At 32.1% G+C, this 137831-nt stretch overlaps 6 protein-coding genes, 2 long non-coding RNA genes and 7 other non-coding genes across 17 annotated transcripts; 10 read left to right on the forward strand and 5 right to left on the reverse strand.

Annotated features, from left to right (window-relative positions):
- The first annotated feature begins 12396 nt into the window (after positions 1-12396).
- Positions 12397-16352, forward strand: PSY (phytoene synthase, chloroplastic). 3 transcript variants are annotated; one of them, XM_051089431.1, is made up of 8 exons: positions 12566-12785; positions 12885-12994; positions 13120-13772; positions 13885-13935; positions 14248-14420; positions 14594-14829; positions 15299-15491; positions 16061-16352. In XM_051089431.1, exons 3-8 carry the CDS (start codon positions 13313-13315, stop codon positions 16211-16213), a joined length of 1266 nt encoding a protein of 421 aa, XP_050945388.1. In that variant the 5' UTR covers positions 12566-12785; positions 12885-12994; positions 13120-13312; the 3' UTR covers positions 16214-16352.
- A 1176-nt stretch (positions 16353-17528) lies between these two features.
- Positions 17529-19588, forward strand: LOC127151025 (uncharacterized). Its single transcript, XR_007823707.1, has 2 exons — positions 17529-17651; positions 17922-19588. It is a non-coding gene; the product is annotated as an uncharacterized LOC127151025 (long non-coding RNA).
- On the forward strand, positions 17922-18005 carry LOC127151082 (small nucleolar RNA Z103). The gene has a single exon (XR_007823821.1). It is a non-coding gene; the product is annotated as a small nucleolar RNA Z103 (small nucleolar RNA).
- Positions 18118-18201, forward strand: LOC127151081 (small nucleolar RNA Z103). The gene has a single exon (XR_007823820.1). It is a non-coding gene; the product is annotated as a small nucleolar RNA Z103 (small nucleolar RNA).
- LOC127151083 (small nucleolar RNA Z103) lies at positions 18307-18387 on the forward strand. The gene has a single exon (XR_007823822.1). It is a non-coding gene; the product is annotated as a small nucleolar RNA Z103 (small nucleolar RNA).
- Positions 18526-18606, forward strand: LOC127151084 (small nucleolar RNA Z103). Its single transcript, XR_007823823.1, has one exon. It is a non-coding gene; the product is annotated as a small nucleolar RNA Z103 (small nucleolar RNA).
- Positions 19589-35878: 16290 nt separating the features above from the next.
- TRNAF-GAA (transfer RNA phenylalanine (anticodon GAA)) lies at positions 35879-35951 on the reverse strand. The gene has a single exon. It is a non-coding gene; the product is annotated as a tRNA-Phe (tRNA).
- Positions 35952-57551: 21600 nt separating this feature from the next.
- Positions 57552-63051, forward strand: LOC103501373 (sucrose synthase 5). Its single transcript, XM_008464945.3, has 15 exons — positions 57552-57996; positions 58109-58263; positions 58336-58528; positions 59159-59277; positions 59371-59587; positions 59970-60065; positions 60450-60623; positions 60769-60885; positions 60981-61147; positions 61364-61588; positions 61693-62259; positions 62343-62481; positions 62576-62640; positions 62728-62757; positions 62854-63051. The coding sequence occupies exons 1-15, from the start codon at positions 57760-57762 to the stop codon at positions 62870-62872; spliced, it is 2520 nt and encodes an 839-aa protein (XP_008463167.1). The 5' UTR covers positions 57552-57759; the 3' UTR covers positions 62873-63051.
- An 8168-nt stretch (positions 63052-71219) lies between these two features.
- On the forward strand, positions 71220-71812 carry LOC127151026 (uncharacterized). Its single transcript, XR_007823708.1, has 3 exons — positions 71220-71379; positions 71453-71548; positions 71630-71812. It is a non-coding gene; the product is annotated as an uncharacterized LOC127151026 (long non-coding RNA).
- A 2193-nt stretch (positions 71813-74005) lies between these two features.
- LOC103504398 (uncharacterized) lies at positions 74006-76211 on the forward strand. The gene is made up of 3 exons (XM_051089555.1): positions 74006-74602; positions 75120-75173; positions 76026-76211. The coding sequence occupies exons 1-3, from the start codon at positions 74006-74008 to the stop codon at positions 76209-76211; spliced, it is 837 nt and encodes a 278-aa protein (XP_050945512.1).
- Positions 76212-80569: 4358 nt separating this feature from the next.
- On the reverse strand, positions 80570-80642 carry TRNAF-GAA (transfer RNA phenylalanine (anticodon GAA)). Its single transcript has one exon. It is a non-coding gene; the product is annotated as a tRNA-Phe (tRNA).
- Positions 80643-81007: 365 nt separating this feature from the next.
- TRNAF-GAA (transfer RNA phenylalanine (anticodon GAA)) lies at positions 81008-81080 on the reverse strand. The gene has a single exon. It is a non-coding gene; the product is annotated as a tRNA-Phe (tRNA).
- A 7628-nt stretch (positions 81081-88708) lies between these two features.
- Positions 88709-91467, reverse strand: LOC127151027 (uncharacterized). Its single transcript, XM_051090262.1, has 7 exons — positions 91338-91467; positions 90286-90402; positions 89940-90196; positions 89634-89849; positions 89367-89558; positions 88931-89285; positions 88709-88847 (listed from the first exon to the last, which is right to left on the reverse strand). The coding sequence occupies exons 2-6, from the start codon at positions 90395-90397 to the stop codon at positions 88938-88940; spliced, it is 1125 nt and encodes a 374-aa protein (XP_050946219.1). The 5' UTR covers positions 90398-90402; positions 91338-91467; the 3' UTR covers positions 88709-88847; positions 88931-88937.
- Positions 91468-96484: 5017 nt separating this feature from the next.
- LOC127151028 (uncharacterized) lies at positions 96485-98921 on the forward strand. Its single transcript, XM_051090264.1, has 5 exons — positions 96485-96530; positions 97444-97492; positions 97598-97713; positions 97967-98109; positions 98884-98921. Exons 1-4 carry the CDS (start codon positions 96508-96510, stop codon positions 98106-98108), a joined length of 330 nt encoding a protein of 109 aa, XP_050946221.1. The 5' UTR covers positions 96485-96507; the 3' UTR covers position 98109; positions 98884-98921.
- A 3253-nt stretch (positions 98922-102174) lies between these two features.
- Positions 102175-107099, reverse strand: LOC103501372 (NAC domain-containing protein 45). Its single transcript, XM_008464944.3, has 7 exons — positions 107031-107099; positions 106667-106931; positions 105596-105876; positions 105166-105510; positions 103676-104164; positions 103159-103240; positions 102175-103023 (listed from the first exon to the last, which is right to left on the reverse strand). Exons 2-7 carry the CDS (start codon positions 106821-106823, stop codon positions 102410-102412), a joined length of 1968 nt encoding a protein of 655 aa, XP_008463166.1. The 5' UTR covers positions 106824-106931; positions 107031-107099; the 3' UTR covers positions 102175-102409.
- Between the last annotated feature and the right edge of the window lie 30732 nt (positions 107100-137831).

The following is a 137831-nucleotide window of genomic DNA, read 5'->3' on the forward strand; positions in this document are numbered from 1 at the left end:
GTATAGTACTTTGTGATTGAATTGGTCTGTGTAATGGTAGATCGACCAGAAAAATAGAGATTAAAAAAAATAGAACAAAAAAAAAAAGGACTGAAAATAAAATTATGACATTTGAATTTTAAAAAAAACTGTCATAGAAAAAGTATTCTTAACAGTTAATTAAGATAAATAATAATAGTTATTATCTGTCATAAAATAAGTGATTCGTGACATTTATTTTCTGTCAAGAAAAATGTCTTTCATGACAGTTATTTCGAACTGTCATGAAATACTTTTTAAGACTTTTGAAACAATGACCGTAAATAATTGCCACGAAATCCTACTATAATAGCATTTAACTGTCATCGTAGGCTCTTTTTCTATCAATGATAATTAATAATTTATATTATAAATCTATGAAAATGAATTGATACTAATAAAGGAAAATCAACAAAAACGTATTCAACTTTGTGTAGTAAAGTATTAAATACTTAAGAAATACATATAAAAAGTAAAAAGGAGTAATTGAATCCCATATCTTTAAAAGTCAAATGCACTCAAATTTATTATGGCACTAAATTTTTAGCAGCTATCAAATTAAATCGCAATAATAAGTAAAGAAATGTAATTAGATAATAAGTACCATTCCAAGCAATTAATTGTAATTTAGTCTTTAATCCACAACCTACAATACCTTCTAATTTCATTTTCACACATACCCACATGGTACTTTTATTTCCTGATACGATAGTGACAACATCTTTCCTTTGTTTCTCTGTATTTATAAAACTATACTCTACTCTTTTTAAAAAGTTGCATAAATTTTATCTTTTAGTGGTTTTGTTTTATAAAGTGTATATAATTTATCAAAAATTGTCTTTTTTTTTTTTAAAAAATACTCCTTTATAATAATATGATGATACAAATTTTATATTCTAAACCATTGTTAGACCGTTTCAATTTTTTGAGTTGTGAACTATCTTAGCAAACAACATCAATGACCTTCTTATTTAAATTCCTAACAAATCTCAATGAATCAATATTAATTTCTATTTTGAATTCCCTAATTATGATTCCTAACTAAACTTAATACACCAATCCAAATTGATTATCAAGTCCAAAAGTCAATCATTCAAAAAGATCAACAAGTCCCAAAAGGTCAATCGACCAAAAAGATCATCAAATTCAAACGTCGGTCCTCCAAAAAGATCAATAAATACAAATGTCGATCCTCCAAAACTATTAAAAGACTTAATCATCTAAAAATATCAACAAACTTGATGCTTAAACATTATATTTTGAGAGAAAACATGAAATGATTATGTAATAGAGATTGCAGTGTCTATATTGAAATTGATATAATTAAATGAATTAAATTGATCCAAAAACACGTAAAAGAAAAAAAGAGTTAGTATTGTGATAAGAAACAATGGAGTAGTATAAGGTTTAGGGATGTAAGTTTGAAGTAGTTAGGGATGGTGATTGATTTGTGGGAGAGAAGCGTTGCGTTGGGGGTGGAGACAAATGCCATAAAAGAGTTAGGACAATATATAGTATAAGTTGTGCATAAAAAGGAGAAAAGAAGGGAGTAAAAGTGGGGAGAAACGTGTCAAAAGGGTGACCCTCAAAGCGTGTGGTGGTTAGTGTTTCTTTGGAAATTGGTTTTTTTTTTTTTTCTTTTTTTTTGGATTTTAACAAAAAGCACTTTCCAGTTCGATGCTACCACTACAGGACATAGACATCCTACGAATTAAACCAATCAAATTAGGTACACCCAAAATCCCACTTTGTTTCTTTCTCCGTGTATCTCCCATTTCCCTCCCTTCCTTTTTCCCATTTCTAGAAACATAATCCTAAATTTTACTCTCTTTTTCTTTTTCTCACGTTTGACATTTTTGTTAATTTAGTATTTGATTCATCAATTCCTACTACTTTTTTAACTCTATGTACATCCTCCAACCTATTCTGATACCAATTGAAATAACAAGTAGTTCTAAATGAGAATATAATGTCACCAACAATATATGAGATCCCCCAATACAATATGTTTAGGCTCCCCCTAAGAGTGAGATCCTCTCACACTCCCTATATTTAGACTCCTCTTAAATACAATATCAATATCAAACTTCTCTCAAGTTCTACAATAACTACTGAACCAAAAGTTTCAACGACAAGCACAAAGATTTTTCAATATCAACACATGAAGGCTGAGGCTTAGACAAACTTTAAGCCCAAAACGTTTAGTGCAAACACTTTTCTAATGAGGCGGTTCACACTAAAAATGAAAAGAGTAACATATATATATGTGTGTGTGTGGTTAGGCTAAAGAATATTAGTTTAGGACAAAATAAATATTTCTTGCATGAAAAAAAAAAGACTGGAATGGTTGAAGAAAGAGATCCATGAAATTTACAAATCACATAAATTATATATGAAAATGATCTTTTGTTAAAGTTGCAGTCAAACGGCCCCAATGTTATAGCCTATTACAAGAAAGAATATGCAAGTAAGGAACTTTCTATGACTTACTTGTTCGATTTTCGATCTTGTCATTTTCTTCTCTTCTCTTCCGAATCAATTTTCTGAATCACCAGAGTTAGGGTTCTTTACGTTTCAAGCAAGCTTGTATTTCTTTGGACGCGGCTTGTAATAATGTCCAACTACCCTCTTTACACATGTTGTCCATGTCTTTATGATCAAACTTGCTAAAATAATGTTCAACTTCCCTTCCTCTGTTTGAGTTCCTCCATTGCACATAATGCTAAAATATACAACAAATTCGATAACAAAAATAGATACAATGTACATACAACAGAACATACATTTATATGAAATAACAGAACAACCATCAATATACATTCAAAAGCATCAACATACATACAACAGAACAACCATCAATATAAATTCAAAAACATCAATATACATACAACAAAACAACCATTCAGTGACACAAGTTTACTCGTGATAGGCTTACTAAGTTGTTGATCTATCAACAGTATTTACTGGTTGAAACAGAAACTACAATCTATCATTGGTTTTGAATAACAAATAGAAATAGAAACATTACCCTAAACCATAACTATAAACATAAACATAGAACATAAACCATAAAACATAAATCATAAACATCTACATAAACATAAACAATGGAAGAGTTATCATTGGTTTGAAACTTAAATCTAAAATCTAAAATCTAAAATCTAAAATCTAAAGGGTTTGAAACTTACCAAAAATAGAAGAACAAAGGCGAGGCGGCGAGGGAGACGGCAGCAAGGGCAAGGCGCAACGGGCGCGATAGACTCTTCTCCCCTCCTTCATTTTATTCTCCTCTATTTCTCTTCGAAATTTTAGTTCTATCTTTTAGAGAACTAAAACGAAATATATAGGAGAACCCCCAACGTCGTTAACTATTCGTTAGGAATAGTTAGATACAGTCCCGACGAATCACTAATTGCATTGGGAGTAGGTAATTTTTTTCCAATGCCATGCATGGAGCGTCGGGGATCTTACTCTGACACAAAATTAATGTTCAAGTTTATCCCGATGTTCCATGCAATTCGTTGGGACCTATATATATCTATTCGCAATGTCATGCATGGAGCGTCGGGAATATTGCTCTGAAACAAAATAAATGTTTGAGTTTATCCCGACGTCTCGTGCAACACGTCGAAAATTATGCTTCTATTTTCGATGCTGGTTGAGAACCTACGGGACTGCTTGTTTTTTCTCGACATATCATGAAGAGTGTCGAAAAAATATGATATTAAAATAATGTTTTTGTCATTTCCCGAAGTATGTAACATGACATCGGGACTAGCAGTTTGTCCCGATGTTGCATCTTTCGATGTCGATTTGTACGTCTGAAACGTCTGATTTCTTATATTGTGAGGCGGGTAGCCATGTCATGCAAATAAGGGGTTGGGTTGACTTGGCCTAACCCGATTATGTGTATATATATCTATAGGGGAAATTTCAAAAATAGTAAAATAAATTAAAATATTTACAAACTATAGCAAAATTTTAGATCCTACCAATGATAGAAACTGACAGATTTCTATCACTACCTATCAGTACCTTTGATAGAAGCACATCAATGTCTATCAATATCTATTATTGATAGAATATGAAATTTTACTATATATATATATAAACAATAAAACCTAAAAGGTAAACCTCCTTTTGAATGATATTGTAGACTTAGATTTTGAATGTAACATATATGTCATCTTGCACCTTAAATGACAATTTGTTCACCTTGCATGTTCAAAAACAATATGAAAATTTGTCTAAATTATGGAGAGATGAAAAAAAAACCAACTGGATCGACAACCCAATGTGACCTAACCTGAATTTTTTGGGTTGGGTTGGGTTCGGTTGACCTTGCATATTGAACCGATAGAGTTCGTTTTTTGTCATCCTGTATACGTTGGGTTGGTCCATAATTTTTTTTCAACCCGGCTCTACCTGGCTATATACCTCTAGATGCTAACTTCAGACAAATAACTTTTTATTCCTTATAGCACTTAGTTACTGCTACTTTGGTCAAGAGTATACTGACAACTTAGTAATTCTTGTAAGTGTAACTTGTCATTTTTTGATCTCAAAGATCAGAATCAACATGCTCCTGAAAGTGGAAAGTCAATATGAAAACCAATCTAAGAGAGTCTATCCATTTTTAGAGTTCACGGAGTTCTGAGTCCTATAATACAACCTTCTGAAAAGAAATGTTGCTATAAGGTAGACATATAGGTGAGGTCGCACCATGGGATGTATTGATTCATGCAAACACTCTCCACGAAGGGAGTTCGTTCCTGTGCACTACCCAAAGCCCTGCATGGACCTCACAGTATAAACTCTTAAATATGCTAGTGCTAAAAGTACACTATTTCTCTCTAGCTAAAACATTCTATGACAAATTTATGGGAATCCACTCTTATACACAACGTGGCTTTGCCCATAAAAAAAATTATCGATTCCACGGCCTTTGATTCAATCCTCACATTCCACAAGTGTCTTCAAGTGCATTCTAGCTTTGAACCCATCAAATTTTCCCTCATTTGATTTGTATGGAAAAAGGAATAGATATGAATTCAAATCTTAAATCTAATAAGGTTGTAAAAAAAGAAAAGAAAAGATAGATAGATATCTTAAATCATAGGAGGGTGGAATAAATTGTTTGAATTTTAAAATTAAAATACAATAAGATAGATGGATAATAAGTCTATTATCTCCCATTGAATTTTAATTTTGAAGCTTATATTTTCAGAGAGAAAATTGTGGAATTTAAACAGCCAATTACTAAAAAACCCTCACTCTCACTCCTATAACCGAGAGTTTTTTTTAAAAAAATTACTAAGGGCATTATTGAATTAAAATATATATATATATATAGATCAGGTACGGCAGGAGCTGTTTACTACATAACTTATTTGTGGACCTCTAATTTTCTTTATTCCCCAAATTGTGGACAATGAAGTTTTTGTTTTATCGGTAAAAAAAAAAAAACAAATTTTAACGAGTTAATACCAAGTGAGTATAATAATTAAATTTTCAAACCTCCATGTCAATTATGGCAAAGTTATGCTTTGCTTTGACAGATTATTATTAGATGATTGGATTGTTTTCTTATGTTATTAGTCCTTCCCAATAATAAATATGTTAAAAGACAAGTAAATAAAACGTGTTGAAATTTAAAGTCTTATTATATATAAAATTAAACTTTACTTTTTCATTCCTTTTTCTAAATCGTAATTTTTTAAAAAACAATTTGAGATTCGGGATAGCATAAAAAATGAGCTATCTAGCTCTGCTTAATTCTAGTTTGTTCCATGATTTAACGATACTATATTACAAATTTTGAATAATTTGAGGGTAGAAACCAATGTTCATATTGACTTAGAGCTTAATTGGGCAAATACTGAGTCAAGTAACATCAACCCATGCAAATGCCAAACAAAAGAAGCCAATTTGGCTTCTATCTTGCGGCACCACAGTGCTCTAATTAAAAAATGTCGCAAGATGTTTCCTTCAATGTTGCAGTCCTATCCCTAGTGTCGCAATGCCGAGACGCTTATTTATAAATGTTGTCTTTCGCCTATTATAAGATATATCTATTTTCAGCCAACCATTGCACGAATTCTCTCAAACTTAGCTTTCTCTGCCTTTTAGTTTTGTCTTTGCACTCTATCATTTCTCCATTGCTTGACATATCGAGAATGAGCTAATGTACATTTATCTAGCTTGGGTTGCTTAGGATTTTCCTGTATTCGTCATGTTTGAACTAAGATTCTAGGTTGATGGTTTTCAATTCTGAATAGAATGATTATAATACATATTGTGGATGCCTGGGAATGTATGATGTTTGCTAAATTGTGATGTAATTTCTCTTGTTTGTAGGATAATTTTATGAAACAATAAGTGAGATTGGTTTGATAGCAAATTTATGTAAGCATTGTTCTAATCAACTTAGAATTGAGTGATCGAATCATTAGCTAAATGCATGGAAGTTAATTTTTCACGCTAACTAGCCATTGATTTTAATGCAATTGATAGTAATTTAAATTTTGTATGGTTTTCATTGGTTCAATTAGTGTCAATTAGCTACTTATGACAAATAAATTAGCTTTTTCGATTAATTTTGTTAGGTGAAAGCAATCTATAATTTTAGTGATGATAAAAGCCATGATCGAATAACTAATTGACACTAAACCCTAATACTATTGAATAGGGAAATCTTTTAGATCCAAGCTAGATTATTTTGATATTGAATTTTTACGATTTACTCTTGTTTTGCAATTTATTTTCATTGCAATTGAAAACCCTCCCCTTGGTTAACTTAGGTAGGAAATTATTCAGCTTGAGAAACTAACATGCTCTCTAAGTTCGACCAGGACTTAGAGAGCATATTGTGGATGTATGATGTATGACTAGGTTAAATATTTGATATGTATTTGTGCGATGAAATTTGGCCTCAATCACTCTTTTTTGGGTCACAGGGAGGCTATGCATCAACTTACATTAAAAATTAAAAGATCTATTAACTTTTTTCATGATTTGAAGACTAAATTGATAAAATGAATTTTTTCAAAAATAGAAAAAATCAACAAACTTTTTAGATTCCATAGAACAAAACCGCCAAGAGACAAAATTTATTACACTTAATTTTTTTATGAAATGTAAATATTTTGTCAAATGTTCTATTTTTTACGATTTCTCTAGATAAAAACTTTTAAATTTAGTGATAAAACTTGAAATTAACTTTTTTTTCTTATTGTTAAATGAGGGGGCACTTGAGTGGTAGGTATAATTTTATAGTTAAAATATAATTTTGGTCCTCATACTTTGAAATTTATCTAATTTTTGTCTCCCTACTTTCAATTGTCCAGTTTTAATCCTCAGGCTTTCAATAAATTCTAAATTTGGTTTTCAAAATTAACTTTTACAGAAGTTGATTACATAATTTTCATGTAAGAAAATACAATATATGAATATGTTTTAATCTTGAAAATTGCTATTGATAACGAAAATTGCATGAAGGTGTCTACTACACATTAGCAATGTTAATAAAAAATGTTACAACATTCCATGGAACACTTACTAGAAAAATAATCAACATGTAAAAGAACACGAGATTAGTAACTCAGTTCAGTGAATACCACCTACATTTAGGGGAAGCGGAAAAATAACTTCACAAACATAAGCGGATAATCAATTACAATATAGTACTTATTGTAATAGCAACTCAATTATATTGACTCCCAAACAACTCAATCTTTCTCTTGAGCATTCCTTAAGTTGCGGTATCAGTGAAATGTTTAAGGCTCCCCATAAGACAAAAACTCCCTCTTAACAAGACTCAAGCTCCCATCAAATCATAAGACTCCTTCTCATTTGAAATGTATCTCTCCTTCTTTGAACGAAGTCTCATTTGTTCAATTTGCTTAGGCTCCTCTTAAGCTTGAGAATACCTACTTAGTCGAAGCATAATGCTAATGTGATGAATAGCTTGGAGTATATCTCCAACGGATGCAACTGACATTCTTCTTTTTAATGTTTAACTCTAATGGCGATTGAAATACACAACACAATAATCTTCTTCACACAAAATGGCCAACCTAGGCAAAAGACTAGACATTCTTGAACCACTCACAACAGACAAACAAACGAGCAACCATAACTTCCAAAATAACCACGCTAAAAAAAAACAAAATAAAGAATATTGCTCACATAAAAGAAACGTATGTTTGTAGAATCAACATTTCCAAAAAATTATCCATTTGTCAAAAAAAAAAACCACCAATGCAAAAACATCTCATATAACATCCGTAAAACTTAAACAAATATTGCCAAAACATAAATTATTACAGATAACAAAAAGTTTTTTTTTTAAATAACAATATATGAACATTGAGACCAAAATTTAAGATTTATTGAAAGTGCATAAACTAAGATTTGACAACCGAAAATACAATGACTAAAATTGAACAAACTATAAATTATTATGACCAAAATGATTCCTAAGGGCCATTTGGTATAATTCTCCTCTTTATCTCTACTTTTTCATATTCATGGAGTAATTCCATCTTTTCATTTTAATTTCTTTTCGCTTTCATCGAGAAACTTCCACCATCTTATTACTATACATCCTAAACACAAATTAAGCTTACTAATTCCATTTAATTGGCCAAACTAACTCTTAAAATTTTTCTTAATAAGACAATAGAACATAGTCATGAGACTATAGAAAAAATAACAACGAGATTCAAAATAATTGTAGATATAACACAATACAAAAGAATATGGATGTAGATATGAAGATCTCTCGATCATGTAGTCTATAATGAATAGACTTTGGTTTTATATATATATATATATATATTATAAATATTGCTAAGCACACTATTGCAATACATTAGAATTAAGCACATAATGATTGGGGTCATATATAATTTGACACATAATAAAGTAAATATTATAAGTGTAGGGCCCTCCAGAATAGTACGGATGTCGTAAGCTGACACGTCTGCCACGTGTACAGGTAAGGGTAGGAGGGGGTAACAATGTATCTCCTCGTTGTAAAGTGAATTTCCGATAGCCTTATCTTCCGCTTATTGGGCTAATATCTCCCACGTGGCATCTCCTTTATATCTCCAACCCTTCTCCCTTTTTATCTTCTTTCATTTTCCTTTCCTTTTCTTTTCTTTTCCCCCCCATTAATTACCTACCATATTAGAGTGACATCACTCACATATTTATAAATATATCATAATTATATTCTACATCACATACATACACTTTTGATATTTACTAAATATTTTTAACGTTTTTGTAATTTAAATTTTAAAATTCATTTTTTTTTCATTTTAAAGTTTTATGAAATGTAAAAAATATTCTAAAAATTGTGGGAAAATGTAAGCACAACTTTTGTAAATAAATAGATAAAAGAAAAATATATTACTAAAACTAGAGAGAGAGAGAGAGAATATATTAAAAAAAAAAAAAAAAAAAAACATAAATGGAAAGGTTGGAATTAGAACTTTGACATTTGTTGAAGATTATATGAATCCCCCCCCCCCCACCCCCTCTCTTTTGGGTGGTGTTGTTTAATTGGAGGGTCTTTTTTGGAATATAATAATTTTCTTCTTTATTGACTAAACCAAATTTGATCTAAAAAGTTATTCATCTTTTGCGCTCCTATGGGTTATATTATGCAACTGTCAACAAAATTACAAAGTGTTATAATCTTCTTCTTTTGTAAAAAGGGGTTAGTTCATATATATCAAAGTTTAATTAAAATTATGTGTTTAACATACAAAAACACCAATCCAAGCATGTTCCATGAATGTCTCCACCCAAAGGGTAGCCCTACAACTAAAGTCGATTGGCGAGAGATGCTTGGCCTCCTTTTACAAAATAACATATGTTTTTCACAAAATACGAGTTAATTTAATTTCAAATTCTCTAGCTTTCATATATTTTCACTCCACAAACATTACATTAGCGTGTATGTTTTTTCTTTTGTAATTTACGTTCTTCTTCAATTCCAATATTAATTACTATGAACCGAACAACTCAAATAAATTGTTGTCAAATTTGAGCATATATTTTTAAAAAGATGAATAAATAATAGTTTAGTGTTGAGACAAAATTTTAGTTAAACAATCCATCTCATTCTTTGTTTCATCTTAAAAAGAAAAAACTCAATGGGAACTTTTAGTTTCATTCATATTTTTGAAACTATACATATATATTATCAATATACATACGTAACCCAACAAATAAAATCACCTATAATTAATCAAATGTTAGTGTTGGAAAGAAATTAAAATTATATGAACATAATACACAAAATACAAACTACCAAATTAATTTTTTTTTTTTTTTTTTTTTTTTAAAAAAAAAAAGTAAAATCCACTTATTTAGTATTAAATTAAGGAAAGTAGAACATTGGTCAATAATTCAAGAAAGCAAGAACTAAAAAATGAAATTAAAGAAAAACATAAAATTTAATACCACGTGTCAATAGACCCACTTACAAACACATGGAAACTCAACACACAATCACTATCCACATTTGAAGCAATCGACTAAATTTATTATTTTTTCATTTTTTGTTTAAGATTCAAATAAGGAGGTGGGGATCATATCATCCACTTCTATTTCTATATTGGGTTAATTAATTATTTATTAAGTTCATCAAAGTGTTTCGATGGAATTGAGTGTATACATTCCATATGTCATCAATCATCTGAAAATAAGTCTAACTTAATATTCATAAAAAAAAAAAAAACAAACAAACAATATTATCAATTTTGGGATTAGAATTTTGATTCTTTTATTATATTTATTTTAAAACTTGATTAAAAGAAGTGATTAACAATTAATAAATGATCAGATGGGCAGTATTTTATTCATGCTCATGCCTAATTTTCATTCCTAAAAAAGAGAAAATAAATAGAAGGTTTTAAAAAATATTCAAACATCACTTTTGGTTTATAAATTTTTATGAAAGTAACAATTTATTAATTTAAACTTTAGTCGATAACTATTTGATTTAAGAACAATTTTAAATACAATAAAAAATTCAAGTTCGATATGTTACATTGATAAAAACGGATAGAAGCTTATCACTGTTCATTGTTAATAAAAGGGATAGTTGCAAATGTAACAATTATATTCAAAATAATTAAGTATATAGCAACATTTAAAAAAAAATTGCAAATATAGTAAAATTTGTCAAAATCTATCAATGATAGAAGTTTATCACTATAGACCACGTAGCAAATGTTGGTCTATCACTGATAAACTATAAGAATCTATCAACGATAGAAGTCTATCGTGATAGACTTTGCTATATTTGCATTTTTTTAAAAATATTGCTACATACTTGATAATTATTCTAAAAATTAGTACCTATTTTAATTACCTTTAATAAAATATGAAATTTTGTTATATTTTATAAAAAAATTGGGCAATTTTCCATTTACAATATTTCCCCTCTGATTAATGTACTTTCGAATATTTAACAATTTTGTTTATACATTTTGCAATTTGTAACAATTCAATACTTATTAAAAAAAAACTTTATTAAATTTAATAATGTTTTTTATAAACTATAAAGGTTACAACGAAGTTGCCCCTTAATTTGGAATATTCCTTTCATAATATAAAGTAAAATGTTACAAAATTTAAAGTATACAGACTAAGTTAATACTTATTCAATTTTAGAAAGTAAAAAAGTTATTTGGAGAGGTAGAATTTAATCTAGATTACTAGGGATCAAAAAAGTGTCGAAAAACGTGAGTAATTGAAGACAAAACAAAAAAGAAATAGTGAAGCCAATGCGAAAGAAAGTTAGATTGAAAACCATTGCAACAAATGAGTTTGGTATTACAAATGAAACCGAAAACGCTCAATTCAAGTTTCATATTACATTACATTACAAATTCATTCTACCATGAGTCACTAAATACCCCGATATTAATATAAATTTGAAGGTACAAGCGCTAAACCAAAATTGTTACTACCTAAACTTTAAAAACTAAGGCAATGTTTACCTCAATCCAATGAGAATGAATCAATGGTTGTTTAAAAAGTGAACTTCAAGTGATTACATTTGATTGTTTAGTTGTGTTTTGCTATACATAAAACCCACGTCAAATCATAAACAAAAGTCGCAATCCGATGAACGAGGAAGAGTGATCAATCTGACTGACTGAGTCTGAAAATTATATCATGTTCTTTCGTTACTCTTTTAGATTTAAAAAAAAAAAACTACCAATTATGAGACATTGTTAACATTAGTATCAAGATTTGTTAAAGTTGAGGAAATCCATAATTTTTGGTAATGAGGGATGTAATAGAGTTTGGTTATAATTGAATTATCAATCTAATTTTTTCACGATTACTCAGTAAACAACACCTAAACTAAATTATTAGTGAGATGAAAGTTGAAAGGACTCAAAATTTTTGAAGGAGAAAAATTTGTCCCGTAACAAATGAAAACCATGAATGTAATTTGTGGATGAAAACGAAAAGAAGTAATATTCAATTGGGCAACAAACAATTCTGACACTCTTTTTTGTCTCTCTGCTCCCATTCAAAAACTCAGCCGCAACTTGCACAAGCTGGTCGTCCAGATCAATCAGCCACATAGTTTGCGGACCAAATTCTTCCAGCAACTACGAACCTTCAACCAAAAAGCCCACACCACCCCAGTCTCAACTCAATCAATCACTCTTTTATACAATTCAAACACAAACAGAGACCCCCCCATCTTCTCTCTGCTTCATTGCTCTTCTTCCCTCGTAAGTGATTCTCTTCTATAGCTTCCTCTTTTTGCTTTACATTCTACTATGTTTCGTCTGATTCTGGGGGTTCCGTTTCCTCCTTTTTTTAATCTTCAGTCAAAATTTTATGACGAAAGAAACCGACCCTTTTCCACTTACCCCTCCAAAAAGAGAAACAGTGAACTGAGCTTTCACATTTTCTGCCCTTTCTTGAGGATTATGATCATGTGGGTGTTTGGTATTTGTTGGTTATGGTGTTTATTTTATACCCACACAATCGGGTTCTTATAATTTATTCTTACTCCATTTTGGGTATTTTTTTATCTATATATTTTTTTTGGACGAATTACAGGTGCGATACAAAAGAGAAGCTAAGTGGGAGTTTCATCCGTGTCGAAGCATTGCTTGGAATTTCTTGGGCGGTTTAATTGGATTTAAGTTATCTTGGCCTTTCCATTTCATTTTGCAACTGAGTTTCTCGATTCCTCTGCGATTCGTTCATTAAAAGCCTTGGAATCCTTCTAGTGGGAATAAAATCGATTGATATGTCTTTTGCTTCATCGTTGGTTGTTTCTTCCAACGTTGAACTTTCCCCATCCAGCTTTGGGTTTCTTGATTCAGTTCGAGATGGACCCCAAATTCCCGATTCTTTTAGATTCTCTTCGAGAAATCGAGTGCCGAATCTGATTAACAAGAAACAGAAATGGGGGAATCATTCTCACTCTACAGAACTGAAATACCCAATTCTCCATGAAAGTGGATATGGGTCTGTTATTGTAGCAAGTATGGTGGCGAATCCCGCCGGAGAAATAGCCGTCTCAGCTGAGCAGAAGGTGTATAACGTAGTTATGAAACAGGCGGCTCTGGTGAAACGACAACTTAGAACCGCCGGAGAATTGGATGTGAAGCCGGATATCGTTCTTCCGGGGACTTTGAGCTTGTTGAATGAGGCTTATGATCGTTGTGGTGAAGTTTGTGCAGAGTATGCCAAGACATTTTATCTGGGTTAGCCTTTTCTGTTTATATTTTTCTAACCAAAAGTTTGGAGATGGAAAATTAGAGAAGTGACAATGTTTCTTTGATTCTTATCTGATTCTTTTATCTTTTATCTTTTTAGGAACTATGTTGATGACACCGGAGAGGCAAAAGGCTATTTGGGCAATTTATGGTAGGCGGTTATGAACTTTTTGTTTGGATAACCTTTATTTCATCTTCTCTGCTTTGATCATTGGCCATTGCTGCAAAGAAAGTTAGTGTAGGTGATTTTGGATATATGTTTAATCAATGTTTTAGTTTTCTTTTTCATGAAATTTTATGCTCATGATACCGTTTTGCCTGTGAAATCAACCACCATAGATTAGTCTAATGAACTGATCAATAGATTGAACTAATAAATAAAATAATCATGGCATATGACGGAAGTTTGTTGTTGAGAGTAATGTGGACTTTTCTCCTTCTTGCATTTGTTCTTGGCATGAAGTATGGTGTAGGCGGACAGATGAACTTGTTGATGGGCCAAATGCTTCACACATAACACCTACTGCATTGGACAGATGGGAGGCAAGGCTGGAAGAGCTTTTCCAAGGGAGGCCATTCGATATGCTCGATGCAGCTTTGGCGGATACTGTTACTAAGTTCCCTGTCGATATTCAGGTTGGATATGGTTTGATCAACTTTATGCCTTACTGAATCTGATATGTGCTTATTTGAATATTTCTTAACCCTAGTACTAGTTTTGTTTTCTTACAAACTTGATATCTCTCTTGTAGAGATTCTGTTTTGGGCTATTAAGATGATTGAAGTTTAATATGCTTTGATATCTGCAGCCGTTCAAAGATATGATTGAAGGGATGCGGATGGATCTAAGGAAGTCGAGATACAAGAATTTCGACGAACTTTATCTCTACTGTTATTATGTTGCTGGTACAGTTGGGTTGATGAGTGTCCCTGTCATGGGCATTGCACCTGAGTCCCAAGCAAGCACAGAGAGTGTGTACAATGCTGCCTTAGCATTAGGCATTGCCAATCAGCTCACAAACATTCTCAGAGATGTTGGAGAAGAGTAAGTTCACTGCCCTTTACTAATGTTTTGCTAAGCTCAAAACCACAATGAAATAATTGGTTCATATCTCAATTGTTGTCTTTCTACTTTGTCTGGTGATGAAGATGTAAGCATAAAGAGAACATCTCCCAATCTAAGTTTAACTTCAAAACTTTGATTTCATCACTTAAAACCTCAACAACTTGACAAGGAGTGAATTTAAGCAGATGGGTCAACTTGGTAGTGACCAAGGATTAGTGAAAATGTAGAAGCCTCATAGAGAATGCATTCAAACGTATTTTTTTAGATTAGTTGAGGTGCCTATGAGTTGCAGGTTCGAAAGATGTTAGATTACAACCTTTTGTTGTCTTGTAATTGGATTTATCTATTAATAGGTAGATGACACATGTTGTCATTTTTGTTTTGTTTTGTTAATCATGAATGGAAAGATTTAATATGATTGAAAAAAATGTTTGGTGGGTGTGTATAGTGCTAGAAGAGGAAGAATATATCTACCACAAGATGAGCTAGCACAGGCAGGTCTTTCAGATGAGGACATATTTGCTGGAAGAGTAACTGATAAATGGAGAAACTTCATGAAGAATCAGATTAAGAGGGCTAGAATGTTCTTTGATGAGGCTGAGAAAGGAGTTTTGGAGCTTAATAAAGCTAGCAGATGGCCGGTAATGTTTCTTTTTCCTTCTCTCTATACTTTTGGTTTTTTCTTCTGCACGTGGAAATGTAAAATATTAAATTTATATATCTGAGTTACCATAGCTCAATTGTCACAAAAGAATATATTTTTTCAATCAAAAAGTTTGAAGTTCAATAAATAATAATAAGTTAACACATCGACTACTAGAACTTTTTATAAACCCATTCTAAAATTTAGCTTTATGATTCGAAATAATTTTTGATTTTTTTTTTATATTAAATAAAAAGTAGTGTTAGTAACGTAGATAGTTTTTGTAGCTTCAAACATACCTTTTAGGATGACAAACAAACGTCATAAACTTAGTTGTCTATTTTTATCGAATAATCTTATTTTTTATGAAACTCCCACTAATGGAAGAGGAAGATGATTCCTTCTATTAGTTTTTTTAGTACAATAAGAGTTGAGAGATTCAAATCACAAACTTTTTGGTTGCTAATGTATGCATATTAGTTGAGTTGTAATGGCTTTGACGACCTTTTCTTTTAGTTGTTCTCTTAGAATAAGAATATGTAATTTAAATATTATTTTGTTGCATAGGTGTGGGCTTCTTTGCTATTGTATAGGCAAATATTGGATGAGATCGAAGCAAACGACTACGACAACTTCACAAAAAGGGCTTATGTGAGCAAAGCCAAGAAAATATTGGCTTTGCCAATGGCTTATGGAAGGGCCCTCCTTGGTCCTTCATGAATCTATACCACTATACACTCAACAAACACAATCAAAATTCAACCACAAAAAAAGAAAAAAAAATTGTATATTAGCATATTCTTATCTAATACAATGTCTCTTCAATTAGTTATAGTCAAATTCCAATTTTTGTTCTCAAGGTGCTTCACGTAGGGCTTTGTTCATAATTAGTTTGTATTTTTCTTCTTTAGTGTAAAAAAGGGTGTTGAAATTATGGGATGGAAGAGATGTAAAATAAAACACATAGAGGAACTTTTCCAAAAAGTAGAGAGGGAGAGAGGGAGAGAGGGAGAGAGAAGAAACTTTGCTAATGGAAGAGAAATGTGTTGATTAAACATTTTGTTTATTCATTTTTAAATTCAACAAGTGAGGGGTAAAGGTCCAACAAAATTTATAACTTTTTATACTAAATGAAGTTTGTTAAGCTGAAAATGATTTTAAGCGGGAAAGAATACTATCTTTAGTTTTTAAATTCTTAGTTCGATTTAGGTTCATGTTTTGTTTCAATTTAGTCTCTTGATTTTAAAATTTGTCATTTTAGTTTCGATTTTTCACTAAGAACTAATTTGGAGTCTTTATCGTTATTGCCTATCAATTAAAGGAATTATAATTATAATTTTTCATTTCATAATTATTTATTAATGTTAAAGATTGAAGTTGAATATTGAAAGAAAAGTTGAGATTAAAAGCTAATATATATAATTAAATTTGCATACAGATATGAACTTAAGGATGGAATCCAATGCAAAAGCTTTTGATCGCTTTGTATCAGAATTAATTGGTTAAAAAGCAAAATAGAGACAAACATGAAGGAACAAGCATGCTTTCTACATAATTATTTAGGAGAGGTTGATTACCTTTGTAGAACAAATTTTTGAATTTTTTTTCCCGATTTTCAATTATGCAAATTGTTTTATGAAAACTACGACGATTTGATAAATTAAATATACAAAATTTATATATTGAACTTATAATACAAATTAAAAAAAAAAGTTTCATAACATAAACCTTTCCACCAAACACAAATTATCACAACACTACTTAGACAACTCTTTCCCCAAACACATATAATCATAATATTAAATTTATCGTAATACAAACTACTCATAGCTCAACTTTTTCTCCAAACACCCCAAAATACATTTTTGCTAACAGAATAAAAAACGATGGCCAGAAGAAATATTTAAGAAACGCAAATAAATGGTTTAAAAACCGGAAAAGCAAAAATATATCAAAACCCTACACGTGGCTGAACACAAAACCATAGATCTGTAAACCCTAATATACGATTTTAGGGTTTTGATTGAAGGCGGACATTCTTCTCTCTGCTTCTATATATACATATTACTTACTTTTCCCTTCTTCTCACTCACCAACAATCGTCTTCTTCCTTCGGTTCATCTCCACTCTATAATTGTATGGTTTGGTTCCATAACAGGTAAGCCTTTGTCCTCTTCTTCGTAGTGGTTTTAATAGCGTCGAATACTGATTACGAGCATCCGTGAGACTTTGTTTCACAATCGGATACTTCGTATGAGCCGACGCGATATCTGTTCCGATTCTGTGAACCGCAGAGGCTTTTGTGGCTTCCTTACGAAGCTAGCCGCTGAATTGCAGTTTTGGACAAATTAGATTCCACTACTTGTTTATATAGTTTTAAGTTTGCTATGTTTTTGCATTGTGTGAACTGTATGATTTTCAATTGAAGATGGAACTGATGACACTTTCCCCAAATGATCGACGCTGATTATACTATGCTGGTGTGTGTTTATCACGCTTTTGTCTGATCCATCTTTATTTACCTAGATTGCATTGCTTTTTTCTTTTTCCTTCTCTATTTACAATCTTTTTACTAATAATTGGAGTTAGCTTAAGATGTGTCTTTGTATTGAGTTGGAACGAAGTTGGATGTGATGATACTTTCCCCAAATGATCGACGCTGATTATACTATGCTGGTGTGTGTTTATCACGCTTTTGTCTGATCCACCTTTCTTTACCTAGATTGAATTGGTTTTTTTTCTCCACTTACAGTTTTTTTTACTGATAATTGGAGTTAGCTTAAGATGTGTTTTTGTATTGAGTTGGAATGAAGTTGGATGTGATGATACTTTCCCCAAATGATCGACGCTGATTACACTATGCTGGTGTTTTTATCACATTCTGTCTGATCCATCTTCTTCCACTTGATTTTTCTTATTTTTCTTCATTTGAATAATGAATTTTTGCCTTGAAATATATCTAAATTTTTTTCCAAGTAAATGGCTTGAAATTCTAGCATTTAATTGTTTTTAGTAAAATGTTCGCTCTGAAGATGGAAGTGACGATACTTTCCCCAAACGATCGACGCTGAGTTTACTTTGCTGGTGTTTCCAACACTTTTTATCTGATCCATCTTACGGCACAGAACGATTTCTCTTACATTTGTTTTTCTTTTTTAATGTTTTAATTTAATGATTAGTACTTTGTTTGTTGGATTATAAACTCTGTATGATGGTTAGCAAGTTTGAAAGGATTACTTAAGTGTGTCCTTTTAGTTATGTTCTAGAATCAGTATGATATATGATCTTTTGAAGTTTGACGGACTGGGTTTCTTTTCCCAAGAGCTCATGAGCAGTTCTGATTATCTTTTAATGAACTGATATAGAGCAACTGAGAAACAACTCAATTATTTTTACCTTAGGATCAAGATATTTTGCACCAGAGAAGTTTAGACAATACCAAGTCATTAGTAAAGATTTTGGCTTTTAAAACATCGTTTGATTGACCTAATATGGGCCTATTTTGATGCACATCCTAATGGCGGGTAGAGGCATGGCATGTATTTAAACGACAATGTATGCCGGTAGGCTGTGTTCTTCGAAGGAACAATCCTTGAAGCTTTTTATACAAGTTGATTGTCCGAGGATTAGGTGCGGAAAGATGTAGGGGCTCCAATATATGATTACCACCGTTGTAAGCAATGCACTTGATGAATGGTCAATCAGTGCTTATAATATATGATTACAGTGGTGAACTAGGCATGCATGTACAAAATGAAGAATCATTTAAACCGAAGCCAGTTGAACTCTGGTTCCGAATGGCTGTACATACTTTGCTAATACTAACTACAAATACTTGAAATGGTGATCGGTAAACAACAGTTTCATAGTAAGGATTTGTGAAAGAGAAAATGAGAGTCAGTGAGCGAAGCATTCACGGACTGTGGATGGAAAGTGATTGACGTAGAAATTTTAAGTTTGATTTGCCTTCTGAGAATATTGTTTTAGCTCAAAAATTTATTCATCCTTAATCAATGCTAGGGATTGTATTGTTCAATATTTATTCATTTTGTATATTTAGGGGTTGTATTGTTCAATATTTATTCATTTTGTATATTTATGATTGGGTCATTATTAATAATATACAAACACTAAAATTTAAATATTAAGATGGTAATTAAAAAGACTACTTATTGTAGCATTTTAAAACTAATGAAATGGGAATTTTCTCCGTCTGAAGAATTGGTGATTCCTTGCCTTATCGAGGGTGGAAAAAACGGTTTGATTAAAACATGTATAAATTTGAAAATTTAATTTTAATTTTAATTCATTGTAAATCTCGAAATCGAATTACTTCTCCACGAAAAATTTATTTCAGGACACATCAATTTTTAGAACAATGGTTTCCCTTAAAAAGAGAATCTAGGATATTACACTATATCCTAGATTTACTACATTTATGAAATTGTATTGAATTGATGTGTCAAAAATGACAAATGGTTAATGATAATCTTTGAAAAAATAATTAAGGGTTATATTGAATATCTTTTTTTTTTGCAAAATTATCATCGAAAAAAATGGTATATACTAATTACTTACCTTAAACATTTAAGATTGTAAGAAGGTAAAAATAAGATTATTACTTTCTTGAGAAATCAAGAATAATCATGTACCGCTCATAACAATGCATTACAAATTAAAATTTTTTTTAAAGAATTCGTATAACTTAGAAAAATTCGTTAGTTTATTGTTATTATTATTTAAAAGAAGCAAAATACATGATAAGAAAGAATCTTGATACACTTAACTTATAAAACCAAATGAAAGCTCTTATTGCTATATAATAATTATATATAAAAAGAACTCAGAATTTTTCGACTTGGATTTTACAATTTACATTGTTTTAATTTTGTATCCCTTATTTGTGTTCTTCGAGTCTTCTTTTAAATTCCAAAATATTAGCTTATTGTAATTACAACACAAAAGTATATATCAATATAAACGAAGTGATAAACAAAACAAAACAATAGTGAGTAAAAAGATCAAGAAAATAGACTTAAGTAGAAGAGAAAATTCAAATGTTTATAAAAAAACGATCGAAGAGAGTTCTTTATATAGTTGTAAAAGATAAAAGTTACAAACCTTTATCACTAGTATATATTTATAAATTTTGAAAATTAAATTATAGTATTAAAAAGATAACTTTTCATATTCTTACCTCTTGATCTCTTAAATAATAAGTTATATGCATATGAAGATGGGAATTTGAAAAACTTATAAATGGTTAATGATAATTTTTTTTATATCAATTAATAATTATAAATAAAAAAACAATTCTAAAAATGAGAGATTACTAATTAATAATTAAAAGATCATGTAGGTCAGTGGTCTTTCATTTTTCACACACACAATGAATCTAATTGTTATATTTGCAGCTGTATTTTTTAAAATCCATGGGAGAACGAACAAAAATGAACATTTGAGATAGGAGGTTTTGCAGTTGTGATAATTAAAAAGGAAAATAAAAAGGTTATAAAAGAAGAAGGCAAGTCTAAGCCATGAATGGGTTGAGTTCATGATGCAAGAGAGAATTTCCAAAAATATATACAGAACACCAACTCTCCAAGATTGTTTTAATTAAATCATTGGCTTTGAAAAGTTTGGTATATGTTGGAAGATATCAAATCCACTTCAATGTTTGAAGAATTGAGTTCTATTCAAACATGATTAAGGATAAAAACATGTGATTTTAAAATTTGAATCTAACTAGAGAAAAACATATGATTTAAACTAAAATAAGCTTAGCACAACGATGAATAATATAACGTTGTTGTACGAAGAAAATATTCATTTAAATTCGATAACGTACACATCATAATGATATTTTAAAGACAAGTAAAATTTGATGGGGATTGACTACTCGATCATTTGAGCATAATAACCGAGTAGTCAATCCATAACATGAGTAGTACACATTGTTTGAAATTTGTCATTTTTTATGGGTTCAAATCTAGTTATGAATCATAAATGTTTTTTAATTAATAACCGATAAACTACTATTTTTTTTTATTAATTAATTCAGTAAAAGAACTTTAAATAAAACAAAAAACGTTTTTTTTTATTTATAAAGAAAAAAAGAAAATAAAGTTTCTCATATACTTTAATTTTCTAATTGGTTTGATAGTTTTGAGTAGAAGCATATCTTGTTTCTCATTCTCCATTATCATCATCATCTTTCTCATTCCTTTTTTGTTGTTATATATTCTTTCCCTCCTCATCCCATTGTTCATTAACAACATGAAAAGGCAAATTCAACATAAACATTATCAAACTTATACAATCATTTTAATTAAACCCATTTATCTTAATATGCTTCATTTTGCACATATATATATATATACTTTGTTAAATATAGTGAAAGGTCTTTTCAATATCAAATTCTCATTCCAAATTTTTGTTTATGTTTTCTTTTCCTACTTTTCTTCTCATCCTCTTATTCTTCTTCTTCTCCATTTTGAAGTCCTCTACGAATCTCCTTTCTCATTGCATTTTTTTTTTGTTATTCTATAAAACTTTTAAAACAGAGAAAAATACTTTATGCTCTGAATTTTTGTTTGCTGTGTGTTCATTGGTTTCAAGAAAACTAAACTCTAGAATTTTATGAATAATTATATTTTAAACTAATAATTATATATTAGTGAGTGTAAATTTTTTGATTTTTGAATAACATAGTTTTGTCTTTTTTTTTTTTACAGTATTATTTGAAAAAAGTAATTGACACGTAAGTAGTCCGATCACGTCTAGCAAATTTTCACTATAAAAATTACAATAACATAAGAAAAAGGAAGTCATGATTAACTTGACAACTTAACCTAACACTCGAACTTATAATTGGAGTAAGAACATAAGTAATAGATAGTAAAAAAATAATAATTAGAACACCGAAAATTGGTAATCCAGTTTGATGATACAACATTTACATGTAGGGTATTTACCCATACCCGTAGAATGAGATTATATATTGCCATGTGAAAATGATGTATGAGTATATGATAATGGCTTACTGAACTAGCATCGACACAACTGTACATATACGGATACACAGCCTAGGTGAAGTTCACTAAGATTGCCACATGTTGGATCCAAGGTTACAGAGCAGTGATACCGTCAAATGTCCACTTGACAATTCATGACCTCCTCGTGCAAAACCTCTTTGCCATCAACAACCATTGCAGAAGATATATTTCATGTGAGGCAAACTCACCAAACCAGACATGATGACCGACTCTTCAATCAACTTTTGGTCGCTCTAAACTTTGATGCTCAATGTCTTTTTCTTAATCTAACTTTCTGTAAAAAAACCAAAAACCCAACCTGACACCAAATCCAAAAGGCCAACAGTCCACCAAAAAAGTTGCCCAAATCCAAATAACCATAACAGATAAAATAATTAATAGCAGAAGCGCAACAAAACCAAATCCATTAGATATAGTTAATAAAATAAAAGAAAAATGGAACCAACAAACTTGACAATATATATATATATATATATATTTTATAAAGTGTTGGACCAACTAACTTGATTTTACTTAGTCTATAGATGAGGTGGAATTCAACCTTTTATATAAATGTAATTTGAATGGCACTATTTTTTATTTTTTCGATTTCTGTCTGTACGGTATAAAAAAAATTCTATTTCTTGGTCTTCGGTAATTCATTTCGGCCAATTTTGGTGTTAAAACTATTCAGAAAAATGCCCTGGATTCAGATACAGACTTACAAATACAAGATTTACAATATAAAATGTCAAAAAACCAAGGAGAGTTTAAATTTTCATCAAATAAATACCACAAGCATTTAATTGCAAACCCAACCACTACAAGAAAATGGAGCATTTCCAACGTCGAAAAGCACGTTGGCATAAAGAACGTCGGGAATAAGGACTTTCCCGACGCCGTCAACAACGCGTCGGGAAAGTTTTCCCGACGCACCACGAAGGCGTCGGCAAGAATACGTCGGGAAAAGGGTAAATTAATTTTAAAAAACGAACTATTCCTGACGCCGTGAACAGTGCGTCGGGAGCGGCGTCGGGAATAGGGTTTTTCCCGATGCCCCATGAAATGTCGGGAAAAACGTTTAATGAGCGTCGAGAATTTCCCTTTTCCCGACGCGTTTTGAGGGATTTCCCGACGCCACGTCACTGCGTCGGGAAATCCCCTTTAAATTTGTTTCAGTTCTTTAAATTACAGAACCGAAACCGAGAGGGGAAAAGAAAGGAGAAGAAGTCTTCGCGATTTCCGCCGTTGTTCTGCCGTTGTTCGGCCGCCGTCCGTCGCCGCCCTCCCTCGCCGTTGTCCCTCGCCGCTGTCTGCCACTTTAAGTAAGTGGAATATGAAAATTTATTTAGTTTAAGTTTATGTTTTAGGGTTTTTTTTTGATGAAAATTAGTTTAGGATTTTCTTTTGGAATAGATTTTTGTTTGTTAAATGTATTTTTGTATAGAGTGTGTGTAATTTGTGGTTGAATTGAAATTGAAATTTGAAATTTGAATGGTTTAGGATTTTTGTTTTAGAAAATTGAATTGAGGGGAGATTTTATAGTTAAATGAAAATTGAATGGGGGTTGAATTGGGGGAGGGGGTTTATTGTTAAATTGAAAATTGAATTGGGAGGGGGGTTTATATTTGAATTGAAAATTGAAATTGGAGGGGGGGGGGGATGTATAGTTAAATTTAAAATTGAATTGGAGGGAGGGGGTTTAAGTTAAATTGAAAATTGAAATTGGGGGGGGGGGGGGATTTATAGTTGAATTGAAAATTGAAATTGGAGGGGGAGGGGGGGAGTTAATAGTTAAATTGAATTGGGAATGTAATATGTGTGTTAAGATTTGTTTTGGCTATTCTGCAGTTATGGTAGCCTGTTTGTGTTGAATATTTTTATTGTTGATTTGAGATGGCTATCCTGCAGTTATGATAGCTTTTTTGTTTTGAATTTGTTTATGTTTGGGATGGCTATCCTGTAGTTATGGTAGCCTTTTTTTGTTTTGAATTTGCTGGTTTCGAGGGGTGGTAGTAGGATAGATTGAAGTATTTTGTTGTTAATAATTAGGTTGTCTTGGCTATCCTACAGTTATGGTAGTCTCTGTAGTTTGGAGGGGTTTGTAGGATGCGAAGATATTTTCAAGTATTTTGTTGTTAATAATTAGGTTGTGTTGGCTATCCTGCAGTTATGATAGCATCTATAGTTTGAACTTAGTTATTGAAAAATAGTGAAAATTCAGGGGAGTAAGTTATGGATGTGAGAGAGTGAGAGACATATGTTTCTAATCAAACCTATTTATGTTTTAGGGACCTAAACGATGGATAAGGGTTGGATGAAACTTAGAAATAAGTTATCCCTTGAGTATAGACATGGAGTGACCCAATTTTTAGAATTTGCCAAATTTCACGTTGATGCTTACAGACGATTGAGGTGTCCATGCAAGAGATGTTTGAATTTAAATTGAAGCTCATTAGAGGGTGTGGAACGACATCTAATGACTATTGGAATATCCCCCTACTACACAGAATGAGTGTATCATGGAGAGTCATTAAGCTATAGAGGTACAGAAAACTTTGAGGAAGGAACTAGTAATAATCCTTTTAATGAAGGAACTAGTAGTATACAATTTAATGAAGAAGGTGATATCTTTGGTATGCTAAATGATTTACAAGCCCCTATTGAACATGAAGAGGAAATAGAGGAATTTCGTTTGGAAGATGAAATGGCGATGAATGTTGGGGTAAATATAGATGAAGATACAACAAATAATATATTTCAGGACTTATTGAATCAAACACGTAATGAGTTGTACCCCGGTTGTTCTGAATTTTCGTCGTTGAATTTTTTGGTTAAGTTGATGCATGTGAAAGTTCTAAATGGTTGGAGTAACAAGTTGTTCGACATGTTGTTAGAACTTTTAAGAGCAGCGTTTCCAATGTGTAATAGTACTATTCCTAGTTCATTTTATGAAGCAAAACGAAAACTTCGTGACTTGGGCTTGGGATACGAGACTATTCACGCGTGCAAGTATGACTGTGTATTGTATTGGAAAGAGTTTGCTGATTTGCAACATTGTCCTACATGTGGCGAGGCTAGGTACAAGGTTAATCATAATAGAGGGAAAAAAATTCCGCATAAGGTATTGCGCCACTTTCCTTTGGTACCTAGATTACAGCGCTTGTTTGTATCGCAGGAAGGGTCTGCTGACATGAGATGACATAGGGACAAACGTGTTGAAACAGATGATGTCTTGAGACATCCAGCTGATGCAGAGGGGTGGAAGCACTTTGATTCTGAATTTCCTGATTTTGCTTCTGATCCACGAAACGTGCGTTTGGGCTTGGCTTCAGATGGGTTTAACCCATTTGGTCAAATGAGTACCTCGTATAGTATGTGGCCTGTTGTGTTACTTCCTTACAATTTGCCACCATGGAAATGCATGAAAGAGACAAATTTCTTTATGTCACTGCTCATACCCGGTCCTAAATCTTCTGGTAGGGAAATTGATGTGTATCTCCAACCATTGATTGAGGAATTGAAAGACTTATGGACTTTTGGGGTGCGTACGTATGACTCTCTTACAGGTCAGTTCTTTCAGCTATACGCAGCCTTGTTGTGGACGATTAATGACTTCCCGGCGTATGGTGACCTATCAGGGTGGAGTACGAAAGGGTATCAGGCATGTCCTATATGCATGGGTGATAGATCGTCCTTCGGGATACGAGGTAGAATATCTTTCATGGGACATAGACGCTATCTTCCACAGAATCACGTGTGGCGTAGAAGTAGGCTACACGATGGAAAGGTAGAGCGTAAGGCTCCTCCTGTGGTGATGAATGAGGATGAAATATTAGAACAACTAGATCAGTTGGAGTTTCCAGTTATGAGTAAACATCCTTCAATACAGGATAAGAAAAGAAAGAGAGCTCTTAATTGGACGAAGAAAAGTATTTTTTTCAATCTTCCTTATTGGTCGAGACTTTTGTTACGTCACAAACTTGATGTAATGCACATTGAGAAGAATGTTTGTGACAATTTGGTTGATACGTTATTGAACATCGAAGGGAAAACGAAGGATACCACGAATGCTCGGTTGGACTTACAAGATCTGAAGATAAGAAAGGATTTACATCTTGTAGAAGTGGGTAACCGATTGGTGAAGCCACATGCGAGCTACACGTTGACTACTAGTGAACGAGTAGAGTTTTGTAAGTTTCTGAAATCAGTTAAGTTTCCTGATGGATTTGTTTCCAATATATCGAGATGTGTGCATGAAAGAGAGGGGAAAATATCAGGACTAAAAACGCATGATTGTCATGTTTTATTACATCGACTGCTACCAATTGGTATTCGAGCATTCTTACCAAAGAATGTATACACTGCTATAACCGAATTATGTAATTTTTTCCGTGACTTGTGCGCCCGAACGATAAGAGTAAGTGATCTAGACAGATTGCAAGCTGATATCATAATCATACTTTGTAAGTTGGAAAGAATATTTCCACTTGCCTTTTTTAGCGTTATGGTACACCTTGCCGTTCACTTACCATATGAAACGAAGATTACTGGTCCAGTTTCTTATAGTTGGATGTATCCGATTGAAAGAAGTCTACGAACGTTAAAGCAGTATGTTAGAAACAAAGCACGTCCTGAGGGGTCAATTGCCTCTCATTCGTTGAATTATACTTTGTTGATTCATCATATATAAGGATCTATTTCTGCTACTTGCAACGCGAGTAGTGTAAGTTATACGATAAAAAGTGCTAACTTCGCCTCTAGGAGAGGGTCATGCTATAAAAGGTACACTTCCTCACCATGCGTTGATGTTTTTTCTAATTCTGCATTGAGTACAAGTTTTCCTCACCGCTTGCCTAAGTGTAAGTGAAGTAAGAGGTTTACTGGATAAGCCAGAGTCAAACATTTCTATCAAACTTAGTTATAAAGTTTACTTCTAATTCATGCGGTATAAATTCTATATGGTATAAAAGTAAAACTATACTAATCTAAATATTTACATTGAGGATTCTGTAGAGGGAGATAGAATGGGATGATTAAGGGTTGCTAATAACTTGTAGAAATACAAGTTATTATTGCAAATTGATAAATATATATAAGAGAGAATACAACTTGCATAAGTCTCCATGCCTGTTTTACCTTAGTTTTGTGAGTGTTTTATTGTAGGATTATAAAGAAAAAGAAAACACGGTGAATTGCAAGAAGAGCCCGTGCTATGGGATAGGAAGATTGTCTGGCGATTAATGTCACCAGGCGATAGGCCACGTTATTGTGCGATGAAGATTCATTAATAGACAACAGAATGGTAGTTGGAGTTGATGTGACTTGACAAGACTAAAATCGACATTGACATAATCAGAAGAATATAAAGTAGTCTATATAAAGCCTCCTTCTTCACCAAGGAAACTTGTCTGGTCTGAATGTACTAAAACCTAGAGAGCTCCATGAGAGCATGCAGAAAAGACTAGCCTTTTCGCCTTCTGTAAAAGATTTCTATCTTCTTCTCCGATCATCTAGAAGTGAGAGTTAGAGAAAACCATAGAGAGAACCACCATTTTCTTCCCCTAACTTGTAAAAGAGCCAAGGAATGCTTAGGCATTCTACGACTCAACTCACCTTTCTTACTTTCCATTTTGTACGTTCACTGTAATGTCAATATGCTTATTGTACATGGCCAAAAGATCTGCATTCTTTAATACATTGCAACTTTATTTCTTTTCAATCTATCATGTCTTTTTTTGTTCATCTGTCAGAGTGTTATAAGGAGTTTAGGCTTGTGATAAGTTCTTGATAAGAGATCTAACTCATAAGGTTTATCGCGTTAGTTAAGCTTTACTCCATCGCTTGACCAGCATGTGTCGTTAACTGCTCGAGAGAGTAAGTAGCAAGGACATAGCTAACGCATACAAGAAAGAGTTTGGAAACAAACTCCATCTTGACAATTAAACCTCCATCATTTGTGTCCTGAAAGGAGAACAAGTGTGGTAACTTGGCACTGAATGGTTGTCACCCTTAAAAGAGAGGCAATATGAGTCTTATAAGTAACAAATTCTAGATAGCTATTGCTTAATTAAGCTTTATCATTTGCATCCCAAGAGGAGAGCAAGTGTGGCGTTCAAGGCATTGGGAAGTGTTCGCCTTAACAAAAATTAACTGATCTCTATCGAATCAAGGACTACCGTATAGCTTAATCGCCTAACAATGTGGAGACATTCCTTCACATTTCCTTAATGCAAGTTAGTCCATTCTCTATATTCTCACCATTATATACCACCTTTTACAAAATCTCTAGTGTAGATATTAGATTTAGTACATAGACACACTTTTACTTTATATTGTATAAAGATTGTATACTGCCTAGATGAGAAGTAAACTTTATAACTAAGGTTTGATATAAATTCCCTGAGTTCAACCTTGGCTTACCCAAGAAACCTATTGTTTCACTTACACTTGAGCAGGTGATAGGAAAACTTGTTCTACATATTTATTACTTGGAAATCAACAACGCATAGGTAGGAAGCATTTTTTATCGCATAATTCTGTCCTAATCCCCTACTAAGTCAACCACTTAGAGCTTAACATGACATAACCATGAATAAACGGTACATGCACACAAAATTAGACAACCAAGTTTTTGACGCTGTTGTCGGAGAATGTCTTTTTCAAAATTAGGGATAAGGTTTTACTTTGATTTTTGGCAAACACTCAATTCTTTTGAATCATGAGTTCAACTGAAGAATGTGCGAACAAGTTCATGGTACCAAAGCAATTTGTGATGCATGGACTTGACCTAGAGATTGCGTGAATCTTTCGGCGATGACAAAAGGAACCTAGGTTAATGCAATTAAGAGCAAAATAGAAATGGTACCTCAATGCCCTGAGCCAAGAACATTCTAACCTCTTTAGTGGAGGATTTATATTAAGGCGTCACAAAAAGTGTTCGTGAGATAGACTCAGTAAGGCACTTGGTTGTCACTGGCTATGTGAGAAACGGACCAAAAAGATCAATTGTAACATTGCAATGAACGATTGCAAGCAGAGACTCATTGCAATGAGCAATCACATAGCACAGAGTCTGATAACTTGTAGAAATTATACAAGTTATTATAGCCTTTTATGTAAAATAATGAGACCTTATCGCATAAGAATAAAAAAAAATCGTAGAGGAAGAAGAGAAGAAAGATGATGAAAAAGAAGGGCAAACATGGAATATTTAAAAAATGGTTACCTTCATGGACTTTTTCATTTTGTTACACGAACCGTAAATGTTTTGACAGTTTGTTATATTTATGAAAATTTTCATTTTAAAAAGGTAAATAAAATCCTTAACAATGAAAAGGAAAATGTTTAGGAATAACTTATCTCTAAGCAAAATGTTCAAAACAGTTGAAATAAAAGGTCAAAATTCCTATTAACATAACACATGTTGATATGCATGCAAGTACAAGTATCTATTGAAAAAGATTTTGAAAAATGTAGACATAGTAAAAGAGCTTTAATTTCCTCTCTTGGTACTTTCAAATTAGAGAGTATGAGAACTTTCTTCTTTATGGGTTAAACTTCAAGCTTTAGTTTTTCATTTGTTTTGAATTAAAGACCATGTAGTCAAGAAATCAACACCACAAAAAAAAAAAAAAAAAGGATTATGAAGAAAAGGAAGTGTTGAAATTTATATCCTAAAGACTCATAGTTTGTAAATTACATTCAATAATCTAATTATTGAATTATTTATCAGTAAAATAGAATACTATAATTTTGAATCCAATAAACTAAGGTCTCAAGGCTATCTTGTAGACTTGAACTTTATGTAGAGACATAAATGTAGATCAAATTCGAGTTCATAGTCTAAATGGTCTATAGTATATGAATAAAGTTGGACGCCTTATTCTTTTAACACTATGAATGCTGCTTGCTTTATGGTTAGTACAAACGATGTGGGCATAAATCGTTCAAGTAGAGACATGAAAATGGGAGCATCCTATGTAAAAAGTTTGCATAAGACCATACTTTTAAACATTCACTTTTATGTTATAACATCGTTGACATTTTGCAACTAACTATTTTTTTTAATTTGATGACCTAGGTAACTAAACCTTAATCCTAAGCTAACAATGAACTCTTGTTCATATAAGATTATCCTATTAGATATGCACATGTGAGGGCAATTCATCAGCGCTAGCCCAATATGCCTATAATTTCAGGGGTAAGATTGGTGAATAGCTGGGGACATAAGGTGCATGATGGAATCTACTCGTGACCACTTTAGAGTCAGTAGATAGGTTGTTTTCTCTTATTCACTGAATCTCAGTCTTGAACAAAGAGGCTCACCCTCTCATTGGCCCGAAAGGGATTCAGTTTATAGGTTGGACCTTAAACAAGTTGTTGATTAGAGGATCAGTGGTACTTATGTAACAAGAAGTAATCTCAAGGGTAAAATGATAAATTGATCAAGTTGAGATTACGAACAACCTGTGAAGGGTTTAACTTACTAATCATGGTTATATTAGGTGGACATAGATATATCTATAGTGAGGGGAGTGCAACTATGAGACTTCAGTAGAATGACTTGTTAGTTAACGAATGTTGATTAGGTTGGTCTAAAAGAGTTTAGCCAGTTAATCTTGAATTGTTAGAGCCCATGATCTATAGGTCAAGTAGGTCGCTCTACTAGCTTATTATGGTAATAAAATTTAGAACAAAGTGATCGAAAATTCGAAGAGTTCAAATTGATTTTTAATATTTTAAACGAGTTTTTGAGCAACAAGTGATATTTAAATAAGGTTGAAATATGGGGAAATTTAAATAGAGGTTGGAATTAATTGAATGGGATTGATAGAGATTTGATTTATTATTAATGGTGATATTTTTCACGTCTTCACGTCTTCCACGGAATCCAAACAAATAGGTTATAGGTGCATGTTGTTAATAACTTGATTCGCTTATAAAATACTCATTAATTTTGGTTAATTGATGTAAGTTTTTAGGTGAAGAATTTGGTGGTTTCACTTTCTTTTCCCAACTTCTCTTCTGTTTGATTAATCTGAGTGTTGTTATCCTTCTGAAATCATCAAAAGATTCTCATCAATTGATTTGGGTACATTCATTTTAGAAGAGAACAATCTTTCTCTCAGATGAATCTTGTTCGACACATCTCCCTTTACAGTACAGTGCTTGTAATCTCACCCACACTTCATGAGGAGTAGATTCATCAAGCACTTGTCTAAGAACATTATCATTCTAGAGGAGAGTTCTATAAGCCGTTTCTTCAACAGTTCAAAAGATTTTGAAAAATGTAAACACAGTAATAAAAGAGCTTCAATTTCCTCTTGTATGAGAACTTTATCTTCTTTTAAAAGGTATTAATTGTAATACAAACTTATGGGTGAGGATTTGAACTCGGAACTTAATTTTCGTCCACCGATACATATAGATACCAATTGAGTTAAGTTTACGTGCTTTTTCCTTTTATAAAAAACATACTCATACCCATTTTTAATAATTGTTAATAATTTCTACAAAAATACATGAATAGCTACAAATGTATTTTGTTTTAACAAACTAAACTTAATTCTGTTATGGAAGTGAGGAGGATGAGAAAGTGGAGTGGTTATGGGGTCTGTGTTTGTTGCTTTATTAGAATTCTCAGTTTGTAGCTTTCATAAAACAGGAGAGGTCTTTGAGGTAAGTCTAAATTTACTTTCTCCTAACAAAAACTGTGTAACAAAATTCTCAATCAAATTTAGAAGCTCTCCATAGATGAACACAATCTCAAATTTTAGCCCCCAAGTTTGGATGGATGTGTTGTTTTGTCTCTTAATTTAGAAAATGTACTAGTTTATTCCTCAACTTTATAAAAATAGATATGTATTTTTTAGTCCCTGTCTTTCTTTTTTTTTTTAAAATAGGTTTTAGAAATACTTTCTGTTTTATTTTTTTTTAAAATAATTATAAGATATTTAAAAATCAGAAAAATAGTTTTAGAGAAGATTAATTTTCATAAATATAAACGAAACACCAACATATTTACCGTACATGTAAGAAAATCAAAAAGTCCATGAAGCTGGCTATCTCCTTTTAAATATCTCAAATTTGCCATTTCTTTTCATTTTCTTTCTTCTACAATTTTTCTTTTTCTTTTCCATTGTCCTTTTCTCTTTCTTGCGGTTTTTTTCACTGTTATTTGGTTCGTGTACCAAATATAAAAGATTTATTTTTTTAAATTTTTATTTAATTTGGTTGTTTAAGATCGTGAAAAAAAATTATTCATCTTGAAAATTACCAATATTTAAACGATTACGGAATAGCCAAATCTAAACGATTTTGTACCAAAGAATTTTGCTAAATTTAAACGATAAAATCTAAATGATCTCATACCAAAATTTAACCAATCAAATCTAAATTTTATATTACGAGCACTGGGTGTCAATTAATGAGCACTTTTAGTATAGGTGTGAGTTTTATTTATTTATTTTTTTTTTCATTTTTGAAATTGTTTGATTGCGTGTAGAGAATAATATTTTTGAAATTATTAATCTAATTTAAAATATCATATAATTATTAAAAAAAAAAAAAAAGGTTATTTGAGAGGAGGTTTAACCTTATTTTAGAATTATTTATGTAACTACTTGTAAAGAGGAGTTGTGTGTAGGAGATTGAAACTTGGATCCATGGCCGTCTGCAATTGATGTACTCAACAAAAAGAAACCTATCCTCTATTTGCCCACTTGAACTTTTTGACTTTGTTTTCCCTTGCATCTTCCTATCATTTTCTCTTTACCATTCTAAGTCCTTTGATTCCAATTATTCACTTTGGATCAAATTCCAACACTTACAAAGTAATTAAAAAACAAAAAACAAAAAAAGTGTAAACGGTGTCCCAACTCCTAAATCAATTTCTATGCTCTTAATTAGTTGAAATCTAACTACTTCCAAATACTAAGTCAATAATGTCCAACTCTCACCCCATTTTATATCAACAAATGTGTTTCAACTCAAATACTAATTAGTTTCTATTCATTTATAATCCTTTCGACCTATAATCAACTTCATTCGGTGCCATGCCAATATTTAACGAAATAAAGAAAAAAGATATAAGACCAAAATAAAATAAGTTAAAAGTTTTTAGAGAAAACAAAAACAAATTGAAAGGTATGTATAAAACCTATTCCCTGTCTTTTGTCCTTTTAACACACTACATGAAAATTCATGAAATATACTCTCAACTAGAAGCCGCGTGACCTTTAAAAATGTGTCTTTTTATCATCTTTTCCTTTTGTCACATCTCTTGGGTTCTCCTTCTCTAAAATTTATAATCTTATATATTTTCTTACATCTCCATTCCTTTAGTATGTACCATAGCATATACTTTTCCCCATTTTCACTATAACAAATAGATCCTTACAAGGAAATAATTATATAGTTTTCATATAGAAAGAATGTCGTCATATTTGTTGTGTATCACTCCTTAAAAACAAAGCCAAAGCGTATGTCACATATCAATTATCCTGTCAACAAACATTGAAAATTTTCAAGTCTATCAAATGTATATCAATAATATCTCAATATGCTTTCAAGAATAACAATAGTATATTAGTTGTATATCACATATCGATCAACATTTTAGTATATAGACGATATATCAAATGAATATCAAACAAAATTCAAGAATGTTAATGGTATATCAATAGTGTGGGCAATTAGAGACATTTTACTAATTTTTTATCTGTGAGTATTGGATTTTATGTCATAAAACTCGCGATTTGTAATATTATACCCTTTTTTAATAAAGTGATTATTGAAGAATTATAGGTGAAAAATTGTATATTCTTGAATCCAATAAACTAAGGTCCCGAAGCTATCTTTTGTAAACTTAAACTTTATGTATGGACATAAATATGGGTCAAGTTTGAGTATATAGCCTAAACGGTTTATTGATTATGAATAAGGATGGACACTTTATTTTAGTAACACTATGGATGTGAACCGCTTTGTAGTTAGTATAAATGATGTGATATTAAATTCATTCATGTAGGGACATGTAAGTGTGAGCATCCTATGTAAAGAGTTTACATAAATTAACTAACAGCTTATTGTTTAAAACTAACTGTTTCTTTCTATTGATGACCTAGGTAACTTAGTCTTAATCTTGAGCTAAGTATGAACTACTGTTCACACCAAGATTATCCTTAAAGTGAAAGCAACTCATTAGTGTTAACTCAATAAGCTTCCCATTTCAAAGTTAAAGACTGAGTGGATAGCTGGGAACATAGGGTGCAAGATGAAATTTACTCATGCTTTCTATAGGGTGAGTAGATGGTTGTGAAACCCCAAAAGTTTTAGATCTTTGGAACTTGTTAAGATTTGACAAAGATCAAAGAAAATGTGAGCAAAGAAGGAAAAGTTGGGAAAATTTGGCCAAGTGTCCAAAGGAAGAAGTTTTTGGCATTTAGAGGTAAGGTGGGCAGCCAAAATGACATTAAATAACCTTTAAATGACACTCATTGGGCGGAAAAACGAGGGTTGAAAACCTCCAAGCTAAGTGTTTAAAGCATGTGCTAGACGGTCAAAACCATGAAAAATAACCTCAAAGGAAAAGTCTAAGCGTTTTAGATGGCTTGGAAGCACTGGACTTGCTAAACAAAAAGAATGATTTAGAGGTTAGCATAGGTGTTGATGGCTAGGTAAGAAGGACTAACTATGCTCTTGGCGAGATAACCTAAGATGTTAGCAAGCATAGGTTCGGTGGCCAAAGCTACGGGAGAAAAGCTTGATTGTGAAAAGGCATGTGGCTAGGTTAGTAGGCAAGGCAATGGACAAGGTTAAGCGTTTAAGGTAGCACGTGAGAAAGGCTATAGAGGTTAGTTGGACGTCTTGACAAGGCTAGGTGTTTTGGGCAAGCTATTAAGGGTTAAAGGCTTAAAATTTTCATTTAACAATCCCCCACTTGAAAATTTTTAAAAACATTTTCATCTAGCAGTATCTATTTGCATAATACTGTGCTTAAGCAAAAGTCAATGATTGAGAATACTAGTGAATGCTCTAGAGAATTTGTCTATAATTTCTTAAGGAGCGACTCTCACTTCTTCAAGATATCATGCTAATCACTAAATCATATGTGTAACTCTTCACTAAATCATATGAGTAACTTTTCAGATTCTTGGCATCTCAAGTCTTTCAAAATGGGCTTACCTATATAGACTTAAGTCTCGTTCTTTTAGAGGTTTTAAAATCATTCTCTAATGAATACTTATAATTGAGTAATCACATGTATTTGATTGTAAAATTTTATATACATACATATATGATTTTTTAAACTATATAAATATAAATTATAAAAAATGCAAAGATTATTTGCGGTGAACGTGGATCGAACACGTGACCTTCAGATCTTCAGTCTGACGCTCTCCCAACTGAGCTATCCCCGCATTTGGAATGTAAATGTGGGGTCCATATTTCTAGTATAAAACTCTCTTAACCACGCTATTGTACATGTTACATTTCTAAACTAAGCTACCGAATTGAGTTATTTCGTGTATGAGTGATCATCGGTCGGTTGGAGTTGGAAGAATATTTAACTAATTATTGAAATTTTGGTGTTTTAAAGATTTGATTTAAGTTGTTTGATATTGGTGAATTGGTTCGGTGAGATTTATGGATTTTGAGTAATTATATTTATATATAATTAGCTCTAAAAATAAGGTAATTTTAAATTTAATTGTTTTAAGTTTGATTTTAATCATGTTAGAATTACTCGGGTGTTACATTAACTGTTTAAAATATTTCTTGAAATTTCTCGATTTGGAATTTTCCAAAATCAACACCGTCGATTAAGTCTGTTAGCTTAGTTTTTCAGTCTATGATGCTCACCCCTAATCTCATTTAGTTGGTTGTAAAGTTTTGTAAACATATATACATACAATTTTTAAGCTATATATATAAATTCAAATTATATAAAATGTGGTGAATCTCAATCGTACATGTGACCTTCAGATCTTTAGTGTGACACTCTCTTAATTGAGCTACCCTCACTGTTTGGTAACACTCATGACTTTCACATATCTAGTATAAAGCTTTGCCAACTAAGCTATCCTGCTATTGATTGTAAAGTTTTATATACAACGTGACCTCCTAATCTTCAATCTGACACTTTCCCAACTAAGCTACCTCTGCTATTTGATTGCAAAAGTGATGTTCAAATCTTTAATATATAGCACTCTTAACTACACTATCATACATGTGACCTTTCCAAAATTAAGCTACTGAATTGAGTAATCTCGTGAATGAGTGAGTATTGGTCAGTCGGAAACAGTTTTTTACACTAAGCTGTCACTAAACCAACTATAGTCAATTTAGTAAATGATCAGACCAACATCAACCGTTAATGAACAAAATTGGATTGGTCGGTCTATGATGCTCACCCCTAATCTCGTGTAATTGGTTGTAATGCTTTGTAAACACGTACATTGTTTAAGCCATATACCTAAATTCAAATTATGAAAACTGCGATGAACCTCAATCGTACACATGACCTGCAGATTTTAGTTTGACGCTTTCCTAACTGAGCTACCCTCGTTGTTTGGTAACACTTGTGACCTTCACATTATAAAAGAATAAAATGCAAATACTTATCTTTGAATAGAGTGATCTCATGCATTTGATTGTAAAGTTTTACATATATACATATACATTTTTTTAAGCTAGATAAATACAGATTATAAAAAAAAATCAATGATCATGTGTGGTGAACATGGACCAAACATTCTTCGGTATTAATTGCAAAAGTGTGGTTCAAATCTCTAGTATGAAGCTCTTCTAACTAAGATATTGTACATGTTACCTTTCCAAACTAAGCTAATAAATTGAGCTATCTCATGTATGAGTGATTATCGGTGGAAGGAGTTGATTTTTTTTACTGAACCACCACTGAACAACCTATAGTCAGTTTAGTAAATGATATAATAGACATCAACTGTTGATAAACAAATTTTGGTCGGTCCGTCGATTTTTTGTTAGTCGAACAATCGATTTAACTCTTTAAAATAGTTTTTAAAATTCTCGATTTATAATTTTCCAAAGTTGACAAGGACCGACCGACTTTGTTTGGTTGGTCGGCTCAATTTTTCGGTCTATGATGCTCACCCCTAATCTCATATATTGGTTGTAAAGTTGTGTAAACATATACATACGATATTTTAAGCTATATAAATAAGTTTAGATTATAAAAGGGGGCATTTGCAAAAATAGCAAAAAAAATTTATGATAATAGGATCCATGTCAGTACATTTTCTAAATTGCAAAAGTAGCAAATTTAAAAGTTGATTACCTTCTGATAGCCCCCTGATAACCTTCTGATAGCCGTATGATATTATTAATTACTCGTCATATTTGTCATATTCGCAATATGCAAAAAAGAGATGCTATTGGCTGTTTTTTCTAAATTTTTTTGTCATCTAATGCAATTTCTCTATAAAAAATGTGGTCAACCTAAATTGTATAGATGGCCTTCAAATCATCAATCTGACCTCTCCTAACTGAACTACCCTAATTGTTTGGTAACACTCGTGACCTTAATGTCATGCCCCACCCCAAAGTCACTTTAGGCGACCTAGTGGAAGGGTGTGCCGCCTAAACACTCAACGCATATCACTCTGTGTGATAAAACATTGAACGCCCAGTAAACAAAACTTCTTCAACGAGTCTCCATGCAAAGCTCCAACTTAGAACTTGAAAGACTTTACAATACAATGTAGTGAGAAAATAAAAAGAACTTAACATCTTCTTTTACTTTCTTGGCTATGTCGCTTAGTCTTCAACACTTACACTTTTAAGCTTTATGTGATATGCATAATACAATGCAGTGGAACACAACAACAACACAACTTCTCACTTTATTAGCTTTTAACCATGCGTTCTAGAATCTTAAAGCATAGTGTCTCACCTCGACCCAACTGTCACTCCACGCGACCAAATTGGGACGTGCCCCATAGACATCCTTCATGTACCTCTTTGGGAGACGACGGGTCGAACGCCTAGTGAGCGAAGCAACTCCTTCTCACTTGTCTCTTTGCAAAGTTCTTTACTAGAACTTTGGAGACCTCAACTCTTTATAGCAGAAAACAGCTCTTAAACTAAGCTCCATCATCTAGTACTTAATCCTTAGTTCTAATCAACTTTTAACTTCTAGGAGATAAGCTCAAAAGACAATGCAGTGGAATAAATAAACTTCTTCTCTTTGTTAACTCAACATTTTATACAGAGTTCATAAATGACAAGTACAATCCTTTTTCTTGCAAGTATGAAAATAAAACCAAGTTCTACAAGCCTTTATTTTTCCACCACGGTGCTTCCATTTGTGTCAAGGTATTTAGGAGTATAAGACTTCTTTTCTTTTTTTGCTGCTTCAGTTGCTTCTTTGAGGCAAGGTACCGAGAGGTGTAAATCCCTCATTCTCTTCTTCACCTAGGTCGCCTAGCAACCACCTCAACTTAGAAAACAACCTTCAGGGCTTCCTTTCCTTACCTCAGCTCTTTGACTCTTTTGCTCTCTAGGCTTAGCCTCACCAACCTAGGTGTTCAGTTGCTTTTCAGGTGACTGAGTTTTGGGCATTAAAAAGCGATGCACTTACCAACAAACTCCTTAAACGTGAGGTAGGATGAGACGACTTTCACGCTGCACAAGTTTACATAATCACCTTGCCTTCCCTCATTTACTTGACATTTACGCCTGAGATCCATCTTTTACTTGGCTTCAACGCCTAACAACTTGAGATGGGAAAACTTAAAACGTAAGTCAAATGGACTTAGTGAGCGATAAGTTTGTGAAATACCTTTTGGGGAATATAACAACTTTAGATACAACAACAACAAGGTTAGATCACAAATAAGTACCTCATCGCATCAAACCACAATCACAACACTCACGATAAGTTTCATGCACTTAAGTCATCACACAATCCAAACTCATCACCTAGACTTGGGATTCTCCCCTTACCTGGACCTAGGATTCACATTCAACCAACGTCACACGAGTTATCTGGGATTTCCACCAGCGTCTCGTCACAATCATTTCTCAGGCTAAAATTCACATTCAACCAACATCTAATGTCAATAACACATTATAGCTTGCGCCGACCTGGGATTCCTCCATCGCCTGGAGCTGAGATTCACATTCAACCAGTGTCACGCGAGTTACCTGGTATTTCCACCAATGTCTTGCAATACGTCTCATATTTCTTAAACCATACGATCATTACAACTAACAAACTGAAAGGTAATGTAACGCAACAAAAAAAAAAGGTAATTTTAAATTGAATTATCTTAAGTTTGATTTAATTATGTTGGAGTTATTGGGGTGTTAATTTGAGTTAATTAATTTGGTGAGATTTAAGATTTATGATTATATATATATATATATATATATATATATTATTTTGAGAAGATGAGAAAAATAATTATATTAAGGATAATATAATTATTAAGGATATTATATTATTATTTTGAGAAGAAGATAAAAAGGTTGATTTCATAGGAATTAAATGGAGAGAGAGAGATTGATTTATTTTTAGAATTAAAGAAAAAAATTAATAATAATATTATTAGTATTATTATTAAATAGGCCTTGTGAACCATGTAACTCATTATTATTCATCTTCTTCCTCGTAAAAAATCCCTAGCTACTTCCTTGTCATCAAACTCCACCACTTGACAAAGGTTGTAATAAGCCAAGATCCTCTCCACGCGTAGCCTTAACGTCTGGTATCATCCTCCCTCGTTCGTGACATTTCCTCCACAGCTGCACGCTATCGACCACGTCACTCTTCATCTCGTCTCCTCCGTCGTTGTCTTCCAGCTTCCATCGCTTCGCTTCAACGTAGTTGACCTGTTCATCTCTGCATTTGAGCCTCTCCCCTCAAATGCCTAAGCCAAATCGATTTCCTTCCTACTCCAAGCCGCACACGTAGACACAAGTCAAACTCGAGCCAAGTCCACCTTTAGCCGAGCCGTGAGTGTTCTTTTCTCTTCCTTAAGCCATTTAAGTTTTTGGTGAGTATTTGATTGGGTTTTGGTTTACCCATCAAATATCAATTCCTTTGGTCTAAGTAAATTAATTTTTTGGATTAAGTTAGATTAGTTTCTTAAGTAGGATTATTTTTCTTAAAGGTGTAATTGGCAAATTGTGGAACAGTTATTTGGTGGAATCTTTTCTCAATCAAGGTTGAATTGGAAATCAACCTCAACTTTGGGCAAGTTGAATTAAAATTATTTTTGGATCATTAAGGGTTTGTTTGGTAATGTTCTCATTCTTTGTTTCCTGTTTTTGTTTTCATTTTGTTAAGAAATGGAGGCATTTGGTAACGTTCCTTGTTTCTCGTTCTAGAAAACAGTAGAAACTTTTCTCATTTTATAAAGAATTATTTGGAACAAAAAAAAAAGTAGTTTCTTCCGTTCCGTTTCTCAATTACTTCTATTGGTTTTCTTTTTCTCAATTTATTTATATTAGTTTCATTTTCCTTTGTCTCAATTATTTTTATTAGTTTCCTTTTCATTTTCTCAAAATTTTTATTGGTTTTCTTTTCCTTTTTCTCAATTATTTTTATTGGTTTCCTTTTTCTTTTTCACAATTATTTTTATTTGTTTCTTTTTCCTTTTTATTGGTTTCCTTTTCCTCTTATCTCCATCGTCTTTCCTAAATAATCATCCTCTTCCTCTTTCACTCATCGTCTTCCTCTGCACACTGTGTTCCTCTTCACCTCTCATCGTCTTCCTCTACAATCCAAACTCTTCCTCTTCGCTGAACTATGCTTCTTCGTCGGATCCATAGTTTTTGCATGATTGTTCCTCTTCGTTGGATCCATAGTTTTCGTCTGACTCTTCCTCTCTGTCGGATGCATAGTTTTCGTCTTCCTCTTTGCGTGGATCTGGGTTTTCGTTGTGTGTTTTTCTTTAAAGCATCATAGGTAGCAGAGTTAAAGGTTAAATTTTGTTTTGTTTTTTTTTTCAATTCTAAATATTGAAGACATAATAACTTACTTTAAAATTAATATTATATTTTAGATGTCACAAAATATCGATGAGGTTGTTGATGGATTAAGAAGTGAGTCAACATCATCCAAGAGAAATGGTCCAGGAGAGAGATGATATTCCAATCAAATTTGGTAACATTTAAAGGATAGATACAATTTTATGTTTATGTTATTATTTTTGTTCATGCATCGATATTTCTTCGTATTAAATGAATAAATTTTTGATAATTTTATTTTTTATGTTTGATGGATGACCTATATTTTTGTTTAAAGTTTAATTGAAGTAGATGTGAAAAATAAAAAATAAATCTAGAAGAAAATCAGGAAACAAGAAACAGTTATTAAACACATTTTTTGTTTTGGTTTGTTTTTTTTTCAAGAAACAAGAAACAGAAACAGTTATGAAACACATTCATGTTTCTGGTTTTTAAAAAAGAAGAAACAGGAAATAAGAAACAAGGAACCAGAAACAAGAATTATAGAATATGAACGTTACCAAATGGGCCCTAATCAACCATTAAATTTATTAGCTATTGGGTTCACTTGTTGTTTAGGACCTATTCCTTAGAAAGCTTTGATAGTCACTGTTAGGAAAGATTTGTTAGCTAATCTTGAAGTAAGAGATTATGTTATTGGACCTTCAAATATAAAATGAAGAGCTTGCATGTATTTTCCATTATACATTGATGTAGCTAAAATGCATAATGTGTTGTTGATGATGATTGATGTTGATGACTGATATTGATGACTAATATGGATGACTGATATGATATGACGCATGAGATATTAATCACATGATAAGGACGTTATGATTGATATTTACACCATGTTATGATGTTTATGATATGCTACATGTTATGGATGGATGTTATGTTAACTTTGTCTATTAGGGTTGTACCCATATGGGTGTTCCTCGGGATCACCACATTTTCACAAATTTATGACTGTATGAGTTCGATGGGACCACTAATCTATCATGATATGTTTTATGGGTGATTTGATCGGATCACTTACAACCTGATTCTCTTAGGTGTTTCTTCGGGTTCACGGAAGACCAGATGTGTTCTTACGAGATCACTAGATTGCGTGTGTTCGGGAGCACGATAGTTTTGGGGTACTTTCTTAAGGGACCCTAATGGGAAGTTAACAAACACCTAACAGAACTAGTAGTGAGTCCTTTATTGAGTATATGTTCATAATCACTTTCTATGTTTAATTTTTCAGGCAGAGGTAGATGTAGAGGGAAGCTGGTGAATGACAAGAAGTGACTGCGACTGACCATAGGAAAACTTTTGTTTGCTTCCACTTTTATGTTTACAGTTTGGATTTTTAGTATTTTTTGTATTTTTATTTATGAAACTCATGAATTATTTTTAAGATTATTTTTCTTTAAAAGTTAGATAGGGTCCAAACTAGGATTTTATCCTCTAACTTCTATTTCTATATATTTTTATTATGATTTATAGTTGGATACTTGAAGTTTTCATTGAAAATTTAGTGTTCTTTTTTTTTTTTTTTTTTTTTTTTTTTTTTTTTTAATGTTAAGGTCTTTATTTATTCTAGTAGTAATGATCTCAACTTAGTATAAAGAGTTGAGTTGTTACAGGTAAGTTACCCAACTTCCTTTCATAGTATCTCAGTAGTAATAATATCACGTAACAAACATCAATGAAGGAATACTTTAAAACGGTCATCAATAGAATGCATCTTTCACTTATCATGATCACAAACACAACATTATCTAACCATGAAAATCATTCATAAAACATTACCCTTGATGAAAGATTCACAAATGTTTTGTTTATGAAAGTTACTCATAACAATCATTTGTTACAGATCTTTCACAAATACACTTGTTTTATTTACGAATAATCACTCACGGAAAAAATTACCCTCAACTTCTTCCTTCTCTACTTTCGGCTTTCTCTTCTCGCCTACCGATTCCTTTGACCAGTTGTTCAACAATTTAAGCTTTCTCTTATAATCTATCAGAGTGTTTTTTTATTTCCAAAAACTCCTTTTTCCTTTGGTCTTGAATCCTATTTATAGTGTCCTCTCACATCCAAGGGTCACTTCTACGCTTTACACGTGTCACTTTACCAATTTACCGCACGATGCAGCCAACCCAAACTCGACACGAGGTCAAATATGCCTTATCTCCTTGGAAAGCTAAACTTTTCAATCACCTAGCTCTCTCTATTACCCTGAGAAGCAACAAACATTCACTTCTATAGGGAGTTGTCTAGTCCAACAGGACACCTACTTCTTCGCCACACTCTCTTAGGTGTAGGTACTTCTTTTTGCATTACTTCGCTAAACGCCTTGCCCTTAGCATTCAACACATGCTTCTTCCTCGCCAGCTATACTTATCGTGTCACTTACCTTATGCGATAGAACTTAGACCCAAACATTTCTCCTCGCTTTGCCTTTCCTTCTCTCGCATCCTTCTTCGCAGGATTTTCCATGCTTAAAATTATCTGAAATAACTTCCAAGCAAAGTTTCCTCTCAAGAGGACTCCCTTTTTCGGATCAGAGCCTCACACATAAATCCTTAAGTACATTAGCTATAGCACAAAACTTTAGAATGCCAGGTCTAGCTTCTTCACTTCACTCCCTTAGCCTAACGCTTAGATTCTTAATACGAGAACTTAGCGTTCCTCAAAATTGAAATGCAACCCTCTACTAAATATAATAACTTTAAAGTAACCGAAAATAGAAGACTTGGTTAGCTTTCTCGCTTCCCAACTCATCTTTCCCTTATTTACTTGGCCTTAATGCTTGATCACATGGGGAAGGAAGAACTTAAAATTTTAGTTGAAGACTTAGTGAGTGAGATTTTAGAAATATCTTTTAGGAAATACAATTCAATCGCATAAACTCATTTTCATTTAAAAAACACAGGCTCACAATACCTCATTTCATAAATCACATAAATCGTGCATTAACTTCTTCTTATTCCTTTGCTACCAAGAATATGAATCATTCCCTATGCCAAGACTAATGGGATTCACTCTCGCCAGCACCCTGCGTTTAGACTACTGTGATGTTCTCTCCATCCACATCATACGAGAATTTCCTTGGTTCATTCCTCGTTGCACAAGTCGTCCATACGATGCCTTTACACATTATGTGTGCACCACATAATATCTGCTCACTTGATAGGAATAAAGCTAATGGTTTACTTGCACACAATTAACATAATCATCACATAGAAATCAATAGTCTTCTCTTTTCAAATAACAACATCAACAATACAACACAACAATATATAGATATATATACAAGACTTGTTATGCATAGCTACAGACTCGAAAGTGGTACTTTGAAATACATTTTTTCTGTAAGAAGATCAATCACAAAACACTTATTTTACGCATGAAGGTCACTCACGATAACATTCGATTCCCTTCTTGTCAGAACTTCTAGCTTTACTTCTCTTTTTTCTTAGCTACCTCAATAAAAGCTCAACACTTAGCATTTCCTTGGCAACTTCCCAGAATGGCAATACATTCTTTGATCCTTTCGATCTTATTTATACTAATCCTTTTAACCGGTTTTTCTCTTTACCTGCCAAATTCCAACTTACAACTTTACACGCGTCAACTTACTGCTTGTCGGGCCATGTAACCAACCAAAGTTCAACACGTTGCTGGTGGTCAACTCAGAATTAAACACTTCTCTTGGAACGCTAAGTTTATCATCTTGGAATGCTCAACTCTGGATTAGTCATTTTCTTGTAAATACTAGGCTTATTTTCTTGGAATAGTCAAAACTTTTCCTTGCTTGCATTCTCCTTCCGACACACCACAAACACCCACTCCTTCTTGCTAGATTTCATCTCATGTTGCTACACAAAATGCCTAACCCTTCAACAAAACGTCTACTCCACAACAACCAATTTGAGATGTAAGTACTTCTCCTCGCATCGCCTTTCCTTAAAATGCAACCTTCTTCACTATTAAAGCCTTCTTTACAATAATCATTCTTTTCTTAGAATAATCATTCTTTTCTCTTTAGAATAATCATTCTTTCCTCTATGACTCATTCTCAACAGAACTCCCTTTTTTGATTTGGGCCTTACACCTTCACATATCTAGTATAAAGCTCTCCCAACTAAGCTCTCCCTACTATTGATTGTGAAGTTTTGTATACACATGCATATATTATAGATATGATTTTTTTAGGCTATATACATATGAATTGTTAGAAAAAGATAAAATGCGGTGAACATAGGTTAGACACGTGACCTTTAGACCTTTCATTTTCTCCAAACTGAGCTATTCCCACGATGTGGTTATAAAGTCTTGTATACATAATACATATACGTTTACATATACACATGATTTTTTAGGCCATGGTCGTCTAACTCTCTCCCAACTGAGTTGTCTCTGTAGTTTGGTCACAATGTTTTATACACACGTACATTTACATACATGTTTTATACTTTATTAAAAAAAGTAAAAAATGCACTGAACATGGATCAAACACGTGATCTTCATATCTTGAGTTTGACGTATAATCCACATCCTTTAATTTCTATGAGTTTTCTTGAAGAAGTTGGTTTATATGTTAGTTAAGAGGCTCTGTCTAGAACAACTATTTGATATAAAATAATTTGGGCTAAATTGTAAAAAATGCACCTCAACTTTATGGTTTATGTCAAACATAACTCTAAACCTTCAAAAGTTTAAAAAATGCCCTTAAACGTTCAAAAAGGATTAGAAAATATCCTTACTATTAGTTTGAATGAAAACCGTTATAGTTTAGTTTAAAAAATACCCCTTAACTATTGAAAAGTTTCATAAATACCTTTAAACTTAAAAAAAGTAGAAAAAAAAAACTCTCATTCATCCAATTTTTACACCAAATTCATTAGAACTCAAAATAAAATTAACCAAAATTTAAGTTAAAGTCATAGTCTAAATTTACATCGATATGTCGATATTTTTATCGATATTTTTACATTTTTACAGGTTTGATATCGATAGAAGGAGTAAATTAATATTTCCATTTCATTGTAGAAAAATCCACGAATCATAATGAAATAAACGTAAAAATGACTGTAATATAAATATAATATAAATAATAGACATGTTTACTAATGTGAAAATATTAAAATATTTATTTACTAATTTAAATATATTTTTGGTTAATTTTAAAAAATATAACAAAATACCAAAATATTTACGGCCTATGTAACAAAATAAAAAACCCCATGACATTTTGAAAAATTCTAGGTTTGCCGTTGAATAATGCTGACTACTTTTTCACTTTTTTTTCTTCTTCTTCTTTACGATTTATTCATCTCTTCTTCATATTATTAATTTCTTCATACTACTACTTCTTCCTCATTTTACAATATTACGGTTATTTATGTAAGTATTTACCAATTTCTTCATTTCCTCTTCTAGAATTCATTTCTTCTTCTTCATTTCTCATCTTCATTTCTTTTTCTTCTTGGTACAAGATCAGATCATTTGGACTAGGTCCAAGGGTACAAGACTGTTTAGACTTGCTACGAGATCGTTTAGACTAGGGTAGAATGGTACAAAATAATTTAGACTTGGTACAAGGGTACACTATCGTTTAGACTTGCTATGAGATTGTTTAGACTTACTACGTGATTGTTTAGACTTGCTACGAGATCGTTTAAACCAGGTAGAAGGGTACACGATTGTTTAGACCAGGTAGAAGGGTACAAGATTGTTTAGATTTGGTATAAGGGTACAAGATCGTTTAGACTTGGTACAAGAGTACAAGATTAAATAGACATGCTACGAGATCGTTTAGATTTGCTATGAGATCGTTTAGACTTGCTATGAGATTGTTGCTAAAGGGATTGTTGCTAAGGGATCGTTGCTAAGGAATCGTTGTTAAGAGGTTGTTGCTAAGAGATCGTTGCTAAGGGATCATTTAGATTGGGTACGAGATCAATTTTTTACGTGTGTGTGACTGATTAATTGCGGGGGTATTTTTGTTATTTCACGTAGTGGACTTTTTCCTTTTCTAAAATTGTTCTATACAATGTAAATATTTTTGTGCTTTGTTCTATTTTTGAAAAAAACCTTGTATTTTTTTAGAATTTTTTATACTCTTTTTAGAAATATTCATTAAGACTTTGATATAGCTATCAGCATCAATATTTTAAACATTAGTTAAAATATAAAAAATATAAAATTACACAAAATCTCACAAAATTCCAAAATAAAAATATCTTTTTAAAACATACTATAATAATAATTAGTCAAATAAAAAAAACCTCACACTAATAAATCATCATACTATTACGGTGTGTTAATAGTCAAATACATTTTTTATTTGACAATTAGCTATATGTTAATTACAACAATAACTATTGAGATTTGTCGTGTTCGTGATCTATCATTCTATATTAATAAAATAAATCTAAAATTATGATTTCAACCTAAAATTTTGGTTGATGAGAAAATTGGTGTGAATTTTGGATCAGTGAGAGTATTTTTGAACTTTTTTAAGTTCAAGAGTATTTATGAAACTTTTTAATAGTTTAAAAATATGTTTGAAACAAAACTTTAACAGTTTACATCTAAAACTAATGGTAAGAATATTTTTGAACCATTATTTAAAGTTTAAGAACATTTTTAAAACTTTATAAAGTTTAGAGGTATTTTTGATATAACCTACAAGTTTGGTGGTCCTCTTGTGTAATTCCTATCAGTGAAGTTTCTTTCTCAGGCACAGTACCGTTCTTCTCAGACATCGGTGATATAGCACTGAATTGGAGTTACCAATTTTAGTGTTCTTTTCTTGAGTTTGTTCTATGCGTTTTTGTTTATGTTGTTAAAGCATCACATGTGGCCATTTGTAATAGAGACACCATATCTCATTTTTGAATTAAATTGACGGAAAAGTTGATCTTTAAAGTGCAAAATCCTTGTAACAGTGATAGTTATATAAATTAATCATCTACAATTTATAAATAATCTTTTAATGACATATTCGGTAAAAGACTAAATTAAAAGGGAGAAAATTTGTCATTAGAAAACATTCTTTTAGCACTAAAATATTCTTTTCTAAATATAAGTCATTACAAAAAGTTCTCCTCTCTGTTTTAATGTCATTGTTGAGCATTTAAAAATTATAAAAAAAATTATTTTGCTATATTTTTTAAAACAACCAAATTTCATTTTATAAATTATCAACAAAAATGAAAAAAAAAAAAAAAGAAGAATAGAACATTTGAGCTAAAATTGATACTCAAACTAATTTCCAGCGAGGAATACTTTTAGACTCAATTATAAGAAAAAGTATTCCGATATTCTTAAGACTTGAAATTACACTTAGGCGTATTTCATAAGCATTCTGAAATAGAAAGAATTTGGTTAAAATATTATTTTATGTGTCTTTGCTTTACAACTTGTTTAATTTTAGTTTTGAGTATTTTAAAAAATATAACAAATCTGTAGAATATTTATACTGCACAGAGTAATTTCGAAAACGGAAAAAGTCCACAGATCCATAATGAAGAATACTCAAAATTTCCCATCAACCATGCGTCGTTTAGATTTGACTATTGTTTGGTACAAGATTGTTTAGATTTGGATAGCTAAACGAATTTTTTCAAGATTCTCTGTACATGATCGTTTAATTTAGTTACACGATCGTTTAAAATTGGGTAGCTAGATCTAAATGATTTATTTTCAAGATTTTTGGTACACGATCGTTTAGATTTTTGGCTAAAAGATTTTTTCAAGATTATTTTGTACAAGATCGTTTAGATTTGACTATTTTTTTATACACGATCATTTAGATTTGGATATTTATTTTGTACACGATCGTTTAGACGTTTTTCTCAAGATCTTTTATATTTACTACACGGTCTTAAACAACCAAATAACAGTTTGAAAAAAAATATAGATATTTTATATAGGGGTGTTCGCACGTATGGTTCGGTTCGGTTCAGTTTAGTTTGAAGCTAAAACCGCAAACCGAACCGTAAAATACAAAAAAATCTCATCCAAAATCAAACCAAACCGATCATATGTGTCAAACCAAACCACTTATATATAAATAAAATCGAACCGAAACCGAAGCACTTATGCATAAATATTAGAATCGAAATCTTTTATGAACATTATACAATACATAAATAAAAGTCCTACATATAATTATAGATTAAATTATTCTGCACATTAATTAAGTACAAGACATAAAAGTTTCAAACATTGAAGTTTGAAAGTCATCAAAATAATTACTACAAAGTTATACTTATACCCTACCCTAAGTTATACTTATATATTTAATTATTATTGTTATTTAATTTTTTAAATAAAGCTATTCGGTTTTAGAATCGGTTTAAATGTTTTAACTGAACCGGACCGAACCACATAAAAATTGATTTCAATTTAACACAAATCGAATCGAACCGCATATATTCGGTTTTGATTCGGTTTCGTTTCGATTGCAGTTCGGTTTGTCAATCGTTTTAGTTTTCAACTATTTTTTGAACACCTCTACTTTTATATTTGATACACGAAGTTGAACCAACAAATAGTTTGAAAAAAAAGAGAGAAAAAAAGAAGACCATGAAAAGAAAAAAAAAATCGAACAAGAGAAGAAGAAAAACAATAAAAGGGAAGGGTAAACCTGGAATATTTTTTAAAAAATTAATTTCACGTGTCTCTTCATTTTGTTACATAGGCCGTAAAATATTTTACTCATTTCTTATATTTATGAAAAAATTCATTTTAATTGTATATTTTAAACGTTCAATTTTAGACGTTTTATTTTCTATCAAGCTTAAATTTATTCCATCGAAGATAATTTTTATTAGAATTTTATAATAATATTCATGCAAATAAACAGAGTAGGTAAATATATTTTAAAATTTCCATTTCTTAGATTTACATAAAATCTGCATATTTTTATTTTCTAATTTCATTTAATATTAAAAAATATTTATACTAAAATAAAATTTAAGAGCGGTAATATTTAAACTTCTAAAATAATAGAGGTATATATTTTTGGTAGCAATGACAGAGTTCATATAAATATAACCATATTCCGAGGGTCTAAGTTTAAAACTTTAAAAAGTTAGATGACCAAATCAATCAAATTACTAAACTCAATAATTACACATCATCTATCTCTATATCTTCTAGAGATTGAAAATTCTTAATTTAAACCCCAAAATTTTGAAAATGTGAAGAGTAGATATGAATGTCTTTTTGTGGGTTTTGATGATTGAAAGGTTCCTTTTTCCTTTCAACCATTTGATGGGAATATTATTCTTAGTTTGGAAAGGACACTAAATCATGGAATAAAGAACAAGCTTTTAACTAACCTCAAGCATGTTCTTTGGTTTGAGAGGGGAAAAAAAAAAAAAAAAAGAAAAAGAAAAGAAAACAAAAGAAAAAGTAATGTGGTTTAAAAGGTGGCTGCATTACCTTCTTAAAAGAAGGAATAATTTTAGGTGACTTTTGAAAGTAATTATTTCCAAACTTGTTTGTAATTGAAAAATTTTAACTCAGTTTAAAACAACAAATACTATTAACCATTGGAGTAAAAATTTAAACTTTCATTTTCTGGGTCGTAATGGATTTTTTCGTTTAAGTTCGAACAAAATAGTTAATTATTTCCACTAAATGACGTAGTAGTGGAAGCATGGGTTGAACACAAGGATCTTCTAAAGTCTAAACAATTTATAGCCTCAAAACTAATCGATGGGAGGTTCGTAATTTGATTGGTTGCAATAAAGTTAAAAGTGCATGCTCAAAATAATGAGAAAAGAAAAGTTATGAATCTCTGTTAGAAAGCATAGCTTGAGTTATAACATAAATTTCCTATTCAACTTATTCAATCATACAATTCTCATTATCGAAATCAAGTAATTGTTCCTGCCTAACAAAAGTTAAGTGTAATAACAACCAAATAACTTGTCTAAACTAAAACTATGAAAAACATACAATTCCAATTCATCTTAATTGCATTATGTTCTAGAGCTATGTTAGGTGAATATCTATTTTTCAAGTTCTTAAATAGATACTCATTTAATTCAATCCTAGGTTGGTTAGAACAATAATATTAATCCTATTTATTTGGCAACGAACCTAACTTATCACTTTCTATCAATTAACATACAATATATCTAGAAAGCAACAATCATAAGATTACTAAGCACACAATAATATGATCAAATAAAAATTTCTACTTCAACAATTACAAAAACTTGGATTGAAAACTCAAATATATTGAAATGGTGAAAGAATCCTAAACCCAAGCTAAAAAGATATTACCTTAGCCGGCATCATTGAATACCAATTGATGTAGAATTGTTTTCGTCTGTAAGGGTACCAAAATGAGAGAAAAATGGGAGAGAAATCATGGAGAGAACCATTAGAGGTCCTCAACCTTTAGGTGGTTAAAACATTATTTATAAAAAGGTTGAACACCCCTACGCTTAGGTGCAGTGTTAGGAAGATACAAAACATATCACGCTCCGTCTCAAATGTCACTCACTATAAGAAAATGGGGATCAACGTTAAGAGATATATGAAAAAGGATCGAGAAAGGATTTTTTGACACATAAATTCACGTTGGGATAGAAGTCAGAAAAATAAATCGGAAGAGGATCTCCCGACGCACTAATAGCAAAATTAGAAGAAACCCATAAGAGATCTAATCGGATCTTAGAATAAGAAAGAAGCAAGAGAAGATAGAGAAGTGATGATCGTGTTAACTATGGAAGAGATCGACGGTGGAAGGGCAGCGGCAACAATGACGATAAGGAGAAAAACACACAAGAGAAGGCCTTGACAATCACAAAAACGTACCTGTTTAGTATATTTTCTCAAACTCTCAAACAAAAAAAAAAAAAAAAAAGAAAAGAAAAGAAAAAAAAGAAATAAATGAAAAACAAACACTTATTGACGAGGGACAGACAGTGGCTCACAAGCGTCGATGGTGACAGCATGCAACAGACGGTGGACGGCAAGCGACGGTGGACCTTCTTCTTCCTCTTTTGGTCTTCAAACCCTTCATTCATCTCCCTTGTTTTCAGTCTCTCTTTCCCTCGTTTTCGACTAACACAAATCTGTTTTACAGTTCTGAAAATGGTATTTGAAGAAAAACGCCCGACACATGACTAAACACGTCGAGAATGTGTTGGGCATTCCCGACGTCATTACGCATGACATCGGGAGAAGTTTGTAATTTTTTTATTAAATTATCTTATACCAACATCGCCTTATGTCGCGTTAGGATTGCCAAACTTTCTCGACAGAGCTTCTACAGCCTCGGGAGAAGCTTTTTCTCCTGACGTCACTTATCCCGACGTCCGTGTTGTGTGTTGAAAAATACATATTTTCTTGTAGTGACTCTATGAGCGACCAAGTGGAAACGTGACTGCCCAGACACTCAACGCATATCTCTCCTCGAGATAACATGCAGAACGTCTAGTAAGCAGAATTACATTAACAACCATTCTCAACACAACTTGAACCATAGCTTTATCGCCTTAGTTCAACTTAAACCCTTTAACTTCTAAATGATAAGAATAACACAACACAGTGGATATTAACAAACACGTTCTCTTTTACATAACACCTTGTGTTCTATACAATACAATAAACATGGTTTCTTTAAGACAAAACTCAAAACATAAACGTTAGGCCCACGCCTATCATAGCTTCTTCAACTAAACACCTAGCATACTCGCCTCAAAACGTAGCAGCTCGCTTTATCCTTCTTTACTTGGCCTTAGCGCCTGAATCTGGGGAAGGAAAACTTAAAACATAAGTCAAATACTTAGTGAGTAATGATTTTAGAAACCCTTTTGGGGAATACAAATCAATCATATAAATTTAATTTCATTTTCATAAAACAGACTCTCAATGCCTCATTTCAATAAAAGCATAAATCATATATTGGCCTCCACTTATTCCTTTCCACTGAGAACATGAACCATTCTCGTATATAGACCTGAGATTCATTTCACAAGCATAAAGTCGCATAGAACTGAGATTCACTTCACCAGCATCATGCACTTAGACTTGAGATTTCTTTCACCAGCATCGTTTGTGAAATTTTTTTCAGCTGGTTCATTTTTCATTGCTTAGGCTGTTGACTCAACATCTTTACTCATTATGTGCACATAATAACCAGCTCATTGATAGGAATAAGGCTAATGGTTTACTCGCATATAAACATGACAATCTTCAATCAAGAAACGTTATTTTAGAAACTTTTCTTTCAAATAAACAACATCAATATCAACAATAATACAATACATCATGTATTTTATAACAACATAAAGCCTTAGAAAGACTGCTCTCAAAACACTTTTTGCTTTTAGAAAATCACTCACAAAATGTTTAGCCTTAGTTTCTTTCCTTTCTGAATGCCTAATTTCAATTTCCTTCTTCTTGCCTAGTGCTTTCTTAGCAAGTAGCTAAACCCTTAGGAAATTATCAAAATAATGACACTTAATAGTTCCTCTTCAGCCCTTCAATCTAATTTATACTACTCTAAAGATCATATCAGTCATCACTAAGTCTCTCTTAACTTGCCACCTCTTACTTAGAACTTTACATGTGTGGGTTTGTAACTCATCAGGCCATGCATCAAGCTTGATTCAACACGTAACCAGTTGTCTAATAATCGAGATTAAGCATTTTCTTGAAATGCTAAACTTTTCTCGTCGGACATCTCCTTGCATTATGACACCACCGTAATGCCTAAGCTCTCTCCGCATTACAGAACTTGAAAGCATACTTATTTTCCTCAGGTTGCCTAGTTTTCAACGTGGATTCTACTCACAACACCTACTTCAAAATACTTAGTTCCGAAAATCCTTTTTAACAAAATTTTTTCCTCAACAAGATCCTTCTATTCCGGACCTGGAGCTCACAAAACATACACGAGCGAAAGGGAATTGAAGTACATTGACGTTCTAAGGTAGTGGTGTAGCTGCATGCGCTCTGCGCTTTGTGCAATATTGGAGTTATCAACCTTGTAACACCGGACAAGACACATAGCTACCACAATTGCATTCTCTCCAAATACACATAGCTAGCTAGCTTTGACATCAATTGATACTTATCTTAGGGTAATAATAAGCATATATGATGAATTTAACATGACTTAATATAGTTATGGTACAATCGTAGTTCAATTTTTCTCTCTAAATTCTCCATTTCAATAACATATTTATTATTATTATTTTTTAATTTGTTCTCCATGGCAATACTGTTTGAAGTTGTTTTTGGTTGGTTACTTATTTAGGTATTATGTGGTGAGGAGCAAACATCAATTTTCAATGATAATTTGGTTTTTATCTACTAAACTATATTTGAACTTGTATACTCAAATTTGATGTTTTCGAGTTACATTAACATTTATATAATTTTATAAACATTAAGATTTGAAAATAGAAAACTTTTATTTGATTTATAATAAACAATAAAATGATCGATAGATTGATAGCACATCCTAATATCTCATTAATAGAAAACATATGTTCGAGGAATCGAAATGAACATTTTGCAATTATGTAGATTCAAATTAACAAAAGTTGAGAGTATAAGAACTAAAATTGACATCAGGTCAAAATAAACTAAAATTATTATTAATAAAATTAACATATGTTTAATGTACAAATTTTTCAAAGAATTTCTTTTGCTTTCAAATTAACAAAAAATTTAGATGTAGTTTAAGAAAGACAAATAAAAAAATGTGAGTAGTTTTGTCCAATCAATATGGAAGTGAGTTCTATTATTTATTTTTATGTTATATTCTTAAACATATATGGATGGATGGAGATTAGACATTCGAATTTCCTTGATTGAGGGTATGTTAACCTAAAGAGTAGAAGTACATTAAAGTTGATACTCATTCTAACGTCTAATCAACTTTATTAAAAGGTGAACATTTTGTTTGGGTTTGATGATTGAAATGTTCCTTCCCTTTCAACCATTTGATGGGAATACTATTCTTGGTTTGGTAAAGTTGGACACTAAATCATGGAATAGAGAATAAGCTTTTTACCTAACCAACTCAAAATGGCACTTAATAAATTAGTTGCCATGAAATTTATTAAGAAATCAATACTTAATACACGTGCAAAGAGGTAGGGGTAATACACTTAATATGCTAAAAAGATAATGATTTTTTTCAATGACTTTCCAAGATTTGAGATTCTCTCCATAGAATATAAAGAGAAAAATTATTACAAAATCAAATGGCCACACAATAAGGATTATTTTATTTCTTTTAATTTTAGCATGAAATTTGTTGGAATTTCTTACCTATTGATTTCTGTATGCATGTTCATTAAAACCAAAGTTATTATTTCAAAACTAGACTGTAACATTATTTTGTACGAACTTTACACAATAATACTATTGTGTAGTGTAAGAATTTGAAATTTCAGTTTTAGTTCGACTCAAAACATAATTTAGGATAAGTCATTACATAAATGAAATATAACTAAAAATAATTGCATAGATAACACAAGAATAAAATAATTATATTAATAGCACAAAAATTTGCAAATAACTTATGTCAAGCTACCATTTCAAAGATTTCTTCCAAGTTTCTCAAAATTGAAGGCTATTAACAGCTGCCATCATTAATAGATAGTTTTCAATTTGACAAATATGATATCAATTGCTATCATTGATAGTGACTATATATAGTAGTTTCTATCGATGGTAGTCATCGATAGAAATGCTTGACATTTAAAACAAAAATTATTAATAGCATTTTCTATTTTTGTAAATGTTTTATTTATTGTTGTGCTATATTTTTAATTTATTTTTTACATGGTACTATTTGCTATAATTTTCTTATATTTAGTGTTTGAAGTTTTCATTTTGTTGGTTATATGTTTAGTTTAACCGTTTTTCATGCTGTGGAGATTAGATTATGAGGATTTGTAATGTTAATTTAGAATCTTATCTTATAAACTATACTCAAAATATTTGGCATTCTTTGGCCTAATCCCTTTAATATTTATAATATTAATATAATGGAAAAAATCTCAAAAGTAGTTATCCTTTTGCCTTCTAACAAAAAAAAAAAAGAAAGAAAAGAAAAAAAAAGAACTAAAAATAGGGAATCATATAGCATTATCGACCACCGGCTCTACATTTCTCTTTCCTTTCTAAAAAGTATTAGCCTTGTTTAATGCTCACAATTTCACCTAATTTTCAAAATATACATTTTTTTCTTTTAAAATGACACAAATTTTACACTTCTCTTTTTTAGAAAAATAACTTGAAAAGGAAAAGAAAATCAATATATATATTTTTTTACCACGGGTGGAGATGAATAGATTTGACTTTCAATTCTCTTGGTTGAAAATATATATTCATAACTAGTTGAACTAAACTAAAATATGATTATGATTCTAATGTCTAATCAATCAAATATAGGTATAAAGTTCTCACTCTTTTTATGTAATACTAGAAAGTTCTACCCCAATCGATGCTCATATTCTCCTCTATTGAATTTGAACTTTAATAGCACACATAAAGTAATAATGAAATCTATGTATTTTAGTTTGTGTGTTCTTAAGTTAATTTAATTTCAAGTTCTTTCCCTTAGAAACTTAGTAAAATAATAATGAAATATATTTAAACATGATGGATCCGATTGAGCCAGACTCTTTTTTACTATAAAAACATATTTAAACAGTTAATAAAACACATATGTAGAAGAAAGACAAAGAAAGATGGTGATAAAATTGAATAGGATTTGTAGTGATCACTCTACACAAGGAAAGAATATATAATGTATTAATATCAAACAAAGCCATACACCACCCATTTGTCACTTGCTTGAAGGAGAGGGAATACACAACAACTATTATAATTCATTGAGTTAACATTTTTAAGATTTAAAAGAATCTCATCTTCAAATCCACAAATAATTCTTTTCCCTTTTTTGAAGAATGTTCTTTTCTCCTTGTCTTCAACCTAAAAATCTCATCCGTTTATTTTATTTTATTTTCATGGCACCATTTTATTGTACCCTAAACACAGAGAGAATCACAAGCCCCCTACGCCATTGCCAAATTACCAAAAGGAAAAAGAAAGAAAGAAAGAAAAAAGAAACACTTTCACAAACCAACAAAAAACCCCATTTGGCCCTTTAGGCCTATAAATTCTCCCATGAGTTGTGTTCTTATTTCATATATGTTATTGTTTTTGTGAGGAGACAAATATAGTAACATTATGGCTTCTTTGGTCGTAAATCATCATAATGGAGAGTCCATTGGTGATGGAATTGTAGAGGCATTGAAGCAAAACCAAAATTATATGAAGACATGCTTTGGTAAGTTTGTAGAGAAAGGGAATAGGAGCTTGAAGAAGAAGGAATTGATGGAGGAAATGGAGCTTGTTATTGATGATAAGATAGAAAGAAATAGGGTCATGGAGGGTATCCTCGGTCATATGTTGACTTCAACTCAGGTTCGTCTAATCAATCTTTAAATATGAGTGTTCGATCATTTTCTAAATCTGTTTGTATTGACTAATAATGTTTAAATAGAAAAAAAAATATAATTATTGGTAATGTGGGTAGGTGGCGATTGTGATTCCACCATATGTTGCATTTGCAATAAGACCAGAACCAGGATGTTGGGAATATGTTAAAGTTAGTTCTCTTGATCTTTCACTCCAATCTCTCACTTCAACTGAATTTCTCAAGTTGAAGGAGATGATTTATGACGAGGAATGGTATGAATATATGTTTGTGAGTATTTTAATTTAGGTTATTCTTTTTAATGTCTAATTAATATATTATTGTAGGGCAAATGATGAAAATGCATTGGAAGTGGATTTTGGAGCAATTGAATTTACAACTCCTCACTTAAGCCTTCCATCTTCAATCGGAGATGGACTTAGTTATACTACAAAGTTTCTCACCTCAAAGCTAAGTGGGAAGTTGGAGAATTTACAACCTCTTGTGGATTACTTGTTGTCCCTTGATTACCAAGGAGAGGTATGAAAAAAAAAAAAATATAGAAAAAGAAGATAATGAAAGGCCAAAGAATTCATAGGCTAATTTCTTTTTTTATTAAAAAAGACGAATTATTTCTCTTTATTTTCATAACTCGACCTGAATTTTAAATATTGATAACCGAAAAGAAAAGAAAACTAATCTTAATTTTAAGATTTTAACCATATTTCATATTTCCTTGCTTAAGTTGAAATTTAATCTTATAACTGGTGCGTGTTTGATATATAACCATTTATGTTTTAAAAAGTTAAACTTATAAAATACAACTTTCAGCCCTAACGTTTAGGTTTCATTATTCACATATCTACTAATGTTTTCTGAAAAGCAAGTAAAGTTTTTTTTTTCTTTTTTTAAATATAATAAAAGTAAATAAAAACAAAATATGAGAAAGTAGAGGAAAGAAACATAAACTTGAATTTCATAAAAACAAAACAAAAAACTATCATTGTCAAATGGGCCTAAATCTTTAAATATAATTTACATTTAAAACAATATAACTCTGTGGTTATCAAATGGACCCGAAAAGTAAAGGAATAAAAAACATATGTTTCTTACATGGGGTTTCTTTCTTGCTTTGTCCCTCTCTGACTTTGAAATTACTTTATGTGACAGAAACTTATGATCAATGAAACTCTAAACACACCTTCCAAACTCCAAATGGCATTAATTCTTGCTGATATCTTCCTCTCTGTTCTCCCTCCACACACCCCATATGATGACTTCCATCTCAAGTGAGTAACCCTAATCCGCAACTTCCGTTAATTAACAGATTTTAATTAAACTTAGGATTTTGAATAATAATTTGGAATGGGAATATTATTCAGATTGAAGCAATGGGGATTCGAGAGAGGATGGGGAGATTGTGCAGGAAGAGTAAAGGAAACAATGAGATGTTTATCTGAAATATTCCAAGCCTATGATCCAATCCAAATGGAGAAGTTCTTCAGCAGGCTTCCTACTACTTTCAATGTTGTCATTTTGTCTCCTCATGGATACTTTGGCCAAGCTGGTGTTCTTGGTTTGCCCGATACCGGAGGTCAGGTACCAGTTTCCGTCAATCATTATCCCTCTCCAGATCGGAAGAAATATTCCAATTTTAAAATACGAATGATAGTTTTCACTAAAGTTAATAATCAAAAGAAGAATATTTCTATGATTTTGAGATGCGTTGAAATAACCTTATTTCTTCTAAAAAGCGTACATCTCCATCAATCACAGACCAAAATAAATATATAGAATAAAGATTTTTTTTTTCTTCAACAAACACAAGTTTGTCCATCACAACTTGTGATTAAACAATCGAATGTTTTATCTAAAGATGAGTTAGATGTATCCTAATATTTTTTTTGTATATAGAAAAATGACATAAACATTCGTAATCCTATTTCATTTTCTTTATGATTCATTTTATGTGATTATCTAGGTTGTGTACATACTTGATCAAGTTAAAGCTATGGAAGAAGAACTTCTACTCAGAATTAAGCAACAAGGCCTCAATTTCAAGCCTCAAATTATTATTGTGAGTATATTAGTTAGAAAAAAAAAATATTATTAATTATAACAAAATTAATCTAAATATTTACAAAATAAAGCAAAATATCATAATCTATCAACAATGATAGACTATTATTTTTATTTATCTATCTCTATCACGATAGACACATGTATAGTAATAGCATATCTTGGCCTATCACATATATATTGTAATATTTTTTATATTTTTAGAATTTTTTATTTAAAATAATTTTCTAAAAAAATTAATAAATTCTCGTAGAAAATGACAAAAGAATAAATTTGACAAACACTTACATGCTTATATCATTCATATTGATAAATAGTCTATCTATCTATGTTTATTAGGAAAAATGTTGTTAAATAATGGAAAAGTTATAATCGTTTGCAGATTACAAGACTTATTCCAGATGCGAAGGGGACTAAGTGCAACCAAGAAATAGAACCTGTCATTGGGACTAATTACTCTAAGATTGTTAGAGTCCCCTTCAAGACTGAAAACGGCATCCTTCATCGTTGGGTTTCTCGTTTCGACATTTATCCTTATCTCGAGAAATTTGCACAGGCAAGGTTCTAAACATTTTTTGGATCTACTTTATGTTCACATAACTTACTCTTTCTTCCTACACTACACTAAACTAAAAACAAAATCTTTCTCAAACCAAGCCTTAGTTTTTCTAACTTCATGTTTTTGTGTCCTTCGGTATTAGGATGCGAGCGACAAAATATTAGAGCTCATGGAAGCAAAGCCGGATCTAATCATTGGAAACTACACTGATGGAAATCTTGTGGCATCTCTCATGGCCAGCAGATTAGGAGTAACCCAAGTATTTAGTTCTTCATATACTCAGATATGTCTTAACAAATAGATTATCTATTTTTAACATAAAATTTACTTACTTAATATGCAAATTAAAACTAGGGAACTATTGCACATGCCTTGGAGAAGACAAAGTATGAAGATTCAGATCTTAAATGGAAGGAATTGGACTCTAAGTATCACTTTTCTTGCCAATTTACTGCTGATATTCTTGCTATGAATGCCACTGATTTTGTCATTGCAAGCACTTTCCAAGAGATTGCAGGAAGGTTAGAAAAAATAGTAATGACTATTTGAGGGAAGTTTAGTTTCAACTTTCAAATGTTTAGGTCAGTTTTGAATGACTTTTCAAGTATTTAAGACCACTTGAAAAGTCATTTCAAATCGATTAAGCAAAGTTTAGTGGTTAAGGCATCTCTACCTGACTAGAGTCAGAAAAACTTGTTTGTTATATTTTTCTCATAGAAAAAGGTTTATGGTTTCAGCAAAGAGAAGCCAGGCCAATATGAAAGCCATGAGGCGTTTACACTTCCGGGACTATGTCGTGTCGTGTCGGGCATCAATGTGTTTGATCCTAAGTTCAACATTGCAGCACCAGGGGCAGATCAGTCTGTCTATTTTCCTTACACAGCAAAAGAACTCCGATTTGCGTCGTTTCAACCTGCCATTGAAGAACTTCTTTTTAGTAAAGTTGAGAACAATGAGCATATGTGAGTCCTTCATGGAAATACTTGCCATTGTTTTGTGTTTTTGCAATATGCACCATTTGTTTCTATGAGGTTATAAACCACTGTCCTGTTTTTTCATCAAACAGAGGATATCTGGCTGATAGGAAAAAGCCGATCATCTTTTCGATGGCACGACTTGATGTTGTCAAGAACATTACTGGGTTGGTTGAATGGTTTGGGAAGAATGAGAAGCTGAGAAATTTGGTGAATCTTGTTGTGGTTGGAGGGTTCTTTGATCCTTCCAAATCAAAGGATAGAGAAGAAATGGCTGAGATAAGAAAGATGCATGAATTGATTGACAAATACCAACTCAAAGGTCAGATCAGGTGGATAGCAGCACAGACCGATCGCCGTCGTAACGGAGAACTCTACCGCTGCATTGCTGACACAAAAGGAGCATTTGTGCAGCCTGCTCTCTATGAAGCTTTTGGTCTCACAGTCATTGAGGCAATGAATTGTGGTCTACCAACCTTTGCTACAAACCAAGGGGGTCCAGCTGAGATCATTGTTGATGGGGTGTCTGGCTTCCAAATTGATCCAAACAACGGCAACGAATCGAGCCAAAAGATTGCTAACTTTTTTGAGAAATGCAAGAATGATCCAACCTACTGGAACGAAATTTCGAATCATGGTCTGCAACGTATCAATGAATGGTAGTTAAAACAACAAAATGTCCGCTACAAGTCACATTACGTTCTTGAACGATACAAAACTCTAATGATAATCTCTTTGGCAGTTACACATGGAAAATTTATGCAAAAAAGGTGCTGAATATGGGAAGCACTTACACTTTTTGGAAGCAAGTGAACAAAAACCAAAAGCAGGCAAAGGACAGATACATCCAAATGTTCTACAATCTACTTTTTAAGAACTTGGTACATTTCTGCTCAATTTTTGCATATTATACTAAAGATCTATGACCCTTTTTCATGATTCTATAAGTCACAAGGATTTTCAATGGCTTTTCAGGTGAAAACCGTCCCGATCGTGGTCGACGAAAATCCACATCCAGGAAATCCACAGTTACCACAAGTGTATGCAAAACCAGCCAACATTACTTTTATACATGATGATTGTAGTTAAGGATGGAGAAAACTAATCTATTTGAATTTATTTTGCAGCTCGAAGCGCACCCAATCTCGTATTCAAAAGTAAGAATAACGGTTTCAGATCAGTTTGTGTCGTCTTTGAACTTTTAAATTTGGATGTCATGAAATAAACTCAGATTTTAATTATATTACCTTCAGGTTTTTCGGAGCGCCATAAAAGGTTTAAGCTAAGCAAAGAAAACTTTTTCCAAAGAGTTGCCTTTACTAAAATATGATATGTATTCTCAAGCAGTGATATATGCATTATGATTGGAGTGTATCCCTTTTCCCCTTTTATTGAAGAAGAGAATAACTTCAATGGTCTTGAAATTGAATAAAGCTTTATTACGTTTCTTATATGTACTTTCAAATATGCAATGCAATTTCTAATATTTCTTTCCCATTTTAGAATATTAGTAAGATAAATGAAGATTCTACTGTTCATGCCACCTTAATATTCAACATGACAATTTTTTTTATTTGATACTACAAATAAATAATATTGTTGTAATATAAAACACAAGGTAGATAAAGATAGTAATATACTCAAAGTTTCGTGGATGATGTATGAAATCAATTATATCTTAGTTATATATGTGATTTGCCTCGTTCATTCTTTAAGTCAAGTTTATGTAAATTAAAGTTTATAACAATTTCAGAAATATTATTTGGAAAAAAACTTATTTTGTTCCTAAACATAAAATTTTTACATGTTAAACTTCATACTTGGCATATTGCATCCCTATTGACTATAAACTTCCAATTTCATCCCTTTAAACCTATTGTTTTGAGTAAGTATATGGTCATGTGGATTTTGCCTCCCAAAATCGGACCAAATATTTTAAAACATATCCACCACTATAAACCGCTAGTGAAAAACCTATTCGAACAGAAAAAATACGTGAATTTTCTAGTTAAACAGTTTAAAGTCTAAAGATAACCGATGGAAGTGTTGTAATTGAATGGATGTAAATGAAAGTAAATTAGAATTGGATTCAAATAATTTAAAGTTGCAACCTAGGCTCTTTTGAGTCGTTTCCACTATCTTACAACTTGATCACGATAGAATAAGTTAATTCTTATACTCATTAATCTTAATCATCTCACTTAGAGAAGGCAAGTAAGAGTCCTATATATGAATCATAACTAGTTAGCTAAGATCGAGGAACCCGCTAAACCGAATATTTAATTGAAAAAGTCATACTATTAAACATTCAAGGTAATTCTTTCCTGTAATTGGACAATGTTGGTTGAAGCAATTTCATAACTCACTACCCAATTAACCTGCATTACTTACATTAATCATGCAATTGAATGCCACACATACTTACAACTTAGCAATTGACGATATGTCATAGGCTGAATTAAAATAAAGTGTCATTCAAAATCAGCAAAGAACTAGACATAATACAAGAATCCAATAACAAACGATTTGAACCTCGCAAGATGAAAAACAAGAAAATCTACTCAATACCTATGCTAGAATATGTTGTCTTAGCCCATTATCAATACACTGATCTGTCACACCCGCTCTCAAACTCCCTTATCTAAGCCTAAGAGATGGTGTGAAGACAATAAGTATCGTTCTTCTTTCAACGATACTCACTGACCTTAACTTGGCTATTAACTCTAACTCACTGGAAAGTAACCGAAAGAAATCATATAGGATACTAATATATGTATATGTAAAACTTAACACAACAACTCAACTTGAAACAACATACTTCTAACTATTACTCAAACCTCTCACAATTTATACAGACCAAAATGTATGATCAATTATTCTAACTTGAAATTCATGTTTTAAACCATAATTAAACTCATTTTGTTACTACGGATTTGAGCTAACTCCTCCGAGTCTATAAATTTGTCAAATATCCTCTTGACCTAAAATAAGAGAATTTAATTAATCTTAAATTGATCCACCTAATCCTAAAATAATTCAAACTTTGCTAAAAGTCTCAAAACATAAAAAATGGCACATTGGCATAACTGGCACATGCTTAGGCAACAAGCAAGTTGCACGCATGCGCAGAGGCCCCATCAAGGTGCCACTCTGCGTGCTAACCTCTTGTGACACGCCTTTTGCCCACCATGGCTACTTGGCCTCTGCATGGCCCTACCATATAGCTCTAATGCAGGCAACCATTGTCGTCTGGCTATGTGTTGCGCTTGCTCAATGTTGCAACACTCACCCTTCGTGCACCCTATTATAACGGTCCAACTCCTTTTACTAAGTTGAGGTCATTATTTTAAATAAATAACACCATTTTCATTTGAAAGAAAACGAGAAAAAACTAACACTACAAGGATCTGCGACATTCCCGACGCCGCTGTGCGTCAGTTAAAATAGCAAAGTGCGTCAACCAAGGTTAGTTGACGTTGGAAACTCTATCGGCAAGAATATCGACATTACTACGTTGTGGAAACTTTTTCCGACGCCCTATAGGGGTGACGTCGAAATAGACTCTTCCCCAATGCAGTTCATACTTACATGTGACCAACATTGACATTAATTAACCCAACACAACGTTGGAAGAGGTTTTCTCGACGTCTTTTCCATGACGTCGGGGGAACCCCTTGCTCGCGTAGTATATAAGTCGGGATAAATTTTATTATTATTATTATTATTATTATTATTTTATTATTATTTAATATTATTTTACTATTTTTTTTTTGTTATCTTCTTTCTTACATCAAACATTGAGCCATAGCATGCGTAATAACCCCCTTCTGAGCTCTGATACCAATTTGTTAAGTCACTTAACAAGAAAACATCAAATATGCTAACTCAATGGCTGAAACGAAGACAATACTCTATTATATATATATATATATATATATATATATATATATATATATATATATATATATATATATATATATATATATATATATATATATATATAAGCCAAAATGATGATACTAGCTCCCTTCACGATGAGCTGGAAAAACTTTAGGCTACAATAACCTTTACAACCCAAGATAGAAATAAAATAAACTAGCTACCAAATACCTAAAAGGTTCTATATATAGCTCTCCTAAGATTCCTTACAGTGGGTGGCAACACGATCTTTTTGCACTCTTTTTTAGAACATTCTTTCTTTATTAATTAATCATTTTCAATTACCTTCTTACCCCTCCTCTTGTAAGTATTAACAGTAGGAGGTCTTACATACAATTCCAAGTTTTGTGCAACTTATAAGTTTTATCGTCAGTTTCGTCAATTCTACCACACCAAGCCATTTTTTATGGAATTGTTAGCTTCACCACACACAACTTGACCTCAAGCATCTTCGTACTTTTATCCTGAATGTTTTCGGTGGCAACTTCATCAACCTTTCTATGTCAAAAGGTATGCTAGAAGAGAATAATGAAAATGACACTAGAATAAATATAGGCTTTAATGTCGCTTGGGAAAAATGAAAAAAGACCATTGGTGTCGGTTTTGAAAAAGCGGATCTTTAATGTCGGTTTTCCACCGACATTAAAGACAAAGCTTTAATGTCGGTTTTAAAACGACATTAAAGGTCCGCCATTTTGAGAACCGACATTAAAGGTCCATTTAAATTTTAATTTTTAATATTTTTATTTTGTGAAAAAATAGACACTTTAATGTCGGTTTTCCACCGACATTAAAGGTCCATTTAATTTTTTTTTAATAATTTTTTTCGTGAATTCTCTCTCTTACTTTACCTTTTCGACCTAGCTATTCGATTCCAAATCTCGACCCTCGTCTTCTCCGAACTTCCTTCATTTCTCTCCTTCATTTCTTCTCCGATCGACGCCACAATTTTAATCGACGCCGCCATTTTATCGCCGCCACCATTTCTATCGCCTCCATCATTTCTATCGCCGCCACCATTCCGATCGATTGTTGTTCTGTTCGCCCACCCTTGGAATCAAATTCGGCCGCATTTCTCTCATTCTAAAGAAATTCGTCCGGTCGTCCCCATTCACAGCAATCGTGTTCACAGCAACCGCGTTCACATCAACCAGCAACCAGGTTCGCCCACCCTTGGAATCAAATTCGTCCGCGTTCACAAAATACATCTTCTCACGGTAAAATTTCCATCTTCTTTCATTTGGGGTTTTTAGCATGTTTTTTGATTTCGATTTAGATTATGGATTCTTAGACAAGGGAAAGTTGTCAAGGCATATAGAATACGAGTAGTTTTCTGTTCATGCATATACCGCGGTCACACATCAATTCTGCTGCAAAACCCAAAAAATTGGAACATAATTGTATTGATGCTTTGATTAATTTCACTGTCTTCTAGTTTTATTAACTTAACACATCAGGTATATACAACATAGAGTTGAAGTCGGTCACTATATACAAATCCTAGGAATGATGGATTGTTATGAAAAGAAAGGGAAAAAAATAATAGAATCTGTTGGAATGGCTAGATTAGAAATTAGGAAGAGAGTCTAAATTTTGTCTGGTTGCATTGGAAGATTTGTGTTGCGGGCTTTATTGGGAGGATCGAGAAATTTGATTAAGGGAATTTGGAGCCCTGAAGTTGCAAAAATCTCATCTTTCCGGCAGCCCATTTTTGGTTATTGGGAAAAGAAATGTGAAGGATGATGGTGTTGTGTGGGTTTTGTTTGCTTTGATTCCAACTTTTGTTTGCTTAGACAAGGGAAAGTTGTCATCTTTCCGGCAGCCCATTTGTTTGCTTAGACAAGGGAAAGTTGTCAAGGCATATAGAATACGAGTAGTTTTCTGTTCATGCATATACCGCGGTCACACATCAATTCTGCTGCAAAACCCAAAAAATTGGAACATAATTGTATTGATGCTTTGATTAATTTCACTGTCTTCTAGTTTTATTAACTTAACACATCAGGTATATACAACATAGAGTTGAAGTCGGTCGCTATATACAAATCCTAGGAATGATGGATTGTTATGAAAAGAAAGGGAAAAAATTAATAGAATCTGTTGGAATGGCTAGATTAGAAACTAGGAAGAGAGTCTAAATTTTGTCTGGTTGCATTGGAAGATTTGTGTGGGTTTTGTTTGCTTTGATTCCAACTTTTATGGAGTTCTGCATTTGATTTTCAATTACAATTAATCATGGGTGGTTTAATGGAATTTGCTGTTGATGTTAAGTTCTTAAATTCAGTAGTCTGGATATAATAATTAGTGAACAAAAGCTTTAGATCATTCTGATGATGTTGGTCTTGTCTATAGGAGAAATTTTAGGCTAAATTTCTCACACTGCTTTAGGGATAGATGAATTTTTATGTTTGATTTGTTGAAAGTTTTTCTTTTTGAATGGTAATTTACATTTACACTTTCTAGCATGACTGGTCTTTAATACTTTTGAATATTTGATCAAGGTTTGAATGATTCCATGGTTTCATTCTTGCTTGAAAGAGTAGGTTTAAATTACATCTTGCATGTTAGGTTGTGGTTTGAATTGATCACTATTTTAGTTCGACAGTGGTAGAGATTATTGATGCAGGAACATAATGTCATAGTCTTAATTTCATATTGATGAAATATTTTCTCTAAAACTTCTCTTAGTTAATAACTTTCATATTCGATCACCTTTATTTACTTTCTTAGTTTAGTTTAAGTATCATCACAAGTCGGTCCTGTAAATAAAATTCAAAGATATAGTTTAGTTTTAGTTTTGAGTAGTTTTTTGGTTATTTGATTGTGGTGTTTGCATATATCATGTTTTATTATTATTTTGAATGGCCTTAAATCCCTATATTCAAAGATAGATTAAGACAATTACTATATTATTAGACTGCAAGCACTCAATTATTCATGGTAGTGATTTGATTTGATTATTTATTTGGTTTTATATAATTTTGTAAATTGTTTCTTTAAAATATATATATTTGTTTTTTTGATGTTGTGTAATGTAAAGTACATAGATCTGCACAATTGAGTTGCTTTCATGAACCATCTATGATTGAATTTCTTTGTGTAAGGAATGTGACAAAGAGTTGTATATATATATATATATATATATATATATATATATATATATATATATATATATATATGAAAATGGCAAAACTTTTTTTTTCTTTTTAAATTGTTATCTTTCTGGGCTTTTATTATTCACCAATGATATTAATTTTTTTTTTCCTATTATATGTTTAGGAGTACAAACAAACCAAAAACTTAAAATTATCAAGTAATTTACAAAGTTGATTTTTAACGATGTTGTAATGAATGATAAATATGTCTTTCAAAGTTTATTCTTTAGTTGTCATTTCAATTCTCTATTGACCGTTTCTTAAAATAATTTCCAAGTTTGAATATTAATATGGAACTTTTCAAATTCCAAATATATCTATTGACCGTTTCTTTAGTTGTATGAACTTTATGAATTTGGACGAATCTCCAATGATATAAACCGTACTATTTGATGGATGATTTCATAAGTAGAGAGGATAGGTATGGATAGGGAATAGAAAGAGGAAAGAAGAATAGAAATAAAATATATGATTGTATATCGGTATGAGTTCTATTGTTATGTTTTTCATATAATGTAGTTTGCTTTACACTCTAAGTTTAACTAAGCTTTTCTTTTCTTTTTTGTGTAGATGTCGTTTGATTTACAACCCAATGCTAAACATTCTATACTTATGTCTGCATCAAGAAAGTTTCGAACGTTCAAGACGACGTTAACTCAGAAGTATATACTTCCGTCTAAGGATCAACCATCACTCTTGCAGTTTCCTCCCAAAATCTATTCTCATATAAATCAAGAAGATTGGGAATCGTTTGTGGATGCTAGACTAAGTGAAGAATGGGAGGTAAATAAGTTTAAATTTTCAATGGAATTAGAATTGTTTTGATATCTACCTACAAACTAATACGTTGTACAGGATTATAGTCGTATTCAAAGGGAAAGAAGGTCGAAATGCGTATACAATCACCATATGTCACGTAAGGGATATGCTAATCTTGCCGATGAACTAGTGAGTATTTCTAATTAAATTGAAGAATTTATCTTAATATGTTGTTGTTAATTAAATATGTATCTTTTGTTGTAGAAAATAACGCATGATGTTTCCTATCGATCAACTCTTTGGAAAGAAGCACGGAAAGGAAAAAATAATGATTATTTTGATGATGCTACTCGAGATTGCGCCTCTCGGATTGTAAGTATACTTATGATTACAATATATAATCTTTTGTTAACGTAACTGATGATGAATTGTTTTATACTTGTATTGCTTTATAGGATGAATTAGTTGCAACAAATAAAAATGAGGACATCTTGACTGACGCATTGGGTTCCAAGGAGCACGGTGGACGTGTAAGAGGCGTGGGTGCTTTCGTCTCTCAATCACAATATTTCAAGACAGTAAAAGGGAAGGAGAAAATGTGTGAGGATGACTCGAGGTGCAAAAGTGACAAGAAGAGAAGTAATCACTCGAGGTCATCCATTGGAAGTATTAATATAGATCTTGATGCCGATGAGGACACACCTACCAACAAAGGAGTGGAGGTAATTGACTTTGTTGTCACTTTTAGTTTTTTTAACTATATAGGATCAATTGTTCTTAACTATGCTTTTAATATTTGTAAAGGGAACACCATGCCAATTGTCTATAGGATCCATTAATAATATTGTTGCAGTAGCCACGATAGTTGAGGATAACATTGGATGTCCCAATGTTAAAGTTCTAGTAGACGTGGTTACGGGAGAAAATTTGACTATACCCAACCCAGTGAAGGGAAAGATAGAGACTTTAAATCAAGCATTGGGTAACATTATAGAATGGCCTCGTCGGCTTGTTTCTACGATCAATGACAAACAAGTGTGTATCTTTTTTTTACTATTTAAGTTTTGATTTTATTTGTATATGTATTTTGAATTTAGAACCTTGGTTGTGATAGGAGCATTCAACTAGGAAGGATGTCGTATACCCTTCAAATTATACTGACGTTAACGGGATTATTAAGCTTTTAAATAGACATGCCATGAACAACATGGAGGATGTAGACATGATTCGCATCCCAATGAACGAGCTAATATTTGGAAGTGACAAATTTGTTTATTTAGCTCGTGAAGATTTGTTGCATTACTGCGGCATGGTTGAAATCGGCTATATGTGTATACTAGCGTATATTACGTAAGTAGACAACTTATACTCATCTTTATCTCCAATACCACTTTTGTAGTTAGTTTGTTGATATTTTAACTATGGTTGCTTTTACTTAGATGTCTTTGGGATAAATGTGACTGTGCAAAGAATGTTTTTGTCATTGACCAATCAAAAATATCGTCACATATCAAAGATCGTGATCTTCGATCCAGAAATTTAGCCAACCAGCTAGAAGCAGTTAACTTGGAACAGAAAGTGCTAATTCCATATAATACCGGGTAAATAAAGAAGAGAAACACATTAATATATTTCCATTGAGCTTAAATGTGTACTCACATTGAAGATGTTGTTTATTGTAGTTTTCATTGGATGTTGCATGTTATCGATCTTCGTGAAAATTGCGTTTATGTTTTGGACTCTCTTCGGAGTAAAGTCAATGAAGACATTCATGGAATCATAAATGTGTAAGTGTATTTACTTTATTACTTCTTATTTAACTTTCTTGTCTTCTAATGTTTAAAAATATTTAGAGGGTTGAAGACATGGCAAGCGAAACACGATCTACAACGCTATCGATCAACTCCAAAATGGAGACCTGTAAAGGTAATTTGCATTTACAGGTTATTACTTTTTATGAAACATAAGATTAATTTGTATTCAATTGATATACATGCAGTGCCCTCGTCAATTGGATTCTGTAGGGTGCGGGTACTACGTGCAAAAGTACATACATGAGATAGTGCATAATTCTAGTACTTCTATTACTAACCTTGTAAGTTTCTACTTTAACTTTTTACATATTACAATTTGTGATCCAAACTCATACTTTCCATATCTTTCTCTTTGTGTGTAGTTCAATACCAAAAATGCATATAGCCAAGAGGAGATTGATGAGATTCGAACTGAATGGGCAGCTTTTGTTAGCAGATTTGTGTAAGTAGTTGCTTTTTGTAGTTAGGTTAGTAGTTGATTTTTGTAGTTAGGTTAGTAGTTGATTTTTGTAGTTAGGTTAGTAGTTGGTCGAGTTAAGTTTTTGTAGGGGACGGCAGTCCTATAGTTTTTTGAAGGGCAGGTGGTCCCGTACTAATTGTTGTTTGTTAGATAGTTTGTACCTATACTTTAGTTAGTGAAGGAACCTTCTATTGTGTTTATAAATCACGATCTTATATATTATCTTTAATGGCGTTAGTGTGCTTGTATTTTAGTGTTGGATCTTATGCATTGTAGGTGTTTACTATTGGTTTGCCATGGATGGTAGGATGTGTTGTTTGATATGTGTGATTATTTATATATTGGAGGATTTGGAGTAGTTGGACTTATAGTGTTGAATATAGTTGTGTTTATAATATGTAAGTGTTGGATGATGTGTATTTGTTGTAGTTCTATATGGAAGTGTGGAAAAGTGTGCTTGTATTTTAGTGTTGGATCTTATGCATTTTAGGTGTTTACTATTGGTTTGCCATGGATGGTAGGATGTGTTGTTTGATATGTGTGATTATGTATATATTGGAGGATTTGGAGTAGTTGGACTTATAGTGTTGAATATAGTTGTGTTTATAATATGTAAGTGTTGGATGATGTGTATTTGTTGTAGTTCTATATGGAAGTGTGGAAAAGTGTGCTTGTATTTTAGTGTTGGATCTTATGCATTTTAGGTGTTTACTATTGGTTTGCCATGGATGGTAGGATGTGTTGTTTGATATGTGTGATTATGTATATATTGGAGGATTTGGAGTAGTTGGACTTATAGTGTTGAATATAGTTGTGTTTATAATATGTAAGTGTTGGATGATGTGTATTTGTTGTAGTTCTATATGGAAGTGTGGAAAAGTGTGCTTGTATTTTAGTGTTGGATCTTATGCATTGTAGGTGTTTACTATTGGTTTGCCATGGATGGTAGGATGTGTTGTTTGATATGTGTGATTATATATAAGTGTATATATTGGAGGATTTGGAGTAGTTGGACTTATAGTATTGAATATAGTTGTGTTTATTGATATGTGACTATATGTAAGTGTTGGAAGTGTATGCTGGAATTTTAGGTATTATTGTGTGCATTGCAGGTGAATTAGGTATTATTGTGTGCATTGAGTAGTAGGCATTATAGCTAGTGTGCAAGCAATTTTTTTATTTTTTACAATATACGATGACGAACATTTCTGGACGTAGTTCGACTCAAATAATATCGGTTTTGCCGTCATAAAAACTATTATAAATACGACATGAAATGAATCTTTAAAAACGACATTAAATGTGTCTTTAATGTCGGTTTAAAAAACGACATAAAATGTGTCTTTAATGTCGGTGGAAAAACGACATTAAATGTGTCTTTAATGTCGGTGGAAAAACGACATTAAAGATGTGCACTAAGCAACATTAATGTCGGTTTAAAAACGACATTAAAGACATCTTTAATGTCGGTTATAAACCGACATTAAAGACAGCTTTAATGTCGGTTATAAACCGACATTAAAGATGAACCGACATTAAAGACCTTTAATAACACCTTCAAAGATGTCAGTTTATAACCGACATCAAAGGTCTTTAATGTCGACCGACATCAAAGGTCTTTAATGTCGGTTTATAACCGACATTAAAGACACCTTTAATGTCGGTTATAAACCGACATTAAAGCCCAACCGACATTAAAGGCCTTTAATAACGCTTACAAAGATGTCGGTCGCCAAGTGACATTAAAGGCCAAATTTCTTGTAGTGTGAAAAAAAGAACTTTTATTATCTTCTCTAAAGCACTCAAGGTCAATATGCAGAAACTTTAGTTTGAACTTGAAAATAGAGCCTAATAATTCCAAGGGAAGTAAATGAAAATTCTTCTCTTATATTTGTTACAAATTTGATCAACAAAACTATAAATGTTTATACACACACTAGAAGAAATCTAGCCTTTAATGTCAGTTGGAAAAAATGAAAACGGAGCTTTAATGTCGGTTTTTAAAAAGCGGATGTTTAATGTTGGTTTTAAACCGACATTAAAGAGAGAGCTTTAATGTCGGTTTAAAATCGACATTAAACATCTGCCTTTTGAAAAGTGACATTAAAGCTATGATAATTTTTTTTTAGAAAAAATTAAATATTTCTCTCTCTTACTTTACCCTTTCTCATGCCACACGATTTCTTCCTCACTTTCAATTTCTTTCTTCTCTTTTCAATCTCATCTCACTTTCTTCCGTCATTTGAGAAACGAAAATTCTTCCATTGACAAATCAACAATGGAACGCCACATTCGCCGTTTTCTCAATAAGCTTTCATTTGCTTCTATTACCATTGCCACTCTCATCCTCATCCTCATCTTCCTCTTCCTCCAAACCCCACAAACCAGCATTCCCCCAAATTCTCCTTCAAAACCCCATCTCAAATTCCAGAAATCCTCCTGCGATTCCACTCCTCGCGAGCTCGTCTCCATTGACAAGAAGAACAAGCGTCTTTGGTCATCCAACGACTGGAAGAAGAAGCTCTCCTCCTTCATTAATTTCTTCCAATCCATTCGAGATCTAGGCCTTCTCCATAACCACACCAAATTTATCTGCGTTTCCGCCGGCGCTGGCCCTGAGGTCATGGCGTTGTCTCATATGGGAGTTCACGATGTCACCAGTGTCGAGTTGATTGATTCGCCTCCTTTGGTGAGTTGTGCTGATCCTCATAATTTTCCTTTCTTTGATCATGTTTTTGATTTGGCGTTTACTGCTCATTTGGCTGAGGCATTGTTTCCGTCTCGATTTGTTTCTGAGATGGAGAGAGTTGTTCGTCCTAATGGTGTTTGTGTGATTGTTGTTGAGGAATGTGGGGATTATGAAGTTAAGGAGATTGTAGGGTTGTTTATGAAATCACAATTTGTAAATTCGATCAATGTTACGTTAACAGGATTGAAATGACTCGGATTTTAATGAAAAAGAACTTCTTGATACAACAATATTTCGTTCGATTTCTTAATTTCCTCTTTTTTTTTTCGATTTTGATTTTTTGTTTTGACATTGTGCGATATGAAATCCTAATTGTATAGAAAATGCAGGTTCATAATTCCCTTTTAAATAATATGAAATGCCAAAGGAAATCAACTTCTTTAGCTGGTCCTTTTCTTGTTCTCAGAAGGTTAGAACTTCCCAGGCTCTCATCCCATTATCTACATATATCCCTGAAATGCATTATGTAAAGCCTCTACCCATCTCATTCTCGCCAAAACTTGGGAAAAGCTTTATGCTAAATCTAATTATAACTCTTCAGATGAAGGAATTATGTTGAAGATGTTTATTGTTTACAGTCATATGTTGAACTCCAAAGCTATGCTTTGTTTTTTAAGTCTACTTCATTATCAACTACTTTCAGAGAAATGGCTCTTCACGGGAGATAAATAGCTCTTCATTAGAGAATAATGAACAGGTATGCATCCTTGTGTGCAAGATCTCTTCTATTAAAGCTTAGAGAGGATGAGATTTAATTTTTTACATTATAGTCGGCTCGTTGTGTAATCTTTTCTTGAATTCCATTGTCAGTTTAGTAAAAATTGATGCTATCTTCTTCTGTGGTATAGATTTTGGACAGCGGAAAAAAGATAGGATTGGAACATTTAGAATAACACTCTGGCCTGTTCTGTTAATGATTTCTAATTAGTATACCTCTTCCATAAATTAGGTGAGGTCGCAAAACTATTTGTAGACGCTGGAGTTATTTGCATTGCTAGTGTGATATTTCCATATCGAAGGGATCGAGATGCATGTCGTGCCATTTTGCCTGATGGATATTTTATTGAGGTATCTCTTCATTTTTTCGTACTATAGATTTTGAGTTGGTTTCTTACCTTGCATCTGAAATATATTTTACCAAAATTTGCTAAAAATATATAGGTGTTCATGGATGTTCCTCTTGAAGTTTGTGAAGCAAGAGACGAACAATATGCTTAACTTTAGTTGATTCTTGAGTGAAACTAAACCGTCAAAGCAGGAAAATTATGGTAGCTATTAAGGAGAAACTTGTATTTTTTTTATTTAATTCATTAGAGTTCCAGGGGATAAGTTCATGAGAAAATTCACATTTTCAATCATCCGCTGAAGCACTCTGTTTCTTTTACGGCGTGTGGTTTCAGCACTCTTGCTGTGTTTAGTAAATCTGATGGATGGACTGAAGAAGATACCATACTTCTCAATAGTATACTTTCAAAAAAGGTTTAACAAAATTCGACTACCTGTTTCCTGCTATGAATCATGCACTCCTATACTTCTTGTCGTAAACAAGATATACCGTGCTCCATCTCCAAACATGGATGCAATGAGTATAAATCTTGATTCTTTCAATAAACAAGTTTTCACATGTGCTGCCACTGAACAAGGAATACAGAATTTGGAGATGGCAATATCAGAGCTAGTGGGACTCAACAAAACTCTTGCAAGTGGCCGTAGATGGACAGTAAACCAGATATAACTGACCTATTTCCCTCTTCCCCCTACCAAATAAGAATCCGATTCTTTGATGGTAAAACTTGGTATAACACCATTTTTTGTCTTAGTAAATAGAAATAGTAATAAGCAATGTAGAACTCATGGATTGGTGTTGTTTTGGTTACAATCAGAGACAATGCGAGCAGCTTCTTAGAACTAAGGAGGCATTTACAAGATTGAAATCTTCCATTGTTTTACTAGCTATCTGCCTCCTTTCATGTTTTTACACGTTGCGTTTGCGTTTGCTTATATGAATGCAAGTCATCTTCAATTCTTGTTATGTATTTTGTTCCATAAATCCATCAACTCTATTTCGTCCATTGATGCTTCCAGATTTGGCAGTTGAACTTTATAAGAAGTCTTTGGTCCTTGCCACTTAATTTTAGCACTTCACTTAGCAAAAGTCTCATGGTGGGTTTAAAGTTGTTACTGTGACAGTGACACGTACCTTAAACAAACTAAACAACATGGCAAGAACTGTATTTGAAATAGTTTTAATTTGAATCTTTTAAAATTTCCTCAACAATACCAATGTTTTTTGAAAGCTACAAAAACTATTTTCAAATTGATATAGTAGCAGCTGATGTCGACGACCTGTGCTCTTGGAAAGGATTGGTAGAATCTCGACTTACGAATTTGACGTTGTTGGTAATTTTTCTTACATCCTAAATGAAGCACAGTGATGATATAATGATACTATTTCTCAACTTGAAAACATTTATGTACTTGAGTTGAATTAAAATTTCTGGTTCTAGAAATATCTTTCCTTTGCCCATGTTTTTTTGTAATTCTCAAAATATTCTGGATCTTTTGGTCTCTCGTTCCACTGCTGTTTAGCATTTTCAGAGTCCCTTAGTTTGTTGCAAGAAGTCGTAGTACATAAATATATACTTTGTTGTGAACTGTTTTGTAATACTTTGTTTTAGATGATCCATCTCCTTAATTATTACTAATATGGATGATTCTTTTGTTATTTATTTATTATTTCATTTGTGAGAATCCCTGCATTTCCCTTCACATATGTATGCTTTCAAAGAAGACTCATATTTGTTATTGTTGTTGTTGTGAGACGGTGGAGTGGTGATATTTCTTTATCTGTGGAGGAGAATATCCTTTGGCTTGTGTTTATTTTGATTTTTTTATTTTATTATTGAATTGAGTTTGTAGATTCTAAAGAAATATGAGAAAAACCGTTCAGACATGGCTTGTTTGGTAGTTTTGAAGATGAACTCTGTAAGCTGTTGTCTGATTATTTGACCCATTCTTGTATTGCAGGCTTCGTGAATTGAAACAACTTGATGAGTACTTTTGTATGTTTATTCATTTTTGTGAATGATGTTCTGTATTTAATTGTTAGTCCTCGAATTTGAGGTCGCTACATTCACAAATATGAATATGTATTTAGTGGAGGAACTTTCTGTTGTACATATACATTGGTTATTAATCACGATCTTATATATTATCTTTATATTTTTGAGTTTTCACTTACAGTTGTTGGTTGTTTATTTAATTGTATTTTATTATATAATTCAAGCCAAATAATGTTGGTTTTGCCATCATAAAAACTAGTGTAAATACGACATTAAATTTGTCTTTAATGTCGGTTAAAAAACGACATTAAAGACATCTTTAATGTCAGTTCAAAAAAAATTAAAAACATCTTTAATGTCGGTGGAAAAACGACATTACAGATATCTCATAAACGACATTAAAGATATCTCATAAACAACATTAAAGATATCTTTAATGTCGGTTATCCAACGACATTAAAGATCAACCGACATTAAAGGCCTTCAATAACACTTTCAAAGATGTCGGTTTATAACCGACATTGAAAGCCTTTAATGTCGGTTTGTAACTGACATTAAAGATGCCTTTAATGTCGGTTATAAACTGACATTAAAGCCCAACCGACATTAAAGATCTTCAATAACGCTCACAAAGATGTCGGTCGCCAAGTGACATTAAAGACCTTTAATGTCAGTTTTAAACCGACATTAAAGGCCAGATTTCTTGTAGTGACATGAAAACAACAACTCTAGAGAAGGAAATGGAAATTTCTAGGAGAGATTTTATATACAAAATATCAAAGTAAACCTGGAAAATCTAAATTAAGACAATCAAACAAACTGACTCATTAGAGAGAGGATTCTAATTGATGAACTGTGAATCTGTGACTTACCTTAGGATGAGATTGGTCCATCCATCATAACTCACTTGAACAAGATTCTCAATGATGCTTCAACATTTTTGCCTGCAAACACAACAGATTTCAAATTGAAAATTTATTCTTGTTGCAATTTGGTGGAGCTACACTTTGAATGAAGAAAACCTACCAAACAAAAGCATGTTAATAACATACTAAGTTGTGAATCTCACTCTCTTTAAAACATTTCGTGGCTTTACTCGAATATGCAAACAGATTTTATCTGCCCTGTCATCGCCAAAATAAAACAACCTCTAATTTCGTCGGTATGAACTGCACTGGAACTACATTGAAATCCCAACACTTGATAGACACTTCTATGCTCGGTAAACAAAAAGTAAATATGAAAAAATAGTTGAGGCCGAGAGAGATAGGAGAGACTTTGAGAGGTGGAGAAATTTTTTTGTTGTGTTGCAGATAAGAGGTGGGATGGTGATTTTATAGTGGATGGAGAGGCTCTAAGGTCAAGTATTAATAACTAGTTGTCCATTATTATGGTGGTCAATAAAAAAAAATCGTCCAATGACTAGTAACAGCCTAATGGGTTATGTTAGTGACAGCCAGAATCGCTTACCTTCACCAACATCTTGCAGCCTTGATCGTGCAGCCATGACCGCTTATAACCCATCAGCATCTAGCAACCATTGTGTTCTAAATTCATTTTTCTTTCCGTTGTGTATCTATTTTAGGAATTAAGAAATTGACACTCCATCAATTAAGGGTTGGAGGCTCAAATTTTTCATCGAACAATCCCCCATTTGAAATTTTTTTACTAACAGTCCCCCACTTGAAAATTTTTAAAAACATTTTCATCAAGCAGTAATCTATCTGCGTAATACTGTGTTTAAGTTAAGGTGTCTTACGACTTGAACCTTTTGATAGTGACAATGATTTATAATACTACAAAGTAACCATTGTTTTAAACTTCACCCCTAACAACATTGTACACACAAAGTATTATTCAAGTGAAGTTCTAAATCATTGTACATATATCTCAGTTTAGTGGATGCTCTAGAGAATTTGTCTAGAATTCCATAGAAAGTGACCATTACTTCCACATCCACAAAGGTGAATCTATCAAGAGTACTTCTGTAGCTAGGTACCCTACTTGACATCAAATGTAAAATTTATTAAGAACCATGTTCAGCCTTTTCATTCGCTTCAGGATATCGTGCTAACCACTCAATCATAAGAATAATGGAATTTCTAGGTATTTTAGTATGATTCTCTTTATATCACTTGTGATCAGTTATTTCCAATTGAACTTGATTCTTGGCATCTCAAGTCTTTCAAGTTGGGTTTACCTCACAAGTGATTCAGTTTTCTATAGGCTTGAGTCCCGTTCTTTCTGGTTCTAAAAACCTTCTCTCTAGTTAGTCCTTTATTTAAAGGATCAGCCGAATTATCATCAGTCTATACATGATCCACTATCATTGCACCAATAGTAAAAACTTCTCTAATTGTACTATGTTTACGACGTATCTGTCCTCTTTACCATTGTAATAATGGTTATGAACTTTTGCGATAGCTGCACTACTATCATATGTGAGAGTCGGCGACTGCAAGGAGGGAGGATACGAAGAAATAAGGTTCTTTTTTTTCCTTGTCTGGTAAATGCTTTTAAATGGACCTATAAATTTGGTCCAAAACTAACATTAACATTTGTTTTTTAATCTTTAATGTCAAAGCCGACATTAAATATTCGCTTTTTTTCCACTTTGCTTTATACATCTGTGCTTATTTTTTTTTGTACCGAGATTAAAGGCCAAATTTCTTGTAGTGGAATCTTTAGTCTAACACTTTCAACTAGTCTAACACTCTCAACTATCCCATTATTGATTATAAAATGAAATGTGATGATCATGGATCAAACACAAGCTCCCCTTTTCACTATGGCTTCCCTTCTTTTGCTTAAAAGATACTAGTTCCCGTCCTGATCTCTCGAATGAGAAATAAGTCGTGAAGGTCAGATGGTGGGCATCCCTTCACATGAACAGTGGCCTTCAAATCTTTATACCTTTAGTCTTGTCTAAATGAGGCATTTCTCGTTACGTTGTTATAAAATATTGTATACATATATGAGCTATCAATCAAAATAAATAGAGATTATATAAATAAAAAGTGCAATCATCATGTGCGGTGAACGTGGATCGAACACGTGACCTTCAGATCTTCAGTCTGACGCTCTCCCAACTGAGCTATCCCCGCTATTTGAATGTAAAAGTGGGTTTAAATCTCTAGTATTAAGCTCTATTTGACATTTCCAATCAGCTAAGTTTCTTGTAGTGAAATCTTTAGTCTAACGCTCTCAACTATCCCATTATTGATTTATAATAAAATGAAATGTGATGATCATGGATCGAACACAAGCTCCTTTTCAGTATGGCTATCCCTTTACATGAAGGGTGGCCTTCAAATCTTTAGACTTGATACCAGGTGTCGATTGTGATCGAAATCGTGACCTTCATATACGATTTTTTAAACTAAATAATAGAGATTATAAAAAGTGTAATTATCATGTGCGCGATTTTTTAAACTAAATAATAGAGATTATAAAAAGTGTAATTATCATGTGCGGTGAACGTGGATCGAACACGTGACCTTCAGATCTTCAGTCTGACGCTCTCCCAACTGAGCTATCCCCGCTATTTGAATGCAAAAGTGGGTTCAAATCTCTAGTATTAAACTCTATTTGACATTTCCAACTAGCTATTCGTGTTTTTTTTGTACCGACATTAAAGGCCAAATTTCTTGTAGTGAAATCTTTAGTCTAACGCTCTCGATTATCCCATTATTGATTATAAAATGAAATGTGATGATCATGGATCGAACACAAGCTCCTTTTCACTATGGTTATCCCTTCACATGAACAATGACCTTCAAATCTTTAGACCTTTAGGGTGCGTTTGGGGGAATGGTTGATTTAGAGAAGGGTTAGTGTTATGGTAAAACTAGTGTTATGATAAACCTAGTTTTATCATAACCCTTGTTTGGGGGAAGAGTTTAAAAATGTAGTTTTATGATAAGAGGTGTTTGGGGGAAGGGTTATGATAGTGTTATGAATAAAATGTGTTTGGGGGAAGGATTATGTGGGTAGGTTTATGGGGATTTTTTAATAAGATGTGTTTGGGGGAAGGGTTATATGGGTAGGTTTATGGAGATTTTATGATAAAGATGTATTTGAAGGAAGGGTTATGTGGGTAGGATTATAAATAATTTTTTTTACTTGTTAATTTTTGTTCTTTAAATTCACATTGTAAATAAATTGACCAATTTCAAAATAATTTGCTAAGAAATTGTATATTGTTTTTTTCTATGTCTAATGTTATTAAATCGACCAATTTCAAAATAATTTGCTAAGAAATTGTACTAATTTTATTCTAAGTCATTTTTTTACAAATACAAACTTAGCATCCTACAGCTGTTTTTAACATATTCATTACGTGGTCTACTACATACGTCCATAATTATATTCATTAATTAAATTACTTAGCACTTTAACGCCATTGTGTTCGAATTGTTTCTGTTTGGCTTAATTTGAAAAAAAATTCAATTCCAAGGACGAGAAGGAATATATATTAGTTTATTTGTTTTAGCGCTGATAAAGTAATTCCAAACAAATCCTTATTGGGATTCACTTGATCTGGGGATAACATTTTCCCTAAGCATGCAGCTTGTTCTGCGACCAACTCTAGCCAACGAACTTATTGTAGTTAGCAACAAAAAAGAAAAGGAGGGGAATTATTATGTCTAATTTTATCTTTGAAACATATCTCAAAAACACATTTGAGAAAGATAAAAAAAATCAATACATTTCCAATTAGGCAATTCAAATTGATGGGGTGATATCTTCCATGTTCAACAAGGTTTTTCAATTATAACAAATAAAATTGTGAATACAATAGATCCTGAATTTTATAATAATCCTCACATAAGGACCCTTCAATGACAACTTGTTGTGTACCAGAACCACCACCCTGCATAAATTGAATGTACTATGTTTAGTGTTTATGCTTAGAAGCAAAGAAAATATGTATTTCTTTTGGTTCAGATTCAATAAGCAACAGTAAGAGTCACATTCAAATTTATTTAGTTATTTTCCTCCATTTTTCTAAGAAGTTCTAACCTTTTGACTTGCATTTGTAACCTTGCATAGGGTGACATACTCGCCATATCTCAAAGCAACCCCAGGAAATTCAACCTGCAATGCATATATATAGGACGGCAATATTGTTCGCTTTTCTTACTAAATTGCAGATTTTAGTTCATACACATATCAAAAGGAGATATTTGTTTTCTTTCCTAGTGGTCCATAAGCAAAGGTACCTGTATTCCCTTGTTGGCAAGAAAGTTTTTGAAGTTGGCCATTTTTAAATCACCAACAAGAACAGATTTGTGAGCCGCAGGAACCTTTGAGAGAGGAAATAAAGATAACGTTCCATTCTTAGTCTTCCCTACTTCAGCATCGAGCCAAAATCAACCTTCAAATACATGGGATAAGGATCGAGCCAAAATCAACCTTCAAATGCACCAAAACCTTCAAATAACAATGTAATTAACTAAGCAAAATCAACCAGTTGAATTATTGATTAAAGTATTTTTGTTGTAACAAGAACATGTATACTGAAACAACAAAAAACTATGGCAAGTACATGGGATAAGGAAATTTAAAATCCGATCAACTCAGAGAATTCTCAGAACATACCAACTTAGCTTAGTTGAACAAAACTTTCTTCCTGCAATCTATACTTATATAGGCACGTGCTTATTCATGCACAACAATCTATACTTATAAAGGCACATGCTTATTCATGCATAACACAAGTGCATTTGTAAGAAAACACCATACAAGCTTCAATGGAGCAACGTGGGCGAGTATTGATTTAAATAACTTGATTGTATCATCATATTGATCGAAGGAAAGATGATCGACCAAAAGCAAAATTAAGCATTTGAAGAAAAAAGTGATGGACCTAAATATATCTATATATATTGGTGACAGTAACATTAAATACACATTTGTATGACTTAAGCCGAACAATATAAACCTTAATAGAAATTTAACCAAAGATCAACTTACTGTCAAACTTGACATGAGCAACATCCTTTACATCAAATCTTCGTCCTAACCTATCTCTACAGCTATCGCAAAATTTGTAGTGAATAAATCTCCATAAAAGAAGAGTTGAGGCATAAACAATAGAGAAACTGGTCTCATAATAATTTAACTCCATAGTCGGTAACATCGATTTACAATATCAAGAAAAATTAAAATAATAAAAAACGAATTAAGAAACGTGTTTACTACTCAAAATACAACTCCAATCCATGTTAAAAATAAACACAAACAGAAGATCGATCAGACTATGGAAATGATGATGCAACAAACTATCAGACCAAAATTATATACATAGCGATGAAGAAAGTAGTAGAGCAGTACAATTCTGTAAATGAGAAAGTAAAAGGCATAAGTACCGATCTCATAAAACGGCGATATCGCTTTCGACGAGGCCACCAAACACGACGATCTTCAAATTTCTGATGTTAACAGCGGAGTGGCCACTGAAACTCCATAGGAGTAATCCATGAAAATGATTATAAAAAAAATCAAAGAGAATTCGTAGAGAGAGAAAGAGATGAATGTCTGCGAGGTTTAGGAAGAGTTCTAGAGAAATCGAAGGGACAAGCTTTCACCCAGTAATGCATAGTTTCTTCTTCCGCTTTCCTCAGTTCACCTGAGACTGCAAACGCGAGAACTTCGTCAACATAGAATTACAGAGGCCGCCCCCGGTAAAATTCCTTCTATACCAACGTTGTAGAGTGTTTTCACATACTTTTGCGCAAATAACGAATAATAGAGAGAATATGATAATCGAAGGAAGGTAGAAGGGAGGCGAAAACACTGGTTGAGAGGAGTAGAAACACAGGTTGAAAGGAGGCGAAAATACGGATTGAAGGTGGGCGAAAACACGGATTGAACGGAGCGGTAACACGGATTGAAAGGAGATTATGGAAACCCTAAAACTAGGGTTTCCATAATCCTTGGCCCAAACGGGGGTTAGGGTTGGGCTAACCTAAGCCCACAGTGTTAACCCTAACCCCAAACAGGCCCTTAGTCTTCTCCAAATGAAGCTTTTCTCGTTATGTGGTTATAAAGTATTGTATACATAAAACATATATGAAGGTCACGGATCATAAAACATATATGAGCTATCACGGATAAAATATGTGACCTTCAGAATTGAGTTATTTCATGTATTAGTAATCATATACGATTTTTTAAACTATATAAATAGAGATTATAAAAAGTGCAATTATCATGTGCGATGAACATGGATCGAACATGTGACCTTCATACCTTTAATCTGACGCTCTCTCAACTGAGCTATCCCGCTATTTAAATGCAAAAGTGGGGTTCAAATCTCTAATATTAATCTCTATTTTGACATTTCCAAACTAAGTTACCAAATTGACTTATTTCATGTACAAGTGATCATAATATGGTGAACATAGATTGAATACTTATAATTGAGTAATCTCATGTATTACGTAAAAAATTCAATGATCATTTGCCATGTTCGATCGATCTTCAATCTGACGCTCTTCCAACTGAGCTATCCCCGCTAATAAAATATAAAAGTGGGGTTCCAATCTCTAGTATAAAGCTCTCCTAACTACGCTATCATACATGTGACCTTTCCAAACTAAGCTATCGAATCGAGTTATCTCATGTATGAGTGATCATTGGTCGGTCAGAGTCGTTTTTTTACCGAACTGCCACTGAACCAACTATAGTCGGACTAGAAAATTATCAAACCAACATCAATGGTTGATATACAAATTTTAGTCGGTTGGTCATGTTTTTTTAGTTAGTCGGTTAACTCGTTAAAATACTTTTTGAAATTTCTCGATATGGAATTTTCCAAAATCAACACCGACCAACCGACTTCGATTCGGTTGGTCAGCTTAGTGTTTGGTCTATGATGCTCACCCCTAATCTCATGTATTTGGTTGTAAAGTCTTATAGAATGATCAACTAAGGACACATGTAAAAGAACATGTAAAAGAACCAAGGAAACATGTAAAAGAACAGATAACACAATAGAGTTTGGTAACCCAGTTCGATGACTCAGCATCTACATCAAAGAGGGGCCTTAGATCCAGGATAAAAGATTATATATATTGTTCATGGAGTAATTGTTGAATACACAGTTATGACTAGAGGTACAACACTCTAATCATTTAACCAATGTCCTGACCAAGAACTGACTCATCAGAACTTGATATGTATATATATAATAATTATAACTGATGAAGGAATATCTCTCCCTTGATCCTAGACTACTAATAATGTATTCAACTAAAGTCCTGATCGACTTGTTTCATTTTCTATAGATTTGTAGTACACTTTCTCTTTCTTTTTTCAGGAAAGCATACTAGCGCAACGGAATAAACAGATCTAATCTTACTCTAATTACATTTAAACACTTTAGAGATTAATCATGTTTAAAGAATCCTAATTAAATGAAATTAGGGATAAAGTGAGAAACATACCTTCGAAGCTTCCCGATGCTTGCAATTTCCTCCAAACGTGAAGACGGGACTACCACTGGTGTTGACCCGTTATTCTTTGGATTTAGAATTGGGTTGTGGGACTTGTAATGTGGAGGAATTAGGTAGAGTTATGGAAATTTGGAAAGAATTTAAGGTTGAGAATTGAGAGAAAAAATTGCTAAAATTTTGTGAAAATCAAAATAAACAATTTTGCCAATAGTCCTCGTAAATTTGAAAATTTCTCTTTAAATAGACTAATTACATGTAAAATTGCATGTAATTAGTTTCTTAAATCTCAATACCTAATAATCCACTAACACTTAGTGGAACTTAGTGGGCAGGTGTCTACATCTCATGTAGCCACTTATCCCACTAAGTGTTAGTGGAATTTTCTAACCAAATGTTGGATTTTTTTACTGACTTAGTCCAAGGGCATTTTGGTCATTTGACCATTAAAGTCAAAGTCAAACTTTTACCATTTTTTCCGTCCTGACTAAAATTTCGACCTCCCAAGCATGAATCCACATTCTTGTTTTTTGAAATTCAAATCACATTTGAATATAAGGCCAGTGAAAGTTTGACTTTTCAAAGTCAAAAGTCAACATTTTGACTTTTACAACATTGACCATTTCCATCAATTCTAAGCTTCTGAATATGAATTCGTATTCATATTTTTAATATTCAAATCACATTTAAACATAAAGTTCTATTTAAAACTGATCACCAACAACTATATCACATATATATTTGTCGATTTCTCTCTCTTTACCTAATTCGAACAATTTTAATTATTCTAACCTGTTGTTCTAAATTAATTTTGTATAAGCTAGCAGGGAAACCTAATGAACCTATAGATCATGGACTCCAATGATCTGATAACTGGTTAAACCTTTTTAGACCGAGCAAATCAATATTCGTTAACTAATGGGTTATTCCACTAAAATCTCGTAGTTGTACTCCCCTTACTATAGATATATTTATGTCATCTGATATAACCATGATCAGTAAGTTAATACTTTACAAGTTGTTCGTAATCTCGGCTAGGTTAAAATGTCGTTTACCTCCGAGATTACATCTTGTTCCTTAAGTCCCGTTGATTCACTATTGAACAATTGAGTTTAAGGTCCAACATATAAAACTAATCCTTCTCAAGCCAATGAGAGGGTGGGGCCCCTTGTCCAAGACTTGAATTCAGTTTTTAAGGGAACAACCTATCTACTAACCCTAAAGCGTGTAGGAGTGAATTCTGTCTTGCACCTTATCATTACTACAAATTTTGCTTTACTTGACACTAGCTACTTTTACATACTTGACGTTTTTGTTAAAAAAACATCAAGTATTAACCATTTTAAAGGAAAAACGTCAAGTATAGTTTTAAAAAAGTGGAGTTTTTACGGAATTTTTCAAACTATTTTACGTTAACCTTTACTTGATGTTTTTTTTTTTTTTTTTTGCGTCAAGTACTTGACATTTTATTCATGTCAAGTATAGCGAACATTTACTTGACGCGAAAAAACGTCAAGTATAGTTTGAAGATGACAAAATTTTCACCAAATTTTTTGAATTATTTTACGTTAGCTTTTACTTAACGTTTTGTTTCGCGTCAAGTATAGTTGACATTTGCTTGATGTGGAAACAATGTCAAGTATAGTTAAAAAATTTATTTAACGCTTTGAAAATGTTTTAAAAATGTCACATATAAAAATATAAAAATATAAAAATAAAAAGTATAATAATTTTTATTTTCCTCATTCCATTAAATAAACTTATAATAAAAATTAATTTATTAAAATAAACTTATTAAAAATTAATTTATTAAAATAAAATTATTAAAAATTAATTTATTAAAATAAAATTATTAAAAATTAATTTACTAAATTTTTTAAAATAAACTTATTAAAAATTATTTTATTAAAATAAATTTATTAAAAATTTCCCTCCAAACCCTTCATCTCCCCCTTTCTCTCTACAACCCTCACACGTGTTCTTTTCTTCTCCATCTCCACGGCTCTCCATCACCACCAGCTGCCGACCACACCCCACGCGGTCTCCCCACCGGCCACGACCACAACCCACTAACTCCTCACTCACTCCATTAACAACCATTCACTTCTTGGCAAACTCTATGCATCCGCTATTCGAGATAAGGGATTTTGCTAGCAATACCGCAACCCCAAGTCCTTGAAGAAGGGATTTATAGACTGATCCTACTTTTGCATCGACAATGAGAACGTCATCACCTCGCACTGCATACTTTTGAAAGCGGATACCTGCACTCCACCACACCATCACTACAAGAGACGGGGGTACTCCCGACGCCAAAAAACGTCGGCGAAAATGAAAAGTACGTCGGGATAACCTTTCCCGACATACCAAACGGCGTCGGGAAGAACGTCGGGAGAAATGCGTCGGGAGAGGCTTTCCCGACGCCATACCAACGTGGCGTCGGGAAAGCCTCTCCCGACGCCTAACTAAGCGTCGGTATAGCCTGCGTCGGGAAAGAGGCATTCCCGACGCAAGCTATGCCGGCGCACCTACCGGCGTCGGGAATTCCTTTTTATATATATTTTTTAATATTTTGTTTCTACTTTTCCTTATAATATTTTGCTCAAACATTCACAATGATGTTCAGATTGCTGAAAAAAATTTCTGACGTTTTGGATTAAATTAAAACAAATTGAATATAAATTAAAATAAATTAAGAAATATACAAACACAAATTAAAAAAATAGAATTAAAATTAATAATACGAAAATATAGTTCACTACAATAAATATAGTTCTCAAAATAGAAAAAACATAAACATAAGAAAAAGTCTTCCAACGAGGTGCGTATGTGCGTCATTCTACACCTTCGGTCCTAAAAATGATATAAAAATAACTAAATTTAGTACATAATCATATATTTGCAAAAACTTAAGAATAATAAAGACATATACGTACCGCAGAGCTAGGGATCATGTGGTGGTCCCTGTTGTGCACGAGTAAATTCTTCTATCATCTTTTTCATACTTTCCACTTGTGAAGCTAATGCTTGGTGATTTCTATCTTGTACTTCAATCCGTTCCAAAGCTTCTTGAAGTTTAGCTTGTAATTCAATCTCTTTTTCTGTGGACTGCGAACAAGATGTCGACGAACTGCTTGCACTCGCCGTTCTGCGGGCCTTCGGCTTGGGTCCCCAACCAAGGCCTTTTGAGTAGCCTGGTCGTCTACCCAACACCTGATCACATATCTCATCCTCAGAGAGTGACTGACTACCCTCTGGGGTAGGCTGAGATTGGAGTTCCAGCATTTGATTCTGCAACAAATTTAAAAACTATGTTAGGTAACGCGCAAAAATATATAATGAAAGTGGATAATTAATAAGGGCATAACTTACATGCGCATCCTCGGCGGCCTGTGACACGAATGTCCCAGCTCGAACGTGTGTTTCCCGAAACAATTCCACACGATCGACCGGCTCCCCTTTTCTTTCAGCGAGCTCATACTGTCGTTGTAGAAACGACTTGGACCCGCTACTATGATTGTAAGGCTGCTTCTGTCTAGCAGCCTTGTTCGTCCGTGATTGCTCCTGCATTAAAACAATTATATTGTTTATTTCGTATACATATTAAAACTTGTTATCATAATTAATCATGACAAACACCTGGAATGCACGACTGATATAATGGTTGCAGAGGAAGTGCCAATCCTCATCACGTCCAACCAATGCGTTTGGTGGGTTGGCACGAGCCTCCTCCGGGTCGCTGTACTTTTTGAAATGTCTATGACAGTCGGCCCGGAACTCTTTAAAGGTCGTGAGCATCTGATGCTCAACAAACCTGTTCATTGCTTGATCATTGAAATCAAGCACAAACAATCGCTACACATTACAAACATAACACATTAGATTGGTTAAAGTTAGATATATTTCAAATGAAATCATATATAAATGTGTAGTGCATTTAATTACCTGGAGGTCGCCCTTGACGACCTCAATGTATTCTCTCCTAACGTCCGCCCACTTAAGACAGCGGACGGGAAATGTCTTTCGCACGCACACGCCTATCGCCTGGCTGAAGCGAACGGCGTGTGGAGAAATAGGCTTCTCCGCTCCAGGGGCGATCGTCATCGGAATGCGTCTATTTATTGCAACGTGGCGCTCTAACTCCAAAAGTCGAGACTGCGCACGTCTCCTAGGAGTCGAAGTCGCTTGTTGAGAAGAAGACTCTGCTCAATAAATCGATAATAACATATAAAGTTAGAAAAAAGAACATGAAATATTTGTAAGTTAAAATGAAGAAAATTCTTAGACTCACCCGTATTGTCGCCCACAGATGATGACCCTTCTGCGATGTTATTATCTAAATCGTCCTCAAACTGGAGGAACATATCGTCCGTCTCCATAAAATTTGATCGTCGATATGACATAATGGCTATGGACATAGAAAACAAACATTTTCAATTTAACTTAAACCTCCCTCTCCCCAGATAAGTAGTAATTCCATTTCATAATAATTATTGTTGTAGTTGTTGTTGAAAATGAAATAGAGAGCATTTTGGACAAATTATATCTTGGCTTCTAGTTTATTATTGAATTGAATAATGGAAGGATATCAAAAAGAAGTTTATATTATACATAAAGAAACAAAATGATAGAATGAGCATGAAGACACTTTTTGTTGGCATGACAAAGATATATATATAATAGGGTCTCAATAAATGAAGACATTGTATCTATATATATATATATATATATTCAAATTGGAATTGAAATTCAAATTCATATTCGTATGCATATTTAAATTCAAATTCAAAATTCAAATTAAATCTTTATCTCAAAATCAATCTTAAATTCAAATTAAATCACAATCTCAAAATCAATAAACACCCCCCCCCAATTCAATATAACCTCAAAAATCTCTACACATTCAATTTTTTTATCAATCTCAAATTCAATTTCAACTTTAATCTCAACGTCAATCTTAAATCCTAAAACCACTTCAAATTCAAATTCAACACTAAAACCTAAAACTAATTCAAAATCTATATCCTAAAACTATTTCAAAATCTAAATTCTAAAACTAATCCTAAAACTAATTAACTAAAGAAAAACTAAAACAAAAACAAAAAAGAACTTTAAACAATTTCAATAAACTCTATCTAGCGAACAATTTGAATATACGTTAATTTAATACATACATTTTTTTAACTTTGAAACAAAAAAAGAAAAAAACAAACAAACATTTATTGAGACCGGTGGTGGCCAAATAGGACGAGGAGGGGAGGACGATGGAGAAAAATTACAAATGGATAAATCAATCAACAAAAATCTAAATTTAAACTAAATAAAATTTAAACTTCCACTTACCTAAAGTGGCAGACGGCGGCTAAACGGCGGCAAGGGACGACGGCGAGCGACGGCGGCAGAACACGGAACGGGAACGACGATTCTCTCTTCTCCCCTCTCGGCTTCTCCTCTCGTTTTCTCTCTCGGTTTCAGTTTTGTAAATTACAGAACTGAAACGATTAAAAAGGGGATTTCCCGACGCAGTGCGGCGGCGTCGAGAAATCCCCCTAAAAGCGTCGGGACAAGGGGCATTCCCGACGCTCTTTAAACGGTTTTCCCGACGCCTAATAGTGCGTCGGGAAAAACCCCTTTTCCCGACGCCGTTCCCGACGCACTGTGCACGGCGTCGGGAATAGTTTGTTTTTAAAATTTAATTTACCTTTCTCCCGACGAATTCTTGCCGACGCTTTCTTGGTGCATCGGAAAATAGTGTTTTCCCGACGCGTTGCCCGACGCGGTGTTCACGGCGTCGGAAAAACCCTTATTCCCAACGTTTCTTATGCCGACGTCGTTTTCTACGTCGGGAATAATTCATTTTCTTGTAGTGCATGAAATGGTCAGTGAACGTGAACAGTGGCCAAGAAGAAGAAGAACGAACCTAATGGTTGTCCTGCAACAAAGCAGACCTGGTGGGGACCATTTGCCTTTCACATGTGGGTACCAGGAAGACATTTGTCGCGAGTGCGGAGTTCACCATACTGGAAACGAAGGACCGGTCGAAGAGGCACTGGAAGACTGAAAATCAGACTAGAAGGGGCCACCTATCAGTGGCAGTGGTCAAGTCCTACGAGAAGGATTCCTAGCTTCCGACCAACCAAGGCAAGGGTGCAGTTTGGTTGAAGGTACCATGCTATCCTCTTTAGTATCTCCGAAAACCAACTATGGATCCGTTGTCCCCTCAAGTTTAGGGTTTCTATAATCAAGTCTCCTTCGGCCGCCTGAGCAAACTACAAATCGTCCTCTCTTCTCAATCCCTAATCATTGTGGAACAGGTTTTTATTCCATCGAAAAATCCACTTCTTTTCACGTTTATTGTGCCTATTTTCATTTTATTAACGTTAACTTTCCATCTCCTAACTCTTCCTTCTTTTTCACAGATTGAGAAGGCCTTTTTGAAGCAACCTAAAGTGTTTCTCTGGTAAACCAATTGAAATGTTCTTTTTGTTGTTTATTTGAATTTTTGTTCTATTTACCGCAATCATGGTTTTATTTCATGTTTATGATTATTGTTCTTTTTGGATAACAAAATAGCTGTAAAAAGACTACAAAAGGGAACCTGGAAAGGGCGGAACCGTTTCTGGAAGAGTATTGGATTAGGATTCAAGACCCCAAGAGATACCATTGAAGGTTCTGTTTTTTTTTTTTTTTCCTTTTTTTTACAACTCTGATCACACGTTGTGTTTATTGGATTGTTAAAATGAACGTATTTAGCCCTTTTAACTTTTGATTGAGCTTAGTATTTTGATGATTTTTAGCCTGGCATGGAGCTTCATTGTATTGTATTTGTATGATTATTAGTGTTTAATTAATGCCTATAGCACAATGAATTAGAGCTGCTTCTTCGTGGCTAAAATATTCGCAAGAAGGCTTATTTAATCGTCATTTGTTCTAATGCTGAGAGTATATAACTCCATGATAGAATATATATTGGAAAAATATTCTGAGTTGAAGGGATAGTTATGCTGGGATTTTATTACCTTTTGTTTAGAATTAATATTTTTCTACATAGATACAACGACGATTCTTACTTGATGGATGGTTGAAGGAATCCGATAAATGAAAGACTTATGTTGAATCAAATGATGATGTTTGTCTTTGTAGAGTCTCGACCAAATATGTATCATAAGAAGTAATCTTATAATGGCATTGCGTTCATGGAGAGATTAAGATTGAATATTGGAATTCTCTAGATCTTTCTCATTTACCGAAGATCAGACTTCTCTATTATCGCAAGTATGTCTTGATTTTTTTTTTCCCTCAGATAATTGATGGTCAATGTTTTTTTCTTTTATGCTAAAATTTGATAAATTCTATTGTAAGTTGTTGCTTCAAGAATTATTTGATGAAACTTACTATGAAGCTTCGTGAAGTTTTAACTCTCGAAAAGACGTAATTATTGAGGGTCATAACATGATTAGTCTTACAGTTAATGATTTTATTTATCTTTCTAAATTGAGAGTAGTTTGTGAAGAAAAATGAATAGCCATACTACTTGTATAATATTATTGTAAACTATGTACACATGACTTACTGTTGAGAAATGAAATTATTGTTGATTGGAGAGTTTATTTTGTTTATGAATCCGTCTTTATTTGAATGAATGTAATACATGAAATGAGATATGAGAAATGTAAAAAGGGTTAAGTATACTGTCTTACTTGACATATAAAAAGAAAAGTATATTATTTTACTTGACAAAAAAAGAGTCAAGTATACTGTCTTACCTGACACATAAATAGAGTCAAGTACATTATCTTACTCGACACGTAAAAGGTATCAAGTATATTGTCTTACATGACATGTAAAAGGTGTAAGTATAATATCTTATTTGACATGAAAATGACATTAAGAAATATAATACTTGACAATTTTTTAGTGTTAAGTAATGAGACTATACTTAACAGTCGATGTTTTTTAAAACATCAAGTATAGGTTTACTTGATACTGTATTAACGTCAATTAAACCAATTTCTGTAGTAATGTATGTCCTTGGCTATCCACTTGTCTCCCATGAAATGAGATACTTGTTGGGTCAGCGCTGTTGAGCTGCCCTCACCTATGCAGATCTAAAGATAATTCTATGTGAACAGAAGTTCATAGTTAGCTCGAGATTAAGATCAAGTTACCTAGGTTATCATAATCGAAATAATCAGTTTATATAGTCAACGGTGTTATAACTTGAAAGTGATTATTTACACAGGATGCCCTCACTTCCATATCTCTACATGAACGATTCAGGATCACTTCGTTTGTACTAATTACGAAGCATAAGGCGTTCAACCTTATTCATACACTATAGACCGTTTGGGCTATATACTCGAACTTGATTCACGTTTATGTCCTACATAAAGTTTAAGTCTACACTAGATAACCTCTGGACCTATAGTATTCTGATTTCACTAGTAAGTTCTCAATAACCACTTTATTGAATAAAATATAATTTTAACTACAAAATACAAGTTTTAGGACATAAATTCCAACAAATTCCCACTTGGACTAAAACTTCTAGCGTGAGAAAACAATATAATGTTGAATTTAACTATGAGAAAATTACTCATATGAGTACAACAAACATATGAATACAATAAACTAGCTAGGGCACACCCAAACACTTTTCTGGTAGTCAACAAGGACGAAAGCTTACCGTCGACTTTTATACGACTTCTTTCCTTTTCTTTCCTTTTCTTTCTTGATTGATAATGTCTCACGGAAAATCTATACACTTGAATTGTAATCATAACAAGATGGGGAAACAAACTTGAGAGTAAGTCCTAACCGATTATATAGATATTCGTAAGCACCAACAATATTTATATATATACTTAACTAAAAGAGATAAAAGACAAAATAAAGAAAGTAGGAGCATTTACTAACAATTATCATACCAATAAAAAGAAAAATGAAGAGTACATTTAATTGTAGTTCAAACGAAAAATATTTGATACCCAAAAAAGGTGTTCTCAATCTAAAAAAAATCAGGCTAATAGATGTTTTAATTAAGTAAATTTTGAATATAAAGTATGAGTTTTTTCATAATCGAACAAAATAATTAAATTTATTGTAATTGATAATACTAGGTAGGGATACAAGAATAACACAACTCGAATAACCCGAACTACTCAACCCATAATATTATAAGGGTTGGATTGCGTTATTTTAAAATTTGGGTTGAGTTAGGTTTTTTTGTTTCACTACAAGAAATCTGGCCTTTAATGTCGGGTGGAAAAAATGCAAAATGGGCTTTAATGTCGGTTTTCAAAATGCGGACGTTTAATGTCGGTTTTAAACCGACATTAAAGATCCTTCTTTAATGTCGGTTTAAAACCGACATTAAACGTCCGCATTTTGAAAACCGACTTAAAAGCCCCTTTGTAATTTTTTTTTATTTTTTTAATTTGGTAAAAAATCAAGTTTTCTCTCTCTTACTTTACCTTTTCTTTTTTCTTAAAAGTTTATATATAAATTCTCCTCCTCTCTTCTTCCTCCTTATAACTTTGAAATCTTCTAACCCTAAATTTTCCTCCTCTCCTCCTCTCCTCCTCTCTTTTTTTATTTTTATTTTATTTAAATTTTTTTTGCGCTTTGAGAAGTCCTTCCCAGTTGTTGTATTTCAAGCTCATTCTTTCCTATTTGTTTCTTAGGTTGGCTCTCAGTGCACCATTCTTACAGATAACTATTGTGAAGATGCCTATCATTTACTCCAAACTCCATTGTTGAAGAATCTTTTGGTAACTTCTTAGAAAATTTGTTCTTATTTGCTCCAGTTTAAATTCTACGTTCTCTTGAAAAATATTATGATAGAAGATTCTTTGAGTTTTCACTTCAGACATGTGAAAAGATATTTAGGTAAAATGAGCCGTATACAATTCATAGTATTCTTGTATATATATTTAGGTAAAATGCCAACCTTTAGGTATAACCATGTATACATTATTCATTTGCTAGTGGAATTTAGATTTCACCTTGTGCTATGTGAAAAGATGAGGAAGATGCATTCTTGAGTTATTAGTTTATGCTCATAAGATGTTTGATGAAATGTCTCATAAAAGTCTCTTTTTCTTATACATTGAGTGAGCGTTTTGTTTGGTTTTTTAGTATTATTTTTGTGAATATAGGTTGTTCGAAAGATGCAAACTCCCAAGGAATGTTGGTTTTAACATAGGAAACATATTGTATCATTGTATTATTTATTTCTTTTGTTATTGAAATGAAAGGTTTTGGTTAATATTTATATTCTTCATCTAAGATGGACGAGAAAAAGGAGCGGAGGAGATTTGCTGACGGTGAAAAAGAGTCAAAGACGATGGAGCAAGCTTGGGTGGTAGGGCAAGGAGGGACCGGAAGCGGTTTGAGGATCAAGTGAAGGAAGAAGATAATGGTGGAAATGTTGATGAGAAGCATGCGAAAGTGATGGAATACAAGTCCAAAGGAGACGTGGAGGATGGAAAAGTTCAGTTTGGAGGCACCACTGATGAAAAAAGGTCACTGGGGAATGTAAGTTTCATTTTGCATATGTTGTGTTTTATTGTAAGGAATCACACCAAAAAGGTGATTTCTTTATCTTTTATTCGATTCATCTTTCTGGGTTTTAACCTCTCTTATTATGGATTTGGATCTGCCTTTCCTCTTCTTTTGCTTCCATAAATTTCTTACCCTTTTTGGATTTTTAAGCTTTTATGCAAAACAATTCATTTTTAGTTCCCAAAAGGGTAGATTTGCTCTTGCTGATTGAACTCACTGTTTGTTTTTATTGGTTTTCTTGTCTCTATATTTTATTTGGTTCTTAGTTTCTATTTTTGAGTAATTTTGGTAATCTATTTTATAGGATAGTTTTTTTCTAAATAATAATTAATATAGGATGTTACTGGAATGTCTTAAATCATGGCAGTTGGGAAAAAATTAGCTAAAAATAGAATTTTTATCAAACTAACTTTTCAAATGTTCTTTTGAAATTTAGCTTTCTAATAATTTTCTTAATTTGTATTGCTGTTGAACATTTGTGAGTAACAATCCAAGAAAGCGAAAAGTAATATCAATTGAAGTATTGATATAACTAAATTTACCCTATCTATAAGCTTAGCTGGGAGATCTTGTTTTCAAACACAGTTATGTAATTAGTATAACTTTTAGCGATATGAATGTATAATAAAAATGAGTTTCTTACTTCTTTCTGTTCTGAAAACATGCTTAGTTTGTTAATTGTGCCAAATAAAATGAAGTTCTAGCTGTTGGCTGGATTTGGAACCCTCAATTGCTTTTGTTTGCTTATGCTTATTATTTCACACCTGAAAAATCAAAGCAAAAAAGAAGTATTTTAACACTTTGGTGTTAGTTTGGGATTACATCGTATTAAATGAGGAAAAGAAAAGAATGGTCCCCTTACAGTAAACTTTGGACTCTGATTAAGGTGTTGGTTGAGGATAAAAAGAGGATTTCTCAGCAAATTTGATTTGAATGTAAGTTTCATTTTGCATATGTTGTATATAAATTAATTAAAGTAATTTAATATTGTTGAATAGCCTCTAAGAATGTAATATGTTCATATACTTTGAAAATTTTAGGTAAAGGAAAATGAGAAGGCTTTGGTTGAACGTGGACAGTGCGATGTTCCAAACTTGGTTCATAATAAACAGCCCATTTTTGGAATGACACCACCAATTCCTTCTTTATCTTTCGGGTATATTCCTCTTTCTCTCTTTCAACTGAGAAATCTTTTCTCCTCACGTTCATAGATACGTACTATAGCTTGTATTGATTCAACTATATCATAATTTCATCGTTAGAAGAAAGAAGCTGTCATTAGTTATTTTGAAGGATAATTGAGATACTAAGGAGTACTAAGTTGGTATGATGAATTGTTTCTTTTTTTATATACTGATTTACTTTTATTTCTGTATTTTTTTTCCTTTTTGAAAAATTGAAAATATTAGAAAAGAAGATGAATATTTTGTGGAGGAAGATGGGTGGACTCAGATTTTGTCCCAACTTCAAATTAGTTCAAAGGAACAACCCTGCTCTTCTCTTTTCTTCATTCTCTACCACTCGGGCTTCTTACAACACTCTCGTCTCTGAGGTACCATTTTTCTTTCACTCTCCTCCTTTTCATTTGTTTCTTTTTTATGTGGGCTATGACATTACTGCAAGTTTGGTAGGTTGAAGTTGCGAGTTTAATTGAAAGGGATCTCTATGGGTGAAGTTGTGAGTTTAATTGAAAGGGATCTCTGGATTCAAATTTGTAATCTCATTGAAAGGGAGCGTTAGTCTTATATTCAACAAAAAACCAACTTCCTTATATAATCTAACTAAATGGTACTCAATACTGGGTTGTGTTTTTTCTTTTGGATTTTTTCTGCTATTATTGTTGGACGAGCTGTTATGGGTGATGCTAAAATGGCAATGCAGACTAGGAGTACTAGTGGTAACTTTGTTATTGTTGATGTTGCAATTTCTTTAATTTTTATGTTAACTTTGAACTTTGAAGTTACTAAACTTTGAGTTTAATTCATTTGCAATGTCTTTAATTTCTATAAGTTAATTTTGGACATTGGAGTCAGTAAAATTTGGGTTTAGTTCATCTGCAATGTCTTTAATCTCTATATGTTAATTTTAGACTTTGGAGTTAGTAAATTTTGGGTTTAATTAGTTTGTAATTTCTTTAATTTCTATGTTCATTTTGGACTTTTGGAGTTACATATATAGGATCACGTTATATTTCGAGTTCTTTTTTCTACCTAATCTCCTTATTTTGATGTGATTATTAAGTGAATTTAACTACTTATTAAATGCATATATTCTACCTCAATGTTTAAATACCTCACGTTTAGCTTTGTTTTGGTATTGTTTGTAGAATGATTGAAGTTATATGGGGTTGAAAGCTGAGCAATTATGTAGATAGCCAGACGATCATTGAAGGTTGAAGATTGAAAATTGAGAAGACGTTTAGAATTTTTCTTATTTACGTCTTGTATTAGGATCTTTTTTCATATACTGTTGTAGAATGTATATATAAACACAATATTAAGTTTTCATTTTGTGTATACAAATGTAAAAGATAAATATTATAGTTTCTAAAATAATATTTATTGATTCGTTGGAGCGAGAAAAAATATTTATCTATATGGATTCAATGTTGGTTTATAAAAAATGGACAATAATACAAGAATTAAATAAATATAAATTTCTAAAAATGGACAACAAGTCTTTAATGTCGGTTTTAAAACGACATCATAGCCCAATCGACATTAAAGGGCTTCAATAACACTATCAAAGATGTCGGTTTAAAACCGACATTAAAGCTCAACCGACATTAAAGGGCTTCAATAACACTATCAAAGATGTCGGTTGAAAACTGACATTAAAGGCCTTTAATGTCGTTTTTAAACCGACATTAAAGCCCAACCGACATTAAAGGCCTTTAATAACGCTCGCAAAGATGTCGGTTGTCAAGTGACATTAAAGCCCTTTAATGTCGGTTTTAAACCGACATTAAAGGCCAAATTTCTTCTAGTGTTTATTTTTTTCAAGTTGGGTTGGGTCTCAAGTTGAGGTTTGAAAAATTCGATTCAACTCAATCCAACCCGAATTAATGATATTATATATATTTATATCAAGTTTTATAATATGATACTTGGAATGTTTTTTGATTTTAGAAGATTTGGATTATATTTTACTCTTCTCTAGTAATACTAGCGGGTTTAAAATTTATTTGTTAAAGTATTATTATATTATTGTTGTAGTTTATGATGTGAGGATTTATGGATATGGTGTCATAATGTTTTGAAATTTAATAAATATTAGAAATGAGAAAAAAATCACAACCTTATATATCCCAACCTAACTAACTCGACCTAAAATATGGGTTGAGTTGGATTGGGTTGAGATTGCTCATGGGGTCATTTGGATTGCCAACTCAACCCATTTACACCAACTAATTCATGAAATATGTTATTTTCAAATCAATACTATATTTGAATTGATTTTTTTTTATTATTTAATACTAAAATTTATTAAATTAAATACAACAAAGAAGGTATCTAAAGGTTAAAATTGACCCAAATTTATGAAAAATCTAGTTATAAACTTGGAGATATTTGTGAAATGTTGGTTGGAAAACTAGTTCTATCCGTTATTTAAATCTTTCTTTAATTTATAAAGAATATGATTGAGAATTGAAATTTTGTTCATATCTGATAAGTTTACAAAGATTCTACTTTTAAAAAACAGTATGGATTAGGGAATAAATTTGAAAATAGTGAGAATCATCATGGGATTAAGAAAGTGATCCTAACAAATTTATTCAAAATAAACTATAATCTTACTTACCAAACACTCAAAGTAGATAAGATTTTCATTAATCACTCCATAGACTCTAAAAAACAATTATAAACACTTTCTGCTATTTGGGGTTATGATTATAACTTTCCCTATTAGCAATGTGATATGTATGGTATAGTAATATATGCTTGTTTTTCCATGCAATTAACTTGCCATCTTTGAAGAAAAGAATCCCACCTTTTTCTATCCTTTGGCCAAAGTGACAGAAATTAATTATTCCTTATACCTTTAGGTCAAGGTTTCTTGGACAAGAGATTGACATATTTTCACCAAATTCCAAAAAGAAACATTATTTCAAAGTCTTTGAAGAAATAATGTTTGCATTTATGTGATAGTTTTCTAAGGGAATAACTTTACAATTTTCAACCAAAGGACATGATCTTCAACTACTTTTGTGATCAATGTAGTACTAAGAAATTAGGATATCAAACATGTGTTTCATATTTGAAAGCAATATGGTGCCATTTGGTTTGGTTGGTATTTAGTCGATTGGCTCCATTTTTCAATCATGATGCAATTCCCTATTTATGACTAAAGTCTCCTGTTTTAACTATTTAAATTTAAAAAAAAATTAATCTTATAAATATTATTTGCAAGTGCCAATTTTCAAAACCCATGTCTAAGTTATTAAAACTATATAAAAAAATTTAAGTTTTTACCCAACTTGTTTTCAAATATAGCAAAATAAATGAAAGTATTTAAAAATACAGCAAAATTTTATGATCTATTAATGATAGACCACGGTAGACCGTGATAGACAATTATCTTTATCATGGACACAAATAGTAGTCGATCTATTTTTATCTATAATTGATACTACATATTTCGTTATATTTGTAAATTTTTTCAGCAATCTTGTTATTTTGAAACAAATTTTCTTTTTAAAATTGACTTTTATTTTTAAGAGGAATTGTCAAAAATAACGAAGTGAGCAAAATATTTACACTTCATGACAAGATCAAGTATAGTGAATCTTTGTCATTTAGTGTTCTTTTATCATTAGGTGTAAATAGTTTATCTTTATTATTATCTAATAGATTCTTAACACTTTCAAATTTTTGTTCAATAAGTTTTTGAATTTTAAAAAGTGACTAATAATATGTGTTTTAAAACATAAAATTTTGTCTTATACATCACTGAATTCTTTTCATAACGAATAGGTACTCAAACCTATTTGACAACTTTTATAATTCACAAACCTACTTGTACACAAAATTCAAAGTTTAATCAATTTTAAAAATATTAGATTGATTAAAAGAAAAGTAGATTTAAGAAATAGCATCGTAATATTATTCTAACTTAAGTTGACACATATCCCTAACATCGTCAACATATTCCATCTCTAATAACGTTAATAGCGTAGACTACTCATCCAATAAAAAAAAAGTTATACGACAGGAGCTAGAGAGAAGCTTTAAATACAAAGAATCAAGAAGATATCAATGAAGTAAAGTAATGCCTTCCGTTTAATTAATATACAGAATGCATCATAGTTAAATAAAAAGAAAGAAAAGATTGGATATGGTGCTCCCTACACCAATTAAAGATAGATAGATTAATTTTATTTTTTGAATAGAGAAATATTTGACCAAAATTAAAATTTCAAAAACTTATTAGACGTTTATTCAAACATATTTTTTTTTTGTGTCGTGAAACTACTGTGGCTATAGCCATCATTCAAGTACAAAATTGATTAGAAAAAAAAAACTCCAAGTTCATAGTTGTTACGTAAATTTTAATATTTAGGTGAGATTCTTTTTAAACACAAACCGGACTAAATATGATAATTTATTTAACACATTTCTTAAAAACTACATTATGTATTAGTTATGCGTACCAAATAAGTGTGCGTTAGCCTTTCCATACATACAATTACAGCAATACTCAAGAGACCAAAAAGAAAAAAAAAAAAAAAAAACACATTGATTTGCATTAAAATAGTGTTGAGAGAAAAGCTAAGTTCTGCCCTCCCCACTTACAACATATATATCATTATTCGTATAAAGATTAAAAAAATATAAAAAAGAGAAAAAAAAATATCAAATATAATTTGCCCAAATAGTACAAACAGCCAATGAAGCAATGCTAAAGAAAATCCCTGCCTTCTTCAAAATCATATTCAAAGCTCCTTTTTTCTTCCCCTTTGATCTGCACTCTTCATCTTCACTTAACAAATTTTCACCTTCATCACCACTATTACTATTAACTTTTCCTTCTTCTTCTCCTTCTTCATCAGAGTACACTATGAAGATCAACAAAAGTTCAAGAATTGAAATAATTTTCCTTTGGAAGTTATTCCATGGCTTTTTCAGAGATGACCCACATAAGAGGAAACTAGAGGGTGTTTTTTGAGGTGTTATTTCATGGAGGCTAATGAAATTTGGTGCCATGAAATTAGAGTTCAAGCTTTGGACTTTAACAGTCTCTGATGGTATTGTTTGGTGGAAGAAGGTCTCAGCTACTTGTCTTGTTGAGATGAAGAGCCCATGGTTCACTTTTATTTCCTCGACCACCTCGAAACTCGGGGAGCTCGAGTAGTTCACCATGGTATTGTCTGATCCTTCCATGTCATAGTTGTTAGGGTTTGGGATGTCTTCGTTTATGAATGCAAGCGAGAAATCGTTCATTTCGTCATTGATCGCAATAGATTGATCTTGATTTGTAAATAAGAAAGAAAATTTTGTTTAAGTTAGTAGGTTTAGGGTAAATTTAGTCCTTTTATTACATTATTTATATTCTCGATGGTTAAATAAATTAATTTAATTATGTGTATGGCATACGTAGTTACCTTGAAGCTGGTTTTGATGATCTTCAATTTGAAAGTTTGAAATGTTCTCTATGGGAACTAGCTTAGAATCTTCCATGCAATTCTGTCCAATAAACATGTTTAAATGTATATATTAAGCTTTGATAATTTTTCATCATATGAAAAGTAGAAATTATTCAACTAATAGAAATGAAACTATAATTACAGGTCTCTTATTCAAAAATTCATTATTAGAAAATGAATTATATAATCACATTTTCTTTTATAGGGAAAAAATAGGGCCCTTAGTGTGAATACATTAGAGAAAAAAAACATTTTTAGATGGATTTTTTACAATTTTCTTTTTTTAAAATATGGGTTTCAAATAGAGTCATTGTTGCTATGTAAAAAATGCTTAGGAAAAATACATAATAAAAAACCCTAATATATTTAAATTCTTGGCAAAGTTTCATATTTATTTCATTTTTAAGAAAGCATGTAGTATAAATATAAGGTGACAAAACAAAAGAATTAAATTCATCCAAGATTAAACGAATACCTTGTCGAGATCTTTGCTAGACATTCCAACCCATCTCAAGTTCTCGACCGCAATATCGTCACCGACATTGCCAACGTCTATACACTTAGAATAAGGATCTTCCCATGAGCTTTCCGCATCAAATGTTACAGCAGACTTCCAATCTTGAAACCCATCTTTGGCAGCCATGAAAGCGAAGTCTTGATCATTAGAAGAACAAGCATAAACATTATTGTTGTTGTTATTGTTATTATTGGCGAGCCCTCCATCCCATGTTGTTGCATCAACTGAACAAGATTGGTTGGCAAGCTGTTGAGAGGCCTGAGCCACTGAAAGAATCTCTTGCAATATGTCGGTGGACGCATTGCTCGAACCACCAAGCATGGTGGGGTTTCTCGGTTGCTGCGTTTTGAAGTGATCGGAGTAGCTGGTGTGAGGGTAATCTTCCACCTCCAATGGTGGCATAGTGAAACGGTGTTGTAACCTTGCACATTCTAATGCTATGTCCACCTGCAAGATCATCAATCAATTCCATGATGGAATATCATCATCAATCATATGTGTAACAAAGTTATTGAACTGCTATTGAATCGAAAAGCTAATTAGGCCTTGTTTGGTTTTTTGGTTTTTCAAATTTTTATTTTTTAAAAGTATGACTTTTTTTCTTTACCATTGTTTTCATTTTTTTCTTAATTACAAAACAGCAATTCTTAGTATTTTTCTTTTGAAAAATTTCAACCCATTCGATAAGCATTTAGTTTTAAATTTGTGGTTGAAAATGAGGATTATGAACAAGCACCCACCTCTAATTTTATTGTTTTTCTAATCTTCCTTTTAATATAACATTCTAAAATTAAAAACCAATCCAAATTTCAAAAACAAAAGAAGAAATAGCTTTTAAAATTTTAATTTTAGAATGACTACAAATACTACTACTCTTGTACTTAATAACTTGCAAATAATTATAAAAAATTAAAAGTAAATAGATTTAACTTTAAAAACTCAAAACAAAAAACGTAATTGTTTCCAAGCGGCACATACTTTTTCTATTTATACAAAACTCAATTTCATTTTGAACATACTCATAAAAAGTAGATAGCAAAGCAAAGAAATGGAATGGAGTATGGCTCATAAATTTAATTTCAAATTTTGAGAAAAAAAAATCAAATAGTTACCAAAATAGAAAACCTTATATAATAATTAAAAATCTTATCAAAATTAAATGTACAATAATTTTATTACACAATGATTTATTCATAAACAAATTTGATCCCTAATCAATTTAGTCAAAAATTTCACTAAACTTTAATGAAAAATTTCAATATATGGATTTAATCATTACAAATTGTTAAAAATTTAAAAGTATTTACCAAGATTAAATGCTAAAAACTAAAGTTTAAGGATCCAAATAGTTACTATAAAGAAATTTCCAAATACCAGAAATGTTTTTGATGAAGATTTTGAACCTATATGCGGATATTTGAAAGAACGTGAGCTAAATCAATACTGACCTTGGAAGGAGGGTACGGAATATTTGCATAACTTGGGAATGAAGGAGCTGAATTAAAGGCTTCTTGAGATAAGAATTGAGACCATTTTGTTTCTCTTGCTCCACCAAACATGTCAAATGAATTACAATCCTTATTAACCATATGAGATTGTGATTGTGATTGTGATTGACATTGGAAAGCATCTAATGGCATTGAATAATTTGAACTCTCTGGTTCAGAAGATTGGTCACTACTGTTCATGAAGTGGTTAGAAGAGGAAGTCATATTGGAATATGGATGATTATCTTCTATTTTTGGTGCTATAGTTGCACTCTTCTTGAACACACGACAAAGTGCATATGCATCCTGATTACGATTTTAAGAAAAATAATTAGTTACACGAAATCCTTAAGTTATGACTTGTATAAAAGTTTAGATATAAATACGAAACCTGCAAGCCAGAAGAAGCGACTTCGCACTCTCGATCATCGAGACGATATTCGTGCATGACCCAATCGGTACGAGCGCCGTGTGGGGCACGGCCACGATAGTAAACTAGGGTTTTCTTCATCCCCACAGCCCTTGATTGGGAATTCACTTTCCTATCTTTGCCTGTGGCTTTCCAATATCCAGCTTTGGTTGCTCTATTGGTTCTTGACCCATTTGGATATTTTCTATCTCTAGGGCTGAAGAAGTACCATTCAAGATCCTTGCTAGGAAGCAATGACTTTCCTGTAATTGAAAAAACAAAACCCTAATTTTACATTTTTTTTCTTATTGAAAAATAATTGAAATTTTAGTATATGTACGAAAATTTTAAAGCATTAAATTTAAAGATTTGAAGCCATTTTGATTCTTTTCTGTAACCTATAGCTTTCTTTTTGACTTGAATGTTTGAGGAAATATTTGTCTCAAATAAGAAGCTTCATAAATAAAGGCCAATAGAGAGAGAGAGAGAGAGAGAGAGAGAGAACACTTTTCTTTAATAAAGCTAAGCCCCCACCACAAACAAAATTGATCAATAATAAAGCAACATCATTCTTACCCTCCATTTTTCACTTTATATTCATACACACACACACAAACACACACACACACACACACATATTCTTTTAACTAATTTTAACCATAAAAGAAGAAGAAGAGAAAAAAAAAAGATATAATCTTTAATGGAGTACTTAATTTGAAGATAGGGAAAGCTTTCTTGTTTTACTTGCCACTCCTCTATCTAATCTCTTCTAATTTTCAAATAGTTTAAATCTTGATGATTAAATGGGAAAAAAAAGTTAACCCGCCTGAAGACTCAAAGAACAATATAATAAAAATTGTAGTTTTTAGGTCAATACATAAGGTTTAATTTTACTATCCAATTTCAAACCAAGCATGTATGGATTTTATTTCACAAGTATTACTTATACCAAATAGAGATTTTGTCTCTTGTCCTCCATGTAAAACATAGGACGACGATAAAGAATAGAAGATGAAGTAGCATAGAAAGAGTAAAAGTTAAAACAAATAATACCTGGTAAATCCCATGGCTCACATTTGTAAAGATCAACTTCAGGGATGATCTCAAGCTCGATTTCGCGACCGTTGATCTTGCGTTTGAGGTAGTACGCAACGAGTTCTTCGTCGGTTGGATGAAATCGGAAGCCAGGAGGCAATGAAACAGGAGCCATAGGATTGATTTTATTTTTCAAAAAACAAAAAACACAAAAAAGGACAGGCCTCAATCAAAAAACACTGAGACCAGTCCTTACAAAATCAATAATATCACCTCCAAAACCCTACAAAAAAAAAAAAAATACATACAAACATAAATATCATAAATGGGTCAAAGATGAAATTTTGAAATTAGAAAAAAGTATCAGAATAGAGAGAAAAACCTTTGGAGATGGAAAAAAATGAGAGAGTTTTGGGAAGAGGAGAGGGAGAAAGAATGTGGGAGTTTGGGATTGGATATGAAGGGGTTCTGTTAAGATGCAAACAAAAAGAGAGAAAAAAGAAAAAGGTGAATGATAAAAATAATAAATAATAAAATACAAGGTATTGTTCGCTTTAATTTGCTTTTGATTAATTTATTTGGATTACAAATTTTTTTTGGAATAATTATAATAGTTTTATACATATTTATAAATATATATTTATTTTATTGAGTATGTGAATGGAAAATTATCCCATGCTTCGTAATTGTCCTTTCTAGGATTCTTCGAATCCACATGTTAATGTTTATAATGTTAGATTTTGTAATGTACAAGGAACGAAAGAAAAAAAAACTACCTTAATTAGTTAATTAATGTCTCTTTCATATGTCACTTTTCTTTTATCTCTCTCTTCCGATCTATTTTATTATCCCAAAAATCACCAGCTTTTTTGTTTTCCTTTCTTTTTGACCATGTACACTAATTTCTTTTCTTTTTTCTTTCTGTTTTTGGATATAGAGAGAATATTAATTATATGTACGGGTCCTTGGTTTGAATAGTTAAGTTTAACATCATTGGTTAGGACATAAATAACTACCTACCTTTAGGGTTACAAAAACTATTGCTTTTTACCATCCTCAAGTTTATTTCCAATGTAATTCATAGTTGTGTTAGGATTTTACCAATGACACTCAAACTAATCGTTGTGTTTCAAAATCGATTGGGTTTGGCAACTGATGATCATTTTTATTATAATGAAAATACTACAATATAATGTATTGTATGAACTAAATCTCAAAATTAAACTAATTGTTAATGAAAGAAATCTATCTTATAAGAGGAGTGTGATGTGTCGTGGTTTTTCAAATATGAGATTTCCTGGGATTCTCTCAACGTACCATCGGTATCTTTTGGGTTCACCATTTTTTATTGGATCTCAATTTCTTTTTATTGAATCGATTACCCCTTTGGATTTTTTAAGCTCTTATGCCATATAAAATAATATGAGGTTTCATCTTATAATCAATTGGTAAGGAGATAATTAATTAGAACTCGTTTATCTTTGGTCCTTGGTTTTTCCAACGTGGAAGCCCTGTCAACAACTAAGACGGTAAAAATGGAGAGTTTCGAGAGAGGGTAGGGAACTATGTATAAGTGAGATAAAAGGCAAGATGAAAATGGTCAAAGAAAATAAAATTAAATAGCCCTAATTAACTAGGACCATGTATGAATATATATTGTGAAATTCAATATATAACACTTTTTTTTGAGTTAATAATCAAGTGTATAAGCCAACAATAGTCTTAGCTTTAGTTAAACTTATATATACCCAAGGACCAAGAAATTTAGTTCCAATCCTCCGCTCCTAATCTGTAGTCATCAATAAAAGACTAGGTATATACAACAACATTTAAAAAAAATATTGGAAATATAGCAAAGTTTAATAAATTGACAAATAAACAATGTACAAATATTATAACTTTTTCCTTTATTTTATTTTCCGTTTTAGAAAAATCAATAGATCCTTCTGCATCTTTAAATTTTTAATATTTTAGTGATAAAAGTTCATAATCACTAATGAGTTGCCTTGTAACTTAGATGGTATAGATTTGATAGGTAAATTTTAAGAGTAGGATTTAGAAAGGTGTCATATCTATAAACCCTTTAATTAATTGGACGATCCTCAGTGTATTTATATTTTTGTATTCTTCTCAAATAATAAAACGGGTGTCTCCCTCTAGTCGTGAATGTAGGTGATACTATTAATGAATTATGTAGAAACCTTTGTGTCGTTAATTCCATTGTGTTTGTGATTTTGTTGTTTGTCTATTTTATTTGTGTAATAAAATGATGCATAAATTTTCTTAAGATTAGGCAATAGAAACGAGAGGGAAATACAAAGAGAAGCTTAGTGTGGAACTTAAGTTAAGATTAAAATGTGTATTCACTGCAAAAGCTAACACAAAACAGTGTGTAAAACAGTATGATCACGTTGGTATTGTTAGTATTTGGTCACACCAATCGAGGAGAAGCCAACTGTTTGTAGTCACTCATACGCTTAACAAGCCATGTGAAACCTAAGTTTAATCTTCTATACAAGTTTATTTACTTTAATCTTTTCATTCAAGGTAATGCAAACCTTTTTCTTTTCTAATTCTTATATATTTAAATTCGTACATTTGTAGAAGAAGTTTAACAATATAATGTGGAAATAAAAATACCCCAACTTTGTTTTTATCGAGATTATTATATTTCAATCAATTGAACTACATTTAGTGGGATATTACGAAGGTTGGTCCAAGGTAAAATCCAAAATTCACGAACAAGCCTAAAGCCATCGAATACCAGGAGACATAATAGAAGAGTATGTGTTCCTAAAGAAAAATGTGAAGACCTTAGGATTTGGATGGACAAATTACTAAGCTAGTGAATATATACAAATCAAGAAATAATCAAATCAAATCCAAACGCCAAAAACGATATCTGGCATCGTTGGTATTGCACATAACCAAAGGAAGAGTAAGTAGCCTTCAAACAAGATATTTAAGTTAATATTTTGAACTTACTTCTTTTGTATTAACTTAAAAGATTAGGGTATAATAATATTTTGAACTTTTTTGTTTTGTATTAACTTAAACATTAGGGTATAATAATATCGAAAAAAATGGATGTGAAGATCTCTTTTGCTCGTCAACTTGTTGAACTACATATCCAGAGACCAGACCAGGGAAAATGTGTTGAATGGGAAGCCCATGCAACGAAACTTAACGGGGGAAAAATATTTGACTGCAAACAAGCATAATTATGAAAATATTAAAATTTTAAAAAATAATTAATATTTTTTTGGTTGAAGTTTCAAATCTCTATTATTATTATAATAGAAAAGGATGAGGAAAAATGTTTTTCATCTGAAAATTTCAAAAGATGTAATCAACATAAAATAAGAAGCCCATAATGTCTTAAAAAGTTCATTATATATAAGTCAGGTTGGTAACAAATATATTTCAACTGATCTTTTCTTCAGAATGTTTCAATCGACTTTTTTCCTTTTACAACTCAAAATAATATGAACGTTTATTAACTTTGATATAATTTAATAAGAGAAATTAAAATTTGACATTTATACCTTTTTTTTTTTTTTTGGAAAATTTCTTAAATCTTACCTTGAGGTTATTGAATTGCATCCGAAAAACATTCAAGTGAGATTGATCACACTATGTTATAGAGTATTTGTGGATAAAGAATATTTTTTATTTTTTGTCCCAAGTGGTCTAATCTTAAAGGTAATATGTCCCAAACTGGTTCTCTAAAGTTGAAATCATGCAAATTTAAAACTCTAGTGATGGATAAAATTTAGGGGTGTGTTTGGGGGAAGGGTTGATTTAGGGAAGGATTAGTGTTAAGATAAAACTAGTGTTAAGTTAAGCCTAGTTTTATCATAACCCTTGTTTGGGGAAAGAGTTTAAAAATATAGTTTTATGATAATATGTGTTTTGGGGAAGGGTTAGATGAGAAGAGTTAATGAGGAATTTATGATAAAATGTGTTTGGGGGAAGGGTTAGGTGGGGAGGATTAATGGAGATTTTATGATAAGATGTGTTTGGGGGAAGGGTTAGGTGGGTAGGTTTATGTGGATTTTGTGATAAATTTTATTTGGGGAAATTGTTAAATGGGTTGGGTTAATAACTTTTTTTATGTGGTATAATATTTTTTAAATTAAATTGTAAATATCATAAAAAATTATTGCATACTTTTTTACGAAACCCTTGAATCCGTCTTATTCTCCTATTTTATTTGAGTGTGTGTAATGTTATTAAATAAGTACATACAGTTGCCCAAATTAAAATTAATTTCTGAACATATTGTGAGAAATTTATTACAATTAATTTTTTAGAAGGACAAAAAAATTATTGAATATTTCTAATCGGCGATAGCGAAGTCATCCAATTTTAAACCTATATAAATAGCCGTTATAACGCTTTTGGGAAATTGTGACTATTTTCCTTAATTTAAAATAAACATTACGAAGGACGAAAATAAGTTCTTCACAATGGGAAATGCATAAATAGTCAACATCATAGACAAAAAAACGTAAGGAAATAATAAGCAACCCAGGTCAATAGAAACATAAACTATCTCTCTATGTCTCATAGGAGGACTCTACAAAATCCCTCCCTCTCATCCTCAGGCATGAGTACGAAACCCCGAAGGTCGTCCATACGAGACAAAAGATGCCTTTGCAATAACGCCCTATCTAAACTCGTAAGTTCTGGCATCTCACGCATTATGCGGAAAAATTCTGTGCGCACATGGTTGTCATTTGCAAGGTTGCGTGCTGGCCACTCCGCAATCTGCCTGAGTTGCTCGTTTGTTTGGTCGAGCGCCAGATGTATCGCTTCAACATCGAAGTCTCGCTGACTTCCCCTCTTCCTCTTTGATCCACTCGATCCGGTCCTACCCTCTGAAGCGCGAGAAGGTCGGGATGCACGTACATCGTCCTGCGAGAGGTCAATTCCTTGGCTGTACAAGGGCGGGAAGTCCTCGTTTCCATCCCCCATATCAAATCTGTCATATCCGCCACTAGACTCGTTAGACCCCACGTCCGCGAATGTCTCAGCGAACCGACCGGTCGCCCTATCGCAACCGAAGACATATGTAAGTTCGTCGTAATACGGGAATGGTTTGTTCAGGAGTTCCTTCGCTGCAGGATGCGACTGCCGGCAAAAAAAAAATCACGTATGAGTACTGATTGAAAAATTGTTAACTAAATGTACATTGTGAACGTTGTGTGACGTTTAAATTATATTCCATACCCTAACCCAATTATCAAATAATTCCTTCTCCGCAACGATACTTTTCATCGTTCCACCCAAAGCCACTGCACGCTGGGTCCTACATTTCGGCAATTGCCTGGAATGTTCGCTTCAGTGTCTTGATCCTTCAATCAATTACAGTTATTGCTCGTACCTGACATCCAGGTAGTTTCTCCGCCATCATGCGTACCAACTGCGCAAGGTATCCTGGACGGAACGTACCATTATCTGATTTCCATCCCTCCATTGACACCAGCTCCATTAAACATTCCACAAGAGTCCCCTCCTCCTTCGTCCAAACATGTCTCGGGGCACGATTTGAGGTTGACATACTGAGAATGAGAAATTATAAAAAATACATGAAGTACGTAAGTAATTTCACAATTCAACTCCAAAAAAAATAGGCATGATACAAATTCATGGCACGCGTACATTTCATATGCAATAGCCCATATTACTTTTTACAGTACATTTTAGACATGATAGAATTGCGACCTTCCAATCGAAAACTTCTAATGTAAAATTTTTTTAGCTAAGCGTTACGCAACTGCCATTTGGTGAACATCGATTCGGCTAGGTCGTCGCGCCACTGAGACCACTCGTTTGTTGTCTCTCAATGTATTGAATGTCTTCTGAAGCGGTGGTCGTCGCGTACGTAGAGTCCCCCTCGTCCTCGTCGTCAACGTCGTCGCAATATGTCATTTCCCTGTTGATCAAATTGTGAAGCAAGGCACATGCTAGAATGGTGCAACACTGGACTTGCAGGGGATAGTACGACTTTCCACGAAGAATGGCCTAACGACCCTTAAGAACACCGAACGCGCGCTCAATAACATTCCTTGCCGAGAAGTGCTTCATGTTGAAGTACTCCTTTGCATTTGTTGGCGCATTTGCAGCACCACGCCACTCTTGCAAATGGTACCACTGGCCTCTGTACGGGGCGAGAAACCCCTCCACGTTTGGATATCCCGCATCGCATAGATAATAATATCCTGTTATTAAATGGTTTGTTTATGACCTTTAAATAGGTAAGTAGAAAGCGACGGTGTTTTATTATAAAGAAGATATACCCTTTGGCACTTGTAGTCCATTTTCTCGTGAAATCGCATCACGTAGGATCCGCGAGTCTGCTGCGGATCCTTCCCAACCGGCGAGGACATAAACGAAATCCTCTTTCGTGTCACAGACCCCCAGAACGTTTATGGCAATTTCCCCCTTACGCGTTCTGAATGTAGGCCGATCTCCTGCGGGGACGTTGACCTTTATGTACGTCCCGTCTAACGCGCCAAGGCAGTTCTGCAGGTTGAAATAAACACGTTCAAATAAGTGCAACGTACGTAAAGGTGAAATATAGTGAACTTCTATGATGCCCACCTCGAAACACTTCCAACGTTGATCATTGCAGTTACTTGTTACCGGAACAGGTCTCTTTATCAACTCCTCGTACAGTCGAAGAACAGCCAACAATACGATGTTAAAATATCGAGATACTGTCTCATCGGATCGTACAAATTCCCGTTGGAGGACGCGGTTCTTCACGTCATGAGCGAGGACGTGCAAGAACATTGCTACCATTTCCTCAACATCGACAATCTCAGTCGACGAAAGACCAGCCACATTTCTAAGTAAATGACATAGAATTGCAAATGTTCGCCTATCCATCCGCGTGCTCTGCGGACACACAAGATCTGACTCGTGTATCATGTGAAAGTAAGCAAGCTCCCTAATTCTATGGCGTGTATCGGGCGGTGTATGTGGGAGATGCTTATTGTTGTTCATTAATAGCTCCAACGTTAGTAAAATCTGACGTTGGACCAACGTGAATGCAGTTAGGACTCCAATAAATGTTTGTTCATCCATTACAATGTATGTAAAGTTTCCTACAAAACATGTACTAAGTGAATTAGTACAATATCAATATATATTGTGAAAAGATCCATAACTTAGTCATATCCGTATTTACTAAAACCATAAACATAGAACAAAAAAAAAAAAGATTATGAGTGACTCCAACATTTACTAAAAAACATGTAAAGAAGTTGAAAATTTCCTAAAAATTTAAAATTATGTAAAGTTTCCTAAAAAACATGTACTAAGTTAAAATTATACATAAAATTAAAGAAGTTGAAAATTAAAGGCATGTAATTAACTATTTCCATGATATATAACGTACGTACTCGAGACGATAGTATTTAAACAAATCGAACAATAGTACTTAAACACATATTTTCGAAGTTTATGAAATGTGTATTCCCTCAAAATAATTTAATTAGTATCAAAATTTGTGATTATATTGAAAAAACACTATTACTAAAAAGTTGTTCATATTTAAATTTATGATGATATTCAAAAAATACTATTAGGGAAGGGTTGTTCATATGGAGTTTTATGATCATATTGAAAAACACTATTACTTAAAAATTGATATGGAAATTTATTATGATATTGAAAAACAGTATTAGTAAAAAAGTTTTTGATATGCATTACTAAAATTTTTACCGAATTATGATATTACCGAATTACGGAATTATTTTTACCGAATTAAAGACTTGTTTTCAAAAATCGATAACATTACTAAAATTAATAACTTTTTTACTAAAAATTATTGTGTAATAAAGTTAAAACTTTCTACTTTTCAAAAACATTGTTAAATGTACTTATTAGGTAGTAGAAAAGATTTTATATTTTTTAAATTACGAATTGTTGTTAATTAGTTTGATAGTTAATACGAATTGTTGTTAATATTTAATTGGACAATTAATTCAATTTTTGTAAATAAATAGTTAAAAAAGAGAAAATTAAATAGAAAATGTTGTTAATTAATTGCATATTTTGTAAATACAAATTGTTCTTACTATATACAAAAAAAATAGTTAAAAAAGAGAAAATTAATAAGATACAATATTTAACAAAATTAAACTGAATGTTCTATATACATATTATAAACTGAAAGAAAATGTTCATTATAAAATTATACAAAACCGAAAATAAATAAATAAATAAATAAATACAGTATAGAAAGCCTACAAACGGCCATTACAATAGTACCTCTTCAAATAGTAAACTCGTGAATCGCAACGTCCTACATAAGACAACAACATGGTTAATATTTGTACATAACACACAATATAGAAGGTATAAAAATAAATATTACATATACATACCTTTTATGACGACAAATGTTACTCGAAATGAACATTGAATCGGGAAACCAAAACAAGAAGTTTATTTTTAAATTAATAGCCTCAGAGTTTTCATTCCATTCAAAATATTGAATGGAATTCCATCATAGTTATAGATAAAAAAAAAATAAAGGATAGAAAGATATAGGAAACATATCACAAAAACATAACAGAAAAGGAGGACAGCAACCTAAAAGAAAAGTCGTGCATAAACATATACGAAAAGGAGAACATAATGATATAGGAAAAGGGAAATTACAACATATATGCTAACAGTAATGAAGAATCAGCAAACAGAGAAAAAGAAAAAGAGAACTTACAAAAGATAAGTTAGAACCACAGAGAGGATACAAAGAGAGACAAGAATGCAGTGAATCAAAAGAGGAAACGTGGTAATATATAAGGGAAAGATGGGACAAGTTGAGAGGACTTGAATGGAGGTAAACCAAAAAATAAAGACCAAAGTAATGGACTACAACCTATCTATCAATAAAAAACAGGAAATCTCTCTGCTACAACTGACATAAAGCATAGCAAAGTCCAAAGAGTTAAAGGCTATATACTGAAACCTATACCAAAACCATACACTAAAAACAGATGAAAGAGACAACACTGGACAGAAAGGAAGACCAATACAGTATGAAAATAAATGAAGAATGTAACAATACAGAGAGATAGAATAGAAGAATTGTAACAAAATTTGTAAGAAAATATGAAGTCAAAACCATACAATAAAAACAGATGGAAGAGACAACACTGGAAGGTTAAAGCAATAAAGACATGACAACAATACAGAGAGATAAAAATACACTATGAAAATAATAGAAGAATCTAACAATACAGAGAGATAAGAATAGAAGAAATATAAGAAAATTTGTAAGAAAATAATATGTAACAAAAGAATACCGAGAAGACATAGAAGAATTGTACAGAGAGATAAGAATAGAAGAATTGTAACAAAATTGGTAAGAAAAGAATACAAGAATTGTAAGACATGACCGGAAAGGCTAAAGCAATAAAAGAGAAGACATGGCAACAAGAATACAGAACACATGGCCGGAGAAGGTGAAGAAATAACACAGAAGACATAGCCGCAATAATTCAGAACACATGGCTGGAGAAGGTAAAGCAATAACACAGAAGACATGGGTGCAATAACACAGAACACATGACCGGAGAAATTTAACCAATAACACAGAACACATGGGTGCAATAATACAGAAGACATGGCCGCCAAAGGTAAAGCAATAACACAGACGACATGGCCGGAATAATACAGAACACATGGTCGGAAAATGTAAACAAATAAGACAGAAGACACAACAAAATGCAAAAAAAATACATACATTACAAAAGAATTCAGTTTTACACAAAATTCGAACTCATCATCGGCTTTAAAAAAAAGTGGATTCAAAACTCCAATACCTCCCTACCAAGCTCCATCGGCATCCAATGGCAGAGTGAAGTATCTGTCTTATTGCCAAGCGAAACACCCGACCGCATAATGGAACCGCGAGCGACAAGGAGTAAAGAAGAAGCCAAAACCCACGATTCCAAAAGGAAATCGTGTTCAGAGCTAACGAAATCGCCGGCTTCAACAAACACAGAAGTCCTTTCGAAAGTGAGAGAGACAAATGAGAGAGATGCAGAGAGAGATTCGGCATAACGAAATCCGGTTTCATCGCAAAAACACAACGGCGAAATGGATTAAAGGATGAAGACGAAACAAAAAGTGCGGGTTAGGATGGTTGACGGAGAAGACGACAAAACGAACGAAATGGATTAAAGGATGAAGAGGAAAAAAAACGAAATCGAGCGGACAACACAGAACGAACAGAAACCCTAGATTCGTTGAGGGAGAAAACGGAAGAAAACAACACGCAGTCGATTCCTTGAGGGAGATGAAACAAATGGACAAAATGATACAAAAGGAAGGAATGGATTAAAGGATGAAGATGAAACAAAACGATATGGAGCGGACAACAAAGAACGAACAGAAACCCTCGATTCGTTGAGGGAGAAGACGAAACGAAACAACACGAAGTCAATTCGTTGAGGGAGATGACAGAAAGAAGAGAAAAACGAAAATATTTTCGATGAAGAAGGGTTGAGGAGAAGATTGAAGACGGTTTCAACGCGGAAATGGAACACGGATTGAGGGGAACGACGAAACCGGATTAACGAAAACGGGGGAAGACGCGAATCGACGTTGGAAGTGGCAGACGAAAACGGGTTAAGGAAACCCTAACCCTGGGCCCAAACGGGGGTTAGGATTGGGCTAACCTAAGCCCACAGTCCCAACCCTAACCCCAAACGGGCCCTAGAAGTTTTCATATGAAAATAGCTCCTAATCCTATTCGAAACGGTTTTCATGCCAAGATCATATGTGAAAGGTGCAAAAATTATTTAAATCTCTAACCTCTTATATTTTGATTATATATGACATTAAATTATGTTTAAGTAACCATATTTATTAATTATGTTAATTATTTATTATATTGGGGTTTTTTTAAAAAAATATAATAAATCGGTAAAATATTTACACTCTATAGAATAATTTCGAAAACGAAAAAAACTCACAATCCCACAATGAGAAATACCAAAACTACCCAAGTCAACACGCGATTAATCGCGACCACATGCGCGCGTGAGTAATCTTCTTCCAAACAATTGTGTACTACAGTCTAAACGAATGGTCTACGATTGTTTAAGTCATGATACACGATCATGTAGTTCTTTTTAATGATGGAAAAAAGACTTCAATTTTAAATGATATCGTGTTGACCATGTTAAACGATTGTGTTGATTATGGTAAGCGATTGTTTAGATCATATCCACGTGATCGTATAGTTCTTTTTAAACGATGGTAAAAAGGCTTCAAATCTAAACGATCGTGTTAACCATGTTAAACGATTATGTTGACTATGCATGGTAAGTAATTGTTTAGATCATATCAACATGATTGTGTAATTCTTTTAAATGATAGAAAAGGAGCTTCAAATTTAAATAATCGTGTTGACAATGGTAAACAATCATTGAGTTCATGTTAAAATGATATTTAAACGATCTTGATATTCTCGAATATGAGAAAAGTAAAGTAGCTTAAAGAAATATTGCTGAAAATAATAAAAATGAAATAGGAGAAGTAAAGAGAAGAATAAACCGTTTAAAAAATAGAAAGAAAATCTAGAAGATAAGGAGATAAATAAATATAGAAGAGAGAAATTGCAAAGAAGGACAAAGAAAAACAAAAAGAAGTAACGTAAGGGCAAACTTGGAGTTATAAAAATATTTTGTTTGACGTCATAATCTTTTGTTTTTTACATGATCGATAAATATTTTTTAGTTTTGTTACATTTAAATAAATTAATTAACTTATTATATCCGTCTCAGTTTACCTGAGGAGATCATTCTTACTTTTAAAATTAACATCAATTCATGTGCTTCCCTCCGATTTCTTCATTTTCTCACATTTTTACTTCACAATATCCAGAGGTTAGTATAGCTTGAACTTAGTTTGAGAGTTTTCTTTAGTTAAGTTACCCCTACGGAAGATCAAAATACTTGATGTTGTTGAGTTATATCTTAATTAATTTTGACTTGAACAACTATTTGGTGTCACTAAGCTATACCTATTCTCATCCATGGCATAAAAACTAAAATTACTTGTCATCTATCAAATTTTTAATCAAATTATTACTAAATTATACAATCCAATCGACACCTAATTATTTTCCAAATCTTAGCATAACAAAGCTAATCAACAAAATATTAAACAATAGCTGATAGGGACGTAAGTAAAACACATCAAATGGTCTAAAATGATTTGTGATATTTAATTTGATCAAATAATTACTAGTCCATTTGAAGCTTTCTAAACCTATAATCTTTAAGAAAAAAAACTAAAATAGAGAAAAAAAGAAAAAGAGTATGATCATTTGGTAATAATTTTGTTTTTGATATTTATTCTTAAAAATTAAGCCAATAAACACATTTTCTAGCTTTAAATTTCTGGGTTGTTATCTATTTTCTATTAATATTTTCAAAAGCCAATTAATATTTTGAAAACTTGAAAAAATAATTTTTGAAAATTTGCTTTTGTTTTAGAAATTTAACTAAAAATACAATCCTTTATTTGGAAAATAGAAAAAAACTATGATAAGAAATTGAAACCAAATAATTACTAAATAAAATTAGAATTAAAGACAAAAAAGAAATTTGAAATCCAACCAACCAACTCAAACTAGAAACATAGGACTAAATCAGTGATTAATTACTGATAAGAAATTTTATAATTGAGACATGCTATTTTTTTTATTAAGAAAATTGTAATCGTTCTTTTTCATTTTTCTTTTAAATATTAGCTAAAATTTATATATAGGAACTTTAAGGACCAAACCGACGGATTGAAACTGAAACTAAAAGAAGAGAAAAAAATAGTTTTATTTAAAATAATGATAAAAAATGGTCTAAAATAAACTTTAAAATTGTTTTTAAAAAATAGGCGAAAAGGTAAACCAAACTCACCAATATTCTTCAAAACTAACAACTAAATAAAATAAATTTATCTTAATTTTGTAAAAGGGAATCTGGGGGGAACAAGAAGAACTTGAGCAGCAAAAAATCGGCGAGGAATAAGAGGAGAAGGCAAAAAAGAGAAAAGGTGGCGCCCACAAGTGGGTGGAGGGACAGGGGGGGGGACCCATGTGGGGCCAGCTTTGTCCACGTGAAGAAATGCCACGTGGCAGAATAGGATGACGTGTAGGTTATAAGTTAGTTTTAGTTGGAAAACGAAAAATGTTCAATATTCTCCCAATCAATGCTTTTCCTTTTCATCAATCAACCTTTTGGTGCTTTTCCTAACTTTATGTCTTTGTCTTCTCCCTTCTTCTTCTTCAATTTCTCTCTCTTTCTTTTTCTTCTTTCTTTCATTTCTTCTTTTGTTTAATAATTAAATTTGAGATTTTTTTAAAAAATTTCTATTCAAATAAATTAGAGGTGAGAGTTTAAATTCTTGACTAATTAGATAAATTAATGCTTTAGTTGACCATTTCATATTTTTGTTAAAGAAAAAAAAGTTGGTTAAGAAATACTATTGATCAATTTCAATGGAAGTAACCATTTATTCAGTAGACTTTTGTTTGTACTTATTATATGCATCTACTTTACTACTCTTTTTTAATTGAAAATAAAAACATTTTCTTTTTCATAAAATGAAATTACCAACGGCTTGTGAAACTATCGACCCATCGTCCACGTTTTTTTAGGGTAATTATAATGGATAACAATTTTTAGAATAATTATTAAGTATGTAGCAATATTTTTAAAAAATTGCAAATATAGCAAAGTCTATCGGTGATAGACTTCTATCGTTGATAGATTCTTATAGTTTATTAGTGATAGACCAACATTTGCTACATGGTCTATCAGTGATATACTTTTATCATTGATAGATTTTGACAGATTTTGCTATATTTGCAATTCTTTTAAAATGTTGCTATATACTTAATTATTTTGAATATAATTGCTACATTTGCAACTATCCCTTTTTCTAAAAAAAAATTGAATCAAAATACAAATAATTTCAATTCATCAGAAAATTAGATAAGTTATAGAAAATTTGAAATGATTGACAAATTAATAATAAAATATTTAAAGTGTGTCTCACACTTTTTTTTTTCACAGATATGACATATTGTTAAGTTGTTGATTGTTATTATTTAACACAATTTAATTAGTCTCTACTACACACTAACACACATTTTCCTTTTTAATTATGGTTAATGAGAACACAATCAAATTTCTAAATTGAATAAATAATGGAATATTAGGAAGGTTATTGAAAGGTTTGGAACTCAACAAGGTTTAAATTAAATTTACCATTATTTGAGCTTAAATGAAACAAGATTCGAGATTAGAATACCTAACTAAGTGGCCAAATGGGTCTTGGTTTTAGTTGAGGTACGTAAAGGGTGGCCAATTTTACCGAAAGGATGTGCAATTTTTTGTACTCACAACTTGGTATCAGGGATTCGAGAAACGATTAGATATATAATTGAGAGCTGAAATAATGACCTTTGATGTTTAAATTCTTTTTCAAGCTAGTCATCCCTACAAAACAAGTTTACAACACCCAAAAATTAGGTGATATTTTCTCTTTTTAGATATGAAAATCGACAATAAGTATACAAGTGCAAGACAATATCTTTATTAGTACGAAGCATTTTTTAGTAAAACTAAAAGAGTGAATACATACCCATTTATAGTTAAAATAGACAATATTATATCGTTACAAGCATATGTAGAAGATTGATTGTTTCTAACAATAGAAAATCATACATTATAATTAATGAATATCTTTTTTAAATGATAGAAAGTAACAAGAGAAGTAACTCAAATGAGGAAAAGAGTATATAGTGTGTATGCATGTTCTAACTAGTTTTGGATTGTGATGCTTTTTGGCCTCCTAAACTCCAAGTTGGGTAGAAAAGATGTTATTTTAATTCATAAAAGATATATGTTGGTATGTATATTATATGATTTGGTCCAATAAATGCTTGAGAGAATTTCGGAATCACTTTTCTAATTCCATTGCTTTAGCACAAATAATTAAAGAATAGTTGCTTCAATGGGACTTTGATAATTCTTATTGCGGCTAGTTAATGGCCTTAACCCCTAAGTTTTTCTTAGGGTTGTTTTCAACTTTTTCACATGTTAGAATGGAATTGTTGTAGCTTTTATTTACTTATTTATTTATTTTATATTTTACGTGTGATCATTTAGGTAGAACAAAAATATTAAATATTAAATCATGTGGTTGATCTTGAATTCACAGGCATAAGTAAAACTTTTTAATAGAATTGTCCACATGTTACTATACTATCATATGAACGTCAAAATATATGTGATGTTCTTTTTTAAATCTCGTGTTTGTAAAAGTTGTGTCAAAAAAGAAAATGAATTTAGATGTAAGCAATTTCATTTATTTTAACTGAGATGTTAGGGGTTTTAGTTTGAGTCTGAGGAAACCCGATTTTGTATGCTAAAGAATCTATAGTGTATTACTGTATTATGTCTAGACCTATTACCCTAGGATATGGGAATTAAAATAAGAAAAAATTAGCTTATTATAAAATATAGTATAGATAAAGAAATTAGAAAAGAAGAAATAATTAAAAAAAAAAAAAAACATTCATTATGCAAACACTACCTTCAAATTAAAACTTTTTTGTGGCAAAAATCGCATCTTTATATACATAACTTGTTCATGTTTCCTACATACAGGTGCAATCAATAATAATATACTATACTTATAATATACGAACACACCAACATAAACATATATTATACTTTTATACCAACACATCAACATAAACGACATATACTATACTTATATTATACGAAGACCACGACATAAATATGTATTTACATTACTTTTTTTGTGACAAATTAATGGTCATGAAATTTTATTTGTCATCATTTTTACTTCTTACAAATCATCCTGTCCAACCTCATTTCAAATTGTGTTGTTTATTCATGGCCAAATATCCAAAAACATCTTTAAGATATGAATTATGGTAGTAGTTGCAATTACACTCTCATTCATTCGATCTTAAAAATTTGACCTTCCAATTTCAACAAGTTTAAAAAATAGTCACTCAAATGCGTAAAATTTATAGAAATCAAACTCCAAATTATACAAATTGGAACTCTTTAACTTGAGCAATTATTACAATATTTCTACGATTATATATGTTTTGAACAATATAATTTTAACACACATTTATAAATCAAAAGACAAGTTTTTACCATGGAAAGTTTAGATGTATAATAATTACAACTATTGTTATAGTTTAAGGATGATTTTTGTAATTTATCCTAAATTCATTTTCCAAAAATGCATAACTCCAACTATATTTTGACCAGCGAAAGAGGAAATTCATGAATTTTATAACGATGGTACTTATATGTAATTAAGACAATGAAACCAAGAACTATAAATTGTGAAAATTTAAGAAATAACCATAGGAAGGATGTTAATTGTTCTAAAAGCTTTACTAGAGTTAAAATCGATGAAACATTAACAACATATTTTCAAATCAAGAAAAACTGAGTTGATAATCAATATATATCAAAGTAAAAAAAAGTTGTACTCAACACGATGTTAAATCGTTTTTAGTATATATATTTAAGAATGTAATAGTTGATGAATTATCTAAATGTATCTCTCTCTCTCTTATTTTTTCTTTTCTTGTTTTAGGTTAAAAAAAACATGTAGGTTAGAGATTTAAAGCATCTAATCTTAGTATTAAGAATTGAAGTGGAATTTTGGTAAGAATGGAAGAAGTCTGTCCTTAAAGAAGCGTTCAAACCCAATTTTTTTAAAAGATTAATTGTAATATATATATATGTATGTATGTATGTACATATCAGCAGTATGAAGAATATATAAATTATAGTTTTTTTGTGAAAAAGGTATAGAGGGGGAAGTTTGGAATATTATTAGTATTGTTATATTATTATGTAATAAAGTTTGGAATATTATTGTACGTGTTATATGTATATATACAAAAAGAAAAAGAAAGGAAAAGAAAAGAAAAGAAAAGAAAAGAAAAGAAAAGGAATGGATGGATTAATTAAATGATGTGAAGCGGGTTTTTGGTAGAACCGAAAGAAATGATGATGGCAGGCCTTTGCATGCAGCTTCCCTTTTCTTTTTAATATTATTCTTTTATTTTTTTCATAATATTTATCAATAAATTAAAGAATTACCTTAGGGCAAAGGAAACCTTCTTCTAAATCTGTTATAAAACTATTATCCAAAAACATTAATCTTCTTCCATTACCACGATGGAAACAAACCACACCTATATATATTAAAATATATTATTTTTAAAACCTATTACGAAAATAATGTTGTTCTCGTACTTATTATGAAAATACTGTTCTTCTTTATTTTTTTAAATCATTCCTAATAGGAATTCGCCCAAATCAATTTAAAAAAAAAAACAGAAAAGAGTGAAGAGAAGACTCGCCCTCTTCACATCTTTTTTCTCTTTTCTCTCATTTAAAAAAAAAAACTTTATTTAAATATTTTTATTTTTTATCATTTAAAAAAAACTTTATTTAAATATTTCTAATTTCTATCCTTTAAAAAAACTTATTTAAATATTTTTCTTTTCTATCATTCTCTTGATTATTTACTTTTTAAAAAAATTGTATACATACATACATATATATATATACATATATATATATTAAATAATTCTTAAAATCTTGATTTAAACTATTTTATAAGTATTATTAATATTAATATGGTTGAGAGAGAAAATAAGGCCACAAAGTAAAGATAATTTCAAATTTGATCCTAGCCTACCAGATATTAGAAAATTTATATCTTAATTGTGGTAGGATAAAAATAAATGCTACTAAAATCTCGTATAATGGTCTCATATGAGTTATCTAATAATTTCTTACTTCTTTAATATTCAATTTCCTTACTAACTTAGACACTACTAATGTAATGTGAGGGTACCAAATCTAAATGCTCTTGCTAAATGATCATTTAGATTTATAGTGAAAGAATAAGTTAAAAGAGAAGGATGCAATACCTGACAATAAAAAAAAGAATAAAGAGATGGCACCAAAGATGAGAAGTGACGAAGAAGGAAAAAAGTATGGAAGAGGAAATGAAGAAATCACAAGAAGAAATGAGAATACGAAGAAGGGGAAGTACTAATATGAAGAAGATGCATATGTATTCAACGAGAAATTCAAAACCAACAAGAAAATGATAGTCAAACTTAAATAGAATATAGAATCTAATTTGGCATAAACTTAAATTGAGAACCAGTGTGCGATAATATAGAAATGCTAACTAACAATAAATATAGACTTTAAAACAGATACTAATGATGAATCGGAAGAGACGGGCTTCAATGGTCGTGAAGATGAAATTCTCTCGAATTCATTTAGTGAGGTGGACATAGATGAGTAGATAGCGTTTAGGAACACAATCCAATTTAGTCCCGGTGGCAACTGACAACACAAAGTTGTATAAGAGAATGATTTGTGAAGATAAATAATGCTACAACATATGGTCAAGTGTTTTGCTATTAAAAGTCACACACTATATGTAGTAGAGTCAATATCGACAAAGTGGGTCATTCAATGTAAGAAGTGGAAAGAGGGAGAAAAATAAATCAGTTAAAATGTGAGAGAATGTGAGTTTTTTTGTTAGAGGAAGAAAAATAAATTAGTATTAAATTTAATAAATAAAAATTAATTAAAATGTGAGAGAAGATTAAATTAGTTAAAATAATTCTTATTTAAAACAACGATAATTTTTTAATATTAATCCTAGTAGGCTAGGATTAAATTTGAAATTATTTTTACTTTGTGGCCTTATTTTCTCTCTCAACCATATTAATATTAATAATTATTATAAAATAGTTAAAATCAAGTTTTTAAAAAGATTATTTAAATATATATATATATATATATATATATATATATATATAATAACTAAAAAAATTTACATTTTTTTAAAAAATAAATAATCAAGAGAATAATAGAAAAGAAAATATTTAAATAAGTTTTTAAAGGACAGAAAATAGAAATATTTAAATAATTTTTTTTAAATGATAGAAAATAAAAATATTTAAATAAAGTTTTTTTTAAAATGAGAGAAAAGAGAAAAAAGATGCAAGGAGGGCGAGTCTGACTCGCCCATCTCTTCACCCTTTTATGGTTTCTTTTTTTCTTTTTTTAAATTGACTTGGACGAGTTCCTATTAGGAAGGATTAAGAAAAATAAAGAAGAGCAATATTTTCATAATAAGTTTGAGAACAACATCATTTTCATAATAAGTTATAAAAAAAACTATATTTTAATAAATTATCCAAAAATATTATATTAATATTGCACTTTCAAAAACTAATTATCAAAATAGTGTCCTATCTTTGGTCGAGTCTTCACCATTGTTTTTTTTTTTTTTTTTGTCGATTTCTTTTTCATTTTTCATTTTATTTTTTTGTTCCATTTGATTTTTTTTCTTTTTTTTCTTTCAATTGTATGTGAAATTCAAAGGAAAATTATCAAAAATAACAAATTTAACAAAATATTTATAAAATATAACAAAAATTCATATTCTATCAATAATAAACATTGATAGACAATGATATTCTTTTATTAGTGATATTGATAAACAATGATAGAAGTTTATCAGCTTCTATCATTGATAGAATCCAAAAATTTTTTATATGTTTGAAAATATTTTAATTTATTTTGCTATATTGGAAAATGTTCGTTTTATTAATTTAATACTAATTTATTTTTCTTTCTTACAAAAAAAACCTATCATCAATATTCACAGTTTTTTATGGAAAAGTTGGTTCAATTTTATTATTATTGAAACTTATTAAACGAGCATGTTCGAAATTTCTTTCAATATTTTTTTTTTAAATTCCAATATATTTCTATAATTTTTCAATTTATTTTTGCCTTTATTACTTGACATGATAGTTTTGTAACGATAGGCTATTAATCGAAATTTCATTACTGGTTAGGTATTCATTCATTTTATATTAATGTCCTTCCCTATGGATATTTACTGTTGTAATCCATTTGTCTTGTATTAATTGATGGTCGTAAATTTTTTAGTAATTGCTTGTGATTGGATAATAATTAAATATAAAGTAGAATGTCTAATACAATAATTTAAAAAATTTCAATCAATGAAAAATTAAAATAAAATCAATGTGTTCCATAACTTGAACGCCGTCGATTTCTAGCTGGTTGTCGTAGTACAATTATTTGTTATATTCTCCATGACCGCACTCGTGTCCTTGCATGTATATGAGAAGATGGATCGGTTCTTAAATCATAGCATCATTTCCCAAAGTTTGATGATGATGGACTTGCCTCTGAATTGTAATATCATGTTCTAAAGTTTAACGATTGACTGACTCCTGACTCCTGACTCCTGACACTAGAAGAAATATAGGCTTTAATGTCGCTTGGGAAAAATGAAAAAAGAAAATTAATGTCGGTTTTGAAAGGCGGATCTTTAATGTCGGTTTTCCACCGACATTAAAGACGAAGCTTTAATGTCGGTTTTAAAACGACATTAAAGGTCCGCCATTTTAAGAACCGACATTAAAGGTCCATTTAAATTTTAATTTTAATATTTTTATTTTGTGAAAAAATAGACACTTTAATGTCGGTTTTCCACCGACATTAAAGGTCCATTTAATTTTTTTTTAATAATTTTTTTCGTGAATTCTCTCTCTTACTTTACCTTTTCGACCTATTCGATTCCAAATCTATTCGCGTACCCTCGTCTTCTCCGAACTTCCTTCATTTCTTCTCCGAACTTCTTTCATTTCTTCTCCAAATCTCCTTCATTTCTTCTCCGATCGACGCCACAATTTTAATCGACACGGCCATTTTATCACCACCACCATTTCTATCGCCCCACCATTTCTATCGCCGCCACCATTTCGATCGATTGTTGTTCTGTTCGCCCACCCTTGGAATCAAATTCGGCCGCATTTCTCTCCTTCTAAAGAAACTCGTCCGGTCGTCCCCGTTCACAGCTACCAGGTTTTTGGAAATCATCCGCTCGTCCGCGTTCACAAAATACATCCTCTCACGGTAAAATTTCCATCTTCTTTCATTTGGGGTTTTTAGCATGTTTTTTTATTTCGATTTAGATTATGGATTCTTAGACAAGGGAAAGTTGTCAAGGCATTGGAAGATTTGTGTTGCGGGCTTTATTGGCGTCGACGAATCTTGAAAAGCATAAATTAATTACAATAATGCTGTAAATAAGGATGAAATGGCTGGAGTTGCGTTTAGTATATGCTTCTTGTATTTGGTAGATGAGGTGTAGTGACAGGTAGGCAACCAGGTTAGAGATGTTGTGCTATGTTAAAATGTTGGTCAAACTGAAGTTCTACTGGGTTCATAGAAAGGAATCAAAAAACTATTCTCTTTAGAATTAGCTTAACTTGGGCAGGAAAATGAATGGAGAAAATAAAGCTATATCATTGCTGTAGTTGCAAGAAGTTCTTATAATATCGGCAATAAAGTAGGAATGTAGAGACTTTTAGATTTGAGAGACCATATGCAGCTGTGTAATAGTGGAGGTGATCTTCAAAAATCAGTGTAATTGATCTTGTTTTCTAATTTTCTAATTTTTTTTATGGTTTAGGTGAGGATATATTCTAATTTTCTAGACCATATGCAACTTTTTTCTAATTTTCTAGACCATATGCAACTGTTTTCTAATCTTCTCTTGTTTCCATCTCACCTTTCCGCTTGGATGATTTAGGTGAGGATATAGTTTGCATCGGTGTCATTCTTCGTGATTCTCACGGTACTGCTGAGGTTAAGAGTGTTACTGGCAATAAGATCTTGCGCATTCTTAAAGCTCATGGTATTGTACTTGTTCTTCTTGTTCATCAATTCGAAATTTTAATGTATTAGTTTTAGGTTTTAGCTATTACCAGGATAGATATGGATGATTGAGTATATGTTAATGTATTAGTTTTAGGTTTTAGCTGTTGTGGTAATTGAATGTTTTTTTATTACTATCAAAAGGGCTTGCTCCGGAAAGGTGTGCTGATATTTTAGGTGTTGGATGATCGTATTTGCTGTAGTACTATATGGAAGTGTGGAAAAGTGTGCTTGTATTTTAGTGTTGGATCTTATGCATTGTAGGTGTTTACTATTGGTTTGCCATGGATGGTAGGATGTGTTGTTTGATATGTGTGATTATATATAAGTGTATATATTGGAGGATTTGGAGTAGTTGGACTTATAGTGTTGAATATAGTTGTGTTTATTGATATGTGATTATATGTAAGTGTTGGATGATGTGTATTTGTTGTAGTTCTATATGGAAGTGTATGCTGGAATTTTAGGTATTATTGTGTGCATTGCAGGTGAATTAGGTATTATTGTGTGCATTGAGTAGTAGGCATTATAGCTAGTGTGCAAGCCATTTTTTTATTTTTTACAATATACGATGACGAACATTTCCGGACGTAATTCGACTCAAATAATATCGGTTTTGCCGTCATAAAAACTATTATAAATACGACATGAAATGAATCTTTAAAAACGACATTAAATGTGTCTTTAATGTCGGTTTAAAAAACGACATTAAATGTGTCTTTAATGTCGGTGGAAAAACGACATTAAATGTGTCTTTAATGTCGGTGGAAAAACGACATTAAAGATGTGCGACATTAATGTCGGTTTAAAAACGACATTAAAGACAGCTTTAATGTCGGTTATAAACCGACATTAAAGATGAACCGACATTAAAGACCTTCAATAACACCTTCAAAGATGTCGGTTTATAACCGACATTAAAGGTCGGTTTATAACCGACATTAAAGACATCTTTAATGTCGGTTATAAACCGACATTAAAGCCCAACCGACATTAAAGGCCTTTAATAACGCTTACAAAGATGTCGGTCGCCAAGTGACATTAAAGGCCTTTAATGTCGGTTTTAAAACGACATTAAAGGCCAAATTTCTTGTAGTGTGAATCATAATATCTCGTTCTAAATGTTGGCATCATCATCATTGAACTAATGTAACCAGTCTCGCTCTGTGTTTGTGTTTTCTTTGAACTGGTGTAGGTACAATAAGTACAACGTACGTATAGTGTATGTTATCAATGTATCGCTCGTTACCGTTGCATATATTTAAGACCTACTGTGGATCATCTGTAACATCCTAAGTCTAATGTTGTTTGATCTCTGTAAAATATTAAAATGAACTACTTCTCCCTCTCTCCCCAATATCTATGCTCACCCTTTTACCACTCCCTACACACTGCACATACATACATGTAACATGCACACATATATTGATGTCAAATTTTGGTCAAAGAAAATGTGCTACCCTCATGTTACATGATCAATAGTGTCTAAGTCAGTAAGGAAATTGAATATTAGAGAATAAATTAGAAATTATTACATAACTCATACGGAACCATTATAGGGGATTTGAGTAGGATTTATTTTGATCCTACCAAAATTGGGATATGAATTTCTTAATCTCTAGCTAGTAGGCTAGAATCAACTTTGATATCATCTTTACTTTTCAACTTTATTGGCTCTTCAACAATATTAATATGACTAATGATTCTAAAAGGGGTCTTTTAAAAAATATAACGAAGAGGTAAAATATTTACACTGTATAGAATAATTCTAAAAACGAAAAAAACCCACGACCCACAATGAAAAATACAAAAAATGTCCCGTCAATAACGCGCGTAAAATATTTGGTACACAATCGTTTAGATTTGGTTATTGTTTGGTACACGATCGTTTAGATTTGGTCGTCGTTTACCAAATCTAAACGATTTATTTTTTCAATTTGATTGTTAAATTTGTTTACACGATCGTTTAATTGGGTTACACGATCATTTAGACTTGATCGTTTAGATTTAGTTACATGATTGTTTAGATTTGCTAAAAGATTTTTTTTTCAAGGTAAGCGATCATTTAAATTTGGCTAAACGATTTTTTTTAATTCTTTCAAAATGATTTTTTTAAAATTCTTTTTATACCCAATCTTTGAGATTTGGTTACCCCAAGTCTAAATGACATAAAAAAGAGAAGGAAAAGAAGAAAGACGATGCACACAACCAAAAAAAAAGAAAAAGAAGAAAGATGATGCGAGAAAAAAAGAGAAAAAGAAGAAAGAGTATAGAAAGAAATCAGATTTGGGACGTAAAAAAAGAAGAGGAAAAGAAGAAAGACGATTCGCAGCGGAAAAAAAACAAGACGATGCACGCAACCAAAAAAAAGATAAAGAAGAAAGATGATGCGAGAAAAAAAAAAAGAGAAAAAGAAGAAAGAGTATAGAAAGAAATTAGATTTGGGACGTAAAAAAAGAAGAGGAAAAGAAGAAAGACGATTCGTAGCGGAAAAATAAAAAGAACAGTAAAGTAGGAAGATGATTCGTGGAGAAAAAAGATGGAAGGGCAAACCTGAAATATTTAAAAAATGACTAACTTTATGCTCTTTGTTACACGGGCCATAAAATTTTAATAGTTTGTTATATTTACGAAAGTTTCCCATTCTAAAATGGTTAAATCATATTTTTAAAAAAATTATTTTAAAACATATATATAATAGTTAAAAATTAAAATTTATATTTTTCCAAAATTAAGTAATTAAAAAATGATAAAAAAAAATGAAATGGGGAAAGTGAAGAAAATGGATATTATGAAATGGGGTAGGTGGGCAGAAAAGGGCAAGTCTCAAATACTCGCCTACTTCTTCAACTTTTTTCTTTTCAAAATAGAGGACGAGTGTTGAGTGCTCGACCTTTTCTTTTTTTTTTTTTTTTTGGAAAATGCATTATTTTTCTAAATAGTTTTTAAAGTGCACTATTTGGCTAATAAGCTTTTCAAACAACCTTATTTTAATAAAATATCTTATACATGACCATTAATCATTTTTGCACTTCATTATTATTATTTTAGTCTTGTTTGTTATTTGTCTAGTTTTGAATGGATTTGCAAATGGAAATCTTGGTAGCTCTCAATCTAATCAACCTATAAATGGATCAAATTCTTCTAGAAGCCGAAAGCATGAAGAGGCAACACTAGAAGAGGACATTTGGATTTTGGACAAGCTCAAAACACTGGTTGAGGAAGCACTACAAGAAAAATGGCATTCTATGACACTTCATTAATACTAAAATTGAGAGGAAACATGAAACAATTGTCATAAAATGTTAAAAAGCGTTATTTTGACGGGAAAAAACACTGTTTTCAGAATTTATTTTTCCGTGACAGTTATTTTATGTCATAAAAGGGTTTAGGAATATAAAATAATTTTTTAAAATAAAAAATCCCAAAATTCCCAAATTCTCATGCCCTAAATTCTAAATCTCACGCCTAATTTTTCAAATTTGTTGTCGTCGTCTTCAACATCCAAAATACACCAAAATTCGTCGTCTTCGACGTCCAACCGAGTCTTCGACGTCCAACCAAGTCATTGATATCCACCTAGTCTTTAACGCGCACAGTCGACCGACTCTTCAACGCGCATAGTCCCACCATCACCACCAATCCCTTCGACGCCGCCGGTGAGTTCTTCACTTTCTTTTTTTATCTCTTCTCCCTTCCTTTATCTCTTCCCTAACAAAAGTTCTTCGCTTAAATAGGTATATTAGCATTTAGATAGCGAAGAAGATGCCATTTTTATATACAAATTTGTTTAGTTTACTCTATATAAATCTAAAGTGTTTGCAAATCTTGTCTGTTAGTAATACAAATTTGTTTAGTTTACTCTATATAAATCTCTTCCCTAACTGGTTGGTTAAGGCAAGAGCTCCCCAGGGGGAGAAATTTCAGGAGGTCAAAGACTCCTTGTCTCGTTTGAATCTCAATATTGTTTGTGAAGAGGCCCCATGCCCCAACATTGGAGAGGTCTCTCTCTTTTTCTCTCTATCCTCATTAGAACTTAACAAAAGCTTATTATAGTTAACCTAGAGCACCATTCTCGTAAGCTTGAGTTTATTATTAAGGAGTATGGTTAACAGTTACCTCAAAGTTGTGATTTTCTATTCGAAGTTGTTTTGGTTCTGTTTTTCAGTATATAGAATAGCTCATTATAGTTAACTTCATACACTAATTCATTTTAGACCTTGTGATTCGAAGAACTATTCTCAGAAGATTGAGTGTACTAAGGAGTATGGTTAACTGCTACTTAGAGTAGTGTTTTTTGATTTGAAGTTGTTTTGGATTTCTGTTTTTCAGTATGTGGATTCTGGTTTTTGTCAATGTGGGCAGCTCTTAATATTGTATTCATGACTGACTATTATATCCTCATGATCCTAATGTTTGGATAGTGTTGGAATGGGGGAGGGGATGGAATTGCAACTGCCACTTTAAAAAGAAATCATCTGAGCAAGGCATCATATGGATAAAAAGATATATTTTTGTGCACGAATAGTTACAATTTTTCGTAAGAGAATCAACCTTCTTTTTGCCTATTAAGAGTGAATATGGATCGATGTTTATTGAACTTGATCTTGCATTGATAATGTTGACATATATCTAATTGGCAGAATGCGTCTACATGGTTGTTAAGACTATTCTTCTTTTTCTTCTTTCTTTATTCCCTTTACCAAATAGTTAACAGAGAAAGTTCTCTATGTTCTCTTCTACTTGTTTTATTAATGGGTATAACTAATTTTTGATACTATTGAATTTTTCTTTTTGTATTGTCTTTTAGTGTGGATTACATCGTCTTAACAACTGTAGACCGTGATGATATTCCTAATGGAGGAAGTGGGCATTTTGCTCAAACAGTTAAAGCAATGAAGGTTGCATAGATTTTTCTACAATAATTTTTGTCTCTTTATTGATAAACTGAATTGTTGAAGGTTTCTTGGAAAAGTTACTAGAAGTCTGATTAGTCTTAGTGAATTTATTACGTAGGAACTTAAGCTTGGGACAATTTATTACGTAGGAACTTAAGCTCGGGATAATGGTTGAATGCTTAACTTCTGATTTCCGAGGTGACTTAAAGGTTGTGGAGACTCTTGTTCACTCAGGGTTAGATGTATTTGCTCACAATATTGAGACTGTGAAATGGCTTCAAAGAATTGTTAAAGATCCTCGAGCTGGGTAAGTTGTGTTACCAATTAACTTTGTTTCAATTCTGTCTCTAGACTTGAGTGTGTATTTGAGTTCTAAATCCATAAAATGTCTTTTAATGACATATCAAGTGATAGTTCGGAGTGCAGTGAAGAGCATCATGCCACAGGACATCAAGGGATGGTTATCTTAGGACTTGATAGTTTGGCATAGAAATTATTTGTAGTAACTTGCTTCCATTGATTTGTGTAAGTTATAAAAGTTTATAATGGTAATGTTTCTGCATTGTTCTTTTAATAACTGTGTTGAAAAATACAGGCTGTTACATTGGTAGTTTTCTCCGCCGGTCATTGAAGTTGTTCAAAGTTTGCTCATTGATACTATGTAAGTCGTTCTTTATTTTTTTACATTCAAATTTAGGTATCGTAATAGTATTTTTTTTCAAGTTGATTTTATGATTTGGCAAATATTTCAAAGTTACTCTTTGGGAATTTTGTTGCATTGTAGATTTATCATCTTTTTGCACATGCCTGTTATAGATGACTTCAAACTATCCTATGTCTTACAAACGTAGTGTAGCATATTCATCTTTTCATGTTGAACGACATTCCAGGGCGTAATTGTCACTTGAGCTATTCTTTTGTTTGTGCTTCATTTTTCAAGAGTCCTGTGAAGATGACCCTTCAGTGTCCTTCTAAGATAGGGCAAGGTACAAAGATAGGGCAAGGTACAGTTGATAAGATACCATGGATGAGATGTATGTGAAATTAGTTGGTGTTTTTTTTAATACAAAAACTGAGGAGTTATATGGTTTTAATTTGAATGTTCTCATTGTTGTATTATCGTTTAGTCTAACTTTTTTGACTTAAAATGTAGAAGATGTTAGAAATTATAAAGAACTTTTAATTTCAGCCATCGAGAGATAAAGTACATGTAAATTAAGCTAATGGAACCATGTAAACTAAGCTAATCTTCCATTCTATTGGTGTTTTCTATATTGGTTTACAAACAGGAGGAAATTAGGAACCAACTTCAAAGGTTGGAGACTGACCTTATTACTTTAAATGAAAAGTCAAGTGCTGCAATCTCTCAAATTGAGAAATACTACGAGGCAAGACGAGAAGCTAACCGGAGATTGGATACTCAATATCAACATAAGATGTATGTTTTCTATTAGTTTTGTTTGGTGTTTTGTCATCTTGCTTAATTCTAGGAATCATTGTGTTACATACCTTTAGTTAATTTTTCATGAACTCTTTTGTAAAGAAGAGATTTGTATGTCATATATTCTCTATGGTGTAGTTACGTTCACCAAGTGATGAAGTTGAAGGCACTTTTATAATTGTAAAATAGAAGTTAATGCATTGAATACCACCATAGCACTTTTATGTTTACATTTTTCTTGTGTCCCTCCTATTTTTAACAATGTAATCCCCCCACCATAAAAGTTGAAGGCACTTTTATAATTGTAAAGTATACTTGGCATTTGTGAGAGGTGGATCAATAAGATGACAATTGTCTGTAAAAGAATTGTATCTCTTCATGTTATAGGAGCAAGGTTTAGAGCTGATATTTCTCTGTTCCATCGGATCACATTAAAACACCTCCAAGATTCCACAGTGGAAGACATTTGTTTTTTAGATCCTCTATTTCATTTCAAAAGAGATTTCTGTTTTTTCTTTTTTCAGGATCGTATATAGTAGAAAGCCACCAGTTTGTACCATTTTAATAACAAATATTTGTCGAGATGGAAAAATGTCCTTCAATAACATTTTTGACAGAATGTCTCAAGTCATCCCACATTACATTTGATACTAAATGAACTCCATAAAGATTTAATGATCTTCTTAGACACACACATAAGTTTCGTTTCAGTCAGGATCACAAAGTCAGGCATGTAGGCAGAAATAAGAGAATTTATTTGGGCTCGATTATGGGTCAAGCTTAGCCCTTGAACATTCCATGATAAGAGTTTCATGGGTAATAATATTCCCCAAAATAGACTGATTCACATCATGATTTACATCAACATTCTCAACACTATTGCTTACAAAATTAACATTTGCAATATATTCAAAGTTAAAATTCGGCTTTTATTTGGATTAACATTTGAGCCAATCAATCAACTTTTGTTTGAATTTCTTTTTTTCTTCGTTGCCTTTGTCTTCCATTTCTCCTTGATCTCTAACAATCATGGGCCTTACACTGTCTTCAAGAATGTCCGAATGTGTGAGAGTTGGTGGGGATGGGGATAAAAAAGTCCCTTCTGGGCTTGAAACCATTCCATCAGATAAAGGAGAAATATGGCTTAAATCAACTACCAACTCTATTTCTTTTAGTTTGCTCATTTTCTCCTTTCTTTATTTCTTCTTCATTGTTTGAGGTTTCCAGATCCACTTTTGCTTCATTCAAAGGAGAATGCTTTTTGGCCTTATAAATCTGCTTTGATTTTTCCTTTTTCATCCTATTTGATTTGGCAATACTGTTGCATCATCAATGAAATTGTATTGCTCAGCTTGATTGTTAAACTCATTGAAACTAACAGCCGCTTTTCTTGTGAAGGTTCCATGTATTCTAGGACTCCTTTCCTTTAACCATCTGCTCTCAGTGTTTGTGATAGTTTGAATGATAAAACAGTTACCTTCTTCATCTATCAGTCTTGTAGTGGTTGGAATGAACCTCGAATAGTTATAGTGAATCTTAATCACAATTTCAATTAAATCAAATTTGTTCTTTTTCTCACTTGCAACATCGACATAGCCTCCACATGCATCTCCAATCTTAGTGAAAGAGTTACTGTCTAAGCATGAAGGGGGATACCTCTCAATCGAATCCATCCTCCATAACTTGGTATGAGCTTTGGGGACACATGTAGATTTTGATTCCATTGTTCAAACTTAACGTAGAAGTTGCCCATAGTGGTACATCCACTATAAGAAATTGGGAGTTCTCGATGCACTAAATGGCGTTAGGAAGAAGGAAGTCGAGATAGATACCTATTTTTGATGTCGTTTTGCATACGTCGGGACTCGTCGAAAACATTATTTTAATATTACGTTATCCCGATGTTTTACGAAGGGCGTCAGAAAACAAAAAGACATTTCCGACATCTAAGTTTAATGCGTCGGAAATAGTTCACAATTGAAATAAATATTTAACTCATCCCAACGCCTCATGCAAGCTGTTGGGAATGGTGACACATGTTCCCGACGATTCTAGTCCGACGTCAAAAATTGGTAACATATTTCCCGACGACTTGCATAGGCATCGAAAAACACTTGAATATTAATTTTGTCAGAGGAGGGGTTCTTGAAAGCTCATGCATGGCGTCGGAAAATATGTTATCCATTATATTTATGACGCCATTAGTGACGCATCGGGAATAGTTTGGAACATTTTTTATGCGTCACTAATGGCATCAGATAAATGGTGGAACTCCCGTCACCTTCGTGGTGTGTCAGGAGTTCTCCTATATATTTCGTTTTAGTTCTGTGAAAAACAAAACTGAAACGAAGGAAAGAGGAGAAGAGAAGAGTCGATCGTAGCCCTTGCAGCGCCCAAGCTCCCCCTCGTCATCGTCTGCCTCACCCCCATCGCTCCTCGTCACCGCGTGTCATTCTTCCTTTTCTAATAAGTTTAGTTTTGGAATGTGGGTTGAAAATTGGGGGGAGGGGGGTTATTTGAGAAATTGGGTTGGGGAATTTAAATTTTGGTTCCAAATTTTGAAAATTTGAGGATGAAAGTTAATTGAATGGAATGGAGAGGGGGGTGGAATTGGAATTTTAATTTTTTTTTTTTTTGGAGGGGGTTCAATTTGAATTTTGAAAGGGTTGAACTTTTTAAGGAGGTGAGGTAGGTTTAATTGAATATTTGAAGGGGATGGGTTGAAAATTTAAGAAGGGGTTGAGGATGAAATTTTGAGAGGGGAGGGGGCTAAGAGTTATTGCTGTTTTAAAAATTTTGTAATGTGTTAAAATTCATTTTGGCTATTCTACAGTTATGGTGCCTTTAGTTCAATCCTAGGAGTTTATTTATTAGTAATTTTGAAACGACAGAGAGAGAATTTGTTCCGTCCAGAATTTGTCCAATTTTAATCGACGGAGATTTTATTAATATAATCAACTCAATTTAGTTGT

Source organism: Cucumis melo, chromosome 9 (assembly GCF_025177605.1).
Source record: "Cucumis melo cultivar AY chromosome 9, USDA_Cmelo_AY_1.0, whole genome shotgun sequence".
Classification (NCBI taxonomy): domain Eukaryota; kingdom Viridiplantae; phylum Streptophyta; class Magnoliopsida; order Cucurbitales; family Cucurbitaceae; genus Cucumis; species Cucumis melo.

What these genes read in the sequence shown, in the direction of transcription:
- PSY (XM_008464946.3), top strand. Translation starts at nt 13,313, where the DNA reads ATGTCTTTTGCTTCATCGTTGGTTGTTTCTTCCAACGTTGAACTTTCC. An exon ending in AGTTCCCTGTCGATATTCAG is followed by an intron (nt 14,421 to 14,593) that starts GTTGGATATGGT and finishes TGATATCTGCAG; the next exon opens with CCGTTCAAAGATATGATTGA. An exon ending in CTCAGAGATGTTGGAGAAGA is followed by an intron (nt 14,830 to 15,298) that starts GTAAGTTCACTG and finishes GGGTGTGTATAG; the next exon opens with TGCTAGAAGAGGAAGAATAT.
- LOC103501373 (XM_008464945.3), top strand. Translation starts at nt 57,760, where the DNA reads ATGGCTTCTTTGGTCGTAAATCATCATAATGGAGAGTCCATTGGTGAT. An exon ending in CCCTTGATTACCAAGGAGAG is followed by an intron (nt 58,529 to 59,158) that starts GTATGAAAAAAA and finishes TTTATGTGACAG; the next exon opens with AAACTTATGATCAATGAAAC. An exon ending in TTCCAAGAGATTGCAGGAAG is followed by an intron (nt 61,148 to 61,363) that starts GTTAGAAAAAAT and finishes TTATGGTTTCAG; the next exon opens with CAAAGAGAAGCCAGGCCAAT.
- LOC103504398 (XM_051089555.1), top strand. Translation starts at nt 74,006, where the DNA reads ATGGAACGCCACATTCGCCGTTTTCTCAATAAGCTTTCATTTGCTTCT. An exon ending in ATTATGAAGTTAAGGAGATT is followed by an intron (nt 74,603 to 75,119) that starts GTAGGGTTGTTT and finishes AACTACTTTCAG; the next exon opens with AGAAATGGCTCTTCACGGGA. An exon ending in CATTAGAGAATAATGAACAG is followed by an intron (nt 75,174 to 76,025) that starts GTATGCATCCTT and finishes GTCGTAAACAAG; the next exon opens with ATATACCGTGCTCCATCTCC.
- LOC127151027 (XM_051090262.1), bottom strand. Translation starts at nt 90,397, where the DNA reads ATGTCATATCGACGATCAAATTTTATGGAGACGGACGATATGTTCCTC. An exon ending in ATCTGTGGGCGACAATACGG is followed by an intron (nt 90,197 to 90,285) that starts GTGAGTCTAAGA and finishes TTTATTGAGCAG; the next exon opens with AGTCTTCTTCTCAACAAGCG. An exon ending in TCGTCAAGGGCGACCTCCAG is followed by an intron (nt 89,850 to 89,939) that starts GTAATTAAATGC and finishes TGTAATGTGTAG; the next exon opens with CGATTGTTTGTGCTTGATTT.
- LOC127151028 (XM_051090264.1), top strand. Translation starts at nt 96,508, where the DNA reads ATGAAAAAAGGTCACTGGGGAAT. An exon ending in AAAAAAGGTCACTGGGGAAT is followed by an intron (nt 96,531 to 97,443) that starts GTAAGTTTCATT and finishes ACTCTGATTAAG; the next exon opens with GTGTTGGTTGAGGATAAAAA. An exon ending in TCAGCAAATTTGATTTGAAT is followed by an intron (nt 97,493 to 97,597) that starts GTAAGTTTCATT and finishes TGAAAATTTTAG; the next exon opens with GTAAAGGAAAATGAGAAGGC.
- LOC103501372 (XM_008464944.3), bottom strand. Translation starts at nt 106,823, where the DNA reads ATGGCTCCTGTTTCATTGCCTCCTGGCTTCCGATTTCATCCAACCGAC. An exon ending in TCGCTTCTTCTGGCTTGCAG is followed by an intron (nt 105,511 to 105,595) that starts GTTTCGTATTTA and finishes AATCGTAATCAG; the next exon opens with GATGCATATGCACTTTGTCG. An exon ending in TTCCGTACCCTCCTTCCAAG is followed by an intron (nt 104,165 to 105,165) that starts GTCAGTATTGAT and finishes ATGATCTTGCAG; the next exon opens with GTGGACATAGCATTAGAATG.